Consider the following 121,896-nt stretch of genomic DNA (forward strand, 5'->3'; position numbering starts at 1 on the left):
AAAATGGAGAACTAAAATGACTCAGTCTGAAAATCTGAAAATTTTGTTTCCACCAACTGATGCCAACCATGCATACACAACTGACCCCACAAAAACAACTTGGGTAGGTTTAGGAAAAGGTCATGGTTTGCATAAAAATACATCCTTAAATAAGTTACAAAGCAAACAGAGGCCCTAGTGGCTAAAAACTGGTCCTTTCAATCACTTTGCTATCTCTAAAGTAAGGTAGAGATTCCAGTGACATTTTTACAGAGGTTGCTTGTTTGTGCATACACACTAAGGGTACATAAGTACATCACCCACACACTGTTCCATCTAGACTTGGCACTGCAGTTTTGCTATCCTGTAATCAGTAGTATCTAATTGTTCAGTGTGCTTATGTGAAAAAAGAATTGTTCCCAGTTTCTCTTCAAGATAAAGTTTAAAGCCACCTGCAGCACAAAGCCTCAGTGTCAGTAAGACCATGGCAGTCCTCCATGTCGTCATCTCAAAGGATGATCCGCAGAACTGCACACAAAGCTCCCTAATCTGCTCTGTGTAAGCAGTGATGAATATGAATGAGGATATGAATATAGATGAGAAAAAAATAAATTAATATTGATGAAGGCAGTTTCTCCTCCCTCTGACTGATGATGTGGGGACACAGAGTGGAACCAATCAATCATCATAGCACAACAGCATGATTGGCAGGCAGGTCCATTGCTGTTTGAAGGATATACACTACCACCTCGGGGTATGGTTGTAAAGACACGTCTGTGTATGCTGTGAAAGTCATAGAAATGTCTACATTTAAAACAGAGCTATGACACTGAAGTGTCTGCTGCCTCGGAGGTTGTTAGGCACCAGCAGTACTGGTTCATTTAAAATGAAATATAATGAATGCTTCTGACACACTAACAACATTACTGCTGAATATTTGTTGGGATGATAAATTACATGCAAAACAACCACATGCATTTTCCTTAATGGCTCTTTATGTCATTAAACTGATTACATTCAGAGCTAAATGAGGCATGTCAGTCAAATGGCAAATGCATTGATGGAAGCTATGTGGTGGGGTCAGAGTTCAAAATTTCTTATTGACTGAATGATTGGACTGCCTTAAAGCACTTTGATCATGGCACTGATTTTATCCTTTCAGTGTCAGTCAGTTCCCGCAGGTTTAACTGTAGTCTAACATAATGAAAAAAAAGCCTCACACAGGTTGAAGCCACTCAGTGCTTCATTACAAGGCTAATGCAGCGTCTTCTGTACCTACTGCTGTGGGATCATTTACCACCTCTTTACCTTGTGCTTCTCCCCATTTACCCCAGGCCACCTATCCCAAGTAATGAGTTCAGAGTCTCCAATGGCTGCATGGATCAGACTGTTCCCCAGCCATCTGTGGAATATCGACTTTGTAGCCCTTGATCCTGGCAATAGAGAAATGACTCTTGTGGTCTTGTGGTTGAAGCTGAACTGTCTGCACCTAGACAGTACTATATTAAAGAGTCACAGCCAGTTCAAGGGCTCCTCATTACAGGGCTAAGGTACTTATCTGCTGCTATAGGAAGATTTTTATAGATGCCGACCTGACCATTCACCTGTAGCATGCCACTTATGGCATATCTTGCATGTCATTAAAACTATTCATGTTCATTCACATAACTATTCCATGACATGCTAAGGGTCAGGGCTATGGACAGGCACAACACTAAAAGCATGGTATCAACATGTAAGACAGCATAGCATGCTATCATTTTGTACCTTTTTGCCAAAACAAGCATAGTGGTTCTGCCCTCTTTAAGTTAGGTTGATGAGCAGACTCATATTGAATATTATTCAATATAATAATATATATTATCCAATATATTGGATAGACATTGACAATGGCAATTAACCTTTATCTGACCATTAGTCTGAAATGTCTGTGGAAGCTAGTCTAATAACTGGAATTAAGACACTGTCATTACTGATTTGTTCTATGTGTACTACGCACAGTGACTTTAGTAAATGATGAAACATTACTTATAAATAAGGGTTAGGGTAACTTACATAACTTTATCTTTGACCCAACACAGACACCTTTTAGTCACACACACTGATAAACCTAAATAAAGTTCTGTCCACACATTATCACATGCTCCTGCTATCAAACCTTCACCTCCTACACTCTCAGTTGCTGTCACTTCCAGGGTCCGCTGTGACAGGGACCATATCAACAGTGGCAAGAATCCCTGTGACAGGTGTGATGGTGAAAATTGTGACATGTATCCATGGAGGCACTGCACTGTGACAGGCCTGACAGGACTGTCTACTCTGAGAAAGTATGTCAGTGGTGTGTGTGACATTACCCCCAGGGGCACAGTGTGGTGAAAGGGACAGTGAAATCACTGTTGTTAGAACCTATCAGGTGTCAGGGTACTGAGAAAGAGTTAGTAAATTATGAATGAACAGTTAATTAAAGAAGCCATTGTGCAAATAATTGGTGGATAATTTGCGGCCACCCAAAATAAAACGGTACATGATCATCTCTGGGGAGAACATAATCGGCTTAAATGGACGAAGCTCTTTTGTACAAACCTCCTCTAAAGGCTTTTAGCTTGCCAGAGGTGGGATCGCCCTGGGGGTGGCACTCAGCAAGCTGTAAATGCCTACAAAGCATTTGAGCAATAGATGTTTCTATCATGGGCATAAATTACCTGGGAACTGCACACAGAATGTCCTAAATAAGACCACGGATTACAGTTTTTAATTGGTAAATGGGCTCTAAATTCAGACCGTGAGTGTAAGCTGATAGAGGATGGTAGATATTTTAAAAGAGAGAAACTGTACTCTCAGACCCCATAAATCAGAGTTTTGTCCTCTGTCTGCTCTGTACAGCCAATTAGTCAGATGGATGTGTGGCGTTATCTTCACTCTGGCTCATCTTCACCACACAGGCACAGAGCCCCTGTAAACTACTGTGGCCGAATAGTCCGAGATAGGATCTGTAATAAAGAACCGGCATGCTGATATTTCTGCCATTATAGCAGCTAAAGGAGGAAATGCAAAGGGTTACTATGGTGTGGTGACATATTTACTCTCATCTAATCATATCACTTAGTACCATCCAAACTGGAACATTATTAAATAGACAAGAAAATCCTTCTCTAGCCTCCACACACACACACTCTGCAGTCGATACACTGCAATGTCTTGTTGTTAAAATGCTACCTTGCCCAGGTTAAAAAAGTGTGATACTTTCAGGTTGTTTCATAGTTTCAACCTCCATATGAACCAGGTAGAAAAGGATAAAAAAATATATCTTGACCTAAATGGGATCTCTAGTAATTTACACTTTGATAAAACTGGGAGAAACAGGTCATATGTTGTGGTGCACACGGAGTGCACCCACATGCACCCACATGCACCCACAAGTCAGTAAAACTCAGAGTGGCACAAACTGAAGACAAAAAATGAAGACTCAGAATCTAAGACTCGAAGAAGAGGAGTAATTAGATAAAAAATACTGGGGAAAAACTGGAATTCATATAAAGTTTCATACCTGCAAACAAGGAGTACTAAAGGCCTCAAATGAGAACTTTAAAAATGCAGGCAGCACAGCAGCTCTGGGTAAACAGACACAGGCATTAAAAGCTTCATGCTGTGGTTTCGGAATAAATCTGTTTGTTACAAATTTACGTCAACAGTTCACTGTTTTCACAGCAGGAGCACATCATGCATGTGTGGGCAGAGTTTGGCAGAGTTTGGGGTTTAACTTCCACATTCATCTTTTTATTGTTGTATATTGTTAAGGATTATAGAAATCTGAAAAGGCATTTATAGCTTAGATCATCTTTTTTACATGAGATTTTCTGAAAAGATAAATATCTCATTTAGAGAAGGATTAGTCAGTACTTCATTAGAGTGAAGTTAAATCCAGTGTTTTCAGGTGTAGCAGCTTTAAACTGTTTTGCTCTTTCATTACACAGCATGTATTGTTTGCTGATTCTGAATTTTTATTTACTCAGCAGCCTCTGTCATTTCCTTAAACTAGCACAGTCACCAAGGAGGAAGCAAACTCAGACTAACACTGTACGGTCATTAATTTACAGCTACTGTGTTTACATCAGCTGACTTGTAATCCCACCAAGTGTTTCCATGCTTAAAATAAAAACATCCTCCAGGGAGGTCAGAGTTCACTGCCACACTCTTGAACACTGATGACATAGCCTGACATCATTAGTCTGATTCCTCGGTTGTGTCACTGCACTCTAAACCCCACCCACCGCTCTGTGTGTGCAGGACTCCGTGTGGTTAAGGGACAGATGTTCACTTCCAGAGATGACGCCCTCAGCAGGGCCTGGGAACTCATGTGGAAGCTCACCTCAGTTCACACATACCCAATGCCTTCAGTCAGACTGTTGTTTCGGGGGTTGGTGTGCCTGGTGCTGTGCTTCTCCCCTCCGCCCTCATCCATATCCTATTGATGTCCTAAAGAGTCCAGGTTAGAGGTCAGCCCTTTAGAGGTGGCGGGGTCAAACTTCATCTCATGAATATGGAAGGGCACGGGGCTTGGGGGACCATCTGGTCCGCTCTATTGGAAAATAAACAAATGCGCCTGCTGAGAGGGTGCTATATTAGTGTAATTACTGTGGACTTCCCAGGCCTGAAAAACAGTGTCAGACCTTGTTTGGCCCCCTCTTTGCACCAAGTATCTGCAGGTGGATTAGTCTAAACCAAAAAAACATGATTCAAATCTGCTAGTTTAGCATTACAGTTTTAAATATAATCTTCTTAAAAACCCCTGCTGTGTCGATAATAAAAATAATTTGGCATTAAATATTAACTTCACTAGTAGAAATAATTTTAATTTATTCTAATTCTAAATATTCTCTGTGTGGAGCCTTGTTGTCTGTGTTACTTTTGGTTTTATCATAAGTTTTTGCAGAGCCATATGCCTGTTGTGGACTCTTTTTGCATTTAATCTCCATCAGTATAATGATGTCCAACACAACAGAAAACTACATATTTATGGTCTGACACTTGCGGCTGACACAACAGTTTCGCTCTTCACACAAGAAGCAATGACCTTTCTATAGGTTATGAAAGTCTAAGATATGGAGTCAGTACCTCTGTCTGGTGACCTTGATAAAAATGTCATACTGTTCGTCACACTGGGAGTGGGTCTTTGTGAGGCCTCTCACCAGAGGGGAGTCACAGGTCATTCTATACTCCTCTTTGCCTCTTTTCCTAATTTATCCCTCCCAAGAGTAGGAAAAAGACACACACACACAAACAATGCCACTTTGTGTGTCATTGGCTGGTTGTGTATATGTTCGTCTCACAGTATTTTTTTTTATGTTTGAGTGCAGTAAACACTGCTTCTATTCTTTTGTTTTGCTTGCTGACACAAGTGACCCAGAGTCAATGAAAGCAGAAGCACGAGCCTGGAGATTTCAAAGGGAGATTGTTTGATACCTTTCAGGTCTGACAGCAGCACAGCCTGAAACAGATGATGGAGGAAATACAAGCTGCTATAGTCAAGGTGGCATCAGAGCATTATTTTGTTCTTTAGAGAAAGAAAATCAGATCTTTGGTTTATTTGTTTCCCCGTCTAATTATTTATGTATCTATATCTAAATCTATATCTATGTGTGTGTGTGTGTGTGTGTGTGTGTGTGTGTGTGTGTGTGCAATGTGGGCGTATACCAAACAGCAGCAGTTTGGAGCAGAAATTCTAAACTTTAAATATAACTATATTTATACGCACAAACACAGAAGTATATTGTGTATATTGTATGTTTTAAATACAGATGTATCGGGGGGCAGGAAGCGTTTATGTTCAGACTGGGTGAGCCTACAGCTTCCCTGTCAGGCTGAGTGGCACTAAGGACTCAGAGCATGAATAAATCACCACAGTTTGACCCATTTAAATACCAAATGGAACCACATTCTCCACTGGGGGACTACACGCGTGCTCCAACACACTGCCTCATTTCCATGATGGAGCCGAGATGCCTCTGGTAGACAGTGGAACTGTGGGAGGCATGCAATGGTCTTAAAAGTACTTCTGCCATGACTGCATTGCCTTTGGCTCTAAGACAAATAAACAAATATGTCTCTGAATGTTGCTTGAGGTGGATGGTAGCACAGTAATCTAATCATACTGCAACCCTGATGTGAACTCAGGTTTTCTCAGCAGCGGCAGCTAAATGAAGAATTGTCAGTCATGTTTTTTCTTCTTAGTCAGCTTCCCTCTGTCCCACAGTGTAACCTCTGCCCTCATAGATATAGTCAGCTGCAATTTCATCATGGTTGGCCAAAGAAAACTTCAGTTATCTTTAAGGGCCAATGCCTAACAATTTCCTTAATGGAAGCTAAATAGAGCACATTAAATATAAAAAAACAGCATCAATATTTCATTTCATTTTCCACACTGATATGATTTTCTACCCCCACTAGACACACCAAGACTTTAAAAGCTGACCTTTGAGCTGAGCAGGCGTCTTCATTCACAGATCTCCCACGGTTTGACCATGGTGGTACACATGTAGTTTTTACTGAGCTGGTCTATCAGCCTGCAGTCATCACAACCGCTGTCTGTGTGACTGTCCCAGAGTGGGTGTCGCAACTTGTCTGTGGATCTTGTTAATATTTAAATTTCATGTTTGTCTGGATGTGATGAATGACAAGAGGGGAGGGAAAGACACTGTGAACAGGACTGTGGTAAAAGGAGAGTTACCTCTGTCCGGAGGAGCACTGTCACTGTAACAAGACACGCGGATACTTCCTGAACATGTGCAGTGAGTTATGGTGAAGAAATATTTCATTTTGCAGATGATATTCTGACAAGTACATCGTGCCTTTCAGCACTGACATAACATCAGTGTCAGTAGGGCAGATGTGGGCAGCAGGATGCTACAAAAAGACCGCACATTTTTACAGCTGATAGGAAGTGGTATTTACAGGGTGACCTGTAAAAATATAATTTTGTTGTGGCTTAAGTTGTCCCCTTTTCTCTGGTCTTCACCTCATTTCACATCTTTATTTCTGTCCTGTCTTTAGCATTTTCTTGCTAAAAAAGCAGCCCAGATTTACAGACTTGTTTTGCCTCTGCTGTGATAATGGTTTTGACAAAAATAACAACTTTGCTGCTGTTGCCTTTGAGAACTATGGCCAAATAATAAACATTAATGCTGCATGCTTTAATAGAAAGAAAAAGCAAAACACTGCAACAAACGGAGAGTGGCTAAAAAGCTGGAAAACATGGTTAATATGATATTTTCTTGGGGAAAGAATGATGAGGGAGACATACAGTATCTATTACATCTTCATGGGAGCTACTTTAAAAGCATCTAATCTGCAGAAAACAGGTGAACTCCCTTCTCTCTTACTGTTTACAGGGAAGAAGTGGTGTGAGACTTTGTCAGCAAAACTGTATGTGGAGGTAAAGGAGGCTGGGCCACAATGTTTGTTTACTCAAAATGATATTCACTAATTATTCAAATGTAATGAGACAACACAACTTCACCGTGTCCCTTTGAAGAGGAATCTTTATTGATTTAACCTAATGAAGCTCTTTTTAAAAATCCCAAATGTATTCCAATTACTGCACTAGATCCTGCAGCTGCAATTAGTCCCAAAGCTGATAGCGTGCTGTGGGTTGTGCTGGCATCTCCTGCCGTGGTCGATTTCTTCTTACTGTGTCAACATTACCTACAGAGGACATTTAAATGTGTACTTTTTAATCCTGTGTAGTTCTTCTTTAAATTGAAGTAGAATCTTTGGCATTATCTGTCTCTGAGTCATCTACTCTTGGCAGCTAAGGTCTGCCTGATATTGATCCAACAATTATTAGCTTGTCTTGTGTCTCAAGCAGTATTTCCATAATAGATCATGCTGTGTAGGCAGAAGTTGGTCAGAAGAGTGTTTGAATTCTCAGGAGTTTTCATGTCCTTGACACCCTACACCCACCTACTACCTTCTCTCTGGCACCAGCTTTGTCTTTCTAGATTTATGATTTATAGTGGTTGATAGCCACCTACTCTTCATGCTATTTAACTCGTCATCTATTGATATCACTCAGCCAGGAAATGAATTGTCCCATTCACAGAGTCACAGGATCTACCCTCAAACATGGTGCAGTTTATCCCAGTTACATTTACTTTACTGCGTTCATTCTCATTATGTTATCAAAATGTCATTTTCCCCTGCAAACTAATATGGGGAAATGTAAATAATCACCTATATGAAGCATGCCAATGAGTACTCCCAAGAATAAAGAATGCAGACAAAGAAATAATTCACAGTGGAGCAGCCATCCACCCCCTTCTCACCACCAAATGATTCCCTCAGAGAACAGATTGGTAAACCACTTCAGCCCGCAGCACACCAGTCCTGCTATGGACAGAACTGGGTGGGGCATGAGAGAGAGAAAATTCCAACACTCCCCTCGCTTCTCCCTCACATGCAAATCCTCTTCCCCTGTGGTCATAATCACTTTTATTCACCTTACTTCTTCCCAAGTGGGGCAACCCAGCCTGTCATTTAACCCAAATCCACACTGCTCACTGGGCACTTTTTACATAAAAAAGCACAGGCATGCTGCAGGGATGAAGTGCTTTGTGGTGTATCTTTGACAACATCTCATCCTTCTGACAGGAAAAGTGCAGTAGGGCTTTGAAAATCTGAGATATTTTCAAGCTCAAGCATTCAGAGCAGCAGTACAAAAAGGTGAAGTGTTTTGAACAAGAGAAGGTGCTGGTTAAAGCACTTTTATAGAGAAAGCTGCTTCAGCTCTCCACTCTGTCTCTATTCAGACGACTGAAAATCAGCTGAAAAAGGTGCCTATGCTCCAAGCAGAGACCTAGTGGGGGGGGGGGGGGGTCTCCCTTCCATATCTGCTGCCCATACACACACATACATTATCAGACAGCTATCTGTGTCACCAGCATCAGTTAAAAGACACAGTCTGACTCCAAGTCTCAGACAGAGCATGTAGCTAACAAAGAGCAGTTGTCTTTGTTCAGCTGGTGCAGGAGAGGGAGGGGTGAACAAGCAGGGATAAGGATGGAGGATGGGGAGAGGCAGATTTTCCTTCTCTCAGTAGAACATAAAAGAGCTGAAAAGCAAAATTTCCTCCTCTAATCACACACATGCACACATATAATCTTTCCATCCTGCAGGTCTCTGGAGACTAAGCATATGCACAATATCAGGCTCCATGATCTCAACATACTGCTGATAATTACTTAATGATGAGGCACAGATGGTATCTGACATCTTTACCTTTGTCGTACTGTCATTACTTGGGAAATGATTGCAGAAAACAAGTTTAATTAATTTGAGAATAATTTAACATGATGCCACATCCCCAGCTGTGTCTGAAATGTTTCTAAACAAAACAAACTCCATTAGTTGACTTGAGGCAACCCAAGCATTTTCTTCTCCTCCTTTGCAAAACATCAGTGATGTAAAAAGCTGCTGATGCCACGTGTCCATTAAATATTAATAGTCTGCATTTTTTGTAGCAATGAACCAAAAGGAGTGATAACTTGGCTGCATAATGTTTGTTTGAGAGAACATAAGGATGGATAAACTAAATTAATTAGACTATTGCTTTGCTAATCTTGTCTCTCAGATGGCAGCACACCAAAGAACAATTATGCTTATCAATATTTTTGTACAAGGCAAAAGAGTAAAACCACTGCTCTACAAATGCATCATATGAACACTTACATAGCTTCAGGAACTATTTTAATTTTCGATCAGACCAGAACAAATCAAGTGAGGCCTGTGTTTGACAAATCCAAATGAAAGTCAATCCCCAAGAGCCTCTGCTAAATTGCTTTGCTCGGGAGCAATTAGAAAGGGATCTGTTGATTTTGTTGTTAAGTGGCTCTGATTGGTTGCAGAGCAGCAAACTCTAATGGGGACATTAATGCAAAGTGACATGTGTAACAGGAGTCAGGCCCCCATCACCTCTCTGCCTATTAAGACCCATTCTGAGGAGACATTTCACACTCACAGTCACCTTGGGTCTTGGCAACTGGACATAAACAATCAATGCCATCAACAGTGCCATAGCCCTGCCCTATTTTATTTACAGCATGGGTAATGATTGACACAGTTTGCACACAGAATGGAAAAATATACACTATTCCAGGAAAAGCATTCATGTGAACAGAAGGCTTGTATGGCATCCAGACTTTCTCATCTCACTTCCCTCTGAAACAGGCTAAAACTGGCCCATAGCTGATGGTGTGGCACACACACACACAAAAGTGTGAATGCAAGTGGACCAGCCGCTGCAGTCCATCAGCAGTGTTTGCTATAGCTTAGCAGAAGGTGGTACCAAGAATGGTGTGATCGTGACATAATGTCACAACAAGGTTGCAAATGTGCTAAATGTTCAGAGGCAAGCATCTGTTCCAGTTACATCTGATGACAGCGTCAAGCTGTTCATATTAATACCAATTAAGATTAGTTATGATCAGGAAAAATTAAATTATCTCTGCAAATAAAACTCTCTGTCCTCTTATGTGTGGATAGAAATGATTACATGTTCCAAATAAAGTGTGGATGAAACCAGACTAATGCTGCTAGTGAAGTTGGAGGATTGTCAGTTTACTTGCAGAGCACATATTGGAGTCTGTGTATGTCTTCATCTATTCAGCATGCACTTTATTTCCTCCTCAACATTCATCTATGATCGAAAACTAGGTCTGACATGAAAAATGACGCCCTGTCTCCTTCTGAGCAGTGTAATGCGGCAGAATGATGTGTAGACTTGCAAAAGGTAAAACTGAGGGCATATGTTTCTCTGTGACTGGTTTTCCCAGATGGCCATGTGGAGGGAGCTGTGTGATCAGAGATCTAATAAACTGGTGGATATGCTGCATCGCCTTTCCTGGGAGGGAGTTGTTGCCATGGCAACCACACCACAAGTACTGCAGGTTAATGGTGGGAAATGATGATTTGCTGGTTGCAACTTACACACACGCACACAAACACTGACACACACGCACAGACTGCTGCTGAATCAACGTCGAAGTCCCAGTGGTGGTAGAATTATGACAAACAATTCCCACCGTGCAGTTTTTACACATAGATCCCCCCCCCCCCCCCCCCCCCCACAGCATAATGATATAAATGGAATTATTCCACTTAACTTAATACTTAACTAAATCAGGTCTGTTTTGACAGGGTCTAACAATGACTAAAGCTTGAAACACTCACTGCATTATAAAATGTGTCAGGCACATTTTGCAAAAAGATGAAAGAAAGAAGAAGAAGAAAACTGTAACTTTTGGACACAGCAGACACTGCTGACCACCATCTACCTCAAAAAAAAGATTAAATATTACATTTGATTATTTTCTTAAGTGACACACCATTTCTTGTTCTTGTAGCGTGGACTCAAAAATACAACACAACATATGGCTAGTCAAGCAGTATCGCTTCTTTGACTGTAGAAAAGCTAAAAACACAATATTTCAAAATACAGTAGAAAACAGTATGAAAGTCAACTGAGCAGGATATGACACAGACTTTGTACTTAGCAGCTGAAGAGATAACATCTGTTGTACCTTTGCTTTCTTACATTCAGCTTTGTCAGGCAATATCCAGAAACTTTTAGGTTTACAGTGCACATCTGAAAGGCTGCGGATGAAGATACATTCATCCATAGGGCTGTCCTTTCTTAATATTTTTATAGTATAGATGTGACACCAAGGTAATATTCTAAACCGTGTTGATCCTGCTTGTGTTGAAAACATAAACCGGTCTGTAACTATCTGCTAACTTCCAGCATAAACAGAGAAATCCTGCACTTCTGTCTGGCACAGTTTCTTGTTGCCACACGGAGACAATTACATTTCTTCTTTGTAGCTGGATGAAGAACAGCCTGGCAACTCCCAAAGTAGCAGCTCAAACAGACAGTGATGAAACGTTGTCATTTCCCCATAGAGAGGTAGAGAGGGGGAGGAGGAGGAGGAAGTGATCCAAAGAATGACAGGTCTAAGAGAAAAGAAGTATCTTCTTTTCAACATGGACTCCTGTGTGTAACTGTTTAGAGGGACCTGGATCTGTTTACACTGTCACACTGTGGGGACTAACTTCCATGTGTGCAAGTGAAAAAGAGAATGTGTGCTTGCATGAGAGAAAGAGAGACTCATAAGATCCACTTTAAAGTCAATTGCATTTGATAATTATCATTAATTATTAATTAGAAAGTCATTAAATTTCTATCAAATCTGGCCCATGTGGCACTCATTAGTCTTTTGATATCCCGCTCTAAACTTTCAAGTTTCTATTAGATGGTCACACTTCAGTAAGTGTGACCTGGTGACAGGCTCAAAGATCAACACATTCACGCGCTGACATCTCATAGGTGCACTCTGATGTCATTGGTCCTTGCTGCGCCTCTATCACAGCGTAATTCGCACTCGCAGCTCGTGGTCGGTATGGGTGGGACTTTGGTTCCCATGGTGGTGGCGATGACAAAACAGATGGTGAGGTTGTCTGTTTGGGCAGCACGGTCCGTGTCAGACGCGTTTCAATCCAGCTGACCTGCGCAGGGCAGCTGCTCGTCTCTGCGTGCTGCTGCTGAAGTATCCCCGTGTTTCCATCAGCGGACGGAACAGGACGGATAGTGCAGCCGACGGGCTGTTTTTTATTCCCTCTTCACAGATATATTTATTCCCGCTAATAAACCTGTTTATTTATATTCCAAACATAATCTGCGAAGCTCGCGCATCATCCACAGAGCTGCGGATACTGCATGGGTTACATACAGTAGCCTGCAGCATTCTTGCGTACAGAGGATACGGTGCTTCATATAGGTGAGTACACTATATTTATTTTATGCTGATCTATAAAATCTCACATTAAAAGCTTCATTTATGAATGGATGAGTGTTTGATGAGTGATAAAGATGAAATAATACATTTAATATTTTTAAAAGCTGCGCTTATCAGCAAAAATCTGATGAAACAATGTGCTGTGGCTCCTCTTGTTACAACCACGGGAATGGAAGACTATTTTTGATTATTTGAATAAACAAAAAACATGAAATAGAACCAAAACAATCTATTTTGCTTGACGTTCACACAGTATTTATCTTTAATGTGCGCAGCTTTAATTGCTGGAGTCAAATACATTTTTGGCACTGATTTGCAAGGACACTGTGCTCTGCAGCACAGGGTAAATGATTTCTTTGAACCTTTCTCAAGTCTAGACAGTTGTTCAATATGAACTGATAGGAGGAAGGAAAACAAAGAACACACACACCAGCTGCACTACAAACCTCTGTTATTTGCCTGTGTACAAAATTATATTTTTGCCCTAAAAGGTCAAATGTAATCTGAACATGTCTCTAAAAAAACTGCAGTCTGACACTTTACTGTAGCTATTGGCTTCAACCATTAATAACATTTACACAAACTGCAGGATCACAAGCCAGTGCAGAGAACAGCTGAGTAGTAGCAATCTGCTTCATCAACCCCATTTGCATGCCTAAGGGTCAGGAAATTGGCAGATGTCTGAAAGTAAGACAAAGAGGAGGGAGACAGACAATCCAGTGTTTCCACTATGAAGTTTGGGAGAGCAGTGGGAGTCTGCATTGTTAGAGGGTCACCTTTGTCAAGTAGGCTCTGTTGTTTCAGCTGCTGCATTACAGAGCACCTGTTACTGAGACCACTACAGCAACACAAAGAGTAGGAGGTTCTGTTCTATATACATAGGTGTCTGGTTATTTTTGTTGCGATTATCACTATCATCATTAACCTGTTTTAGTGCTCAAGTTTGTATGAATTAAAGCAAACAATTGATCCAGATGTCACCTAATCAGCCAATGATATGAAACTTTGGGAGGGAGGCTGTGGCACCTTCCCCCAGCCTTGACTTCACAATGTGACGTATCTCCTCAGCTGGTAATGAGGAGTGTGAGAAAATTCCGAAACAAAGGCATGTCTTGGTGTGTCTGTGTGTTTGGTATAGGAGCCATTGTGCACCAACAGGGCTAACCCTGCAGCATGTGCTGGTGCTGGGGTTCCCACAGCAGTGGAGGGGAGACAGGGGTGCACCAGCTTGACCTTCTTCCTTTGAGAGTGTGATCTGAAGGGGAACATGGAAACACGATGGGCCATTCAAAGGTTTTGTCAAGACGTTGTGACTGAATCAGCCGTTTTTGTTTTTATCAACAATGAGCAGAAGGGGCATGTTTTATTCTAGATTAACATTTGAAAGCTAAATAAACAGTTTTAAGATAAGCAAAACTGTCAGAATGGAATTATAGAAATACTATAAAATACTAGAAATCAATTAAAAGTATTGTTGGCATAATCTCTTTGACTTATAAATCGATTTTTAATGGTATAAGTTAGTTTTCCCTGACCTCTGCATTGTTTAAAAAATTCCCTTGACATTAGAGATTTTTGGCATGTCAGTATGATTCATCAATGCTCCGATGACAAGATATTGGATTTTCACAGAGATTGCAACCGTAAGGCAAGCTGAAGTGGAGAGGGAGGATGTACGGGGGGAACAGCAGAGAGTGGAAAAAAATTAAAGCCAAGGAAGAAAAATTGTGTCAAGATCCATCTCTGCTCCACAGGGAAATAACGCTACCATATGGATTTGCAGTAAACAGAAATGTAGAGACGATTTATTTCACTGCGACTTTTAAACTTCACTGGAGTCTGAAAACACATTGTTAGTGTGTGGATCACACTCTTCTTTGATTCCATTCATTGCATTGTGTTTTTATGCTTTTTACAGAGCTCTCCATCTTCTCCCTCTTTACTTTATGACTTGGTGGACATGCATCCTTCTCCTCCTCAGCTACACCTCTGCTATCAGCAGCTACACCAAAGCCCTCTGTGATGTGAAGTGAGACACTTGCATACTAATGGAGCAGGAACAGGATATCTCTCAGGCAGGACAGTGCAGTGAAGACAGAGAGAAAACATCAGGCAGCACTACTTAGGTTCTCAGCACGACATTTCACAGACCTGAACTAGGGTAGAAATCTTGGAGAATATACATATGGTGCATGCTAACAAAAAAGGGGTTAAACATATGATCATATGACAAAGTTGTGTTTACAAGTCATAGTGTGAACACACCATTGTCATCATGCACATATAATCTGTTGTTCTAGCACATGGATTGATGCTGCACTCACCTTTTTGTAACAGTGACAGTTCTAATTGGCATATTCCTTAGCTGCCTAGTTGCACTAATAACTGTCTTCTCATGTCTTCTCATGTGGTTATGAAACCGAAACGCTGGTGGCATAGCCGTTACCATGGTGACGGCATGTCTGTAAGCCTGTTGTGTGGCTGCTGATTCACAAATACTGCATATATTTTGCACCCAGGGAAAAGAGCCCGAGAAACAGACAGGTAAAAACTATTACCTCCTATGAAAAATGATGCTATGTGCTATCAGGTGAGGTCCCTCCTGGCTGTGCCAGTGGCTTATGGTAATACATGGTATTAGCAGCATTGCATATAAACTCTGCTTATTGACGCTTTCAAGACCCCTTTTCAACTTCTTTTAAAACATGGCTACCTACTGCAGTAAGTGCTGCACAAATGTAAGAAGAAAGCATCCAGCATCTGACTGCGGATGTGTGTTCTTTTCCTTGTCTGAGCCTGTCTTTTAAATGCAGCTATGAGGCCTTAGAATGAAGCAGACAAACCTCATTATATCCCACAATTAGATCTTGCTGTCTTGCTTTGAACCCCGGGGCCAATGATATTTCAAAGGTTTAAATGAACCACATGCAAATATTAGCTATTTAGATGCATAGCTCATAGATGCAGTAGCTGTCGAGAGATGAGTGTGTTTTATATGTATAATGTGTACTTTAGATTAAAAAACTCATGAGGATTGGATGAGCAGAAAGAGTAAATCCCCCGCTGCAGGCTCCAGTTCAGACAGTCAGCTGGATAATACCAGGCTGTTGAAGGATATTTCTGCCTCCTTCCAGTAGTTTGTGTTTTCATGTCAAAATCAGTGAGTCAAAGACAGGGGGGTAGTGGGGAGAGGAGAGAAGGCGGGGGTGGTTGATGGGATGGGACCAAAAGTGTCTGTTGTAAAGAGTGCGGAGATGCTCACAGTGTGTATCCTCATGTAAGCATACATTTTTAATTATTCGAAGTACAGTGTCTCTGTGACTCTCTGCTGCCACAACCCAAGAGACTTTCAGGATACAGGTGCTGTTACACAACTGGCCCAGCCCTGCTTTGGTAGTCAGAGAATTAATCTCAGACTTAATCTCTGTCCCATCCCTGAGAACAAGAGTTCATGAGGTTGTCGTCACACCAAACCTCACTTGCTTTTGGGAGATTTTAGTATGTGTCCTTCAACATTTGCAGAGGAGTAAAATAACACATATACTGGCACATCCTATGCAGAGCAATTAATAAACATTTGTTGGAGAATGCATCATCAGTGGTCATAATACATGCATACAATGAATATAACAAAGTAATGTGCTTTAGATGAGGACTAAAATAAATCTGAGCCTTTAGACGCAGTAACAAAATATTAGAGGGCAAGAGGTCAGAGCAGCAGGCTGTATTGTTGTGCACTGGGCCAGAAAAGCTTGATGTTATGAACAGGTGGGAAGCCACTCCAGTGGAGCTGGTCTGCAGCCAACAATAGGTACTATCTGTGGGTAGAGGGAGGCTTGTAAGAAAGAATTTGAGTAGTGCAGTGATTATGAAGGAGGCCATCAGAGAAACTGAACATATGTGCTCAGCAAAGCTTCCAAGGGTTACTAAGGTCAACACGTACACACAGTGAACGATAGGTGAGAATGGATGAAGACCCCTGTAGTGCTGCCAGGCAGCCAGAAACCTGGTGCCAGGTGTCTGAGTTTTATAGCCTCAGCATGAAAGCAGTGATTACTCCACCTGTCTCCTCCGATTTAATATCCAAGCAGCACAACACATGCAGAGAGAAAGCACAGATAAAAGTCTCATATCTCTATATAAGTAATTAAACTGAATGTCATATAAATGAAAGTGTTATGGATGTTTAAAGGCAGAAAGAGGAGTCCCATGCTACAATACACATCCAGGAGAAGGTGCAGGTCCCTGCCAGTAACCCTTATGTCACACTGAGGGGCACATCAGTTTGTGCATGGCATTGCCGAGACCTGATAACAAACACAATTCTAAGTCAGAGAGAATATTGTGTGGGTGAGCTTTGATGCTTTATCCATTCTATTACGTTTCTACTCCCAACTTCAAAGTGTTGTTTTTCTGGTGTTCCATGTTGAGCTGCTTTCGTATTATCACTCATGCAAATTTGGTAGAGAAACTGAGAAAAGGTGTCAACACATTGCTGTGTGTGAACAGGCGGCACATGAAAGGAAAACAATCTGTATCTATTTTATGTTCATATCAAAATAACATGTCAGTTTTGATGTGACAAAATTTACTCAACTTCTTCACAAATACACACAAACACAATGTTCAACCTCAGACTGGATACATTTGAATTTCTAAGTGTTAGTCACACAAGAAACTCACTTCCTTTCTGTATAAGGGTGTTCAGAAACACTAAATCTTCATTTCCAATGTTTATCTGTGCCTGTTATACTCAAATACATTTGTTGGAGTTGGTGACATCAAACTGACAAGTGAAAGCAGAAACATAAACTATAACAAATCCTCTGGGAGACCATCAGTCCACTCCACACCCACTTTGCTTGTCTTGACTAAACCTCGATGAGTACAGTGACACAGAAATCCCTACATGTATGTGACTGACTGCCTATGATGGGCCCGTATCATAAGTAAAGAGTGATTAACAGTGAACACCGTGCGCTTGCTGTATATTAAGCCTGTTGTGTAATGGGCTCACTGCCAGAGCTGCTTGCACACACACACACACAACCAAGAGGATAACTGATACTAAGCTGGTATACAGATAATCTAACCAACCCAGAGAGAAAAACATGTGGATAATCTCCAAGGAGACAGAGACATCAGGGAAGCCAAAGTAAAATCTTAGATACAGACAAATCCTGCCTCCTTCTTTCCAGCTCATCCAAGTGCTCAGGTAAATAGACAATTAGTGGTCCATATGTGAAGACGAATCGGCTGCTAGGCCTCTCAAGACATTCCTGTCCTTTATTTAAAATTGCAGAAGTGACTTTTTTTCAATCTTATGCTCATTATCAAGCTGCGTGAGAGCTCATTAAAGGGTAGGACTGAACGTCTAAACAATAGAAGGGCAACCAGATGAATTTAACAGATTCATCCTGCCCTGTTAGACACATCAACTTAGCATCCTAAATATCTGTGGGGTGGCACTGTGGAAATCTTGGGTCTTTTTTATTCTCTGCAAAGTTTAACTTCCTCACTGCACTCATTTTACAGTCTGTGTTTCAGAAAACTGATGGTTTTCTATGCTTTCTTCTTTTTTTAGGTTTTAACCTGATGGTGTGGAAGTGAAAGTTTGGATCAGATGTTTCCATTTCCTCTGGGTTAGAACCACAGATCTGGACTTACAGAACATAGGTAGCAGTAAGAAAGGTTAATGCTCATGAACCATTCCTTCACACCCTTCTCCCAAACACTGCCTCTCATCTAAGCCTTCCGCAACCAGGGAGAGACAACATGGCACCCAGCTCTCAGCCCTGTTCTCCTCTAAAGTTGCTCTGCGTGGGATTGCTCCTTTCCATTCTGTCACCTGCACTTGGCAAAGAATGTCCCCGTTTGTGTGTCTGCGAGATCCGACCTTGGTTCACCCCTCAATCAACCTACAAAGAAGCAACTACAGTGGATTGCAATGACCTGAGGCTAACACACATCCCTACCAACCTGTCAGTAGATACCCAGGTGTTACTGCTCCAAAGCAATGCCATCTCCCGCACTAGTGGAGGGCTGGAGGCACTATTTAACTTGACAGAGCTTGACCTGTCCCAGAACAACTTCAGCACTGTGGAAGCTGTTGGTCTCAGAGGCATGAACCACCTGACCACCCTGCATCTAGAGGAGAACCAGATCAGCCAGCTGCCAGACCACTGTCTGGGAAACCTCTCAAACCTCCAGGAGCTCTACATTAACCACAACCAGATAAACTCTATCTCCCCTCGAGCCTTTGCAGGCCTGCGCAGCCTGCTGCGGCTACACCTTAACTCCAATAAGCTTCATGTCATAGACAGCCAATGGTTTGAAGAAACACCTAACCTTGAGATCCTCATGATTGGGGAGAACCCAGTAATTGGCCTCCTTGACATGAACTTTAAGCCTCTAGGAAGCCTGAGGAGTTTGGTTCTGGCTGGCATGGATCTCACCGATGTCCCAGCAAATGCTTTTGTAGGTTTGGATAATCTGGAGAGCATTTCTTTCTATGACAACAAACTGGTCCAAATCCCTCAGTTAGCACTTCAGAAAGTTCCCAATCTGAAATTTCTGGATTTGAACAAAAATCCAGTTCACAAACTTCAGGAAGGAGACTTCAGAAACATGCTGCGTCTAAAGGAGTTGGGCATCAACAATATGATGGAGCTGGTTTCTATTGATCGCTATGCTCTGGACAACCTACCAGAACTGACAAAACTGGAGGCCACCAACAACCCTAAACTGTCTTATGTCCACAGGCTGGCATTTAGGGATATGCCTTCCCTGGAAAGTCTGATGCTCAACAATAATGCTCTCACTGGCCTATACCAGCACACTGTGGAGGCGTTGCCTAATCTGCGGGAGATCAGCCTCCACAGCAACCCACTGCGCTGTGATTGTGTCATTCAGTGGATGAGTTCCAATAGGACCACAGTGCGATTCATGGAGCCCTTGGCTATGCTGTGCAACTCCCCACCAGAACTCAGAGGCCAGCGTGTCAGAGAGATGAGGCTGCTGGAGTCCCCAGAGCAGTGTCTTCCCCTTATTTCCCATGACACCTTCCCCAGCCACTTGAACCTTGAGCTGGGCATGAGTGTTAGCCTGGACTGCAGGGCAATAGCTGAACCAGAGCCTGAAATTTACTGGGTGACTCCTCTTGGGACCAAAATCACGACAGACATGAAATCAGAGCGATACCACTTGAGCAGTGAGGGGACTCTAAGGCTGTCTCACATGCAGGTGGAAGATTCTGGTCGCTACACCTGTGTGGCCCAAAACACAGAAGGAGCTGACACGTGGGTTGCCACTGTCCGAGTAAATGGGACCCTGCTAGACAACGCTCAGGTGATGAAGATCTCTGTCAAACAGACCGAGTCCCACTCCATCCTGGTTTCCTGGAAAGTCAACTCTAATGTCATGTCCTCCAACCTAAAGTGGGCCTCTGCTACCATGAAGATTGACAACCCGCACATCACCTACACAGCTCGTGTCCCTGTAGATGTACATGAGTACAACCTCACACACCTTCAACCTGCTACTGAATATGAGGTATGCCTCACAGTCTCCAACATCCACCTGCAGACACACAAGTCTTGTGTTAATGTGACAACACGAGGTGCTACCTTTGCCCTGGACCTGTCAGACCAGCACCCAAGCGCGGCTGTGCTGGCTGTCATGTCGACCATGCTGGCCTTCCTCAGTCTGGCCACTGCTGGCATCTACATGGCCCGCAGATGGAAGAGAAACAACTACCACCACTCCTTGAAGAAATACATGCTGAAGACCTCCTCCATCCCACTTAACGAGCTCTACCCTCCGCTCATTAACTTGTGGGAGGCTGATGGTGACAAGGACAAGGATGGCAGCACAGAGGGAAAACCCTCTCCTGTTGACACCACACGTAGTTATTACATGTGGTGAAGATTTACTAAGGAGGCCTGACTGCCTCTACAGCAGCACAAAAAGACACACTTTTGCCATTTTGGTGCAAAAGTTGGATAAAGTTGCAAATGTTTTTTGTATTCTCAGCTTTGCTAATAAGAGGCAGAGTGATCAAGTGCAGGATTTTTATTAGTATAGCGTATCGCCTTTGATTCTTTCTATCTTTTAATTGTTCTGGACTCTTAAGATGGCAGCTGTATTTAGCCTGCAGGTTGTCTTAGTTGCTCTGCTGTTTCTGTGGTGCATTTTGACTCATTTTCTTTTGGGTTAATTATACAGCAGCAGGGTTGGATGATCTTCTTGCTGCATTAGTAGAAATCAATGTTTTTTTCTCTTTTTTGTCAAACAGTTAATCTGTTGTGCACTGATAGATTAAGGAGTTTGTATGAACTTCAATTAAAAGCTGACAGTGGGGTTTAGACTTGTTAAACTGTCTACTGAATGTTAGCAATTGTGCAGTAATGTTGTATCAACTCTACCTTTGAACTTTCTGATTTATACTGCAGCAGAATAGGATTTTAGTTTGCTGATAAATATGATGTTAAATGCTAGAAATACAAATGTTAAACATTTTTTATTAAGCACTAGAATTTGATTTCGTCACCATTTGCTTTATGATTTGGCTAGACTTTTATGCTAATTGTTTAGTTTCTTATTTTAACATGCAACATGTATATCAGAGAAGTCGGAAATAAATGAATTTTGGTTCTTTTGCAGACATTTGTTTTTCTTTTTTTTGCTCTTTGAATTATTATACAATATTCTGTCAGAATAGACAAACACACTGTGCGACATGTGCTGCTTGCTTTAAATGTATGCAGGTCATAGAGGAATTTAAGCTTGTCAAAACTCTCGGAATCAGATTTGGACAAAGCTCATTCCCCTCATTTCATAGATAGCTGGACAGATATGATAGTGTACTGACCCCTGGTGGATGCAGCACATTACAGCTATATTTTTAAGCTGATAAACATGGCAGCAAGTTATCAAACCTGACATCTTCCATAAATACAGCAAGCAGAGGTCATTTTATCTGATATGTTTTCTTTATTATGGCAATTTAGAAAACGGAGTGCTTTAAAAGCAGGACGCAAACACACACAAAGAGAGACAATAATTAAATCTTCTAGGATGAAATTTGTCAGACAAAAATATTCTAAAAAAATTACTGTACAGCAACTTTACAGTGACATCATGTTTTGAAATGTTACATTCTTTTCAGTTCTACTCTCTGACAGCCCTTAGTTAACAAAAACAATGAACAAAAAACTAATTTCAGTGAATATTAACAGTAATGCAGGATATTCCCTGTCTTTTTTTTTTTTTTAAATGAAACGTATCTTCAGAGGCAAGGTAGTCATGTGGCCATAAAAAGGCTTCAAATATTAAGTACTCCTTACTCCTTAAGCGAGTCTGTGTTCACGACGTGCCGGTCAGGTCATCGGTTCATCTGAGACACACAGCGAAAACCCAGATTAGAGGCTGAACTATCTGGAGTGTTCTGGCTTCGTGCGGCACATCGGTATCTGTAGCAGTAGGACTAAAGGTGGGGTAAAAGAAAAAATGGAAACGTACAGTCAATAAAACAAATTTACAGTCAGATTCATAAATGTTGTAATGACATGTTTTTGGGCATCTGGCCTCTGTACATAACAATAATGAATTTGAAATTAAACACTCAAGATGCCAATGAAGTCAAAACTTTATGCTTTAATTTAACTTTACTTTTTACTATACTTTTGACAAAGGTGTGGCATTAACCATTCCTGAATTATAGACATTTTCATACACACAGGTTTGCTGGCTCATACATAGTGGAACAAATAAATACAGTCACAAACATAAGGACTGCGTTTAATACTTGGATGAAAATCCAAATGAGTTTCCTCCATTGAGTTGCTCTGCAGGTCTTTACTGAAGCTGCCTTCAGCTGCTGCTTGTTTGTGGCTCTTTTTTCCTTCAGTCTTGTTTTCAGTAAATGAAATCTATTAGGTTGAGACCAGGTGGCTGACTTGGCCAGAGAAGAATATCCCAGTTCTTTGCCTTGTTAAGCTCTTGGGTAGCTGCCACTGTTAGTTTTAGATTGTTATCTGACATGTGAAGTGGCATCCTGTAGGTTTTGGAGCATTTGGCAGAATCTCTACACACAGTTTAGATCTATACACTCAAGAGTTCAATCTGCTGCTTCTATCAGCAGTGCCAATGCAAAGAACTGGGATATTCTTCACTGACCAAGTCAAAAAAGCCCGAAAGACTGTGCTTTACACTTATTGAAGACAAGACTGAAGGCAGAAGGAGCCACAAACAAACACTAGCTAAGGGATATTTGGTTAATTATTTGGCAGTCATTGCCTGCAAAGGGTTTTCTACTTTCTATTTTCTTCTCTAGTATTAAAAGCAATCCATATTGCTTTAAAGCCAAACTTCTGTTTCTATATCAATTCTGCCAAACAGTGACTCTTTTTCTCTTTCTCTTCTCCTACATGATTAGTTCATATGAGAAACAGACCTCTGTGATAAACACTTATTTTGGATACAATTAGTAGATTCCCATGGCAACTGATGCTGATGGCGTGCCCACTGGAATGAAGAGCAGTGGGTGGCTCTCTTTCTATATATATATATAGATAAGCAGAGCCAGTGAATAAGTAATTGCCAGCCATGAGCACGGAAAGCCTCAGAGGGAAAAGAATAATAACAAAAAAGTATAGCAGACTGTATTTCCTTCTGTTATTAAACACATGGAAAGTAATGTTCTCCCTTCAGAAACCCTAATGCCAGAGCCGTTAATAGTGTTCTTGTTTGCTCTAGTTAAATTATATAAAAATGTTAATATATAAGAATAATCAGAAGCAGCTGCCTTTATTACCTTGTGGCACATGTATGATCCTCCTTTCTTCACTTTGTCTGTGCCTGAAGGAGGACCCACCTAAAAAAGGAGGTATTAAGGAGATGGACCAGACAGTCTTGACAATGAATGAGAAAATGTTACATATAAGGAGTTTTTACAGGATTGTGTTGCTGCTCTGTGGTGTGATGTACAGTCCACCAGTCTGAGGTCCATTCCCATGCATTCCCCACCATGTCATACAGACCAAACTGGTTGGCAGGAAAAGACATCACCTGCAGAGTACAAGGAAAATATTTCCTTGTAAGCATGGAGGTATGAGAATGAACATGTGACTCAGAGAGCTTTCCAGGAACTGACCGCCATCATAGAGTGTAATCTGGATTTACAGGTAGGACTTGTCTCTGTCGTTGTCCTCTGATGTTTCAATGCCACAAAACCACTAAACCTCTTCTCTAGCTGCTTCAATCAAATAATCATATTGCATATTCCACTGAGTTTTTAAATTGTCAGTAGAGTAATTGATTAAAATAATGTTTGAGTTATTGGTAAACATGTATGATATATTTCAGTTTTGATTGATTTAGCCTAAATCAGGAACAGAAAATGAAAATGAAAACAGAAACCTGTGACCAGTTTGGATATTTAGAGTTTTCTTTCTTGTCAGGGGCTCAGTGGGATTAACTGCATAGAAGGAAATGTTTTGCTTATGTGAATGTTAATACAACAAGATTTGAACTTCACACTTCGTTTTGTGAGTTCATTGCAGAATACTGAAAAGAGTCATAACTTTTAAACCTAATAACCAACTAAAGAACTTTGTGATCCAATTTGTATTTGCTCCAATAATAAAAGATCAGTGAGGTATAGTTATACAGACATTTTCAGGGAGCAAGATCAGACAGAATATCATTTTCCTTCCTTCAGGACTCCCCACCGTTAAAGACTTTAAGCACACTGGTAATAAGATTGTGACTGCAGGAATCCCCTTACAGAGACAGAGAGTGGATTGATACTGTCAATCCAAGAGTTATTCATGTAATCTTCAGAAGCATTGAGCCTCTGGTGTGACTTCCACCTCATTAAATGAACTCTTATCTTCTACACCTTTAATTTCCTGAAGTTTCTAAAGGCTTTCTCCATAATTCTCCATAAATCAGTCAGCCGTTTCATTTTCATACCTGAAATATGACTTTCCAAAACACACCCACCACTCACTCTGTTCTTCTTTTTGCTGTCTGACTTACCGGTGACGTTTTGATGAATCCATCCTCTGCAGAGTTGTGTGTGGGGAAATCTCCCTGCCAGAGGTTGGCATAGTGCTGTCCTTTTGGGTTCAGTTTATTTCCCCACGGGTAAAGCCTGCACGCAAAGGTAGTGTATCAGGACATACTTACATACTTACTTTATACAAGCATACTGGAATACTTCTTATACTTATCTTACCTGTCTTTTAGGCCTCCCCTGCAGGCATACTCCCACTCTGCCTCTGTAGGGAGTCTCTTGTTGGCCCAGGAGCAGTAAGCAACAGCATCTGTCCAGGAGAGATGCACAACAGGATGATCCAGCCTACAAAGAAACAGGTTTAAAATCAATGATGGATGCCCTACTTTTGCTTTTCTCAAAAGATATGGCAAAAATAGCACAGAATGAATGAACGATGCATTTGATTTGGGATAAACGACTGCATTCATCAAAACATAACAAGGTATTTCTGTGTTTCTCTACCTTTCTGTGATGTTGGAGTCTGGACCCTCAGGGTGCTTCCAGGTGGCCCCTTTGACTGGAAGCCACCAGGGGGCAGCAGCCACCTAATAACAAGTAGTTATTGAGGTCTCTCTCATTTACTCACAACAGAACAGTGGTACTAATGGTTTCCAGTTCCCCATTTCATGTCCATCTACAGTAAAATCCTAAATGCTCTGAGGTGAAGCTAAGCTGAAGGCCAGGTGCACATACAGAACAACATGTTTGGAGGCACAGATAAAGTCTTTGGATGTACTTTGATTGCATGTTTTCCACAGAAACCACAAACTGGGCGTGCATCTGTGTGAGAGAAATGGTTGTGTGTGATTCTGTAAGCTATGTTTGTGACTGCGCTCTCAGCTGTTGTGAAGTATATCTCTCTACAGGGACTTTACAGTGTTGTCTACTGATACACCATGAGAAAAAGCTGTAATATATAAAAAAAAATACACTTACTGCTTGATCGATTTGGTTTTTGACAGCTTCGCTTAAAATTCCCTCAAATACAAACGAGTCTCCAAACTTCTCTGCCTAAAAACATAAGAAGAAAATGTTAGTAAGAGGATGACAGAGTGAATGCCTTAATTTTAAAACATTGTTTTTTTAACCAAGACCTCAGTAACATATCCTGTGGCGCTGATGAAGCTTTGGAACTGCTGGTTTGTGACTTCCTGAATGTCCATGTAGAAGGAGTCTACAGTCACCAGCCGCTGTGGTCCCTCACCATCTGGAGGGATGCCTGGGTTGTCTGTTCCCATCAGGAACTCTCCTCCAGAAATCAGCACCATCTGGTTACAGCAAATAAATATGACAAAGTTTTAATCTCTACTTTATCTCTACTCTTCTTAAGAATGTGTTAATTTAGGAAAGCAGGAGGTTGAAGAATTAAATATTAAATACAGTAAATAAGTACATACATAGCAATAAAAATGTAACAATAAATAGCATAACAAAGTACAAAGAATAACAAAAGGTAGCATATAAGTTATACACAAATGCCCGAAGTGTAGAGTAGGCCTATATAATTAATTATAGTAGAACATTGTGGGAGGTTTGTTAAAGGAAACAGGAAACTACCCGCATGACTCTGGAAGTGACTGCTTTACTATTTTAAGATTGGCAAACATTTAACTGCCTCTTTTGGCAGAGTCACACATAATCAACTAATTGGCAGACCTCGGTGAGGAGCACACTCGAGTGTCAGGCCCATTCTCTCAGCAGAGAGTAAATAGCAGACTGTGAAACACTACTTGGATAAAAGTTTGCATCACTTACAATTCAGCTGTTTGACAGTGCTTATTCATCAGCCAGTTTTTTCACACAAATCCAGGCAGTATATAAAAAAACCCCAATAAAATAAATGAAATATTTCACTTTATTCCATTTATTTATACAAGAAATAACAACAACTAAAGGTTGTTTCTGTTTCAATCTGAGATCTTGGGGACTTTCCTCCCTCGTAAAGCTGGAATAAAGTCAAAATTATAACTTGACCATTTCAGAACATTAACTCTGTTCTTCTTTAACCATTCTTTCATAAAAGGACATGTCTGGTTCTTGATTTGATGCATGACCCATTTGTCTTTTTCTTACAGACAGATAGATGTCTGACATTTCCTTGTGGAATTCACAGATATAACTCGCTGGAGCTGGGTTCCTTTGTTACCTTGGTCCTTCAAATAAACTGCTAATCCTTGATGTTCACAAACTTTTGCCACATATGTAATATTTGCTCATTTGGCTGAATAAATAAATGACAAAAAGAAAATATTTCAGTTTCATTTATTTGATTGTGTTATTTTTTTCCATTGTCCACGTGCGTGAAAATTGGCTGATATTTCTGGTCATATTTATGCAGAAATATAGAAATTCTAAAGGTTTTACAACTATTCAAGCAGCACTAATAGTTCTTTAAGCTTCTTTTAAAATGCTTTGGACTAAATAGAGGGCGCGTTAAAATTCACACATCACACCTGACTTTGTGTCCTTTCCTCTCCTGGTGTCTTGGAAGTCCTCTCATTTGCTTCTGTGGAGTATTTAACAGCTGGATCTATGGACAGTGTCCCGTCCTCCTCCACAGCAGCGGCTCTTTTCAGCCTGTCACAGCCGCAGCCCGCTGCTCCCTCCGGGGTGGCAGGCTCCTGCTCCTTGGTCCCACATGGACTCTGAACAACCAACACTTTACTCACACATCCAAGGAAGAAGAGCAGGAAGGTAAAGTAGCGCACCATTCTTACAAGAAGTGCTTCAGGATCTGCTCATGTTGCCTACAGTCTTACTTCCGCGAAGTCACGTGGTAAGTCAGCTGGTTCCAAAACGTAACTCTTTCCTGTCCGGACATATTTCTTACATTTTTTTTTTAATCCAAATTAAATAATTTGAAATTCTAATAAAATGTTGTAAATATAACATCTGATAGTTGTTTAAATGAAGCACTTAAAAATTATATAATGTAATTAATAGTAAATAAAATTCACTCACGCAACGTCTTTCACAGTAAGCGTTAAATATTATTTTAAAAACTTTATAAAAGTAGATAGCGCAAAGGTGGACAAAACAGTTCACATTTCTTGTGATTATGATGATGATGATGACATGATGGGACCACATGGACATCATTTCCCAGCTATCAACACTACGGTCGCTTGAGAAGAAGTGGCAGAGAGCCAGGCAGCTCAGCCAGCCGGAGCCCTCCTCAGTGAACGCAGCCTCGGCGCACCAACGGGCGCGGAAAGGTGAAGGAGCTGTCAAAGAAAAACAGGATTATTACAGTCGCTGACGGCTGGATCTCACCCTCGGCCACCGGTGGAGAGGAGCACCGCAGTCATGCTGCCTTATCCGGCCCGAAAACAGCTGAACAACATCTGAGCGTTTACCAGAGCCGAGGTAAAGTTAGGCGCACAGCAGTTTGCCATCCTCTCTCTCTTCCTATCTGTATCTCCTCTCTGTGGAGAGAAAAGATTTAGCTCTCCTTAAATGGTTAACACAATGCTCCGCGCAGTTGTGCGTGAGATTTTCTTCCTTACTCAGTAGTGAATACAAAGTGGGAAATGTCGCTGTGAAGAAATGTGATTTGGATCGTGGAGTAAAATGACAGCGTGCTAACACTGGATGTTTGCTCAAGTTTGGTTGTTAGATAAACAATCCCTGAGAGGATGGTGTGCGCTTTCAGCTCGACAGTCGCTGACCAGCTCTGTGTGCACTGAAGTGTGTGTTTTTCTTGTTGGCCTCATTGTAGTGCTTCAGAAACAGGCGGTGGACCAGCAGTGCCCACAGACTCAGAGACCTGTTGCAGGTGCACAGCCCGCCCTACAACAGGTTACAGTAACACCAAACAGGCTTTTCATTTCCTGCCGTTTCTATGCAAATCCACGCAGCCACACTGTACTGTCAGTGTAGTGTGGACCTCTCAGGAAACCCTCACTTCCACAAAGTACACTGCTACTCATGTCTACAAACAGAGCATCTACATTACATGTTGTGTAATGATGACTACTGACACAAAATTGGCCAGGAACAAAACAGGAAATCTGGATATTTTGTTTACTTTTTAAGTCTTTTGATCCTTTTAACGTACACAGAACATTAAAAGTACCTCTTAATTATCTGAATGTATTCATGTTTTCCTCTTCTCCTCCACAGGTGCTCCCTAGCTTGTGTCAAACATGTCAGACAAGATGTCCAGCTTCTTACACATTGGGGACATCTGCTCCCTGTATGCAGAGGGATCTACCAATGGTTTCATCAGCACCCTGGGGTATGTTCATGTTTTTATACTTTACTCTGCGCCATTACTTTGCCTCTTTGTGAGTGGTGTCTTATTGTTAAGAAGGAAGCCACACTGGTCTGACTGGTCCAGACACACATTTATCCTTTCATGCGTGTGTGTCTGTGCACCGGGTGAATATTTGCATGTAACACAGACATCAGTTCACACAGCCACATAAATGGGATTAAGTCAGTATAAGGAGATAAGTGATTGTAATGTTGCAGTTTATAACTCAACAGAAAGGAAATCTGTGGAAGCAGTGGGAGGCCTTTGTGGTACTGTAGGCATGACTGACCTAAGTACTGATAGTGCTTAGGAAATTAGGAAATGTAGGGGCAGTAAATGCACAGTCAGTGATAAAATGTTGAGTTGGTGCTATGTGTGGTGCTCCACCCTCCACTCATTCACCCACACAGCAACATTGTTCTCCTCCATTAACAACATCTCACATAGAAAAAAGTGCATGTCCTGCATGAAGCCTATTTCTCCATGCATTGGCATTAAGATAGGGCAAATATATCACAAATGCAATATTGATTCTTTTTAACCTGGAAGCAATGAAGTAGTCATAAGAAGGTGAATTATTTGAGTCCTGAATGAGTAATGGTATCGGTGTCCTGGACCTCATCCCCCACCGGCTCATGAAAAATGGAATGACCCACAGCAAAGTCTGAGTCACTATAGAGACATTGTGACCTTTCTCGAGTTCAAGCGCTACCCACGTCAACAAGCACACATAATTGTCATGACAGATTTTGGCCAGGAGTCATCCACGCACTAACACCAACTCACCAGCATTCTCCAGATCATCTGCTCCAAGAAGGATAGTGAGAAAAGTCTTTGAGCATCAGAACTTTACATGAGTGGCTCTCTGTTCCTGTTTGGTAAATGGAGAGAGACAGAGAGAGGTTAAAAGGGCAGGACCTTTTGTTCAGTTTGTTCACTGTTAAATTCCATTTATGTTAAATCTTAGATAACTTACTTTATATTCCAGCCTGCAGCCTTGTTCCTCGAGGTGTACACGCTGCAGTAGGCCGGTCTGTTTGGACAACTGTAGATATTCTGCTGGAAAAGGCCTGAAATGGATGTGGGATTTGGCCTGTGCCCTGACAAGAGATATTTTAAACTACTAAAAAAGACTATAATTGTCACCAGAAATTTCAGTTTGCCCACAGACCTTCTAATCCAGAATATCTCCTTGTTTCTTTGTGCAGAGGGAGCGTGAACATGCTGCAGCTGTATGTCCTCTCAGTGAAAATATGAACCAGCAGAGTTTTGTAGAAGCTTTTGTTGGGAATGTTTTGTTTTGTCCGCTGCTTTAGTTACCACACACCCAGACCAGTTTACACACAGGCCCACAGGGATTAGAGAGAAACAGTGGCTCTCAGTGCATCCCATAGATGCTGTCCAGCTGGTATATGTCAGGCTTTTGATTATTTTGATCATCATAATTAAATATTTAAATGACATCTGTTTTCCTAATTAAATAAAAATTAAGCAATCTAACAGCAACCTCGTATATTTTTATATTTGTTGATTTTCACCACAATTATTAATCCATAATCAAATATGACTGTAACAAAAATAAGAAAAATAAAATGGTTTTCTTTTAAACAACCATAACGTTGATTTAAGTATCCCAATTGTTCGCTTCAGATGCATCAGCTGGTGTCCAGGTGTGTGTTAACAGTGTTATTATGTGTCCATATTCCCAGCTTGGTGGATGACCGCTGCGTCGTCCAGCCTGACGCAGGGGACCTGAACAACCCTCCGAAGAAGTTCAGAGGTAGGAGACACCCCTTCATCCTGACATCATAACACTGACTGCTCTCTGTTTATATAGCAGACTGAGTGTGAGAGAGAGACGCCGCTGAATGTGCTATTTTGTGTTCCTTTGGTGACAGCCACAATATCTCTGCCCACTGAACTTCAAACAGACCTGCCTTTGTCAGTGTTAATGGTGTTATTGTGCATGTTTATGCATCCATGCATGTGTTTATTAGGTGCGCTTGCAATCAACTGAGGCAGATGGAGAGAATCATCTATGATGTTGATTTGCTGAACAATGACACACTTGAAAAGCTGCTTTCTAAATTAAAAGCCTTGAGCTGTTTCTTTGAGTGAAGTGACTATTATTAGCTCTCATACAGGAAGTAGTCCTTATGACCCACAGTTCTCAGGCTGGAGGGCTGTATCCCTGGGGAGAGGCCTGATATTGCAGAGAATGTACTGAAGCTTGCTGTAGTAGTAGCTGATCGAAATAAAATGCAACACATTTGTACTATTAATAGGACAATTGTATTTGATTGTTTGTGCATTTTTTTTAAAAAGGTCATATTGTTAAAAGTACAGTTTATACATTTGGACCAGTGTTGTTCCTCTCCCATTCCTGGCCAATGCTAATTGTTGTTTGTTTATTGCTCTTTGCGCTCTGACTCATGCTTGCTTCTGACGGACTTCAGGCCTTCAGTCATTGGCGTTACCTGAAGCTGGTGGCTGGGGCTAGGAAACATTGTCAGTGGTGTTTTAACAAGCAGAAGCTTCACTAAAACCTGTCCACTTTACATACTATCCACTTAGCAGCCCTGTTAATCCTGATATCCAGCGGTCACCTACCAACAGCATAGTCATTGTATCAACTGTTTTTAACATCATTTTTTTCCACATAAAATGTTTGTTAATTTTAGCCATTGTTATGCAATACACATTTTGTCAAATCCAGTGGTTATATGCTGCTTTGATTAAATACAACACGGCTTGCACCGATCTATAACACTATTACAGCCAACCTAACCAGCAACAGTCTGCTGGGGGAATCGGGATAGTTGCTAGTGTGCATTGGCAATGTGTGCAGTTGTGGAGAATTTGTTTGTCTTCCATTTTTACACTATTGTACATTTACAAAGTGTTTGAACTGAAATGATTCAGTTTAGTATATATTTTTTCATTTATAATCATTATTAAAATAAGGACTCTGCCATCCAAAGAAGCCAGGAACTGTCAGTTACAAAAGCTTTTATATTATTAGTTCTAGTCCCTATTTTGTGTTGATTCTTTGGGTTCATTCTTTTTTTTGTGCTGATTTGATGCCATTCTGTAAACTTTGGGTTTTGGACAGGCTGATGTCATTTGCAGGCTTTTGAAAATTGTGACACATTTACACTGTTGTTTTGCAGTTCTTATATACCCCTCTCACATAAGTTAGCCTTTGCCATATTAATCAGCTTGATTGCAGTATTTCCGTTGGGCTTTGAAGTGTTTTGGATAGCCTGAGCATTCCGTGTGTGCACACGCTCACATCTTGCATTTGGGATGATATCTGCAGTCTCAAGAGTGCAAAGAAGATTGCAGTGCTTTTACAGAGTTGAGAGCTTTAAATCTTAGCAGTGACCTACACAGATATGCTCTTCACTGGTCTCCAGTGTCTCTGGACATGTTATCTTCCCTAGAGACAATCACTGTCAGCACAGTAAAAACAGACTGTACACTTATACAATAACAACACATGAGTCTTTCTCTCTTATAAGTTTGTCTGTGTTAACAAGTATAAAACAAGTTAGCTCAATCATTCAGTTTTGTTTGTATAGCATATTTTAGAGAGAAAGAGAGAGAGGTTTAAGGCAAACCATTTGTCGAATGTAAGTATAAGCTGTCTTGACTTTTTCAGATGTGATTGTTGAATCACTTATGCAGGTGGCTTTCCCTAACTAACCACTCTATTTAATCTTTCACCCTCCCACACCTTTGTTGTTAATATGAACCAGGACACTCTCCAAACGTATACTCGTTTTTTGATTGACAGTTTTCAGCATCACTTATATAAGAACACACATATGCTTTGAGGACTTCTATTGGGGTTGCCAACTCCTTCACATAGCCAGCTGGTCTTGACCAGGAGAGGCCTTCATGTCACTGTGAAAGGCCTCTGGATATCTCCCAGATGGCAGAAAGAATGTTGAGTGGATACTATGCGGAATAATATGGAGGAAGATGGTCACAGCAGAGCCATACATTCAAAGTCTATAATGTGCTGTGTTGGAGAGTAACAGATTACATGACCCAATGTTAGGTAATTAGAATACAAAATATGAGTAACTGTATTGTTACAGTTATAGTCTAAACAGATGGTAATTACAATACAGTTACTTTGTTGAAATCAGTGCATTACATGCACATTACACGTGTTTATTCACTCTGCTGGATAAAACAAGTCATAAAAATCATTGTCTGACTCTCTCCTGATCAGTTGTCACATTGTGTGGTCATGTGTATGACAGTGAATAGTCATAGGAGTGAGAGCTCTTATGTCAATACAAACTCTGTGATCAAAGATAAAGTTTTGGGGCGATGTCAGCAAACTGGACAGAAAGCTGCACGCTGCTTGCGACAGAGTGGACCGTGCAGCCGGACTGATGGGGTTCAGAGTCTGAGGATGAGGATGAAGAGTGAAGGTGTTGCGTTGCGCGCTTATAATGCTCCTTCATCATGAAAGTGCTCATCTGCCAAAAACCGTAATATAACTGTAATATTTCATTTTATCAACAGAAATGCTGTTAAAGGGCCAGTAAAATGCCTGTAAAATGTGCTCCTGAGGTTAGCTCTGTCTCAGGTAATCTGTGTTCTGTAACTGAATACTTTTTAACAGTATCCTTCCCAATGCTGGTAATGTGATATTGCCAGATTTTAGCGTTTGTTGGCCATTTAACTGACTGTATTATCAGATATTCTTGGAATGAATGTCACAATTATTAATAAGGTATTATTTGCTTAGTTGAATGCATCCCAGTACACATGCAGATGACCACACAAATCTCTTTGTTTAGCTGAAAGTCTTATGACTTGTCAAATGCAGGTGCAATCACTTACATCAAGGGTGGCTCCATTCCATTTAGCTGTGTGGGTTGCAGGGTCCTGCCTCACTTTCACTTAAATGAAACAGAAACACTGCAAATGTGAGTTTGTCATCTGTGATGTGTCAAATGTGTCCTAGTTCCATACTAATTGTATAGAACACATAAGCTTAAAAGCAACAGCTCTTTTTCACATATCATAGGAGGAAATGTACTATGACAACATTAACAGTAACAGCTCTGTGCTCTGGTGAGCTATGGCTGTGTGACCAGCTCCATGAATATTAGTGGACTTTTTTGGTCAACTTCAGTACAACAGCCATTGTTTCTTATCCTCAATTCCAATCTCCATCCTAGGTTGTGATGTTGGTGAATATTATTTAGGAAAACAACACACGTTATTGCTTCACAGAACATGACAATGATGCCATGTATACATACATGAATGAAACTTTATACAGAGAAGAGTTTGTAAAGACGCTTCTGTCTCGTGAAATTTCATAATTTAGTTAAATTACCAGTTGTGATCTATACCTCTACTTCTTTCTGTTGATCAGTTTTACAATATGCAGTCAGACTTTTCAAGGGCTTAAACACTTACTAACAGAAGGCCCCATTCTTAAGTGTTTTGGACCGATGAATATAACAAAAACTATTTAATTGGATGGTTAAAAATCTGATTCTGCTGAATGTTTACATTCTATCGTGGCCTCATAGGACCAAAAGCAGATATTGAAATGTGATGTGGCCATGTTTGGCTGCTGTGCTCTGAGCTACTTTTACTGCCACCTCAGGAAGTTGAGTATTTGTGTTTCAGAGCTTATCGTACATATCCTTTGAGATGTGTGACAGATAATTATGTCCACAATTGCATTCTCCTCAAATGTACTCCGGCCTCCCAGGCCTCTGCAGAGCAGAAACCTTCCAGTTTTAGAGGCTACTCAGCTGTTTGAGAGACACACTTGTGAAGAGATAATCCTGCTAATTGGATGCTATAAAGGCACAAGCCCAGATGAACCATGTCCACTGGACCATACTGTCATTGCAAAGGTATGCTCAACATTTCCTTCCAATGTAAACACAAGCACCATCCATGATCTAACACTCTTTATCATGTAGGCTGTATCCAAACACCTTCTTCATATGTCACTGGACAGTACTTTGGAACAGTAAAGTAGGGCGAGCAGCAGCGAACACAGCCCTGTAACAGTACTGTGTGTTTTCAGTAATATTTGATCATTGTTTCATGTTACACTTCATCATTCAGTTGTTTGAAAGTTCTTCTCTTAACTAAATCATTAATCACATCCTTAAGGGTCCACAAAAATAACTTGAATCAGGTTTGAGTTTCTGATGTGACTCATCATTCAAAGGCATGCAGCTGGTTCTGTGCTGTATGATTTGTTTAGCTTTTCTATTTTTAGCTACTGTTACTGGTCTGTTTCTTTGGTTGCCAATGTTGTATGTCAGTCCGCCCGGACAGTGAATCCTACTACACATTTGGCTTATCTTCTAGTTCTATCATGAGATATAGTTTTGGCTGAGAAGTACAGCTCATCAATAGCTTGTATTGTTTGTTGTACTATTATGTAAAATAATTGTTTGAAGGGGATGGAGTGTGTTGACAATGAAATGAACAATAAATCCCAAACTATTTGCCTCTGCATTTCTAAGCTGTCTCTTGACTCGAGTGCTATATCTTTTATTTGAAATGTTCTTAGCCATGCAGTAGCCCTCTCCTCTGTGTAACGTTGCATAAACTTTTACGAGTATCTGCACAGAATCATTATTCCGTTTGCCCGGCATGAAGTCACCAGATAACCACTAACATTTCACCGTGGTAACAAGATAATCAGGGATTATTGACTAACTTTCCTAAACCTAAAAGTGAAAGTCTGGACTTGCCTAAACAGTCCTATTGGTTGTTTTGGGAATCACTGGCAATTGATTTGTTGCTTCTGTGTGACATATTTCAAGGGTTAATTGTACATAAATACAAACAATTCTGTCTGCTCACTACCATTTGACTGAACCATGGAGAAATGGGCATCAAAGCATCACATTACAGAGAGATTGCTGCTTAATAGACTGGCGTTTTCATCCCTTATCTAGTAGCACATGAAACCTATTACGTTGGATAGTGTCTCCTTGTGTTTTCTTCAAATGTCAGTTCCTTAATTTAATCAAACATGCTTTGCATGTGCTCTGGAAAACATTTTAACTCTTGCTTCCCTGCACATGTTTTAAGACTATCAGCTCCTTACAAACCCTCCCTGTTGCTGAGATTCACTACAGACATGCTGGGTGGTTCTTCTGGGACAAACGCCAGAAACCACTCTGTCCCTTCCTCTGCTAATAAGCGCATAACCTGCTCTCCTGTCTGCTGGGAGAGCAGAGGTCCTGCAGCACACAGCCAACAGTGCACTGATTTATTCCCTTAGATGCTCTACAAGTGATTAGTTGCTTCCTATTTATTATCACCATCAGGAACAACTAATGCTATTGTTGGTTTAAGACAGAACAGAAGAAGTATTACTCAATACTGGTCTCGATCATTGACCAGATGGTTTAATTACAAAGATCTTTTACAGTGAGAGAAGCAGGGTTTTCTTGCACTGATGACTTTTTGTGAGCATGGCCTTTACTTTTTTCTGCACACAACAAACCTGTGTTGTCATACAGTACATCTAATTAAAAGCATTTAATGCTGTCGCCTTTCATATTGTAATGGTGGCAGTTTCAGCTCTCTCATAAAAATCTAAATCATCTCTGTCTACAGTCTTTATATACTTTTTATGGTTGCCAGGGATACACAAATCTCTTCCTAAAGCTTGGTGAAGTGTGTCATTAACTAATTTCTATGAGCTTTATGTACATAAAAGTACTAAAAACAACTATTTCACATTTTGACTTCTGCTCGATGCATCAGCAGATGCAAAAGTGCAAATAAGATGTGTTACTATGGGCTAATATAATTGAAATTGAAGTTTATGAAAGGAAAATAATAGAAGTATAATTAAGCAAAAATAAAATAATATATAAATAAATCTCGTCCATGATAACCTGTTAAAGGTAGGGTAGGAGATTTTGAAAACTCAGTGAGAGTCAGCCAGATTTTGAAAGTAAACACACGCCCCGTTCTCTCGGAGCTCGCCCCGAAGCCACACCTCCCAACCAGTCTGTGACTTCGGCCATCATGCACGTACCTCTCTGATGCGCGCAGAGCAGGAAGAGAGCAGCCAACCATGTTTTTAGCTTTTTATAACTTCCACAGATGATTAATATTCTTCATTTTAAAGCGAAACTGCCGAACTAATCGGTTGCTATCGGATAAAGAGAAGTTACACTAATTTAACAAAACGTGCATCAGAATTAATCTCCTACCCTACCTTTAATTGACACATTTAAACTCATTCCTCATTTTTTTAAAGCAGTGTTTTAGCATTTATTCCAAGCATGTAATAAATAATATATATGTACTCATACCTAATATGCACAAAAAAATCAAGCAACAAAATCCAACTACAGTTGAACAATCAAAGCATGCCTGAAAATAAGAGGGAAGCAGTTTTCTGTAGTTTTATGCAGTTACATCACATCAGATGATTCCACACTCAGGAATTTGTCACATAACATTCTTAATGTTAAAAACTGTGCGTACCCACAGCAGTCATTAAAAAAATGGCTGTTATTGATTACGTTTCTGACACCCTCCATGCATGTCACACATGCACTCAGCTATGTTTTCCACTTGTTCTCTGTTTATACATGTAGGCAGCGTCAGAATCTAACACCATCTTCTTCAGATCTGAATCAGCTATTAACTCCTTGTGTGAGTGTGAGAGAGAGAGAGCGGTGTTATTCATAGCTGGGTATCTTACTAACACACAGTGTTATGTATGTAGCCGAAATTCATACATTGTACATAGTGATTTATCAGCCTGCCCTTTTCCAGTAAATACTAACCAGTACTAGCTATTATGGCTAATATAGGTATATAACAATGGTGCTGGAGCAAATCTATGTGATTACATACTGGTACATTTAAAAATATCTATTAAAGTAAGTAATTAATTGAGAAATGTGAAAACATACAAAGGTTTAAGCAGCATGGTTTCATATAGGCATCTGGCAGTAAATTGATAACAGTCTAACTAAACTTACTTTAGTTTACTTTTCACTACTGTAAGCCCTAAGATACGACAATAATTACAGCTGTTTGACACTTGATGTACAGATGTAAATACAAAGACATTTAAATCTGAAGCCTCACTCTTCTTGTGAGGCTGATTTGTATTTGGAGTGCTCCTGTCATTTGTAGGTCCATGCATTGAAAAGACTTAAATAAAGTGCCCTAAGTGATATCACTTGACATCACCAGGTTTTGCCCGTGAACAGGAATGTGCTGTTTAACTGGAGCTTTGCTGGAAGGAATTTTAGATTTGTGTCAAATGACTTAAGTCATAACTTAGCCTGGTATCATAAGATGTACAAAGAGCTTCACAATCTTTTGTATATGCAGTCAGTATCAAAGACAGCTTTGTATATGACCTCAAATAGATTTGGTAGTGCTAAAAACAGAAGTACTGTTTATGTGTTGGAAGTTTGGTAGTAAAAGATTGTTTTAGGTTGCAGGAATGTTAATGAATCATTTTGTGCACACTGGACTTGTCCAACCATTTCTCCTGCCCAGTGACCCCAGAAAAACCTCTCACCCCAGAATTCAGTATTCTTTTACTGGCATGTTTTGTCTCATGGACGCCTGTACTAAAGGCAGATGTTCAGCAATTTTGGCTCATCTGCCACGCTCACATGCAGTGGCTGTGTGTTCAGATTACATGACTGAACATAGCAACATCTACAGCTCTGTACTCCGTGAATGTGAAACAGCTCTCCGTTTCACATTTTTTCAGTGTTATCCTGTCTTCCTCGTTTCTCTTTCACTTCTTTTTTTTGTTTTTCTAGCTGTATTTTGGGTTAAACTAAAGTAAACCATATCTGATGGAGGAGCTGAGGAGGATTAAGGAGATAGAGACCATTAACTCTGAGCAAACGGATAGTGTGTGTGTGAAATGGTGAGAGGAATTCAGAAAGGAGAAGTAGGGATGACAGAATATTGAGGGGGGGGGGGGGGGGGGGGGGGCAGGGAGTTCCCACCCTCTTCTCTCTTTTTCTGTCATCCCACTCCCCTTCTCATGGCTGGCCTTATTTGGTCATGTTGCTGCAGCTACAGCTGAGAGAGAGAGAGAGAGAGAGAGAGAGAGAATGGAGGAAGGATGGACAGATTGTTCTTTTTTCCCTCTTTTCACCCTCTCAGAAGAGAAAGCTGTTGTCTGAAGAGAGGTGAAGTCAGAGGAAAGCCAGGACCCGAAGGGAGGAGCCAGACTAAGCAGAACTTTTAACACTGCAGAGAAAGTCATTCGTCTACACTTGCTAACTAGCATACATCTGGTGTGAAGTTCCAGTTGCTGTAACTTGTTGCAGAAAAGGGGAACTCTCATGGGACAGAAGAGGAACTCTGTTAAAATTGCATCCACACATGCAAATAAAAGGCCTGGTTTCCCTCCTGACGCGTATCTATGAAAATGAACAGCACAACCAGAGACTGTTGATGACAGTAGCATCTCATCGTTACTGCGGTTACAAACTCTGAGCCAGCTCACAGCTGGGTCAGCTTACAGTGGAACACACAGACACAGGCAGCATGTTGTTGCTGTACTTATCATGGTCTCTAACCACAGGATGCAACCACATCTTACTATGCTTGTAAATTATCAACACACATCTAAAAACACAACAGTGCCTTGTCCCCATCACTCCTCCCTGAAGCTGGCAAAGCCCCTTGATCTCCATTCAGGGGAATTATTAATAATGTGTTTGAAGTGCGAGCACACACATGCATGGATCAGTTTGGAGGGAAGTGTAGTCTGTCTGGTCCTTTATTACATAACCTCATATATTAAAATGATGATGTTGTGTTAGCTTGCAGACATTTTTTTTGCTAAGCTGTTACTATGCTGTGACCTGTCTCCCACATCGCAGCAGTGACCTTTCCGACCTTCAATATATCATAGTTGTTTTCTTTTGCTTTCATTCATATAATTTATTTCAAAGTCTTTGTATGTGCACCAATCTTTCTGCCTTTCTGTTTATTGCTGCAGCTATAGTTTGATATTTGCCCACATGGATTTTTGTCTCCGTGCAGACTGTCTGTTCAGACTGTGTCCCATGAACCGTTACTCAGCCCAGAAGCAGTTCTGGAAAGCAGCGAAGCCTGGAGGGAACACAGACACAGTGCTGCTCAACAAGCTCCATGTAAGTAAAGTGACAATAGTCTCTCCTCATGGCAGTCACTGCAGACCTGTCACAGGTCTACAGGTCTTACAAGAGGCGAAGCTGCAGAACTTTTTCAAAAGTTTCATGTTCAGACGTAAATAATGTGGAAAAAACAGTGGTTATTAGTTAAAGGTAAAATACTATAAAGTCCTTTTATAGACATTGCTTTTTAGCACTACTATTCTGCCCTCCTTTTTTCTCTCTGCTTCAATGCAATACCATTTAAAGCAATCTGCTATCTAACCGCACAGTCGTAAAATGGAAGATCACAATCTCCCCTTCGTTTCCATAAAAATGTGAGCCTGAGCTTCAGTTAAAGCCCCACTACTGAAGCGTACATTTGTTTTGGCTAAGAGCTTTGCTACTACTGTATCCCTGTGCTCACCAGCTCACCAATCGAATTCCTTCATGCATCACGTACAACTGGTGACAGTGTTATGGGAGCTCATATCCATTGTTTTATTTGTTTCTCTTATCTCTCTTTTGCATCCCAGCATGCAGCTGACCTGGAGAAGAAGCAAAATGACTCTGAAAACAAGAAACTGCTCGGGACAGTAATACAGTATGGGAATGTTATTCAGGTTTGTTGCTCCAAAGCAGCTGTTTGTTGAGTCCACCACAGTGTATAGATTAGTGCATTGATTATTTAGATATCAATGGTCAAGATCATAGCATATCTCTAATGAGACAAATATGTAGATCTCAGAACACATACACACATCATCATATAACAAAGTTTGATGCACACTTCATTAGATGATTTTCAGGGTTTCTGTATAAAATATCAGTTTTACTCCTCTGCAGCCCATGTGTCTATATGAAACTCTATTTATGATGTTTCTGCTCAGCTTCTCCACCTGAAAAGCAACAAATACCTGACAGTGAACAAACGTCTGCCAGCACTATTAGAGAAGAATGCCATGCGGGTAATGCTGGACACTGCTGGAAATGAGGGCTCCTGGTTCTACATACAGCCCTTCTACAAGCTTCGCTCTATCGGGGACAGTGTGAGTCATCATGCATATAAGCCTGCAGCAACTTGTCTCTGATATTTTATAGACAAGTTAAAAAAGCAACTAGTTGCACCCCTGCTGCAGACCTGTAGTGCACAGATTTCTCCACTCATCTTCTCATCTACATCTCATCCCTCCCTGGATGGACTTGAGCCAGCACCCAGAGTTTACCTGAGCACAAAGCTCTTGTTGGCAGCGGCTCTTCTTCCCTGCAGCAGGAAGTTGTGGCCTGTTGCCCAGGAACTAAAATGAACCGCAGGAGAAAGCAGGCTTCACAGTTAATCTCCTCTAAAAGTGCACATAGCTTGAACAGCAGGTTTTGGATAAAAAAGAAAACCCGAGTTATTCCCAAGCTTAAGCATAGACAGTGAATGTGGCTTGATATTGATGTTAGTAGCAGACAATGGAATAACCCACTGGCAGAATTCTGTAAAATAAAAATAAAACAACAATAGAGCCCAGGATTAGCTACTAATGTGTGTTATAAAATGTTTGATGAACTCTTGTGTTCTTTTACTGATCACCTTTTTAAATGATAACATAATTGTTTGTTTGTGGGATTTCAGGTGGTGATCGGGGACAAAGTGGTTCTGAACCCGGTGAATGCTGGGCAGCCTCTTCATGCCAGCACACATCAGCTCGTGGATAATCCAGGATGCAATGAGGTCTGGCTCATCGAAGCTCCACTGCTTGTTTTATATCAACAGGGTTCTGTCCTCTAGATTCTGCACAGTCAAGCAGAGGGTTAAGGCTGATATTGCATTTGGAGTGTTGTCCTGTTTCTACGTCTCTCTGTTACTTAGCAACATCACTGGTGGTATTTTATCAAAGGGTAGCAGGGATGTCAAACTCGAACACAGAGGGATTAAGGGATAGGTCAGCTTTAGAGTGGATGTGATTTGATTTTTTTTGTCTCCACTTTGTAAAAATGAGAAGACATTTTTATTATAGTTAATATTAAGAATTAATTGAATTTGTGATTTTGAATTTTTGGGATCCTTATTTACAGTAGCATACACAGTATATGATGCAAAGTGTTAAATTACTGTTCTTGCCGCATTAGCTTTGATACAACTACACAGGATGGACATTTAATTTGAATGTGACTGTAGAGATGTCAACACTGTTGGGATCCAACTGTAAATAAGGATCCCAACAGTTATACAAGACATCTTTAGAAAACACACCATTATCCTTTTGTTGATGTTGCATCACTCCCACTGTGCAGGAACCCTGCCAGGAGATCACACCTACAGACACACCAACTTGTGTTTTTCAGCTTGATTGTTTGTTTTTCAGGTGAACTCAGTCAACTGTAACACTAGCTGGAAGATTGTCTTGTTTATGAAATGGAGCGACAATCAGGAGATCATCCTAAAGGGGGTTTGTCTGACACGTTTTCACAGCTTCATCCAACACCAGATGTATACAAACATACAGCTAACATTAAAAATGGCATGTACTTCACATAAGCAAACAGTAGGTGTTGCATAAGGTCCCTTAACAGAGTTGAGTGGGCTGCTTCCTTTGTTTTTTCCTCACTTCAGTATTGTCAGTAAACAGCGCATGCTGTGTCGTCTGTCAGTGGCTGTAAATTAGAGACTAGAGACAAAAAAATTGAACCGATAGTGATAAAAATATTCATTAATTATGTCAATGTTTGGTCACAATGGGCAATTTCTCAAGCGATCTTGTAGGTTGTGAAACATATATACACAGAGTTAGTTAATTTTAAAATCAAGTTTAATAGTTCCAAGTGTAAAAAAGGTTCTGCCTCTCTCCAGGGCGATGTGGTACGGTTATTTCATGCGGAGCAGGAGAAATTCCTCACGTGTGATGATCACAGAAAAAAACAATATGTTTTTCTTCGCACTACTGGACGGCAGTCAGCTACCTCGGCAACCAGCAGCAAAGCCTTATGGGAGATAGAGGTGAGCATGAATATTTTTGTCTTCTGAATTATTTTAGTGGGCAGATATATAAATATAAATATAGATATATTTATATATTATATACTTTGCCAGCATCACCTGTTTAACCTGTGTGTGCTCTGATGTCAGGTTGTACAGCACGATCCATGTCGGGGAGGTGCAGGCTACTGGAACAGCCTGTTTAGGTTCAAACACTTGGCCACTGGACACTACCTAGCTGCAGAGGTCAGTCCACTGTGTTGTTTGAATTAAAGCTGAGGCTCATGGTGTGTACACTAAAGGAAATATAAATAAAACAAAATAAATAAACCTTTTGTATTCTAAGTGATGATAGATTTAACAGTGTTGACTGGTTGTTAATATACTGAGGGGTGACTAACTTTTGTGTTTGTAGGTAAACCCAGAATATGAAGAGGAATGCCCTGAGTCACGCTCCTCAGTATGTCACATAACTCACTGGTGTAGTTAACGAGAGTCTCTTAACCTGTTAACACATTAACATGGTAGTATTTACCATCCACAACAGTAGAGGGCTGTATGTATTATTCTCCTATAGTTCCTCCAATGGGTGTTTTATGTCAGTGACCAGCAGATGGCAGCCTTCTACTGTCATTGCTTCTCTCTTCAGTGGTGTTCAGCAGTGTGCTGCCTGTCTGCATAAAGCTGGCCGCACCTGTTGACCAGGCAGTGACCAGTAGCAGCTCTGCCTCTGAGTTTACTGAGTTTAGTCTCACTTCTTCAGCTACAAACAAACATGGAAATGGAAGGAAATGATGGAAATGATGGAAATGAAAATGTATTTATTCATTGTTTATCCTTTAATATATTCCAATATAATTAACTCACACAAAAAGACGTCATTAAATCAGTTTGAGCTTTATATTGTTTTTAAGTGAATTCAGATTGTGACATGTACTATGAGAATTTAGCTTTCAACAGAAAGAGCTAGTTGTATTCCTTTGAGGCATGGGCTCATTAAACATTGTCGCATTTCTTTATCACTATTATGACTCACTTCCTAGTCATTTTTCCATAGCGACTGTTAACCCTTTCACTGACACCTCAGTTGCTAAAAGATAACATCTGTCTGTGGTTTAAAGATGTTTTTGCTGATCTGATTTTCCCCTTTAGATTGACTCGGAGCAAGAAGCCTTGCGAGCCCGTTTGAGAAATGCCCAAGACAAAGTTATGTACACGCTCGTTTCTGTCCCTGATGGCAATGACATCTCTTCCATATTTGAGCTGGACCCAACCACCTTAAGAGGGGGGGACTCACTAGTGCCCAGGTAGGAAAGCTGGCATTCCAGATCCACTCAGTTTTCGTGTCATCTTCTGACCCTGGTCTGTCACTGATTGCACTGAAAACTAAACACAGTACAAGTTGGGGACTTCCACACCATAGTAAATCATTCAATTGTGTTTGCACAAGACAGTCTGCGACTGTTACTCATGATGAACAGAGCAATGATGGTTATAGAGGCAGAGTTGTTGTTCATGGTGATGACGCAGGTAGGAATATCCCTACTTGCAGGAAACATGATAGTTCTTGCATCACTATCAGATGTGTTGTGTGATTTGTAATAAAGATTTCATTCACATCTGTGACTAAATCAATACTTACAGCACAGACTTACAGTGTCAATTATCTGAATTTTATGAGAAGTGCACATGGTCATGTTAGATGGCAGTTGGAGTATGCACTGTGTGTGTGTGTCTGTATGAGTGTACGCGTGTGCTTCTTGTGTCTTTTTTATGTATGTACCATATTCCACCGCTGCCTTGTGCTGTTATGTTTGTGGTTTTCTGGTTTTAATACAGGCTAGTGTTTTTTGATTCAAAATGCAAAGAGATATTCAAAAATATGAAAATGCTTTTTCAGAAACTCGTATGTGCGCCTCAGACATTTGTGCACCAACACATGGGTTCACAGCACCAACCAGCCAATTGACAAGGAGGAGGAAAAGCCTGTCATGCTGCGTGTGAGTGACAGTTCATTTGCACTAAATTGCACATGGCACTGAGCTCAAAGCTCTAAAGCTATAAATCTCTTGTTTGCTTTGATAAAAAAGTTGTAAATGTTCTTTCTGGCTCAAGATTGGCACCTCCACACTCAAAGAAGACAAAGAGGCTTTTGCCATTGTGCCCGTCTCCCCAGCTGAGGTCAGAGACCTTGACTTTGCCAACGATGCCAGCAAAGTGTTGGCCTCCATTGCCGGGAAGCTGGAAAAAGGCACCATTACACAGAATGAGAGGAGGTATAAAATACATAGCGGGGCAGGAATATAGCTCTACAGCAGGAAGCAAGAAGCAGGAAGCAAAGAAGTCATTGATTTGTGTGTGTGTGTGTTATTTTCTCATTCACAACCAGAGCTGTTACAAAACTTCTGGAGGATCTGGTGTTCTTTGTGGTTGACATTCCCAACAATGGACAAGATGTTCTGGAGATCATGGTCAACAAGCCCAACAGGGAACGGCAGAAACTTATGAGAGAACAGAATATTCTCAAACAGGTGATGTTCACTAAAATCCCCTAAACCTCCTCCGCTTTTTATTAAAGTGGCATATTTTCCAGGTCTGCTGTCTGTGTCAGCATGTTCCTTTGGCTATGAATATGGGTACACATATCACAACATTATCTTTATATTCAGATCTTCAAGCTGCTGCAGGCTCCATTCACAGACAGTGGGGATGGGCCCATGCTGCGGCTGGAGGAGCTGGCAGATCAGCGCCACGCCCCCTTCAGACACATCTGCCGCTTGTGTTACAGGGTTCTGCGTCACTCTCAGCAGGACTACCGCAAGAATCAGGTATATTTTGTCAGGCCTAAATGTGGCACTGTATGGCATTGGTATGCAGTTTCTATAAAGGGACAATCCAGGTTTTTAAGAAGGAATGAATGAATCTACAGCACTGATGTCATACTCAAAATAAAAATGAATTAAAAATATAACAAATGTCTTAATGTATACTGCAGCCTCACTGTATCAAACAGGACAGAATAAAAGGCTTATAAATGTCAGGTCAGTAATTTCATTGGCTTTAATAAAAAAAAAAAACTCTGTGCAAAGCAGGCACCTTGCAAAACTCTGTATCAGTCAGTAAAAGTAACGGATCTCCTCTGCAGAATATTATGTCTTCTAGAGTGAGCATAAAATCATAAATGAGTGAAACTATTAGTCACAGTTGACATCATCTGTTGTTGGCTCTGTTTTGATCAGTCTGTCTGTCTTGCAGGAGTATATCGCCAAACAGTTTCGCTTCATGCAGAAGCAGATTGGTTATGATGTCCTGGCAGAGGACACAATCACGGCTCTGCTCCACAACAACCGCAAGCTGCTGGAAAAGCACATTACTGCTGCAGAGATTGACACCTTTGTAAGCTTGGTCCGCAAAAACCGTGAGCCCAGGTTTGTTTGTGTGTGTGTGTGTGTGTGTGTGTGTTTATATTTAATGTAACTCATGGTGTCACATGTAATCCACTTACATATTTCGTTGTCAATCTATGTGTCCTTTTGGTTCAGCAAGCTCTTTGGAAGGAGTTTATTGTTTAGTGTGAATCGTTTTCTTTAATAAAGCATCATGTGTGATTGGATTTGCATCTGTGTGTGTGTTTGTTTTCAGGTTCCTGGACTACCTGTCAGACTTGTGTGTGTCAATGAACAAGTCCATCCCTGTGACACAGGAGCTCATTTGTAACGCAGTGCTGGATCCAGCTAACGCAGACATCCTCATAGAAACTAAGTGAGTCTTCTTCATCTTTTTCCCCTCAGCCTGCCATTAGCCACCATGTTGTCTTCATTCAGTTAATTTTTATCAAAAAGAGATAAAAGTACCCGTCCCATTCCAAACTGTATTTAAACAGCTTTTAAAGTAAGTTTAGGCAAGTATATTTTCTTGGGCTGCTTCCTGCAGACTGGTGCTATCTAGGTTTGAGATTGAGGGAGCATCACTTGGGGAGAACTCTGTGGAGTCTGAGGAAGATGAGGAGGAGGTGTGGTTGTTCTGGAAGGACAGCAACAAAGAGATCCGCAGCAAAAGCATCAGGGAGCTGGCCCAGGATGCTAAAGAGGGCCAGAAGGAGGATCAGGAGGTGATCAGTTACTACAGGTAACTGCTTCGAGCTGATGGCTGTAACAGTTTGTATATTTAGATCAACTGTGAAAGAAGATTTTGCTGACTTCACTTCATACCACAGGTATCAGCTCAACCTGTTTGCCAGGATGTGTTTGGACCGTCAGTATCTCGCTATTAACAAAATCTCTGGCCAGCTGGATGTAGACCTGATCCTGCGATGCATGTCGGATGAAGACCTGCCCTATGACCTGCGAGCCTCTTTCTGTCGAATGATGCTGCACATGCATGTGGACCGTGACCCTCAGGAGCAGGTTACACCGGTCAAATACGCAAGGCTGTGGTCTGAGATCCCTTCAGAGATTGCTATTGATGAGTGAGGAAGCAGGCAAATGAATTATTATGATTGGTTTATATGTTTAGTTGTTTGTGCATTTATTTGCCCTTTTTGTGCCCTCGTGTTGCAGCTATGACAATGATGGGACATCTAAAGATGAAATTAAGGAGCGTTTCTCACAGACTATGGAGTTTGTTGAGAACTACCTCAGAGATGTGGTGTGTCAGAGCTTTCCATTTGCAGACAAAGAGAAGAACAAGCTCACCTTTGAGGCCAGTGTGCCACCTTCTTCACTATTTTATCAGGCTTCTGAGCTTTAGTTGCAACTTGCATCTTTTTGTTTGTCTTTAGGTGGTGAATTTGGCCAGGAATTTGATTTATTTTGGCTTCTACAACTTCAGTGATCTGTTGAGACTAACCAAGATCCTGCTGGCTATTCTGGACTGTGTCCATGTAAGCACCATCTTTCCTTTCAACAAGATGGACAAAGGAGATGAGAGTAAAGGTACGACTTGGTTTGTATTGCAGAATGTTTATCTGACGGTTTTGATGTTGATTATGTGTGTTATGCTTTCAGGTAGTAATGTGATGAGGTCCATTCATGGTGTAGGAGAGCTGATGTCCCAGGTAGTGCTGAGAGGAGGGGGCTTCCTTCCTACCACCTCAAACAACAGCTCAAATGGAGACACAGTCAAGACTCAGACTGAACCTGAGAAACAGGACATATTGGTCATGGACACCAAGCTCAAGATCATTGAGATCCTGCAGGTGAAGGACATGCAGTGTTTTACTTTGATGCGTACACAACAATAGAGGAAACACAGCCTCTGTTCTGTCCCACAGTTTATCCTGAATGTCCGCCTGGACTACAGGATCTCCTGCCTGCTGTCTATCTTCAAGAGGGAGTTTGATGAAAGTAATTCCCAGAGTGAATTGTCTGTTACAGGAGCAGTGGAAGGACCAAATAATATGCCTGGTTAGAGATAAATAAATATTACATTACATAAACACATTGCACTGAATGGACTGTGGTTAAATTCCTGTCATTGCAGGAGCTTTGGATTTTGAGCACATAGAAGAGCAGGCGGAGGCGATATTTGGTGGAAGGTAATCATGCTTTAAATGCAGAAAGAGTCACAAACATGAAAAGTCTTATGCGAGAGTGTGTGTTCTGTTCTATCTAGTGAAGAAAACACACCACTTGACTTGGACGATCATGGTGGCCGAACCTTCCTGAGAGTCCTTCTTCACTTAACCATGCATGACTATCCTCCTCTGGTGTCCAGAGCACTGCACCTGCTTTTCAGGCACTTCAGCCAAAGGCAGGAGGTTCTCCAGGCATTTAAACAGGTGTCCTAACATTTCCCCCTAAAACTAAATATATACCTGCATATATACCACACACACACATATATATATGTGTATACACGTATTTAGCATATATGAATAACATTTTGTTGTCCCGTTTGTCTCCCCTTCACCTCATGTTGCAACAACTTTTTTATTTAATAGGTTCAATTGCTGGTCACCAGCCAAGATGTTGAAAATTACAAGCAAATAAAGTCAGACCTGGACCAGCTGCGCTCCATTGTAGAAAAGTCTGAGCTCTGGGTGTACAAGAGGCAGGGGCCAGATGAGGGTTTAGATGCAGGCGAGGGGCTCTCCGCTGAGCCAGAACATAAAAAGGTACATCATGTTATTCCATAACAAAGGACAAAAAGCCTGTTTTTGTTATCTTGAACATAGTAAATTACTTTGTATGATGTTTTTTGCAGGGGGACTCGGGCAGCACAGACAAACCAAAGAAAGCAGAAAGCACAAGCAGCTACAACTACAGGGTGGTAAAGGAGGTAATAACCTTCATGAATGTTCCAAAGTATGCAGACATTTATATGTAGCCCTGTCAATTTTCACAATTTTTCAACTGTCTTTTCTCACTGTCCCCTCACAGATCCTACTGCGTCTCAGCAAGTTGTGCATCCAAGAAGGTCTGTCAGGTAGAAAGAGCAGGAAACAGCAGCAGAGGCTGCTGAGGAACATGGGGGCTCATGCTGTGGTTCTGGAGCTCCTACAGATCCCCTATGAAAAGGTATCAATGGCTCTGAATAATTAATAATAATTTTTTTTTGGACAGAGCTTTCAAATGAGCCATTTTCTCTGCAGGGAGAAGATTTGCGCATGCAGGATATCATGAAGCTCGCCCATCAGTTTCTGCAAAATTTCTGTGCAGGAAACCAGCAGAACCAAGCTCTGCTCCACAAGCACATCAATCTGTTCCTTAACCCAGGGGTGAGCCACTCTGAACCGCTCAATACCCACTGTACTGTTCCAGAATATTGATGATTTTGACTTGAAACAGCAACACTGCTCCATTTCCTCTGTTCAGATCTTAGAAGCCATCACCATGCAACATATCTTCATGAACAACTTCCAGCTGTGCAGTGAGATCAATGAGCGTGTGGTTCAGCACTTTGTCCACTGCATTGAAACACATGGCCGCAATGTGCAGTACCTCAAGTTCCTACAGACTATTGTCAAAGCAGAGAACAAGTTCATCAAAAAGTGTCAGGACATCGTCATGGCGGAGGTCATCTATCCCACGCTTCACACACCTTTCATATTCTGTCTCTTTCTATGGGAGTGTATGTGATTGTGTATGTTTGTTTTTGCTTTTCTCGCAGCTGGTAAATGCTGGTGAAGATGTTTTGGTCTTTTATAATGACCGCGCCTCCTTCCAAACTCTGGTCCAGATGATGCGATCAGAGCGTGATCGCATGGATGAGAACAGTCCTCTGATGTACCACATACACCTGGTGGAGCTGCTGGCTGTCTGCACTGAAGGCAAGAATGTCTACACAGAGATAAAGTGTAACTCTCTGTTACCACTGGATGACATCGTGCGGGTGGTGACTCATGAAGACTGCATCCCAGAGGTGGGGAGCCTTAAACACACATTCAGGGAATAAAGCTTCACAGTTTGTTGGTGCAGAAGCTGCAGTTTGATGTTAATCAATGGTTTTAAAAGCTCTCACAGTATTTCATTTATTTGCTATTTAGTTATTGTTGATTAATTTCACAATTTGAAGGAATACTCCAGTTTCAGCCACTCCCAACAGGGAACTGAAGGTACTCTATTGATCTGTGCCCTGTTTATAACCACCAGACACTATTGATAAAAGCCATACTTAAACCTCACAGATGAGAGCTATGCTGGTCTACTGCTGCCTCAGTGGGTGATTATGTTTGTGTTATTGAGTAACTTTGGTGTTTTAACACTTAGGTTTGGATATGTATCAATGTGTTAAAACACTTAAGTTACACTCCTGCAGATTAACAACTCAATATTTTGGCTTTGTCTGTGTTCCGCATCTTCTATAACAAATTTCTAAAAAATGGGATAAAATCCCATTTTATCAGCTACTGATAGATTTGGTGAGAAACATGGTGTTTTTAAACCTACAGATTTTACTACTAATATTGTTGTGTCAAACTATGACATCCAGGTGAAGATCGCTTATATCAACTTCCTGAACCACTGCTATGTGGACACAGAGGTTGAAATGAAGGAGATCTACACCTCCAACCACATGTGGAAACTCTTTGAGAACTTCCTGGTTGACATTTGCAGAGTAAGGAATATCATTTGTACTAACGGCACATAAAAATAAATAAATAAAGTCACACTATTCTTGTCGTTTCTTCTAGGTATGCAACAACACAAGCGATCGTAAACACGCAGACTCCATTTTGGAGCGCTACGTTACAGAGACAGTCATGAGTATTGTAACCACATTCTTCAGCTCTCCTTTCTCAGACCAGAGCACAAGCCTGCAGGTAAGCATGTTAACACAGATGTGCAATAACTTTTAAATGTGACAAATGTGTGTTGATGAACAAATCCAAATCCAATGACATGTTTAAACAATACAATTTTTTTCAGCAGTTCTAGATGGGTTTCCATATAGATTTCCACAGCAGCTATGATAATGAATATTTGTATGTATGTATGCCTGTACTTGCCCCTCTACATAATGGCTAACTTCCAGCCTGTTAATGTACAGTTTGTGTCACACTTCAGGTGGCCTTCAAATTGAATGTAAGTACAGATAGAACAATAGTGACTTCCCCTGTGCATCTTAGCCGAACCAGCAGTGCAGAGCCTTTCAGCTTAAGTGCTTCCCTAAGTGGTAAAATTAGTGTTTCCTCTGAGTTTCTGAGAATCATTTCTGTCTGATTACCGTCACTGAGTCACAAGTAGAAAAGAAACAGTCTACTTTTTGTCCCTTTAGTGTGTGTTCATCAAAAATGTGTCAGTCCCGTAGAGATGAGTGGACCTTACAAAGTTATGTTAGTTGGGCCTGTGATTGTTGGTGCCCCTGCTGTCACTTATTAGTTTTCACTTATTTTACCTTATAATTAAACTTCACTTTCAGTTAAAATGTTTTGTGCTTTAAAATCTGTTGTAGGAGAACAATACTTTACATCTTGAACATCTCATACTTCACATTTACCCTTTCGCACACACAAGCACACACCAGTGGTGCAACCAATCGGAGCAACTTGGGGTTAAGTGTCTTGCCCAAGGACACATTGGCCTGCAGCCAGGGCAGGGGATTGAATCACCAATCATGTCATGACATGTTAAAAGAAATGTCTCTGAAATGTAAAGTATTTTTGAACTATATGTATTTTGAGTATATGTCTTGTTTCCCTGTTGCTTGTACCCCTTTGCTACAGGCTTTTGTGCTTGGGAAAATATTTCAGGTATTTTGCTCCTATGTAATTCAGTAGAGAAAATGTACAGTAATTAACACATTTGGTAGGATGTCAAAGAAATAGAATTCTGTCTCAGGAGGGCAGAGTAACAGATTTTCACTGGGTAAGATGTGGGTCTGCTCAGGGAGTGATGGGTAACAAACCACCGAGTCAGCATGCTGGTCTCAGCACAGGTTCTGTCAGCTGCACAGTATAAAGAGGTGTGTGTGATGTTAAAACACTAGGGTCCAGATTGTTGGTGCTATTGGTGGCATTGGGGGTCTTTTTTTCACAAAGGACATTGTCTTTTCTAACAAGATGAGTATTTAAAGTCTGCAGCTCGTGTCCCTTCTGTTTCTCCCCCTCAGACCAGGCAGCCTGTCTTTGTGCAGCTGCTGCAGGCGGTGTTCAGGGTCTACCATTGCAGCTGGATGATTCCAGTCCAGAAGGGCTCTGTTGAGAGCTGTATCAAAGTGCTCTCTGATGTTGGTAAGGTCAAGACCTTTCTCAACACTCACATCCACCTCTAGTATTTTACTTTAAAAAAGGTTTAAAAATCAATCCATCAGAAGGTTTAAAAGTATGTAATTACATTTTGTGTGTGTCTACTAGCCAAAGGCAGAGCAATAGCCATCCCTGTCGACCTGGACAACCAGGTGAACAACCTGTTTGTGAAGTCCAATAACATCGTACAGAAGACAGCCATGAGCTGGAGACTTTCTGCTCGCAACGCTGCACGCAGAGACTCTGTAGTGACTGCGTCACGGGACTACAGGAACATCATCGAAAGGCTGCAGGTACACTTCATGTGCTTGTGCTTATTTGTGTCAGTACATACATACAACACACCAAGTTTACGTCCCGACCCATTTTGTAGGACATTGTGTCAGCCCTTGAGGACCGTCTGCGTCCACTAGTTCAGGCTGAACTGTCAGTTCTGGTGGATGTGCTGCACCGGCCCGAGCTGCTCTTCCCTGAAAACACAGACTCACGGAAGAAGTGTGAAAGTGGGGGTTTTATTTGCAAGTAAGCATTGCAAACATCTACAGTGCAGAATTTACAATGAAAAAATAGACTTACTTAATGATGTGTATGTGCAGGCTCATCAAGCATACCAAGCAGCTTCTGGAGGAAAATGAGGAGAGGCTGTGCATTAAAGTCCTGCAGACACTGCGAGAGATGATGACCAAGGACAGAGGTTATGGAGAGAAGGTAAGAGATGCTGGCAAGAGCAGATGAAATGCATTTACAGGTGTGGCTTAGTGTAAATGGCAGTATGGTTAGTACGGTTTTTAAATGTGCTTTGTTAATGAAAGGTTTTTGTTTTCAGGAACTACAAGTGAAAGAAACTTTGTTTAGCCTTTTTGTTTACCTCCCTTGTACATATGGTTTAATAACTGACAAGAATTAGATATCATTAAAATATATGTAGATACAGTGATGTAGTTTAACAGGATTTTATGTTATTGTACACACACATCGTTGCTGGGACATTCACCTCTGCAGCCTAATAGACAAAACAGGACCAGTACTTTAAATGATTCATTCTGTGAAATTGCACTCACTTTGTTCACTTGGGGTAATATCCATCACAGATACTATTTTTCTTTTCTGCTGAACTTAAGCTTTCAGCACTCCTAACTCACTTAACTAACATGTGATGCTGTATCAGTGACTCTGGCTCTAACTTCCTCCTTCCTGTGTTGTTATCTAACCCACTCAAAACTTCTGTTCTCTTTCAGCTCAGGGCCTTTGATGATGAGATGGATATGCCTAAGGTTGTTTATCTTTTTCTTCTATTGATGCCCTCATTGTTTCCTCAAGCTCCCGTCGAGTATTAGAGTATTAGTTGATATGTAATGTAGCAGCTGCTGTGGCTGTATCGTAGTTAGTGTGGGGATGCCTAGACACAGCTGGTAGAAAACTGGTGGAAGATTAACTCTGTCTTTAACTCCTGTTGCAATGTCTGCCATAAAACAGTGTGTGGATCAACTGAAAACTGTGAGAACGAGATGAGCTGGAAGATGTGTGCTGTGGTTGACTTCACGTTGCTTAATAGAGAGTGTGTTGAGTTTAGTCACTTGCAGGCTGGGCCAGCTGCCAGTGCTGCTGTTTTTTGGACATATTTACATACTTTGCCTGAAGTAAAATTAAACATTCTGTAAAGTGCATGAAAGGAGAGGTCAAAGAAACATGTTTACTATATAGAAGGCATGAATACACAAAAAAGAACACATGTTAAATATTAAGTAAAAGAAACACTAAATTAACAGTGCAATAAAGCAGGTATGAACTCATGAACTTGTAGTTTAGTAAATTTAGTCAGTCCACAATATAAGATGTTTTACAAAAAGCAAAGTGATGCCATAAGTTCCCTATCCCTCCCTCCCCTCCTTTTTATCTCCTCATGCAGGGGTTTTTTGTTTTCTCTTCTGTTTAACTGTTTGAAGGGTGTTTCCCTTGTTGCTCCCATATGCACCAATAGGGGGCACTGTGACTGTGTGAATGCTGTCTACGTGTGACCATTAATGAATTTGAGGGGCTGTGGCAGTCATTGAGGCTGTGCTCTAGTTTTCCTTGCCTGCGAGCTGCACGATTCCTGGACCCCTGCCAACTCTGGGCTGAGGTTACATAAGAAGCAGGCTTTTTTTCCTGGAACTCAGCCCCGCCGCTGATGTGTGACCTTCAGCAGTAATTGCCAATAAAAGTGCGGAGGAGCTATTTACCCACTCTGCTTTTGTATGTGTGTGTGTGCAGGCGTAATATGTGTTTGTGTACACCTGTGTGTGAGTGTGTATGAATATGAGTTTTGAATCAGATGGTGGGTGAAGAAGGGTTGCTTGTATGAGTCTCTCATCGGGTGTTGTATCTCAGTCTGTCTGCACAGGAAAAGCAGCTCTTGTGTCTGAGTGGCAGTCGAGTGTAAACCTGTACTTCTCCTCGCATGTGCCATTCATCATATTCCTCCTCACCTCTTCCACCCTTTTGGCCCCATTAAATCGACACAAGTCCTTAACTTCTCCAAATACTCTCCACTTCCATTCACCCAGGTTCTCACATAGATGCAAACACACACCCACTCTGTGTAAACTTAATGAAGTTGGCTGTGAATGTTTGCGTAGGTGTGATATGAAAGTGCGTAGCTGGCTCTTGTCTCCCCAGTTAATCTCTAAGTAAACCTCAGAAGAGGAAAAGAGTGAATATGTGAATATATCTGCTTGTGTAGCAGGAAACATGACTTAAATGGGTCATAAGGTAACATTCAGCACAGTATTATCAAGGCATTTTTTTCCTGAAAATAGGAATAGAGATTGCATGAGGTGCATTTTTGACCTCCCTGGTGTCTGCATACCGCCCATTGCTAAATGTCAGGGATGTGATTATCAGCCAAATTCATTGCTCTTTGCTGGTCAGAGTTATGTAAGAGTCAGAGGAGTTCAGGATACACAGTATTGGGCTTTTCACCGCCCTCTTCACCTGGCCTTATGTGTGTATGTGTATGTTGTCAAAGTTGTTATGCAAGCCCTTCATGTTTCATTTCTCTCAGCTCCCCAATTTCTCCCTTTCTAAGCCTTTTTTTGACAAGAGAAACAGCATTTCGTGCTAGGTTTTATCTTCTGCTACCGTCACTGCAGAGCTTTGCCATTTCTGGTCAGGACAAAAATTAATTTTACATTTCTGGTATAGAAGTAGGTCAGCTTAAATAAAAGTCTTTTTAATTTAGCCTGCTCTTCTGTCAGCAGTTGAGTGGTAAACTCCAGTTTCATGTCATTCACCACTAGTTCAAACATGAACTAGTGGTTCATGTCTGTCTGAGACAAGTTTATTTACGCACACAAAAAACATAAAGTAGGATGCACTTTGTTTGTGTGTGTGTGTGTGTGTGTGTGTGTGTGGAGTTCCTGTAGTGCTGAACTGAAAGGTGTGAGAGTGAATGAGGGGTTTGCCCCGGGGAGATTCCAGTTTGGTGGAATGCACAGTAGTCAGGGAGGATGTGGCAGCAGTGTAGGGTGACTTTGTGGTGTCTGTGGTGACGCAGGGGGCTGATTAGCTGTACATTATCTTTGATCAGCATATTGCTTTATGGTTTGATGTGGTGACTCTGAGGCCACCTTGTGAAACACGCTGATACTCCAGCGTTAAAGACCCCAACCTGCAGGTGAACTCTACCCAAATATCTAATCACTTGTCAGAAGTGTTAACGTCAGAAATCCGGTTTCAAATCATAGCTAAGAGCTGTTCTGCATGAACAATGCTTGCAAAAATTAGAATAAGATTCATGATCGACTTCAATGTGTGGTTCTTAAATGCTTAATATGTGGAAATGTCATCATTTGCATTTGAAGTATTCCTAAGAATTTGTGTGTAGAATGTGTTTTCCCTTTCTTCTTTCATACTGTCTCTGTTTGTCTCGTTCTGCTTTCACACCTCCACCCACACACACTAACAAACTAAATACATCTCTCTGTTACCAGTAACCTGTTTTAAATCGTAATTTGACACCAGCTATTGAAAGTCAGAAGTCCACTACCTCTTAACATTAATATAATTTATTGGGGTGAACATTGCCGTGCTTTGTAGCTTCATAAAGAAGTCATCATAATGTAGTGGCATATTTAAGAGTGTGCTCACCTTTTGTCAGGGCCAAAAGCAGCAAATGGAAAAGGTCACAAGTTGATTGGGCAGCTTTTATGACCAACTGGTCTCCAGTTCATGAAGTAACCTACTTCAGCAATCCCTGCTATTCCCTGCCAAATAATAGTAAGGCCTAATCTCATTTTTGTTCTTCATGTTTTAGCTGATGTGGAGCTCTTAATGCCTAATTCTGATCTGCAGCCTCATTGACTTATCAGTAGAAATTCATTTTTAAGCTTGCACTGAAGTCTTCAAGGTAAAGTTACAGGTGCTAAAAAAACTGTGGTAGCTTTTTCTGCATACCATACATGTGCACTGTATGCCCATGACATCACTGACAGAGAGGCTACCAACTGTCTCTGTAAATCTGTTCATAGAGTGCTTGTTCTCACTAGCTGTCTGTCTTTCACTCTGGTTGTTGCCCTCTGTGTGTTTTTTCGGCGACAGATGGCCCCTGTAAACAGCTCTGTGTCATTGGTTTAGTGGCCTGGTTCCTTTTGGAGTGATTATGTAACCCTAACCCTGTTGCCCCTTGCTTCTCCTTTTCCCTCTCTTGCCCCTCCTAGTGTGTTCTTTTACATAACATAATGTATGTGGAGCAGCTCCTGTCACCAGTTTTATTTCCATTCAGTGAACACAGACCACTGTACATGTGAGTTCCTAGTTTTGAAGTGAACCAGTGAGAAAAGTGAAAATAAACTGGATTATTGTTCTTTTCTTTCTCAGAACAAGGCTCAAACTGAGAAATTCTTGTCTTGTGTTTACTCATCCCTGGCTTAAACTGATAGTCGCAGTCTCATTTCAGTATTTGCATTTTTGTTTCAGAAATATTAAAAGAATGATTTGACATTTTGGGGGAGGAAGCACAAACTCATCAAAAACAAGCTGTGCATACAATCACAGTTTTTAGTTCTTTCTAAAAATGGTGGTGGTACCTGTATGAACACTCTCACCACAAGACTGTAAGGGTTCACAAATCATCAGACACTTAGCTGCTACATGTTCCCTGAAGTGTGTGTTGGTTCAAAAATATGTTTGTAAACCTGTCCAGATTTTTAAGTTGTTATCTCTCTCACACTATGTAACGTATCAGTGTAAACAGCTTTAAGGTGGAATTGGCACTTAATAGTCAACACTGCACACATCTCCTGTCTCAGCTCTAAAGCGTCTAGAAAACGGTTTCTGGGCATGGCTTCTCACACTGAGCAGACCTTTGCATGGCCACTCAAAACAGCTGAATATGCAGATGATGTGGTTATTGACCTGACAGTTGCCCTCTATGTACTGCATGAATACTAACCCTGTGTTTGTATCTGATGGACCGCTCTCTGCTCACGCTACTCACTGCACCCAGCAGCTGGATCAGAACCAGCCTGAGAAGCTGTTGGCAGACCAGAAGAGGGTAGGTACCTATAAGTAGAGTGCAGCAACTTAACTGAAAACACTGAAGAGATACATGGTGAGACATTTCAGATATACATGTTATATTCAGATATGCAATAAGGCACCATCATTGAAAATAGACTTTCTGCTATTTAGGTGTTAAACAACAGCAAGGTCAGCAACACATGCTTATTCTGGAATACTAGCATCCCCCTGCCATAGTATCTGACGGTCTGTCATGCGGCCAAAGTTTGAAAGTTTATATGACGTCCTCGAGTGTTTGGCTCATGCATGGACGTCAGAAAAAGGGATTCTCCAATAAAACCCAGAACAATACAACTTTCTTATGCACAATAGTCACAGTTGATTATCTTTATGCCAATAAAAGGTGGGAACAGTGTTCTTTACACCTCCCACATAAACTAATCCTGACCCCTAGAGCACAACTACGGCAGCAGAGCTTACATAATGCCTCTGTCGTCTATCGAGGGCCACCCACAGCTCAAAGTCATTTGCACATAATCGCACATAAACACACAAAAAAACTGCTCTTTCATTTTCTTCACTTCATCCCATGGGAGGTCTGTCAGGTAGCTATGGGCTGCGGTTGCCATAACAACGGCAAAGTCGTGCTGCTGACTGCTCAACAGTGGATGAGTCATAGTGTGGGAGGGTTGGCCCCAGGTCTCCAAGTGAAAACCAGGACCTCACATTGTCACTACACAGGATCACTGTGGCTACAATAACCATAACAGTAGTGTTTGGCCATGTGTGTGGTAACTGACATTGACCTCTTGCATAGAATGTTAGATTACATATTTAGTATGACAAGTTGATATGTCGATGTTGCAGAGCTATTGATTACAGAGCGTGGTCGTAATGGTTTGCAGGCTGTAATTTACTGAGGTTGGGTTATTTTCGTGTCTATATGAAGAACTGAAATGCACAAAATATCACTGATGATGCATCTTATCCCTGTTACACAACCCCTCTCTCGTTGTCTCTCTCTCTCACTCTCTCTCCATCACTGACATCACATCATTACATCCTTCCCTTTCTTTTCCTCTTTTAGGGCGAGGCACTGAGACAGATTCTGGTAAATCGTTACTATGGCAACTTTCACCGGAGTGGTGGGCGGAGGGACAGCCTGACGTCATTTAGCAATGGCCCCCTCAGTCCGGTAGGACTGGGCAAAAACCAATCAGGTGGGACACCGTGACTGTTGTTGCTCATCTCCAACACCTAACGCAGGAATTTGCTGTTAAATCTTTTCAACAGGAGAAAGCGGTGTGTAGTCGGCACACATTTCAGCCTCTCTAAAAGAGCTTATGTCTTCGTGACACATTTATCCACAGAGGGGTGATTCTGCAGCTGAGTACAGCTACTATCAGGGGCCAAAGTCTAGATAAACCGCTTCCTTTTTTGGTTACCCAAAATGTTTTCTGCCCCTAAAGTCATAGTAAAGCAAGGTTCTCTCAACAGTGTTATGTAAAGACTGTCTCTGTCTGGCCCTGAGCTGGTTATCAGCTGCAGAGTTGCACTGTGAGCTGCCCTTTGAGCACATAGAGCACAACATTCTTATCGCCACATGATAACTTTGTCATTGTGTTGCTATCTGCAGTCAAAATACTGAAGCAATGCAGTTTTTCTGTTCAGTTTTTCTTCTTCTGTTTGTGCTACTGGTTGATGTGTGATGTAGGTAATATTATCAGCATACAGACTAAGGCAAACTGCTGTTTTGGTACCAGTAGTGCTGTGATTCTGTTGATTATTTAAATTTAGTTCAGCCATGTTGACCAGAATATCTGGTGTCTGCTGCCAGACACAGCGTAACATGGGTGCAACACCATAGTATAATTTGCAGTACAGTTGTAATACAGATGTTTTGACAAATTGTATTTTAGCCGGATGCAAAAAACGGAGAAAGTCACCCTGACTCCCCAGTTCACCATCTATCCCATGTGCACCAAAGTGCTGGCAAGCATCCAGACCACAGGAAATATAACCCCTCCCCTCTGTGATCCACTTTTCACTGTTGCTAGGTGACAGGGTGCTACTTCCTGTGAAAACAGTCTGTGCACCTGTTGCAGAAACCCGAGCCAGGCTGAGAATTCCATATGTAGCCTAAAGCTGGTGCCTCTAGGTGGATTATGCTGACAAAGTCATGTACAGTGACACAGAACATTTGGACAGTACAGTTGATGTTGTGTGTGACCTATTTAGGTAGATCCTGCAGCAGTGTGCTGAAGCCAAATAATAAATGTGTCATGTAAGATGTTTAAAGAAATGCTGCAGTGTTCTTTAAGGATGTCTTTTTTTTCTTTTTGGCTTCTGGGTCCAGTTTCATAATTGTAAATTGTGAATATTATTTACATACTGAGAAGCTATTATATACATATTTTTTATAGTTTTGTTTCATAAAATAGTGTATATATGCCAGCTAAACTATAACTATTGCAATGATTTGAATAGAATTTGCTATATGGACACTGGGTCCATGCAGCCACTATGCTACCAAATACAACTACAGTGGTGTTTTTAACCATTTAAGTATCAACATATTGCTAAAAAAACATGTTTAGAATGGACATTAGAAACTATTAGCCTCACATGCCATATTTGATCTGTTGCATTGTTTTGGCCTTGCAGCATTAGGAGGGCCCGGCGGTCTGAGTCGGGGGGAAATGAGCCTGGCAGAGGTGCAGTGTCATCTTGACAAAGAGGGAGCCTCTGACCTGGTTATTGACCTCATCATGAACACCACGAGTGACCGAGTCTTCCAAGAAAGCATCCTCTTGGCTATTGCACTGCTGGAAGGTGGAAACACCACCATCCAGGTTAGTGAACCACGTTTCTCTCATGCTGATATATATTCAAAAAGAAATAGGAGATTCTTTTTGTCTCACCTAAATAACATGTCTTTTAGTTAAATCTTTCCTTGTAAAAATGATACACAAAGATGTTACATGCTACAGGAGGATTAGTGAAGAAAACACACTGTGTCATGGATGGACGTTTTCATTACTAGACAATATCGTATGTGGGTCAGTGTGCCACCATAGCTTAGTTGCACATTAGCAAGGCAGCTCTTCTCCCCCTTATCTCACACTATATCATTTGGCCTAAAGACCAGAGCAGCTGCTAATGATGTCAGTGGTTTGGAGTTCAGTGCATGGTAAAATATTATTTTCCCTCCTTGATGCTCGTACGATAAGCAAAGTAAAAGCAATGAAACTCGTTTGTTTCAGGATGAGTTTCCTGTCTCTCTCTCTCTCTACATCTCTTTTTTATGTTCCTCTGTCTTTTGCTGTCAGTTGATCTCTCCATCTTTCCATTTGTCTGTCTGTCTATGTGTTGTTGTGTAAGCGAGGGGCTTGCATAATCAGATTACAGCGAGGAAGCCACTGTGGCGGAGATAATGCTTTGGCTTCCCACGGCTGCTGCAGAGCTGCATCACGTGATCAGTCTGAGTTACATAAGGCTTGTGTGAATGAACAATGAGGAATGTCTCAGCCTTCAAAACATTCCAGCCTCTCTCCCTCGCTTTCTCTTTGCCGGCCCAAACTGGGTCATGCTGGGCCTCCGGAACTGGGGCAGTGGGGAGAAAGGGCGGAGGCACGAGGAAACACTGAGGGGATTGAAGAGAAACTGGAGCTCCTCTCACCCCTGCATTCTTAAGTTTGTTCTGGAAAGGGAGATTTCTTTGCACAAAAAAATGTTCTGCAGGGATAGAAATATACCACAAAGTGCAAATATTTGCAGTCTTTTAGTTTCTGGATAATATCCTAAAAGCTGTCAGCAGCCTGAGTGTAAGTACAGCTTCTGATAAAAGCCAGGATAAAAAGTGTAAAGCACAGACAGCCTGAAGCATAGATCTATAAAACAGACTTTTTCCACAAACATTTGAGCAAACTTGACGACTTTTATAAAAAGCACACCAGGGGAGCACAGGTCACTTTTTTTTTGTCGATGTCTTTATTCGACATGCTGAGCAGAGCACCTGTTGGGTCCTGGGTATCTTGTTCTCACATAACACAGTTAACTATTTACTCTTGGCCTACATAGTGCACAGAAATACACCACCACAAGTCACCACATGATCTTTCGCTCTTTTACACACTTTTTTCTGCAAAGCAAATTCATAGATTGAACTCAGATATTTTATGGAGCAGTCATACATTTTTGTGCAGACATATAGAGAGGAGCCAACAAGTGTAGAATCACTCTTTACCATATTTCTGTATTTTTGTCCTCATTTCTGCAACAGGTCTCAGACAGCTGTAATTTGGGTTGTGGCATGGCAGCGTGTGACATTTCACCCAGCAGCCATCTGCCATCTAATCAAATGTCGTGCTGCTTTGTTTCCCTTCAAAGCACTAGATTTGCAGGTGTGTTTTACTGGCATCGTAAAACATAGCTATTGTCTCGACCTTTCATTTTCAGGTTAACAACACTGAGACAGAGGTGGCTGATTTGAGGAAATAGGGGAAGAGGAAAAGGTCTTAGAGGAAAGGAGAGAGAGCAGCAGCTCCATTTGCTTTGCATGTGGTGCTGCCTGACACGAGAAGGAGGGAGAGAGGAAAAGGGAGCGCGAGTATAAATAGCTGTTACATAACATCCCTTTGTTGATGCCAAGTGGCGGAACGGAAGGAGAGAAGGGGAAGCGCTATGACCTTGTTTTTCAGCGTTGTCCGCCCCCACCCTGCCCTGCTCCTCTCCATCTCATTCCACTCGGGGTTCGTCTCCATAGATACAGACAGGCTCTGTGTTTACCCAACACTACGGGGGGCCCCTGAGATGCTCGTCCCTCTCCCTCCTCCCTCTCCCTCTCCTCCATCTTCTTCTGTTACTATCCCTCCATTCTCTCCTTGCCTTGACCACCATGTGTTACTTCATCTATAACGTCATCTCTCCAACATGCCACTCTTGTCCTTGCTTTTCAAGTGCTATCAAAACACAGATGGTGCCTGGATACAGCAGCACAGATTTTGTAAATAAGTGTGTAAGGACTAGCATCAACACTACAGAGACAGCAACGCGGTTAGGGATGAAAGTTTAGAGTTTCACTTCTGATTCATCGTCTTGTAGCGTACATTTCCAAAGAAGCTATAAAACAAAAGTTTTGCTCTGGTGCTTTTCTTTACAGTGGTGTCCCAGCTTAGTCTGCAGACAATGTCTTTGTTTCAGTGACTCATTCCATCCCCTAAACTCAGTTCAGTTCTTAGAAACCAGCCTTAAAAATGACTGTTTCAGTCTGCTCTGATGCAAGTGAAAACGGTCACTGCTGGGCAAATTAACACTATAACATCCACCTGCAGCACATCCACATCCACCTGCAGCTACTCTCAATCACACAATCTCACCTCAAGCACAGTGACATGTACAATACTTCATCGATAAGATAAATTACAGCTGCTGGTGTGGTGTTGGTCCTGCCACGTCTGCACACTCAGACCGAAAGCAGTGTCTCTGACCTGGGATATCCTAGAGATGAGCACTGCGGCAGTAACAAAAATGAACGTCATTACCTAAGCATAAAGTTGGCAGAGTTTGTGAGTGAATACTGTATTTCAGAGAATGTGTGATATGTGGGCGTGTCCTCTCCAAATTGGCATGTGCCTATGCTGGAGACAGCTGACCTAGTTTTAGTGAGTGTAAAAGTCAGTGGGCGTATTAGCGTATGCGCTCTCCAGTCTGTGTGTGCCTGTACTGTACAAGTGTGTATGTGTGTGGTGGTTATGTAATGCTAAAGGGTGAGGGAGCACTGAGTGCTCTTCTCTGTGTTTGCTCTGGTCTAATCAATGATGCCTCATACCTCCCCCTCTGCACCCTGCCTTTCTCACCCTCCTCTCCCTGTAGTCCCATGCCTTAGCCTGCTGATGGAGTCGTATGAAGGGTTATATGAGCAAATACTAACATTCGTGACCATTACTGTCTCTTGTACACGTTCCTCCTCAGGCATGCTGTAAGTTGTGACTGTGTTGCCAGTGGTGCAGCTAATCCCCTCTCTGCCCTCTCTACTCTGTCATCAAGTTGTTTATTGCAGGATGGCCTTGCTTGACAGTGCACCCCCGCCTCACTCCCCTCCCCGTGCTGCTATCTCCTTGTCCTTCTCTCTGAGAGTTGGCAGAGTGCGTACGTGCAGGAGGGCTGCTGCTCAGTGGTGGAGGGCTGGGGTGGGGCACAGAGCTTTGCAATCTGCTTTGGGGCACAAGCACACAGTTATGTCATTGTTTCTATGGAGGAAACTTGTCTTCAACACTGTGTTAGCTCTGATTTGTGCCATGTTAAAAGCCTACAAATACACACTTGTTTGGCTTGTCCTTATTTTGTCATAATTTTAAATGAAAAATAAATCATGTGTGTGTTAACATGATATTCTGATGCATAAAAACCCCATCGGCACAAACAGATTCAGGCAGTGTCCTTGGAGAAACAAAGTATATTTGGTCTGTTTTGCTTAACATTTTCCTTGTGACTATCAGTTATTTGTTTCCTCCAGTAGCCCAGTTTTGTATCTAACCTGGAAAGACAGATGGTTATGTAACAAACTTTGAGAGCTGACCTAGATACTGTCTGATAACGTTCTCTCCCTCCCTATCTCCTGCTCTCGTTTCCCATCTCTCAGTCATCTTTTTTTTTCTCCTTTTTACTCCCTTATTCCCTCCATGGTATCTTTTGCCTCTAGCTTTTTTTTTCTCCCCACCATCCCTGTTGCTCTATCTGTGTAAGTAGGCCAGGCTTCTCCCTCTCGTGTCATTTTTCACCCTGTTAGTAAGGCAACGCTGCTCTGGCTGGTCGAGGCCTTTCCATAGGCTGCTGCAATAACAGCTCTTACATAATCAAAACAACAGCCTGTGGGTTGGGACACAGTGTATACATCGCGCTTGCAGGCTCGAAAGTGTTCTAATTCTGCATGACCCCATTCCACAGAGATAAACTGCAGCGTTTAAACCCTTACAGCGCAGTCTATCTGGACTTGTTTCACTGCAGTTATATAATGCTATGTCTAGGTGTTTTCAAGACTGTATGTTATAGTTTTAGGAGTGTTGAAATATTAAATTCACTTTATGATTAGACTCTTCAATATTTTCGGCCATTAGTGTTAGAAAGTTTGTAGACAACCATGCTAACAATGGTTACACTAATGAAATAAAAATGACATTTTATTCAGCTTTGTTTAGTTTTTTACAAATGATGTTGGCTTATTTGCATCTAGTGCCCTAATAACCAAGCTTTAACACCACAACACAACTTACTTAAAAACATATTGCACCATTTCAGAGCTAGCAGACCAACTGTAACATACTCTCCCTGCACAGTGATGGTGAACGTGGGTGAACCGCTTGGTGATATTGCCCCCTTCTAGAGAATTTCCTGCAAATGGGCTTTTATGGTAAATCTAAAGAAACCCTCACATTGGTGGCCATTTTTTCCATCTGCAGGTGCATCATGCTCTTGTCAGTCATCTTGGATGCGTTTTTGGCCAGCAATAGCAGCCACACCTGCTGTGCTATTCCTTAGCTATATAGAGTTACTGTGTCCTGCCTGTTTATTTGTTTAAAGACTGACTAATCATTTCAGCTTTCATTTTTTATCTTATCTTAAATAAGTTTTTAAAAAAGGCTTTTACAAAATTGACGCCACAAGGTCGCCTACTATGTACAATAATGATTTTAACACATACCACACTCAATATTTTTTTTCCTTGTGCTGTGTGTCCAGCGTTCATTTTACTGCCGTCTGACAGAAGACAAGAAATCAGAGAAGTTCTTCCGAGTCTTTTATGACCGTATGAAGTCGGCCCAGCTGGAAATCAAGGCCACTGTGACAGTGAATACGAGTGACCTGGGAAACAGGAAAAGAGACGAGGACAGCCAGGACAAAGATGTCCCTGTTCGCAAAAAAGGTCAGATCAGATTTGTGCAGCTAAAAAACAAATTTCTGAATATGTTAATTGAACTGATGGTTATGTAAATTATAGCTATATTCTTAGTCCCTTTTTGATGCCTCTGTCTGTGTAGCAAGAGACACCTCCTTGGTTATGACAGAAGATGTGAAAGAACAGCTGTTGGAGGCCTCATCTGCCACCAAGAAGGCCTTTACTTCTTACCGGCGTGAAGCGGATCCCGAGGACCACTTCACCTCAGCAGATGGCCAGCCTAGTTCTGGGGACAAGAACCAGGATGAAGGAGAGATGAGCTTTGTGATTGTTATCATGCAGCCTATCCTTCGCTTCCTCCAGCTCCTCTGTGAGAATCACAACCGTGACCTACAGGTGGGACAGTGATGAAGTCTAGACACGGTCTTGTGGTTTTATTACCAGTTCCAAAGCCCTTAATCATCGCTGTTATTTGTAAGAGAAGTCTGGCTTGACCTTTTCAGAATATGGAAATATCATCTTTGCATTGCGTCTTCTTTGACATCTTTGAGATATGAAAGCTGCTGCTTCATTTTTTAGATGAATTTGTCTTTAGTAAACATCAAATGTTTTTTCTGGGCTTTCTTTTTCCACACAGCTTATAAAGAGCAGGTTTCTGTTCTCAGTCTTGAGCTCAGACAGAAAGCAGCTGGAAAATTTTATTGCATTTATAGCACTGTGGAACCTCTTAAAAGTGATGCATGCAGGTGTTCTGTTGTTATACAATTACTTATAATTCATTTGATATTATATTTTTCTATAATACAGTGTCCACTGAAAAACACATCAGCTGAACATTTCTTCTTGTAAATCAGTTGATCAGGAAATAGGGCTAAATTGATTTGTTGCTTACCCAATCATTCAGTGCATGCAATGCAGACATTTTGCAGTCACTGTGTTTGAACCATTGTCACTTAATCTCGTGCCTCTTATCTGCAAACCACAACCTTTTTTGTCTTTTCAGAACTTCCTTCGTTGTCAGAACAACAAGAACAACTACAACCTTGTGTGTGAGACACTGCAGTTCTTAGACTGTATCTGTGGCAGCACCACAGGGGGTCTTGGACTGCTTGGGTTGTACATCAATGAGAAGAATGTTGCCCTCATCAACCAAACTCTGGAGAGCCTAACAGAGTACTGCCAAGGCCCCTGTCATGAAAACCAGGTACAGAAGAGATTACTTTACACAAAGGGCCCATTTTTTGGACTCCATCCATGTTAGTCTTATACAGTTTTCTTCCATATTTCCTCCAGAACTGCATTGCCACTCATGAGTCCAATGGTATTGATATAATTATTGCCCTGATCCTTAATGACATCAACCCACTGGGGAAGAAGCGGATGGACCTGGTGTTAGAGCTCAAGGTGTGTTGGTTTTAGACGAGTGCATTGTATTCAAAGATTTTGAAAAAAATCAGCAGTTCACAGCAGGATGAGTATCACCAGTGAGCCTAAGAACAGAACATTCATCTGTCTGAGCTAGCTTTTGTGCATAGCTGCCAAGACAAATAGAGTGCATTTTCCTACAGCACCAGGGTTTCTGTCTGTTTTACTTGGATGAACAGGGCTTAAGTTCTTATCTTGAAACTTCCTTGCCTGCTTTTAACTCTTTCTCCACTCTCAGAACAATGCATCCAAGCTGCTGCTCGCCATCATGGAGAGCCGCCATGACAGCGAGAATGCTGAGAGGATCCTTTACAATATGAGGCCTAAAGAGCTGGTCAGTGTTATGAGTCCGGTCCTGCCACATATTACTCTGTAGAAGTATGAAGTTTTGGTGACATATATTTTTGTGTGTGTGCATGCAGGTGGAGGTCATAAAGAAGGCCTATATGCAGGGAGAAGTGGAGTTTGAGGGCACAAGGGAAGAAGAGGATAATGGAGAAGAGGAAGAGCATGATGCCGCTTCACCCCGAAATGTTGGGCACAACATTTACATTTTAGCTCATCAGGTCTGTTGTTTACCTCTGCAGCATGCTTACAGAATTACATTTCAGTTGGCCATGTGACGCAATTTTAACACATTATTTCTTCATTCATGCTGCAGAGTGAGAAATCAGCCATTTGTTGTTTTTAGTGACAAGCTTGTTGTTGGCTGTGTCCCTTCATACAGCTGGCGCGTCATAATAAAGAGCTGTCCATGATGTTGAAGCCGGGAGGGGCAAGTGGAGAAGGAGATGAGGCCTTGGAGTTCTATGCCAAACACACTGCTCAGATAGAGGTCATAATACACAAGTTATCACAGCACAATATTAAAAAGTCTTTTACCGTATATTTGCACAAAATCTTTAATTTTCGCAGGTGACTCTGTCTGTCTGTCTGTCCAGATTGTGCGTCAGGACCGCACCATGGAGGAGATAGTGTTCCCTGTACCCAACATATGTGAGTTCCTGACCTCAGAGTCAAAGCTGCGAATCTACTACACCACAGAGAGAGACGAGCAGGGCAGCAAGATCAATGACTTCTTCTTGCGAGCAGAGGACCTCTTCAATGAGATGAACTGGCAGAAGAAACTTAGAGGTAAATTTAAGACCTACCATGTTTAAATACAGTAATGCAGCAATGTTTAATTGATTGTGCCGAATAATACAGGACTCCTATAATGTTTAATGGAGTCAAACTAGGAGACTTCTGTTATTTGGTCATTGGAAGAGTCTGTCCACAAAGCTAAAACAATAACACAGCCTCAGAACTGCCACGACTGCTAGACAGCTGAGCATCTCTGAGACAGGTTAGGTGAAAAGAAAACTTAAAACTAAGTCATTGTGGTACAAGACATTGTGTGGCTGGTGGCATGTCCAAATGCATGCTAGGATAGATATCACTCCATGCGATCCTGAACAGGATGAGCATGTCTGTAAAATGGATGGAAGGATGTGCATCAGCACCTCTACAAGCAGGGCTAACGATGTCATCCTGCGTGTGCTCATGTTATGTATGTACATATTTCCACCGTCTAAAAGCAGACAGGGGCTTTCCACGGTCTCTGAGCCGTGAAGCATTTGTACAGTACCCTTATGAATCAGAAAGTCAGAGTCAGTGTGTGCTTTGCTCACGCACACAAATATACACAAGCAGACCCACAACCACACACAGTCACACTTATGATCTACATACAACACTGCATACCCACGCAAAGCTTTATTTTGTCTCTGTCTGGACACAGAAAAGTCCCTGCATCTGTTTCTTTTTTCCTATTAAACCCGTGCACACAACATAGTCAGCGTGGTGGTCAGAAGCAAAGGTCACACTGAGTTGTTGTTTGGACCTTTGTAAACTTTATTTAGTTTTTTGTTTGGCTGCCACTGTCTGATTCTGTTTATGATAACAGAATCATTGAACCTTATTTCAAAATTTAACCCTTCACCTTGTTGGTTATCTTATAATCAAACCAGCCTTTTCATTTGTGAAAAAATGAACTGAACTCATTTTTATTCACCTTATATTCTACAATATGTTTCTACAAATGTGAAGTTTTATTTGGATTCATTTTGGGTTCTTGGAACACAGTGATTTGACACTGTAAAGAATTAATAATGTAATAATTTATCATTGATTGCAAATCATGCTATACAAAGTGAAAGGTATCCATCTGTTTGTGTCCTCTCTCTTCCTCAGCCCAGCCAGTGCTGTACTGGTGCTCCAGAAACATGTCAGTATGGAGTACTGTTTCCTTCAACCTTGCAGTGCTCATGAACCTGCTCGTCTGCTTCTTCTACCCCCTCGAGGGGGTACATGGAGGTCAGTCACATGAGTCGATGCTTCAGTTTAAGAAGATTTTTAACTGGCCTCTCTGTGCTTACATCCTGTTCTTAATTTTAGGGTTGACTTTCTCTTGCATTTCCAGTTGGCCAGTGTGCTGTGAACTAGTAAATCATGTTCTGATAAAGCTGTATGTAATTCCCACACATTTTTTAGGATCAGGGATCAGGAGAAGTTTATACCCACTAGCAGTGTGAAACAATAAAGACAGTGCCTTCCTCAGTTTTTGCTGTCACATTTAATAATCTAATAATGACAAGATAACATGTTTCACAATAATGGTAGCAATAAAGCCCCAGTAAATAACTAAAAATTCAGGAGAAGAAAGTGGAAATTTCATTTAAAATAGCCCTAAAATAGGGCATGTGACACAATGCTGCCACCCACAGAGGTGGCTTTAAGTAGCTGCCTCTCGATCCTTCTACCAGGCCTCAGCATTGACCCACTGATCTCCTTTAACTCAAGTGTTCTGCTCTGCTGACTTCTAATCACCTGTTCAGGATCAAGATCAGAATTTGAGAAGCCCTCCCTATCTTTGTTTAGGACACACCCATGGACACACTATGGCCTTTAAACCTCAGCTCATATTTGCCTTCCATTACTATGGAAACCACAATAAACAAAGAGGCAGTGCCATTTCATTTGCTGTAAACAGAGCCTACATTGGATAGGCTACAACATGTCATACAGTGTAGTTACTGAATTTGGGTACCACATATATGAAGTTATATCAATATCAATCTCCAATTTTTTCCCCATCTCTGTACTTTACTCTCTCTAGTCTTTCATTGGCTGTTGTTATTGTTGTCAGTGCCACCGTGCTTGCATACATTTCCCTGTAAATAGCATGTAAATCATCTTCTGTTGCTTTCGTACTTACATTCCAGATAGAAAACTATCATATTCTGTTTAAGTGTAGTAAATAGCATGTTAGTAAGGCAGGGGTTCCAGTGTTTATTGGTAACCCAATGTAATTCAGTCAGTACTAAATTACATTGTACTACAAATACTGCAGCATACCTTGTCCTGCTCAGGGACTTTTCACAGTTGGATCTTATGCAGTGAGAACACTGTTAACAACAAATTTACATGATACTGCAATTTCTTATTGTGCATTTAATATCAGTAGTAACTGCATTATGACAAGAATCACAATTGAAAAGCCCTGTTATTTTCTTATGTGCACATTGAGTACACAACATGAATAAGATTGTTTGCAAGACATGGTCATGTGAGACTCCAGCATACCTTTGGCCTGTTTAAACAGGCACTTTTATGGCTTTTGGTCTCTGCCTTGTCTCGTACTTATACGGTTTAACACACACGCCACGCCACACACACACTCACACACGTATATATGTACACTGTGTGTTCTCCCCCACCCCTCCCCCCTTGCTTGGGGCTTTAGAATGGAGGTTATAAGAGCAGCAGATCTGGATCAGTGTGTTCTTCCCACATGCATGACTGAGTGGCTTTTGATGAATAGTTTCGCTCACCATCACACATGCTCACACTCAGACATTGCATACATGCAGCCTTCTCAGCTATTGGATTTGTAGATGTTTGCACACATTACACTGAAGTGTAAGGAAGGTAGTGCATTTAAGCTCCACTCTTTCATTCTGCGACATCACTGGGGCTGCGTGTCACTCCCTGCTCATTCCTCATGAATCTTTTAGCTGAGGTATTTTTAGAGATGGCGGTTATGTAAGTGGCACCTGTCATGTGATCTCCACAGGGAGGGGAGGGAGGGGGGACTAGAAAGAGGGAAGGAGAGACAGAGACACAAGGTGGGAGGAAAGGAAGTAGGGGAGGGAAGGAGGGCTCCCTACTCTGCATTACTCCCCCTTGTTTTAATCCTTGCAGTTCTGCCACATTCTCCTTCAAATTCCTTCTCACTTTATCACTTGTGACCTTCTGTGACCTATGATCTTTGACAGCGCACACGCAAAACACTCAGTGTTTCAAAAATGAGATCACATCTCAGAAGGGTCAGGTTGGGTGTGGCTTTACTTTTAGGCTGGTCAGACCTGGTTAAATATTTTAACCTGAGTGACATGCTGCGACATGAAACCCCTGACTAGGACACTAATCCTGGATTTACCTAAGGATCAAGGGGAGCATCGGGTTAGCTCTCTCTAAAGCTGAGTGCACACACACACTCACGAAAACTATGTCATAGACTTTTGGGTGTTATGTAACCAGCTCTCTTTGAGTTTAAAGTCTCAGTAGTGAGCAGAAGTTAGTGGAGGCCTGTTTAAAATCCAGTGTTTAAGAGTCTGCAATGACATCCTCTCAATGTGTGGCCTTCCTCATTGTTAAATTCAGTGTTGTAGTTTGGTTCATAACCCTGTGTATGTCTGAGTAATGCACATTCAGCTGCTTTATGTGCATTTCTGTTTATTTTCTGCAGGTACGCTGGATCCCCATCTGTCCGCACTGCTGTGGATGGGAGTCTTGGTGACACTGATCATTGTTATCATCATGCCACAACCACTGGGCATCCGTGCCCTGGTGATGGTAACAATCCTGCGTCTCATCTTCTCTGTGGGCCTGGAGCCCACACTCTTCCTCCTGGGTGCTTTCAATGTGAGTGGTCTCTTTTAAAGTGTGTGTTCACTAACTGATTAAGGTTTACATTGTCTAAGTAAAATATCAATTTCTGAAACTTTCTGTTGGCATTGCAATACAATTAGTAATAATTAGTATATATATATATATATATATATATATATATATATATATATATATATATATATATAGTAATAGTAGTAATTCCTGTCTGGACATTGTCAGATGACTCTGGGGAAGCAGGGCTTCCATTGTAAACAGATGATAATCAGATGCACCATGTCATTGTTTGGAGTCCAATTTTGCATTTTTATACATAAGAATGGAACTGAAGTTGAGGCACAACGTCTGTGACTGAATAGATTAAAAAAAAACCTTATACATTTAAAAATATATAAAAATAATAATAGTTGCTGTCAAAGTATTTTGTTAGTTGTGGTTAAAAATGTGTTGTAACTTTCTACAGAAAGTTCCTGTTCCTCTTAACAGTTATTCATTGGAAGTAGTGTGTGCACCTCAACGTGAACTCTTTATCTGCATTAAATTGGTTTGGAGGCAGAAATCTCAGAAACAAGCATCTTCGACACGACTTGCAGTGCGTGGCTAGATCTCAGAAGTGCAAGTAAAGGGGCTTTTGTTATTTAGATAGACCATTTTGTTCTCATATGTGTGTTTTTGTGGTTTGTCTTCTGTGATTTTTCCCAGAGAACTACATGGAAACGTGGCACTTCTATTTTACCATTCGCTACTGTATGTGCTTTCACATTCTGAGAAACCTCCACCACGACAATTCCACTTCTCCTTTTAACTCTCTCTCACACTCTACCCACTTGGCGTGCCAGCGGCCCGTCTGCCTGTGGTGCTACCCCCGGCCCCTGCAGTTCCACCCCGGCAGCGCCTGGCTGTACTGAGTGGTGTGAATTGCGTCACTGGACCCTAGAGAGAGTGACACCGCCCATTCACCCTAAATGTGCTCTTAAACACACACACACAAAATCATCATGTCCTTTTCTTCCTGTGTTTACATGACTTCATGAAAGCAGGTTATTGAGAGGAAATCAGGTTAAGGCGAGAAATCAGAGAACATGTTACCATGGACTGCAGTAACCTGGTTACTCCAAGATCTAGTTTATATGCAGCAGCTCACATGTCTGGCTGTTTTGTTTTCCCCACAGTTGTGTTGATTCTTCAGATAGGCCACATTTCAGCTGCAAAACTAACATAGCTCTGTTTCGGTTTCAGTCTTAGACTACAGATTATCATTATCTGAGATAAAAGGGCGCATTGTTGACGGCCTTACTTTCATCCGTCCCTACTGCTGTCACAGACTGTCTGAAGTCTTTAACAACCATATGTTGTTATACATATACACATATATGACCAAGAAGTCAGGTTTCCTAAGCCGATGTGTACCCTCGCTGTGCTGATTGGGTTTCTGCTAATCTCTCACCCTGATTCGGAAAACTAGTTTAGACGTCATTTTAGAAATTAAGTTATATATTACATGAGTGTGAGCACATGTAGTGTCCTCATTTAGCTTGCCCTATACTCCTGTCAACTATTGAGGGGTTTTTCAGTATTAAAAACGACCACTGACTCATTAACCTGCATTCTGATTATTAGTAATTAGTTTTTCCATATTTTTCAGGTTTGTAACAAAATCATCTTCCTGATAAGTTTCGTCGGGAACCGTGGAACCTTCACACGAGGCTACAAAGCCATGGTGATGGACTTTGAGTTCCTCTACCACCTCATTTACCTCATCATCTGCTGTCTGGGGGTGTTTGGCCACGTCTTTTTTTACAGTCTGTTGGTGAGAGAAACACACGTGGTATATACGCAAACACTATGAATTGACATTTGCAATCACACATACACACACACACCTCCTGAGTAAGAGTGAAGACATGGAAAGAAGGCAGCAGATTTTGACTAAAACCATGTGTAAAACATTTCCATGCTTTCCACCACAGTGATTTTGAAGGCACGTCCTTCTGGCAAGCCAGGAGTTACCTTATTTGGTGCTGTACTGATGTTGCTGTTGTTATTGTTTTGAGGTGTTAAGTTTGTGCCTCAGGTCACGCCTCTATAATGTGCCAGACTGAACATGCCAGTATTTGGAGATGTTTTCCATTCACGTGGACATAAGCAGCATTTAGAAAATCCACATTTATGAAAGAAAATCTGTGTTTTATTTTTTTTTTGTGAGTGTATCATCACATATTTGTCTTTCTGCTGTTCTTCACATCTGCACCTTTGCAATCTATTCTCTGCAGTTGTTTGACCTGGTATACAGAGAAGAGACTTTGCTGAATGTAATCAAGAGTGTGACTCGTAACGGACGCTCCATTGTGCTGACCGCTGTACTCGCTCTCATTCTGGTCTACTTGTTTTCCATTGTTGGCTACATATTCTTCAAAGATGACTTCATCCTGGAGGTCGATCGCATCCCCAACACAACCCTGAGTGAGGACACACTGCATTCACCAAACAGCCCTTAACATCAAAAAATGAACACAGTGACATATTCCCTGATCTCTCTCTTCCCATGTAGAGGGTGTAGCCAGTCTGGCAAGCGAGTTTCTGTCTGCAGGAATGTGTCGCGGAGATAATGATGTGAACTGCACCACAGAACCCCAGCAGGAAGGTAACTGTATACTGTAACAAAGTATTCACTGTCTGTGAACAGTTTTTAGTTGTTCCATCAGTGGATTATGGATTGATTTTAACTGTAAGGATACAAGAACTACTACAAAATGGACTGTAAAGACACCCGAAGCCTGACTTGAGTCTATGTGTGTATGTAATTTGAAATTGATATGTTATTTGGAGGCATTAATTCATGTTCCTGCTCTCATCATGGTGGTTTTCATACAGAAAATGGAAGTGACCAAAATGGAAATGTATCAAGAGGAAGATGGTGAATGACTGGTGGCCTTTTTAATTAGCCTGAAGAACACTGAAGATACAATAGAGTTGAAAATACAGAGAGCTAACCAGCAAGTGGCTCACTGAAGGATGTGATGTGGATAGAGACATTAAAGTCTCCTTTGGTCAGACATTTTTACAGATTGCTGTCTTTCAGTTTTCTGCAGTTTGACACTGATTTCACTTAATTCACGTGACCCCTGTTGAGTGTCACATGACTCCCTGTTGACCTAACTGACTCCCATGTGACCCCATCATGTGACTCTGTCAGTCTTCTGAAATCTCTCTACCAGTCAGGCTGTTCGGTGTCAATGATCCTGACTAAATTAGCAAATATTGCTGTTTGGTCCTTTAAATTATCATACAAAATATTGTCAGAATTATGACCCACATAAAGACTCATAAATACATATTCTATTTAAGTTCTTCATATAGAAATTTAAATCATTTTTTTATTTCATTTAAATCATCTCTTTACTAACTATTCTTCTTTGACCTATAAACTCTATCAAATTAGATTAACAACAGTATCTTCGGCCTAGCTTCTCACATTCTTTTGCTTTGATTATCAGCCTCCATGTACATCCAAAAAAATTGAAAAAACACAGCTTCAACAGATATGAAGTTCTGCAACCAGGTCAAGGATGTTTATAATTTTTTATAATAGGTTTTCATTTTATTTACCATGTCCATGTTTGTTGTTAGTTATCCTTAGTCATTCTTACAAGAAGGTATGCTCTACTGATATATATGTTAGTCATGTCTTGGAAGAAGACAGCAAAGATTATTTTTACATGTAAATTTATCTGCATACTATTTTAAAGCCTCTTATTAAATAATTATATGCGTACAGTTATTGTTATTATTATTATTATATAATAAATTAATTGAGCTCTGCTTCCTCAGCTTTAGGGAGCGACGAAGAGGAGGACAGTGACATGGAGCGGACTTGTGACTCCTTACTTATGTGTATTGTTACTGTACTGAGTCATGGCTTGAGGAGTGGAGGAGGTGTCGGGGATGTTCTTCGTAAGCCTTCCAAAGAGGTACATGCAAATAATGATAAGGCCCCTGGCTAGCTGTATGTGTGTGTGTGTGTGTGTGTGTGTTGAAAGGGTGTTGCTCCCACAGCTGCAGCACTAGTCATGTGAGCTGGCTATGAGCCCATCGAGCTCTGAACTTGTTTTTATTTCAAAAGCATAGAGGTTTCACAACATTTCCTTACAGCTGCGCTGCCTCCGCCTTGTGTGAGAAATAACCTCAAAATAGATTTCCACTGAATTGGGGCTTAACCAGCAGTGATGTCAAAAGAGGAAGTCTGCCTCACGTATTCACACCACAGTGAATCTTAGGTCAAAAAGTCCTGCTGTTTGCTCATGTAAATCATTAAGGAAAAATGTCTCTAAGACTAATTTATCCAAGACAGGCTGCATCACGGTGACCAGCTTTCTGTGGTCTCTGTTACTGAAGCATCTGGCAGGTTACACCTGTGGCCTTGTGTTTCCATTAACATCCATTAAGACTTAGGTTAACCTCATTTTAAACTCATAACATAATCCCCAGCACCTGTTTATGTAGAGGCCTGCCTTTTGGGTCATACATTAAAATGGGACAATCTGCATTATTATTCCCCTCCTGGATCTAGTCTTAATAGCTATGCTGTCGAAATAAGGTTAATAATTACTGTGTTATGTGTTATTTCTTAGGTTGACTCTAACATAAATATTTCCTGTGTCTTACACAGGAGCCGCTGTTTGCAGCCAGAGTGATTTACGACCTGCTCTTCTTCTTTATGGTCATCATTATTGTTCTCAACCTCATTTTTGGTGTGATCATCGACACCTTTGCTGACCTGAGGAGTGAGAAGCAGAAGAAAGAAGAAGTCCTGAAGACTACGTGCTTTATCTGCGGTGAGACTTCTCAGCTAATCTGTTAAACGAAGAAGTCCCATAAAGTTTTCTGTCAGTTTTCACATTACACATTGCAAAGTTGACTGGCAGGTTAAACTATTAAAGGTTGGAGGTTGGTGGCACTGTTTGCATTAGGGACATGCTAAACCATGTTTTAACATGTTTACAAACTAATCAGAGTGTTCAATCAAATAATAAGAAAAGACAATGCGATGCAAATACAGGAAATATTATAGAAAAATGTAAACCTGTTTGAATATTATTGTTGTTGAGCTTTATTTATGACAAAGTATGTGTCGCAAGCTTAGCTTAGCTAACATACAGTGCCATCACAGCTCCATTTGCTCCATTTGAATAGATGCATTTGAAAAGTATTCTTCTGAGCCGTGCTGTCCCCACCACTTTTCAGCAAAAAGCGCCTTTTCTTCAAGGAGACAGCCTCATTTTATCAGTTTTACTGTAAGTGACAACCAGCATCAGTGCTTGTTACCAGCACCTTTCTTTAAAAAGAGATATGGTAAAGAAACAGCAAGCAGAAACAACGCTCTTAACTTTAACTATTTTACCATCAGTGTTTCATTTTAAGTATCACATCAATCATCAATACTGACATAGTGTAATGTCAAAGAAATAAAGTCATGGGAAGCGAACCTCTAACTGTCCAATAACAGGATGACTCTGTTCACAATGGCATCCTGCCAGCCTGTATCAGAACTCATCTACTATCTCTTCATCAGTTCCCAAATTCCCCTCTCAGAATGTTTTGCTTTGTTGGTATATTTGTGGTCTGTGGTAAGTTCAACTGTAAAGGTGACTGCAGTTTGTTGCAATCCCCCTCAACTCTTCCTCCCCCCGTTTTCTCTCTGCTGCCATTCCAAAGAAGGCTGAGTCATGAGGGCTTCCTGCCACTGCACTGCTCGCCTCCATAATTCATGTCTGTCTCACACGAACAGACATTTTCTCCCACTCACTCACTTGCATACTTAATTTCCTCACCATATGTTTGCTGGTGCTTTTCTGGTTACCCAGACGTCGTCCCTTTGTGTTTATTTCATCTGCATGTCCTTATATGTACATTATTAGTAGATATAAGTGTGTGTCTGTGTGTGTTTGTGCATGTTGTAGGTGATCATGTGTGAGCGTGCGTATGTTGGGTCAGGCAGTCAAGGCAAGTGGTAAGCATATGGAATGAGAACAGTATTATGTCACCCAGCCAGCCAGCCATCAGCTGTGACTCACTCATGTTAAATAAGGCCAGGCCACAGGGGGAGCTGCTGTCTCTATGGTTTCCAGAAGGGCCACCAGAGAACAGGAGACGCAGAGATTAGGAGCCGATCTCCACAGAAATTAAGTGGCTCCATGTCCTCTGGCTTGGTTTTATACGGCATTGATCTTCGTCTGAGTCGTGTATTCATTCTTAGATCTCTGGGCTCTTTGGCTGCTGATTGATTCATGTCATCAGATACCTGCAGTTTCATCTGCAGCTGAATTTATTTTTGTGCAACAAAATCAGCCTCAGTCACACTGTAAAACAGTATGTTCCATCTTCTATTAAAAAAAATATTCACATAATTTTTCTCTCTCATGAATCATCACGAATGGTTTATGGATTATGGAACATCACTCTTGTGTAGACTTGTCAGTTTATTTTCCCTTGTATTGCCTGAACATCTGATTCTTCATTGTTTATCTCCATTTGTTGATCCATGTCAGTGAAGCTCCCTGCCCATTCATACACAGTCAAACACACACAAATAGAGAAAACCTCTTGATTAAATATTAAACATATTGTTTGTAATGGCCACTATATATTTACTCCATTAAGCCTGATGAGACACGTGAGTTTGACAATCTGCCTCCATTGAGACTTGCGCTCTGCTGCCTCTCCTTATTTCTTGGAAATGTCTCACTTCACTTTTTGGCCAAGCCCTTTTCATTTCTGATACATGTATTTGTCAGAGCAAATACATTCCTGATGTTCTCCTCCTCGGTAGTCTACAAAATACACAATGTACAGTGAAAAAAAGTGTTTAATCTCTTTAAAGGACTCCGCACTAACTTTGCTCATCTAACAGCTTCTCACTGGAGTATAATTTAATCTGTTACATAAATCTTGCTTTATACTTTGAAGCTTCTGTTGTCTGCAACTTGTTACCAGTACTGTCTTCATATGTTTTGCTTCACTGTATAGTTGATTTGTGTTCATCAGGTCCTTGTCATTTTTCATACCATAACCACTGTGTTTTATTTTAGGTCTGGAACGTGACAAGTTTGACAACAAGACAGTGACTTTTGAGGAGCACATCAAAGAAGAGCACAACATGTGGCACTATCTGTTCTTTATTGTGCTGGTGAAGGTTAAAGATTCCACTGAATACACAGGCCCAGAGAGCTACGTGGCTGAGATGATCAAGGTAACCGAAAAACCCTGACCCCCCATTGAAACACGCATGTATATCAGCAGGCAACACTATGGGACTACTTTTTCAGTCAATCAATGGATAAATCAATCAATATCTATCTATCTCCCTATCTCAGGATTATAGATTCTATAAAAAATAAAGATATGCAGTAATATTCCTCTTATGAGTTTGGTAAACACAAAAACTGTGGTTGAAGAGGTGGTACAAGTTTTTTCTGCAGAACGTATGTTGGGTAACCACAACAGTGACTTCACTGCTTCATTACTTATACCTCCTTATATGTTCAACGTTTCAGCGTGACACAGAGTTAAACACACACTTGTACTGGCTCGTCACACACACCTCAGAACATGAATCTGTTCCTCTTTTCTAATCTTAACTGACAGACATGCAGGTCATGCCCACCTAATGATATAAAAAAACCTCCAACTGCTGTCAAACAGGAAGTGAACAGAACAGGAACACACATGAGTCTAATCTTACAACAAGGACAAAGCATGATAAGGAATCATTGGTCATTCCCCTAATATTTATTTTTTAATGTCATCCTGTTTGGCACAATAGCAACATGATCATATACAACACATTACAATACAGCAGTTAAGAAGGCTTGATTGTATAGCAGCAACAAGATTCTCTTAAGGTCCCCAATACCTTGTAATTGGTTGATATGCTTTGTAATCCCCAGGAGCACAACCTGGACTGGTTCCCTCGGATGCGTGCCATGTCACTGGTGAGCAGTGATGGAGAGGGGGAGCAGAATGAAATCAGGAACCTGCAGGAGAAGCTAGAGTCAACCATGCGGCTGGTGGCCAACCTGTCTGGGCAGCTGACTGAGCTGAAGGAGCAGGTATGTCCTGTGACAATAAATTATTTACTCCTTATTGATTTATTTGTCTTTTTCCTTTTCTTTCCTTTTTTTTAATAGACAGCCGCAGGGAAGTCATTGACCGAGCAATAGCTGTAATTACTCAAGACCACCACATTATATATTTATTATTGAATATCGTATCGATCATTTGCTTACGCTGGTCAATAAATAACATCTGTCCACTTTTTGTTAGATCTAATGTCTTTGATGACATTTTAAACACTTAAAATAATCATATGTTTCTTTCCTGATGAGCATAAGAAAAAACATTTTACTAACATACGGTTTGGGGAATTTTTTGTTTTTTTTTTAGAGTTGTTTGGATGCTTTGAATGTGCGAACGTTCTCACTCAAAATACCATCTTCTTTTCTCTCAGACCAATGTAAAGAATACCATGCTGCGGAAGTTGATACATCCAAATTAGACACACTAAAATTTTCTTTGCCTGATCATTGTTACTGGATGATTTAAAGACAACACATGTATGATATGTACTTGCTGAAAGGCTTGCATACAGACCATAATCCAAAACTTTTTAAAATTATGCATTTTACATCATGCCTTTTTATATCTGTGGTGTTTTCTTGCCTCTGCTGGCCCATTATTGAGCACACACAGAGGTGCCCCTGCTCGTTCTCTAACACCTTTAAACTGCAGCACAGTCACAGGAGCCACAGCTCAATACAAAGGCTGAATCTAACTTCAGTTGTGTCTTTTTTGTGTCCCTATGCAGATGACAGAGCAGAGGAAGCAGAAACAAAGAATTGGACTTCTTGGTCATCCTCACATGAACGTCAATCCCCAGCAGCCTGCCTGAATACCCTGGAGTCCAGTTTTACTCGTACCTGAGATCTGACATCTAACAGTGTTCCACTGGTTAGACAGGACAATGCCAAAACGTGTCAATCCCTTGTATGTATTATTGTTGGAGGACTGTTCACAAAGTGCCTCAGGACCTGAGAAGCCTGTCCTGTACATTTAAGTATGAACCCACTGAGTCTACAGCTTTACTACCCAGAATGCCTTCTGCACTGGACCACTCTGACTGCATGCCAAAGTTCAGACACTGTCCCTGAGGTGGTATATCTCTCAAGTGGCCTTCTACTGAGGTTTTAATCCTCAGTGTTGCACCAGCAGACTCAGGTCCTGTGTGGATTTAAGCGTTTGTTTGAACCCTTCAACACATTATTTAACTGTTTTTCTTTCATCTGACAGCAATAGGAATGCTATACAATATGCAAAGAATTAACTATTTTGGGAAATTACATCTACTTTTATATTTAAAAGAATCTGTGTTATAAGAAAAAAATATCTTTAAACAATACTAAAGAGGTTCCATCTCTAAAGTTTCTTAATTATGTTAAATAAATACAGTGTTTTTTGTATCTCGAGGACAAGCATTTGTTATCACTAAGAATTCTTTATAATCTCAGATTGAGGAACCACTTGTTCTAGAACAGTTTAGGTAAAACAAAAGAAAAGTTGGAGGATACAATGAAGCTTTTTGTCAAGATAAATAATTCTGATTCTCCAAAAAAAAAATATTTTTTAAGATAAACCATATACTGCAGAGGAAGAGCAAGAAATGTGATGGCTTCACTTTTGAAACCAGCCATGTTGTTTAATAACAAATGGAGTTCAGTTAGGGACATTTACCGGTATCTGAAGTTATTATTGGGAGCGACCTTATATTGGCTTTAATACTCTCCTTTGATATGTCTGCACTGAAATATTTAATCCTTCCTTCATCTATTTAGTCCTAAGATTTGATATTTTCTGTAGCACACAAATGATTGTTACTGTTTATTTGGTCACTTTGTAAAACATCCACCTAAGAATGGCTGAGTGTTTGTATGAGAAACAACATAACCAACAGATTTTGGAGTGCTGCTTGACCAAATGTAACTTTTATACTAATTAATAGTTTGTGTCTGGATTGTACATTCCATTCTTGGAGTCTATTTAAATAAACAAGTGTGTAAAAAAAAAACAATGTGTGGTGAAAACCAGGCGTTTTCCTTTTAACAAAAATACAGCAGCTTATGTGATGACGTGGTGTTCTGCAGACAGAAAACTAAAGAGCCAAACAAAAAAAGGTCAAATTTAGGAATGGCCAGCAGATGAACTCTGAAATCTTATCTACAAATGAGGAAGTATGCTTATCTCATATTAATGTTGTAAGAGGAAATATATTATTGACATACATGAACATTTGACCTTTTGTATGGCTGCACAGACAGCGCGTTTTTCTAAATCTGCCTTGAATTTGGACAGACACAGATGATTTATACAGTTCTCATCCAATGCAGCCTGTGCATAAATGCCACAGACTTATCAATCTACTGTCGTATTATAAAAACAATCACCTATAAAGAAGAGTGTGTCGCCTATGTTTGTTGTCTACTGTTGCAATCCTACCTTTTGCTTGTGTGTTTGCTAAAAACAAGTGGTACTTACTTACAAATTGACAAGAATGTTACAAATTGTACAAGACAGCTGAAATAATGGTTCGATTGTTCTGTATTTTTTAAAATCTAATTCAGTGTTTAAATGAGTTACATGTGTCCAGACAGTCGTCAAGGGACTTTCCATCACTGTTGTGGTTATTTGATTACAGCTGAATCACTGGAACCTGTGTTATGGTCATATTGTTATTACCGAGACTCATTTAACCAGAACACTCCAGGAATTTCTTAGAAACATATATAAAATGTACATGTGTAGTAAATCACAAAAACCAAAGCTGCAGTGCTCCACAAAAAAATATTGTCAAAATAGAATCAAGCACCAATGGTCTTTAGTTGAAAAAAATGATTGGTAGGGACATGTTATCATCCTGTTTTATTAATTTATTTTGTCTAACTTTATTAGTGTTCACGTTGAAGATTGTAGCCGCAGTTTAAAGGGGTCCCCACTCAACCAAGTGAGCTTTTGGAGCCTCTGTGATATGAGTTCTCTCATATGAAGCATATTAACTGAATCATAATTGAAATGTAGATTTCAACAAGTTCCCTGGTAAGAATTGATGAAATGCATTTGAGCACAGGTAGACAATCTGCTATGACGTGTGTGATGTGTGTTTACAGCCTGCAGCGGGCAGGTGCAGCCGCCGTGTGCTGGCTAAGCTGGATGTGCTGGATGAGCCCTGTGCGCTCAGCAGGCTCCCGGTGCCATGAGGAGATCAACGTGACAGACGGGACCCGCCTCATGACAACAAACACGGGCTCCAAAGAGACATCCACGCACAGGTGCACGTGGTTCTCCCTCTATTACGACGCTGTTTACACAGAACCCTTTTTCTTTGCTCTAGATCAGACACTTACGTTTATATTTTACATTAGTATTATTACTAGTAGTAGTTACTGAAATTAACGCGTCTTTACACACAATGATGGGTTCAATTGAATAAGTTATTAGAAATGATTCGTCTAATGTTCGTGTGACCTGGATGACTGAGAATCTCCATCAACATGTTGTCTAACGTTGTGCACTGTGCAGAGCTTTTCATGCGTCTTAAGGTGACTTCATTGTTCTTAAAATGTATCTATATGTGATAACTCTGCAGGTTTTTATTTTGTAATCGTCTACTTTATTTTTGTTGTTGTACCCACTCGCCTCTCGTGCCCCAGCACCTGCTGAACTCCTGCACTGGTTCGCTGCCAGCACGTTCCCGGCGCTCAGCCTTATTTCGATACACTTCAGCATGGTGGTACACGGGATCAGACACGCGCCGCCCTCCTCTCTGACGTGGGCCGCTGGCCGCCCACTGAGGCTCCTTATCCGTGAAAAGTGGGCCGTCCCTCCGCCGAGGATACAGCGCCGTTTAACACGTGAGCCTCATGTGACAGAGGTAGGTCAGGCTGAGCGGAGAGTCAGAGGGTTTATTTAACTCGTCGCTCTGTCCTCCCCCACTTTCCCAACGCGCCACCAACAGGGTTTGACTTCCTTCTGCGGCGGGACCACGGCGTGTAAATCGTGGGGATTCATGAAATTATTTTCACACCTAAAATAACATTTTTATTTACATAGTGTGCAAAAAAATGACTAACTAGCTTTTCGTTTTTAAGCATTTTTGGTGCATTTTACAAACTGCTTTTCGGCTGTAGCGCGTAAATTTATTTGTGACTAAAAACTGGACAAGTACCTCGACTTGGAAAGCGTTACTGGAGTACAAAGAATGGAGCGAATTCCAAGCGCGCAGCCACCTCCTCTGTCCAAACAACAGGCTGACCTGTCAGACGTGCAGGGGTAAGTTAACACTTTTTAAAACGTGCCTTTTCCTAGACCGAGCCGCCTTTTCCTCAAATGCAGTTGTTGGATTGTTTTTTTCCTCATTCCTCACTTCTGTGCTTCCTTTTTTCCAGGATTGATTTCCCCATGTATGTTTATAAACCGAGGCGAGGGATGAAGAGAGGAGAGGAGAGCAAGGTTTGTTTGGGTTTTTTTTATTATCATTTTATGAAGTTATAAACACAAAGCTTAAACTACGCGGGAGGAATTAGACTGGCAGTGTTCTTGTAGTCCCATAAATGGTTGACCTAATTTCTGCTATGACATAACTGCTGTATTCCTCGCTGTCGGTGTAGCTGCCTGTGATCATGAGGAGCTGTGTGCGCTCTCGGGTCAGTCAAATTCACGCAGCATTTCTTTTCACTCTTACAGGAAACCTACAAGCTGCCTCACAGACTTATTGAGAAGAAAAGACGTGACCGGATAAATGAGTGCATCGCTCAGCTGAAAGATTTATTACCCGAACACCTGAAACTCACGGTAAGTTCATCTGGGAGGGATAATGGGATTCACTATGCTGAGCAGAACGCACCACCGAGTGGCTGTTCTAGGGTATTACATGTGAACAGAGTGCGTCAGCAGCTCAGACTGAATGACGGCTCACACTTCAGCCATGTTTCAATATTTAAAAATACGGTTCTAAAATATCATATAACACATATAGAAAATTAATACAATGTTGTCTTATTGGATTTGTGTGTCTTTTTGACTAAAGATATGTTGTACACGCTTGTAGTGCTGGGTTTCTGTGTGTTACGTAAGAAGTGAGGATGTGCTGACTGTGTGTGTCTCCCTCAGACTTTGGGCCATCTGGAGAAGGCTGTGGTTTTAGAGCTCACACTCAAGCATGTGAAAGCCCTCACCTCTCTTCTGGAGCAGCAGCAGCAGAAGATCCTCGCTCTGCAGAATGGCATGCAAATCGGTGAGCTGGGATTACACACACACACACACAAATACACAAAATGTTGAACAGAACGTTACGTAAAATAATACATAATGTCAGGGTTATGCAGAACTGCAGGCAAATAATTGACTCTTAAATTTCACGATTTCTGACTGTTGTTTGTTGTGTTTACAGAGCAGCCTCCTGTCAGTCAGGAGAAGTCAGAGGAGATGTTTCGCTCTGGCTTCCACATGTGTGCCAAGGAGATTCTTCAGTATCTGGCCAATCATGAGACCGATGGAGACTTCACACCATCCCATGTAATCAATCACCTTCACAAATTAGCTGCAGAGGTGCTGCAAATTCCCGTCCGTCCCCGCACCCCTCTAAGCCCCCGTGCCCCCGAGGAGATACCCGCCTACCACCAGCACCAACCGAACAAGGAGATGCCCGCGAGCTTACCCTCCAAACCCAGTGAGGGCTATGGGAGGAACTGTGTGCCTGTCATCCAGCGGGTGTATGCTCCACCAAGCAGCGAGCAGAGTGGCAGTGATACAGATACAGACAGTGGCTATGGGGGGGAGCTGGAGAAAAGTGAATCCAGGGTGACACAGGGACATCCAGATTATTACAGTCAGGAGAGCCAGCAGAAGCGGCCGCTGGGCGACAGGCAGGGCTCCAGCATCAAGCAGGAGGATGACGAGCCACGCCACAAACGGCCCCGGGTAGAGTCATCTGAGGATGAGCTGCTCTCAGGTGGAGAATCGTCAGCTTCATCCTCTTCCAGCGGTTACGGCAGTTACATGAGTGTATCCCCTAACCATCCACCTCCTCCTCCACACCCACTCTGCATGCCTTTCTACCTCATTCCACCTTCTGCTGCAGCATATCTGCCAATGCTGGAGAAATGTTGGTACCCAGGAGCTGTGCCCATGATCTACCCGGGTATGGGAGGCTCTTCACCCACCATGTCCAGCGAAAGAGCACCTCCACCTCAGCTGGTGTTGTCTCCAAGGGGAGGCTCCCCAGCACCAGCCATATCCCAGACCCCCATGGACTCCCCTGAGCTCCTTCAGGCACTAAAGCAGGTACCGCCCCTCAACCTGGAAACCAAAGAATGAAAGATGAAGACAAAGAGATGATCCTATCCTAGTATCCAGAGGCAGAGACAGTAGTATGACTGAACTGTTCCATAATTCATCATCAATCATCTCATTTCCTCAGGCTGGAGGTGAAACAGAGAGGACTTGCAGAAATGATGAAGGAGAGACAGCATTCTGAGTAATGCAGAGCTCTGGTTGAATGTTCTGTGCTTAGTGGTATTCCTCAGTACAAATGTATCATAATGACTTGGACCTGCCCTGCACGCACACAGACACACACAGACACTAGGTTGAATGTAAAGAAAGACATTTTAGATGCTGCTGTTAAAGTGTAAATGCCGATGACACTGATGCATCTCACTTGTAGCTGATGCGATAAAGACATGCCATCTTTTACTCTTGCACCAAATGTTAGCTGTAATACGTCACCTATGTCCTTGCTCGCCATTATTATGATTAATGCCCTTTGAACTAAACACCATGATGACTGGCTTCATTCAATGTGTACAGAAAAGAGTTAGGGTACACCCATGGTGGATGAGAGGCCACTACATGGCCACACTGAATGAGACGTCTTGTTTTTCATTTGACAAACAGACAGATGAGATGGATTTTCTTGTGATTATTGTTTATAGTTTTCTTGTACATTTCTATTTTTGATACCTGTTCTTGCACTCTGTACGCCCAGAGAGATAGAAGGAGGGCTGAGAGTGGACAATGTACGTTGTGTACTCAGAAACTGTGTACATACTGTAGCACTGTGCTGGACCTCGTCTGCATACTCAACATCTGTTTCTGCTCAAGTCAAACCCGGTGTTTGTTCTTGCTGTTGCCTTTTACTTGTGAAAAGCTGATAAATCTCAGATGTTTATTCTCTGTACTGCGTATGAATACTGGAGTCAAAGGAGTCAGGTGGTGAAGTGAATGTAAGTTTTACCAGAAGACTAGTTTTCTATAGAAAGAGGTACTTGAGATTTTATATTTTGGGACCTACATGAAAGATGTTTGCTGTACATATTTTGTCTATAAATGTTGATATACATTATATAAGTGTATTAATAAAGTATTTTTCCCGTGGAAATGTGTTCTGACTATGCCTGTGTGAAAACATTCATGTCACAGGGAACGCTTATGTAACGGCAGCTCTGTAGCCTGGCTCTCCTGCTGCTTAACCGTCTGTGCCCACTAACACCATAACAAGTAAACAGTTACGAGTGTAAACAGTTAATCTCCAAAAATGACAATCAGGAGCTGCCTGCTTCCTGTCAGCCTCCTGACCGGGAGACATTTTCAACATGTCTTCAGATTTGTGAGCAGTTTCCTTACATTTACTATACACCACAACCACAAATACCATTTGTCACCACCTCTAGTGTTGAGCAACCACATTTTTCAGCAATGCGATTATAATCATCAGGTTTTCATAGGTCTCAGGACAGCTTTACTCATTGTGTCTGTGTGCAACATCCTTCTCAAGAACATGTAATTGTTGTTTCCGCTATCATTTCTGAGCTGTAGGAGTGTTGATTCATTCCATATGTGGTTTGTTAGTGCAGTCTGCAGACCAAGTCTATGACCTGCTACCTAAATGTCATTGGTTCCTTTAAAACCGTTCCCCTCAAGGCTGATTTCCATTTATTTGTTTGAGGAGGTCTTATGAGGTGTAATTTACCCATTACTTCAGAATTTTATTTTATTATTAAATATAATAAATAGTTAAATGACATTTATTTCTGTAGATGGATTATGGAGGCTGAGTGGTTAAAAAAGGTACCACAGAACTGTCTGTGGTTTGACCTTTTGTTGCACACCATTGCTCCCTGTCTCGTTTCCTGTTACTATAAATGTCACCTAATTCAAAAAGCAAAATACAACCAAAATATTATCTCCCAGTTGGCCGGTGTATTTTTCAGCTGTGTGGTTTCCAGCCTTCTTTACAGTTATTAGTTATGATAAATTGCATTTATTAGATCAAAACAGTTTCAATGCTATAGAAAATGTGTGGTTATCAGCATCAGCCCTTTATGAACACTGACAAACAGAGTTCCAGCACTCTGAAGGCCATGGTGCACCAGTGGGGGTAAGTTGCAGTTTGAATTTTTTTCTCTGATTTCATTGACTTTAGTCAGACTGGCCCCAAAATATACAGTTTGATCAATTATTGAGCCTTTACTGCCACCTGCTGGGGAGGGAAAATACCTACGTCTAATAGATAGATAGATACATAGATAGATGGACCATTTAGTGTTTATGTTTTAGGCACGCTCCATCTGGCTGTGCTTTGCCTTTGACAGTGGAGAAAAAGCTGATGCCTGTAGCCACTGGGATGAGATGAAAAGGAAGCCTTTTGACAGACGGCGGTTCCAGCCACAATATTTGGCTGCAAGCGAAACACCTCCAGTCTAGGAAGGGGACCCTGTAAAGAAGAAAAGGCCCGCGTAGAAGTCCTGTGTTTGGATTCAAAGGTTGTCTGGGGAAGGAAGGGTCTGGAGATGTGTGATCCATGCCCTACATTAGAGTGACGTTTAGTCTCTACCATGCTGTGACTGTGATGAGGACTGAGAGAAAAAGAAAGACTCCTTGGCACCACGGTTGCCCCATTCGCACACAGACTCAACCCTAACCGTAGTGCTTTTGTCTGAGGTTCATTGTGCACTACAAAAGGCTGTTCACATGCCAGGTTTCGACAGGACCTGCGGGCACAGGATGTGTTCTGGAAATGTGCTCTCGTCTCCCTAGATATCAGCTGCCTCTTTTTCTCTTGGTTCTCTTTGCTTGAACAGCGAAAAGCAGCAACCGTGCGTGGCTTCTGACATAACATTTTTTGTTTCGTCTCAACATCCTCTGGGGGTGGCTGGTCTGAGGAGAAGTGTACAGTGAGAGGTGTGTTAGAAATAGCAGTCTGTCTTTGAAGCTGTCTGGGTTGTTTGATGGGGGCTCCTTCTACCAGCAGGTTCACTCCTACATACTGAGGAACTTCAACTGCAGCCTGGAGAGGAAATAAAATAACATATCAATTTTCCATAGCATATTATTTATTTAGTGGAACTAAACTAACCTGTTTGTAGATCAGCTGGAAGCCTCCTGTGTAAGCATTAGGATCTGTCCGGCGGTCTAACACAACCCTTAGTGTGTCCACCTGTACAGCAGGGCAGAGCCGTGCAGTCACAAAGGTGGAGCAGGCCATTGTTGGGCTGGCATTGATCTCTAGGAGCCAAGGTCTCAGATCTCTGCCCAACATGAAGTCGGCTCCGTAAAGCTCAAAGCTTGTCTTGCGGGGCTCTACCAGGTCCTGGGCTGTCTGTAGGGCGTGGACGACTGCTTGCTGCATGCCTGGAACCACCACTGACTCCCACTCCGCCTCACGCCCCTGCCGCCGCAGAAATGACTGAAACTGAGCGCAGGACCACATATTGTCCTCAGGCACTCCTGGATGGCGGTCACGAGACGGCTGGAAGTGCTTCTGGATGGAGTTGTTGCACAGATGGACTGAGCTGAGGAAGGTGAGTGTAAAATTACTTCTATGTAATTTGTTATAAATCTAGTTAAAAACATTTAAGAATTTCTTTCTATTGCTGCACTTATTTTTACTGCTCTGATAACTGTCTTCATCTTGTTTACCAACTTTAAAATGTTGTTATAATGTTCTTGACGTGTGCTGCTGACCACTTGGCCAGGTCACCCTTGTAAATGAGATCTGGATCTCAATGGGTTTTTTTTACCTGGTTAAATAAAGGTTAAATAAAAAATAAATAAAAAAGTAAGTGAATGAGTGATGCTATGCTTTTACACATCAGTCCAAGTGTTCCAGCAATAAGCTGTAAGCACCAGAGCTATTTAACAAAAAATACAGTGATCCCATTCTAAAGATAAGAACTACACATTTCAATCTTTCCTTTCACAAATGTAGCTCTTAGCGTAAGTTCAATCAGGAAGACTCTGTTTCCCATCATTCACCATTTATCCCAATCCGCTCCTCATCTCTCTCCTTCTATCCCTCACTCCACTGCTCCCCTTATCTTCCATCCACTTGGTCAGACACCTAATAGAAAGCACCTCCCTCACCAATCAGCTGTCGCTTTCTGTCCCTCTCCTGAACAATCAAAATTCAAAAGTCTCCATCTCCTCTGCAGCCCGGGAACCCTCCTCCACCCCAAGCACCACCAGATCCATGCCAGTTTAGGCCTCCTATCTCCTGCCCTCCAGCTCTCCACCAGCACAAGGTCTAGACCCCGGGGGGGTCTGCTGATCCAGCAGCCTCTCCTTATGCATTTTTCCTAGGACGCCAATGCACATTCAAAACGTTGTACATAATAAATCTTTCTCATTCAGTTCTCTGAGGATCTCATGATTGAACTATTTTAGTATATAATTACTGTTTCCTCTTACCTATCCAGAGTTTTTGTAGAGTACGGCTGAGTGGAAAATCGAAGGTAGCACTCATTGTAGAACCAGACAGTCAGAGGGTTCCAGTCAGTGACGAGGAACCACTGCCGCAGGTCAAACTTTGTGCCATGGACCAACAGGGGACGTTCCAGGTATTTCTGAACCACCCATTTACTCTCCTTCATCATGGCTTTGTCAGTGTCCACAAGTGCTAAAATCTCATCCAGATGATTCATACACATAATGCCTAAAGGGGAGGACCACACCAGAATGAACACAATTTAGACAGCAAAACAGCTGCAACAGCATGTGCTGTAAGGTGAGTGTGCTGAGAGAGAAGTGCTGTCCTGGTTTTGTGCACAACCTGTGGCCTTTCATGCTAGATTTCTGTCAGCTGAAATACTCAGAACAACAAAGGCTTGTTCCTGACAATATTTGTAACGTCTGTGTCATTGTGATGGAGAGAAGGTCAAAGACGAACCCATAACTCAAGTTGTAATATAGCAAGCAAAAACTAAAACTCACCTCTTCCTCTTGACTTGGCCCCTGGTTTGATGATCCAGATGTTATTTACACCGTCTGTGTCCAGCTGAGGGCAAACCTCCCGCAGCCTGGCTAACATAGCCTGACAGCGCTCCACAAACACACTGCTGCCGCTGATCAATGCACCTTTGCTACACACAAATATTTTATTATTACAAAATGCAGCTTACTGCTTATGGAATACAGTAAATATGGACCAGGGACACTATAACCTGGGGCTGCATTTGTAACAAACATAAATCTCTGACTTTATGACTTTCACTGCAGAAAAACTTAAGAATTTTTATTTTAACAAACATACTCACTGGACAACCATGTAGTAATCTTGCAGAAAGCCTGCCCATTGTTGTTCCCTCACTAAAGGCGGTGTCTTCACAGTTACATCGATGTCACCGTGCTTTAAAACACTGAGAAACTCTTGGCAAACATGTAAAGCCATGTCAATGATGTCTGGACTGACAAATTGATGCTCCGCATCATCCAGCTCTGCAGAGGCAAACAAGATGGATATTATAAGAGTTATATTCTCTTTGTCCTGCAGTGATGTAAAGCAACTAAACACTAGAAACACACCAGAACTGTTTGTCCTTAAATGTTACCTTCATTGTTTTTTTGTTCTTCCCTCTCTGCTTCATCTCTTCTGCATGTGCTTGTCTCAACCACATGCTGCAGCAGACTGGTGCATGCTGTCCTCCTGAAATCGTCTGAATCCATAGAAGGACAGGAGAGAAGTGTATGAGATTTACATACATTTACACTTGTTTCACTAACAAGGTTTCATTTACACCTATATTTTTTATTAATAGAAGGGATTTTTTGCGTTAATGCATCAGACCTATAAAGGCATGCTTTTCATCCTCTGCTCCAAGCCTGTAGCATCTTGGGAAAAAGGTGTCAGGATCTGCAGTATCAAACCACTGGAGGTTACGCAGGTTCACACAGAGCCCCACCTGAAAGAAACACAAGTTTAGCTACTTTCATTGTTTGCCAGTCAAGTAATAAAAACTTTTCAGAAACCTTTGTTGTAAATGTTCCAGCATTTGCATAGTGATTGGTCATTTGGTCACTGCGTAAGGACCGACAGTCGATGTAATCCCGCCGTGTCGTCCAATAGAAATATGTTGTTTCATTTCGAACCAGGCGAGACTAGAAGGAGTTAAAAAGAATAAAAAGTAAACATGCATTTGCCTTCACTTTCAGGATGCATAAAGATTTTGGACTCAGATGCCTAACAAGAGATGAGTGCACAGAACAGGGTTTATTTTTTTCTTGAATTGAACACAAAATTAGCCCAACATAGGCAAAGACTCAAAACGAGCTAGACAAACAAAAACATAAGGTTAAATCTAGAATTTCACTATGTCTCAAAAATCACAACCACGATCTCTAGGCTCAAACACAGACAGGATCACAAGACACAGTGGCAGGGAAGGCAGGTAGACAAAGACATTAAATACGTAGGGAGGATGGGAAAACAATACACAGGTGGTACACATTAGGAGAAGCAGGTAGTCACCAGGAGGAGGAGGGAGCACACGAGGAAGGGGAAGACAAGACACCTGAAACAGAGGAAACGCATGTTAGCAAAGTAAAACAGGTAAGGGATAACTTTCAAAATAAAGCAACTAAACCCTGACATTCACACTGTGCACGATGTCAGCATTACAGTTGTTGGTTCACCCAAATGTTATCTTACCATGAGGTCATACATGTCATCAAGGTTCTCTTCTTTCTCGATTTCCTCCGCCCTCTCTGTAAACAGATAGGAGATGTGTGTGAGAGTGTGTGCATGCAAGCATGTATAACGGGTAAGAGCTGATGTCTGTAATATGGTATACAATGTATCATTTATCAAGTGAAGGTTTGTCTGCTCCAGTTACATGAGATTATCACTGATCTGTGACACAAATTTATAAAATAACATCACATCTATCCATGAAACAAGTTTAGGAAAATGCTAAGTTTTTTGACATGAGGAGTCTAATCAAACAGCTTTTGTTGCATACATGTGCAGTGCAAATATTTGAGTGATTATGCAGAAAGTTTGAAGTCAACAACTTTTGCATGTATCTTTTTGGGTCCTTGAAAAAAATTCAGCACTGTGAAAAGGTGGGTTGCTAAATTCACACATGACAGACAGAGCCTGGAAGATGACCCTATCTTAGATTAGTAGTCACTGTCATCACACAGGAGAACATGAGACAGGAGCTCAAAGGGCAACCTGTCAATTTTGAGGTGGAAATTTGTAACCATGGATGAGGCTGCACCACCAAGCAGAAAGAACAATACAAACCCAGAGTCTTCTTCCTCTGAGGAAGGTAAATAAGTACACAGGGTGACAGGCTTAATCTTGTGCTGGTCCAATGGTCACGATTGTCACTGCAAATCCAAGGTGCCAAAGAAGAAGAGTTGTGTATGTGCCATGACTGCTGGAAGTGTGTAGAAGCAAAATGTGCTTGCTTTTATAAACGTGACTTACAGTGGCATAGATGTTTCTGTCTTGGCCTCACCATTAACATCAGCACTGATATCTCCATCATCACCATCCTCCTCTTCACTGCCATGGCAATGAGGTGCTCTTTGGACTGGATGGGGCAAGCGGTGTTCCACCCACCCTCTGGACCATAAGGCAGCACGGATCACAGGATAGGGTCCCTGCACTGAAAACACTTTCCTCAACTGAAAATAAGAAATATGTTGAAGAAAGAGAGAGATTACAGGTACGCAGTGGGAGTGTGCTGTGAAATGTGTTCCATCCATCACCTTCACAGCCTTCTCCACCAGCGCTTTAGCTGTTTTCAGCCTGTCCAGCTTGATGGCTGGCAGGCTTGGCACACTGCGACGTGACCTCCCCTCCACCGGACCAACTGTGGATTGTAACACTGGACAAAGTCGAATGTAAAAGTGTATGTGCAAACCTGACACACAAGTCTGAGCAGGTGTGAGTTGACTTACTTGGCATTTTTTGCTGATTTATCTTTTATGCGGGTTTCTTGTCAGCTGATCCATTTCCAGTGCAGAGAAAGCAGACCAAGACAGGGCTTTACTATAAATAATTGTCTATAGCAGCTGTATAAGTATGAAAGGATGTAAACTGGGTCAAGCAGGTCTTTTAATCTGGACTGACCGAGGCTGTCATAGCTAACATACGCGCAATAAGGCGTATGGCTGCGCCCACTGCAGTCATTTAATAAATATCTGACCATGTATGAGCTTGCTATCTGTACGTATGGAGGCAAATAGAACGTTACAATACATCATGCATATTAAATAAAGACCTTTTGTACCAACCTAGTGTTGCCACTTCCCTGGTGACCCGGGCGCTCTGTCTATAGGCTCGCTCTGTCCGGCTTCCTTCATACTCCCGCAGACATGTTACCATAACAACCGTGCATGCTCCCACTGAATGTTTAGAGTTGCCATAACAACTGTACCCAGGAGAAACAGGACGCCACGCAGGTCGATGATAAACCTACTACCCTTAGCCATGCGTTGAAGAAAGTGGATCACTTATCTGACGCTATCAGTTGCAGGGTAGCTTACACGTGCAGGCGACATACACACGAACAACCACAGCACCGAGCAATCTGAACTCGGTGCTCAGTACAACGTAAGGAGCAAAGAGGGGAAGGGGGTCAACTTGCTGATGTGAATCAATGAAGCGTTCCACAGCTTGGCAGGTGTCACATGTGTTTTGATCAAGTTCATGTTGAGGTCAATGAGGATGAAAACTGCAGCTGAGCCTTATTTAATATTGCAAATGTCTTTTCCTAACAAAATGGAATCTGCAATAGTTTCAGGGAAGTTTTTTTTATATTTATTTATTTACGTATTTTTTTTATTGTTACACTGACATGATTCGTGACTTTTTTACGTAAAGGGAATGGACTATGCATACCATGACATACAGTATATGGATTACAGAAAACCTACTTTGCTGTAATATTTCAGCTTCCCACGAGGTGGCATCAGAGGCTTTCCTAGTAGCCTACACGCTGCTGGATCAATCAGCTGGATCCACATTTTGCTTTTAGCTTGAATGACTTCATGTTGTGACGTTACATGGGTTTTATGTTTTAAATTGCTATTTCAGTTATAATGTTCCATAGTATGTTTAATATATTTTATATAATGTTCAACGCTGCACTAAATAATTAAGGCCCAGTGTTACAGCATTTAAAGATAAATTATATAGCATCTAACAACACTCTTATTATTCTGAATTCATAAATGCACATACTTTTCTGGAATATGTCAATATTTTTGAAGGTTACACGCTATTATTACAATATTTTACAAATGTAAAGAAGCTATAAGGGCCTTCTACACCAGTGATGAAGGTAAATGGACCTAGATGTGACAAAAAAATAAAGTCTGTGTAATTGTAGAGCGCAGTATACCTGGGTGAAGAGTGTGATTGTGTAGAAAAAAAAGTTGTTCACTATGTCTGAAACGCAGACACTGTTTCAGTAAACATTGTACAGAGTGAAACAGCGCTCACAGTCTTTACTGTGTTGGTTAGCAGCAGTGCGTCGCAGCCCGTTGTGCGCCTCTGCGCTCTGATTGGCTGAGGTGACGGTGATGCTCGCTGCATCCTGCTCCCACAGCCAGGACAGGAGGGAGGGGTGCTGGAAGCGCGGCTGGGAAACCATCAGACACAGGGGGGGTAAAACAATCATTTTCAGCGTTTCCGTTATCTGAGAGGGATGTCAACACTCAACATGTCTGCAGAAACAGAGGGAGCTGCTGCTGCCAGCTCGCGTTCGCTTATCTAGAAACATCCTAAGGCAGCGCCGAGAGGCTGACTAGGCTCAGTTAGAAGTCTCACCTTTACGCACCCTGAACGCCGAGCAGGTTAACCCAGTGGCCATGAGCGCGCCCACCAACGACCCCGAAAGTATCCTGAGCTACCAGGTAAAGTGCCCTTTAACTGTTTAATGCATGGCGCGTTGCTTTGACACAGTTGGGTGACACAGACCAGGCTGTTTTCAGGCTTCAACAACTGGTGTCCCTGGTTCGAAATTCTGCGCACAAGTATAAACTCAGAGGTGGACTTTGTCATATTCTAGGGACTGTTTGATGACAGAAGCGGTCCTGGTTTGATGAAAAGGCCTGAAATGACTAGTTTTCCTTATTGTTTGCAGCGGTAATGTCTCAAAGAGTCAGTAAATGTTTTTATTTTTTTTCCTTGGATCTTCCGGTTCCTCCCCCGCAGCGCGATGCTGTATGTTGATATTGTTATTCTGTGATGCTGACACGTGCCAGGCAGCGTGTCACTTCGTAATGACACATTGTTAGTTACTGTCATTGTGGCACAAGCGTCAGTGAACATTGTGATCTGGAGAGTCCATATCCATAATATAACGAGACTGTGGCAGAGTATGGCTCAAAAATCGATACATTTTCACACAGCCCTGCAAAACACCGCGCTCATTAAAATGTCATGCTCGTCCTGAGGTGTATGTGTGTCTGTGACATGACAAGTAACAGCACAGTGTGGTGGATTTTCAGCTGCCTTTTGATTAGACGGCGTGTTTTTTTTGTCGGTTACCCCAAATGACCTTGACGCCATTCTTACACGGTGCTCCACATAGAGCTGAGTGTGTTCTTGCACACATGCTCGTCTTGAGGCTGAAGGAGGACAGCAGCCTGCGATGAACTGTGTGCCTCTTAAAGAGGGAAATTGCTGGAGCCACTGTCCTGCTAATGTGTGATCCATTAGCGGCCAGTGTGTGATACCAACAAACAAAGCAGTGACTTAATTCAAGCATGCAGTAACGTTTATATGGCTTGATTATAACCACGGTGGAATGCAGGAACACTGCCTAATGGACTTAATGCAGCCTACATGTCATCGTTGTGACTTATAATAACATCCTGTCTGGAGAAGGAGCAGAGGTGAGCTGGGAAGTCTCAGATATGATTAGACAGGAGAGGAAATTACCGGGCAGCCTCCTTCCTCAAACATTATACCTGCTTAGTTTCATCCTGTGTGAGGTTGTCTCTCCACCATGTGATGCTGGTGGAGTGAGCTCTTTGCTCTTTGTCATTACCTCCACCCTCTCCTTGTTGGATGCCTGTGTGTCAAAGTGTGAAAGAGGTCAGGAAGTTAAAGCAGCATTATGAACACACAATGCTTAGCTTGAGTGAGCAAGACCACATTTTTTACTCATTTAAACTGAGTTTGGAAAAATTATTTATTTCAACCATTAGTCTGAAGATTAACTATGAAATATGCGCATTAAGTTGGCTGCTTATTTTGCCTCACAACCTTTAAAGCAAATAGAAAACACACATACAAAAAGTAAATTCACAGTTTTGCTAGAAGGAAAATCCCTTTTTGTAGACTCCTTCAACCAGATTCAATCAATGTACAAATGTGACCATTTGTGGGGTGTTATTATCATTATTATTATGCTTGGTTATGGTAAGATACATTAAAATGTATTGTAGTGGTGCAAGACAATCTACGGTAGTAGAAATTATACTTATATGTAATATAAGTGGACAATCTTTTTCAGTGGACATTGAACAGCAGTTATGCACTGAAGTAATGTATTGATAGAAGAGTTCTTGGGTTGCACCACTGTCTCTTCTAATATTTACAGCAGGGAGCTGTACATCAATATGCCAGACAACAAAATGGGCATACACACACACTAAGGTGCAAGGACCTCCTGTAGCTGAGATGCTCTTTCTGTTACACAAACATAAAGGTCATATATGTTTGCCAAAATGTGATCAGTAAGTCCTCGTTATAATCAAAATACTCCAGCTTCTGATGAAATCAATGCCAGGTTTGATATGACACTGTGGTTTGAGTTGCAGGTTTATAATAATTTACTGCGCTCTCAGCTTTAAATCCCTTAAAACACTTCCTCACTGTCAGTCCTGTTACAGTATAGCTACTTGGCTTTTCTCCCAGTAAGCTTTCGTTGTAATGAGTTTGGTGGCACAAAGTCATTTTAGTGTGAGTGATCCATAGTTCCCTCTCTGATGAATGAATGTGTACATGAGAGAGTAACACTGTAGTGTATGGAAATATCCATCTGATTCTATCAGTGAGTTCACATTCACACAAGTGCCTGTAGAAGTGATGTTGCTTTGCCGTTGGTCTAGTTACCTGTCATTTAGTATTTTTGTAACATGTTTATTACATGCAAAGTGAAACTCTAAAATTCTGCAGTTTATTTTTTTTCCAAAGAGCCACCCGAGGCTGCAGTAATCTTTCTAGAAAGAAAACAATTAGAGAGTGAGCACTGCACTGAGGCTGAATTGTATGTGTGGCACTGAATAAGGTGTGTGTGACTCATGCTACCCGTGGGCTGAAGCAGTCAAAACAGCCGCCCCTCTCATCCTATCTCCTCCAGCGAGCTCTTTTCCTGTCTTGCTTTTTAACCGTTACTGCTTCCTTTTCATCCATTCATGTTGTCCCCCTGTCTGAGGGCAGCATCATGTGTATCTACAGTAGATTAGCAAAGGTGCCATGCTATGAAGGGGTGCAGCAGCAGCAGCCCGAGGCTGTGGCACCCCAGTGCCAATCCTGGCCCTCAAACACATCACCCAGTCTGGAAGTGACAGGCCCAGTTGTTTGAGTCAGGATCTGTGTCTCTGCTGTCAGTTCAGAGTGCTTCTCTGAGTGGAGGAGAGAGGGGTCATCTTGGGAAAAGAAGGTGGTGCTGCTGTTGGTGTAGGCAGAAGAGAGGAGTGGTGGTATTCATCCACCATTCAGTCGATGCACAGTGAGCTTATTGGACACCACTATCTTAAATTACACCACTGAGATGTGCATTGTATTAAATCAGGCATCCCAAATACAAAATATTTACTAAACGAAAGATCCTAATAATAAAGTCAAACTACAAATACACTACCAAAACTGTACTGTGTACTGTGTAAACTCTTTGTTCCACACTTGGCTCATTAAATTAGAACAATTATTTTTTGTATCTAAGATGTCATGATTATACCCTTTTCTAATTTAGGGTTTAACTGTGTGTGTTACCGTCAATATAGAACATGTTTTTTTATTTCATACAAAGTACAGCTCATGTATCATAAGTTTAGCCACGACCAGCCGGGGACTATCAGATGTTTCATTGGCTACTATATTACTACGGTATCTTACTTCATAGCAGACAGTGGGGCTGATGTCTCAGAACTTGGCTCCACCCTCAGCTCCCTCACAGCCCTGATGGTATGAGAGGGCATTACGGTGCAACACATCGATTGCCCCGCTCAGTGAGAGTGGGATGCTAATCATTACTGCTCTATTTGTTCAGTATGACGACCAGCTCAATGACTCATGTCATGTACTTTAGAAAATACTTTGCCTAATAATGATGTAAAATGATGATGCAGCACAAACATAACACTGGCATCAGAAACATGATGAGCACATAAACTCCTCAGAAGAACAAACTAAAGCTTTTTAATGCCTGGTGAAACCTAGGCTTTAAGGGCAAATGCTCATCTTTGTTAACTATTGACTGCAGATTTATGTTTACTTATGAAACCTTAGCAATAAATAGTGCTGTGATGATGTGTCTTTCTGCATCAAAGGGATGCTTATCAGCATCCTAAGTAGGACACTGTGTGTGACTCTACTGATCATTTCTGTTCTGGGACAAACTGTCCTGCCAGAAAATACATTGTGTATTTATTTAGGTATCAAACGTAGGCGAGTGGTAACATTTCTCTGTTTTTGGATTTTACATACTGAGACACTAGACTGGAGTACAGGAAGTTATCAACATGTCACTCTGCCAAAGCATACAATTTAGCATTTATTTAGAGACAGTCTGATGGAGAAAGACTTTCCTAATTCTTCCTGGATTATAATATTCTGCGTGAATGTTACTGGGTTAGGACAAACATGGAGCTGATATGTCCAAATGTGGTCAGATTAATTAAAAGGTGTGCATGTCTGAATGGGGAATGGCTCTTTGAGTTCAGTGAATTTTAAAGACCCTTCCATCCGAAAGTATTGAAGAATTGATGAAGCAAAAATGAACAAAGCTTGTGTGTTTAATAGAATCTTTTTCTTTTTTTAATTCATGTGACCTTGTTCCATTTACCGCTATCACATGCTTCTCTTGTTTTCTGCATCTGTGGATGCTCTCATTCATCCAGGTCATAGTAATTTCCAAGAGTTTAAATCGAGGCAATTGGACTCAAGGATTGTTTTTTGAAGACGTTTCGCCACTCCCCCAAGTGGCTTCTTTAGTTCTGCTACTGTTCTGGTTGGGAATCTGAGTTTTATGTGTTCAGGATCTCTGTGGGTGGAACATGTTTCCTTGTAAAGGACAGAACTTCAAGGACAGGCAGCCATTTTGCATCTAGCATTGAGCCATTTCTGTGGTCTAGTGGTGCTAATCTGAGTGGAATATACCATAAACCCATAGTCATAAACCCACCGAGCATTATGACTGATGCTGGAGCTGGAGGACAAGCAAAGAAAGAAGAGGGGACCATTGCCAGGAGATAGAAACAGGCCGCAGCTCATGGAAAATCACATGCATGCTTTGAGGATCACAGATGTGTTCACACACAGGGAGGGCAAATAATACTTGAGCTTTTAATTAGCTGAAGCACCTAGTGCGACACATGGGATGTGAGTTATGAATGACAGGCAACCATTATCCTCTTAAAGCAACACATACCTGCATGAATTCACCATCAAGAAGTCGCTGTTAGTGAACCGTGATGATGGGCTGTGAGTCATGTGCCTGGGAGAGAGACATCATAATAATACAGTGGAAGTGTAATCTGATCTCTCTCAGGCTGGTCTGAAAGATGATTTCTTTCATGTTGTGTCCACTGCTCTCACACTCTCTGTGGATCTACCTATTGAATAAGTAGAATGGTTTTCCTTCTTTTCTCTCTCTGTGTGTGTGTATGTGTGTGTGTGTTTGGTTGCACCAAATGGATCCATACTAATTGATCTGATCTGATCGTTTCTGGGACAAAGCTTTTAGAGAGTCACTCTCACTCATCCATTCCCTCTTGTTGTGTGTCTATATGTTTGGTAAAGCTCCAATTCTAATGGAGCTGAGTGCCTCCAGCCTCAGCCTAAACCCACACACTGCATAGAAGCCCTAATTCAGCAGCAGCAGCTGCAGTGACTGATAACACATTGTGTGTATAGGAAAGAGAGAAGAGAATCTGGGTTACATGTGAGCGCACAGATTCGACTAGTGGATGTAGTTAAAAATGTGACTAAGGACTAGAGGCTGTATGTGGTCCTTGTACAAACTGCGCCTTAGATGCTGTATACTGTTGCCTTTCAGATGGCCATTAATGGTACAGATGATATTGTCCTCTTCCTGATGCAGTAAAGGTGTTAGTGTAAACATGAAGATATAATTTTCTTAAAAACATCATGAATATATTCTTTCATTTAGAGAAAAGATGATAAATAATTGCCTTACTTTAGGCTGATATGTTGAATAAAACACATGGCCACAAGCTTCTTTTTATACCATCACTCCTTTTGATCTTCTGTGTAAAGGCAATTACAAAACTGTGAGTCACATTGGGTGTTTGTCCCAAGCATGACTTCCTAATTAAGTAGCTTTAAGTGGACAGAATTGTCTTGGGATAAAAAAAATGCTCAGTCATGGAAAGAGAGATCCCAAAGCACTGATATGCTGAAAGGAATCAAGAAGGCAGCAGCAGGCCACCAACACCTGAGAATTAAGTGGCTGTCAGGGGAGTTCAAAGCTGCTTTCAACAACTATACCTATAAGCTACGTATTAGAGGGATTGCCATAAAACAGCAGTCAAAAGTCCATTGTGGTGTTTGAAGGGAGGTTTTTGCTCCATAAATGTTCATTTGTTTTTATCACAAATTTATGCTGATTTTCTTAGTCGGTTAGTTTCAGCAGCACACAGAGGCTAAAGGCATTAGACAGGAGATAAAGTACTGCCTCAGGGTTGCAATGTGCATATAAATACAGGAAACAGAACACACACAGAGGCCTATCACATGTTAGAACTGCAGGCAGAAACCAGCAAGATCAAAAAGTAGTGTTTTTGTCAATAAAGTGCACATGGTGTTTTATCAGTCAAGCCCTAGGAAGACTAAGAAGAATCGCTGCCCGTTCTCGCTCGATACTCACATCACACAGTAATACACACAGGCAGGCACTCAGCGTGTTTTAGTGTGGTTTTGAGTCCTGAAAAGCTTTAACCAATGGACCTATCACCTCTCATTTCATCAGGAAGACATGGTTTTATTCCATCTTGTGTTCAACTACAGTCATAAAAAGTAAAACTGGTGGCTGTTTTTATTTTACAGACTTTTCTTTTGACAAATTGACATTTTTATTCTCTTTTTAAAAACAGATTTGTGGATTAAAAAAGGAGCTACACCCCTCCATTAAACTGGCGTTACATATAGGTTGTCAACATTCAGAGCCTCCTCGGTGTAAATGTTGCTTTTGTGGTAAATTTTAATCAGTGATTGAAGATAATGTGAAACTGACTGGTCTAAAAGTAGATATTTCACGAAGTAATGATGCTACGCACTCAAGTGTTAGATCTTGTTCTCTTAAGTCTTCTAAAATGCTGACAGCAACTTGCAGGCAGCTTGATTTTTTGATCTGATTAGCTGAATTTAGCACAAGACAGATGGTTGCAGCCCTTTTAAAAACTGTTTTCTAAGGCGACCTGAAGTGCCAGTTCAGGGCAATTATGCAATGATGGCATGCCAGACAGTGTAAATCTTTAGTTTTCACCTGGAGAAGAGACTTTTGTCATCTGTCATCTTTCCCACATCCATCATTTTATAAACAACCTGCACACAGACTCTGCATTTCACAATATTGGAAGACGCCGGTGATTTAAGGTCTGCCACACCATCAGAGTGTGTATCATGCTAAATCAAAGTTACTGACTATGACCACCCACATTATACCAGCTACATGACAGCACCACAGCTCTGTGTGTCTTTGTGTCTGTGTTGATAAATCTTTTTTCACGACATCTGTATTAGTACTCATGTTTAAACCAAATGTTGAATAGTCTTCAGTTCCTGGCAATTTTGCTTCCACCCCCTCACAGACAGCATTCAGCATCCAGTATGTAACGATCATGTGTACATGCAGAGTGGGCAGAAGTATCTGTTATGTAGAAAGCTGCATTATATGTGTGTGTGTGTGTGTGTGTGTGTGTGTGTGTGTGTGTGTGAGATTTAGAGGTTACTCAGAGATCACTGTGTATTGCTGCTGGTAGCTTCTTATGAAATTACATCTGCTTCAGTATTTATATGTATTTATAAGTTTTAGCTATTGGTTTGTTCTGATCAGCTTTAACCCGTTTTAACTATTCATCATATAGCCTACCAATTATCTTAAAAAAATGAGCTGGTTTATATTTTGGTGCAGTGATATGCATCAAAGGGGTTTGCTGGTAGCATGTACTCCTGCAGAGACAATACACCACTACAGTGGGTCCTGTCCTCATTATCATAGGACAGATGCTTGAACACAGCCACCGCTGCCTGCAAGCAAACAGCTCTGCTTCTGAGAAAGCCTTATCACTGGCATAGTAACATCCTGCAGCAGTCTGCCAACAGCAGCACCCCTGATAGATGTGGCACTTTTCTAATTTGATTTGATTTCCCCTGGATAGTAGAGTCTAGCACATTCTCAAGCTGACTCGAGCTCTGTGTACCTCTGGCATGTGCATGTGTGTGTGTGTGTGGATGTGTGTGTGTGTGTGTGCCTGCCTGTCCTTCTTTGTGTGTGTCCATATCAGACAGTCTTAGAATAGACTGTCTGGTATTTGATGCTTATCATTGAAAGGCTTTTGCCAGTGTAGCCAATTAGCAGCTCAGTTACATTGTCTGAAGCTTCTCCTTAAGAGGACCCCTCTGAACATAATAACCTTTCAGGTATTCTTTCATGAACTGATCTTAAATAGCTGAAGGTGACTTTTGTGAACAATATGGCTGCTGGAAATAGAACCCCATTGAAGAAACTACTATCTGTACCAAAAAGCACAGTCAACAACATCACACTGTAATCTGTGTGTGTCTGCATGTGTGTCCATCAGAGGCCAGATGAGGAGGCGGTGGTCGACCTGGGAGGAACCAGCTCAGTGCTGAACATCCACTATGAGAAGGAGGAACTAGAAGGTGAGTGTAAACCGCACTATAATATACTCATTTGCATATTAATTAGTATCTGTGACATTCAAGCTAATATGTTTGCATGTTCCTAATAAGGCTTCAGGTAAATCTCTATGTCATACAACAACAGACTAATCTGGTGTTGCTGCCAGTAGCATACTGGTAGTGATCCATTTTATGTTAATCAGCTGTCACTTCAAAAGCTGAAAAGATGCAGCCATGGTGACAGAGATGGAGTAGGCTAGAACAGCTCTGATGGGATTATGAAGGGATTACAGAAATGATCCAGAGTAAGAAGGTATACTGCTTTACACTAAAATCTGTAGAAAGCTCATGTTCACACAGTTCCAAAAAATGTGGAGAAATTCCCATATTTTGTGTAAGGCTACATATGCTGTTCCAAACATTTTACCAACCTGTCCGAGTCTGACCTCAGTAAATTTTCTTTTTTCCCCAGAAGGAAAATTATAAACTGTACAAGCAAGCTGGAGTCATTTGGTATTTTTGAGAAAATAAACAACTACTAATTAAATTGTTTGCATCTGTGTCACTATCACTAGTGGTGAGAGGAGCAATGTGCAGTATAGAGTTCATTATATGTTCCTTTTAAGCTATAACACAAGTGGCCGAATAATTTTTCTGACCAGCGACCTGGCAACAACACATGTTGCTAACGCTCTGTCCACCCACTGAGAAATTTGTGTCAACCCTCTGTCAGACTCTGCACGCCTGCAGTTTGCCTTTAAATGGAGAGAAGTGTGTTCTGTACAATAACACTGCTGGCCAGTTCAAACCATGAATCCTGATTAATGTGATCAACGGATAGTTTGCATGCAGCTTTAATTTGTAATCAGATTGTCCAGGGCAAAAAACGCCTACATGTGTCTCTTTGAAATCTAGCAACTCTTAAGCAGCAGTCCTTGGATTTCAGATTAAAAACTGCTATGATTTTTCAGTAAGTGTCACATGCATTCAGTCCTCAGTTATGGCAGCATCTTTTCAAAGCAGAGTGCACTGGTAATTAGACTAATATGGGAGAGGAAGTAATAGGAAGGGTGTTGCTCTCTGATTCTTCCTGTGGACTTGAGGCCAACACCTCGCTTCAGTTCAAAACTGACTTTCACTTTCAGACATTGGAACCCTGTGCCATGATGTCAACACTTTTCTTCTCTTCCATCCTGCTCCATCTTGTTTTCTCTTTCACTATTGTCAGTTTATAACATCTACAGTTTATAACATCCAAAAAACGGATACTTTTAGCATATTAAAGAAATTAAAGGTAGTGTATAAAGATTTTGAAAACTCAGTGAGAGTCAGCCAGATTTTATTTAATATTATATAATAACATTTAATATTCCTTCTTCTTGATTCCATTTCAGGCCACAGGACTCTGTTTGTAGGGGTTCGGATGCCCAGGCAGAGCCATCGTCACCACAAGGCTCATGGCTCCCGCCACCGCAAGAGAGACAGGAGGGCAAGTAGCATCGCAACACAGCAAAGTGAAGAAACCGATGTGACCACCTCCAGTCATGGTAACACACAACACACACAAACCCTTTTATTATTTTTTTTACAGCAGTATCTGTTTAAACGACAGATTGAGTCACTTTTCTGTCAGAGAGCTATTCAAAGACGTGCATGTATACTTCCCAAAAGGGCGGTAGCAGCTGTTAACCAAAGCCTATCGATACTGCACACACACATACACACAAGCACACACAGCACTCCAGGCTATAATTGACAAGCCCACTAATTAGCTAACAAAGAATAGGAACTAGTCAGCATGTAATGTGTGTGTGTGCATGTAGGTCTGTGATCACAAAGAATTTAGCAGTTTGTGAATTCTTTTGAGAACTCTCCTCATCCTGCTCCCTCACTCCCTCTTGTTGCATTAGACACTCCGTCCCAGAGGGTTCAGTTCATTCTGGGCACAGAGGAGGATGCTGAACATGTGGCCCACGAGTTGTTCACCGAGCTGGATGAGATCTGTGTGAAAGACGGCAAGGATGCTGAGTGGAAGGAAACAGCCAGGTCAGGATCTCCTCTGGGAGCTGTTGGCAATAAAGCTGCTGACAGCATGGCAGCTCTACAGCTGTACTGTTATGATGAGGGGATGTAAAGAAGTGGTAGTTACATTTAAAACTCAGTGGACCTGTTCTGACTCAAAATAAAATGTCCCAAATTCTGACTGTGATCTCACTCATTGCTTTTCAAATGGCAAATCTCAGTTTCACATACTAATGATGTGAGACCTTTGCTTCATGGGAGGAAACAGAGCACACCACAACATTAAAGATTCAAAGCTGTTGTTGGTGTGTGATTGGAAACCATCTCTCTTTTTATGGTTTACTGCTCCATAGTTGCTAACTTTACTGAGATAAATATTTATCAATATTCTAAGAATGACTATTAAAATATCCAACAAAACACTTCACAAAGTGAGCAGTGCATTTCTATTGTGTGACAGCTGTTGGTCAGAAGAATAAATCTCAGAGTTAGTGGTCTCCCTTTTGTCCATTTGTCTTCAGGCAAGAAGCCCAACTTTACTCCCAGTGGTCAGACCAGCATCTTGTGTGGTAGCACCAGTCATCAGTATGTGAAAGAAAGAGTTTTGTAAAGCATAATGGATAGAGATTATTCTGATGTTCCTTTGTAGCCCTTTTAATTGTCAAATTAATGAACAAGGTGTTCTCCTATTTTTTTTTTGTGTTTGTGTTTTGTCAGCTTGCATGTGTTTTCTCAGGGGAAGCAGCACTTTTTACTTGAATCTTGCATTAGAAAGGGACTTTCAAAGGCCCGTGTTAAGAAAGATCACAGCAAATCAAACCTATATGTTTATGCGGCCACCCGTTTAAGATGTGAAAAAGGCACAGAAGACACAAAAACAAACAAGGGGGACACTGATAAAAACAGTGTCACTGTGTTATATAGGTGTCTCTGCTGCACTGTAGTCATCTAATCTACATGAGAAATCCTCATTGTATTTATATAATTTATCTACAGTATGTAGAAGTGTGCCACCCATTGACGAAGTTTGCAGTTTGAGGCCCTGATCTCTTGTCTGTCTTTTCCTTGCAGGTGGTTGAAGTTTGAGGAAGACGTGGAGGATGGTGGAGAGAGGTGGAGTAAACCATATGTAGCTACGCTCTCCCTGCACAGTCTGTTCGAGCTCCGCAGTTGCATTATCAATGGCAGCGTGTTGCTCGACATGCATGCTGACAGCATTGAGGAGATTGCTGGTAAAGAAGTCTTTGATCTAACCTTGTAGAGTGATACTCCCTAAAAAAACAAGCTCTGGGGGTGTTGCAAGAAATCAGTTTTTACTTTTGGTGTGACTCACACATAATTTCACAGTTTATTGTTCTGCTTTCATCATCCGTGGTCCTTGAGTAAATATTACTTTTATTAATATAAAGCAGGCTCTATATCTAAGTCCGTTGGATGACAAATCAGTTTATCCTCTCGAGAGAGGAACCATGCAGGCAGCACAGGCTGAGGGGGCAGCACAGAGAGCCACACAACACTCACAAGCTGTCAGTCACAGCTCCGAGCTCGGTGGTTCTCTTTACCACAACATAGCAGATGAACTTGTGTTGACTGTGATTGTATGATATCTGCTGTGGCAGTGATGCTGCTACATTTCAGATTCATTTCCCTGCAGATGTGCTGCTCACCTTACACCTGTGATTTGGTAGCAAACGCATGATGAAGTGATTGTGACAGTGACAGATAGTTGCATTTTTATCAGGTTAAAAATACAGATAAATATTTGCATTGTGTTTCACAATTTGGTCCATCCATCCCAGACACACACATGGTCACATGTTTCAGTGCTCTCCATCACTCTGTCTTCCTCATGGTCTGTGACACATTTACAGCCTGAACAACCTTGTTGCCTGCATTTACTCCTCATCTCCAGCTCTCCACTCTGTCCTCTCTTTTGATCTCATTTTCCTCTCTTCTCCACGTGACTCCTGCCAGCAGCACCTGTACTCCATTGCCTTATTTAATTATATATTTACTTTTTGTATATTTTTTCAAAGCAAGAAAGCTTTCATTGAGTCAAAATCACTGGTATCAATTTAAAATCCATTTCTAGCTTGTGAAATGTGAGTAGAGGAAACATTAGGTTTGCAGTACCTTCTGTGAGTATTTGCTTAATTGCGGGCTCCTTTGTGCTATCCTCTTGTCACCGTCCTTATTAACATGGCTGATTATACTGGCACCGAGGTCAACACATTAGCACCGGCCTTGAAGTGTGCTCAGAATTAATACAGGCACTGCAGTGTGTGTGTGTGTGTGTGTGTGTGTGTGTGTGTGTGTGTGTGTGTGTGTGTGTGTGTGTGTGTGTGTGTGTGTGTGTGTATGTGTGTGTGTGTGTGTGTGTGTGTGTGTGTGTGTGACTGACTGTTGAAGTAAGTAAAGACCCAGTGCTGACGCAGCAAGTCTGCATGAAAAAGACTGGGAAGAGGACTGAGAGTGAAGAAGCAGTTCTCATTGCTCTGCAGTCTCACATGACAAGATATGCTGGACAGATATTGACCTGCCTCTTTCAGCACACACCTTCTGATCTGCACTGTGCCAGGTCCAGTACAAGTACCTTAAATTAAAGGCTAAAACATGTTAGCATTTGTCGTCCCCATCAATTGGAAGAGGTCTTTGTAGTACAGTAATCCTTTTTATTGTTGTACTTTGAATACGGTCCCAGCTCACTGTACTTACAGGCAATTGCTCACAGAAATCAACATGTTGATGTTTTAACAATATATATTGTATGAGCTGATCCTTTAGGGGAAAAGCTGGTCTGTCTTTCTGGCTCTCTGTACACCTGTACACATATTGCAATAATATTCTGACCATCACTCTTTGTGTTGCAGACATGGTGCTGGACCACCAGGAGGCGTCACACGAACTGGACGACAGCGTAAGGGTGAGAGTGCGCGAAGCTCTGCTGAAGAGACACCATCACCAAAACGAGAAGAAGAAGAACCTGATTCCCATTGTACGCTCCATCGCAGAGGGAACACGCAAACAGTCAGAGCCACACCTGACAGGTCGGCTTCACTCTGTGGATCACACAAAAAAGCGTGTTGCAGAATTAGTCCCTGAGAGTATAAAAGTAGTTTTGACCGATGATGTTTTGGTATGAATCAGATCAATGAGAATGCACAATGATTATATAGGTATTTGCTTTAAAAGTAAATATCTGGCCTAAAATTACTTTTTAATTTAATTTAATTTTACATGCAGCTCAGTTGACTCGACTTGATTAGTAATTACCGTCTCCAATAGGAGCATCAAAAATGACTCCAGAGGGAGAGGGACACTGATAGAAGCAGAAAGTTTAGCATTGGTCATGTGAGGAGGAGCCATATTGCTTTCCTTCAACACCACAAACTTCTATAACTAACCATCAGAATGTGTTAATTTTACTACCTCTGCAGTTAGGTGGAATATATCCGTATCAGCATTAACACATAACTTGTCAAAATGAGTTGGACAATAGTGGATCAGATCAGAAACAAATTGACATTGTGCTGCCCTGACAGTGACATCGAAAGCTTTCATGGTTAATTTGACTGTTACTGAGTAGATGGGCAGTATATTGGCAGCTCTATGGATTTTTTTTCTTTCACTTTGCTCTTGGCAGCACCATAAACATCATATGCACGGACTCTGAATCACTCTACATCTCTTCACATGAATACTTACACCCACATCTTATCATCTAGCAGGGCCGGCCACATCTCCTCAGCCGCCTCCACCTACTGAACAAGCCAAGAATGGTGCTGGACAGGACAGCAGTCAAGTGGACCTCAGCAAGGTAAAAAACACACAAAAACAGACTGAGAATAGACTGTTTCACATAAATATGTAAGGATGTAGTAAAGGCCACAACTGTATATTTGCATACAGGATTATGTTAAACACATCTGACCACAGCAATCAATGTTTGCTGTGCTTTAAACCCCAGCAAGTAGGTCACAGAATTTATGTCAAGCAGCAGCAGCCCAACAGAGCAACACTGTGAAGCACCCCAAGGACACAGAGCTCTCAGATCAGCTTCTGGCTTGTCTTACCAGGTGGACCTGCACTTCATGAAGAAGATCCCAGAGGGTGCAGAGGCTTCCAATGTGCTGGTGGGAGAGCTAGATTTCCTGGAGAGGCCCATTGTGGCTTTTGTCCGTCTCTCTCCTGCTGTTCTGCTTACCGGACTCACCGAGGTCCCCATACCCACCAGGTAGACCTGCAGCCACAGTTTTCTGCAGATACATTAGCAGTCCTTAGTCATAAAATGCAATGATGTGAATGTCATAATCCCGGAGCAATTTTTATGCTGTGATTCATCCTGCTGACAAATATCAGGTTCCTCTTCATTCTTCTGGGCCCAGATGGAAAGGCTCAGCAATACCATGAAATTGGACGCTCCATGGCAACCATCATGACAGATGAGGTAGGAGCTCTGTCTCCTAAAATCAGGCTTCACAGAAATCTCAGAGTCTGCCTTGGCAGGGAGTTAAGTTTCCTCTGCCCCTCACTTGTGATGAACAGATCTTTCATGATGTAGCGTACAAAGCAAAGGACAGAAGTGACCTGTTAGCGGGCATAGACGAGTTCCTGGACCAGGTCACTGTCCTGCCACCAGGAGAGTGGGACCCCTCCATCCGCATCGAACCCCCAAAGAATGTCCCCTCTCAGGTACACTTGAGATTTACAAAGTAGCAGGTTTGAATTTGAGTGAGAACTAGTGAAATGAAAACAGATTTTTGTCTGTTCCTGTATCTGCAGGAGAAGAGGAAGATGCCAGGAGTACCTAATGGCACAGCCTGCCAGGTGGAGGAGGAGCATGCTGAACACCACGGGCCAGAGCTGCAGAGAACCGGAAGGTACTGTGCTGTTTCACTGATGTGTGTTATAATATGTGAACTAAAAGATGTCAGAACACAGGAAGGGTTTTTTAAGAGTATACAATCACAAAAACAACATGTAGGGACAGATATGGTTCTGAAGGGATGTGTCGATGCCTCAGGCTGAGTTAAGCACCGTGTTCAGTTGCTGTGGCCACAAAAATCTAAATTTGGAGTTGTGAGGAGCTGAGGTGAGAAAAATAAGTGACAGTCACAATGGCCGAGTGTGACAGCCTGAAGGAAACCATGCACCGAAACATTCCTCACTTCCTTTCCAATGTCTTTCCTTAAAAATGGCACTGTGAGACACAACTGAAAGTTAGAATTAGATTTTGACTGTAGAATGGCCAAAAGAAGAACAGTAACATGAATCATCACTCAAAATTTGTCAAGAAATAATGCTAGCAGTCAATCTCATCTCTTAACTTCGCTCACTGTGTGTTAGCTGTTGGTGTATTTAACATTATGGTTATGCAACAACCCTGTGTGCCAACATGGCATTAATACTAATATTAAATAATATATATATAATAACTGTGCTCAGGTTGTTTGGTGGTCTGATTTTGGACATCAAGAGGAAAGCTCCGTTTTATCTGAGTGACTTTAAAGACGGGCTAAGCCTCCAGTGTGTGGCCTCCTTCCTTTTCCTCTACTGTGCCTGCATGTCTCCAGTCATTACCTTTGGAGGACTGCTGGGGGAGGCGACAGAAGGACGCATTGTAAGAAGGAGACATTCAGAATATTTATATGCAGATATGTGCTCAAAATCATTTGTATTTATACTGCCTGCTTTTCTAGAGTGCCATAGAGTCCTTACTTGGTGCGTCTATGACTGGAGTGGCCTACTCTCTGTTTGCTGGTCAGCCTCTTACTATTTTGGGCAGCACAGGTCCTGTGCTGGTTTTTGAGAAAATCCTCTTCAAATTCTGCAAGTATGTACAGTGTTTCTGTAATGAGTATTTTGTCATTACTGTCAAGTTTTGCTGAGGCCTCTCCTCTCCTCAGGGACTACGACCTGTCCTACCTGTCTTTGAGGACTTGCATAGGCCTGTGGACGGCCTTTCTTTGTTTTGTGTTAGTTGCCACAGATGCAAGTTCTCTGGTGTGTTACATCACTCGATTCACAGAGGAGGCCTTTGCTGCCCTCATCTGCATCATCTTCATCTACGAGGCCTTGGAGAAGCTGTTCCACCTGGGAGAACTCTATCCCTTCAATGCACACAGTGATCTGGATAAGCTCACATTGGCATAGTAAGTAATCAGTGCATGTTCATTCTGTAGAAGGTTTGTTCACTGCATGCTCCAACCAACCTGTTATGGCTTTTCTTGTCTCTGTAGCTGCAGGTGTGCAGAACCTGATAATCCCAGTAATAAAACCTTGGAGCTGTGGAGTGAGAGAAACATAACAGCCTCAGATGTACCCTGGGCCAACCTGACTGTCAAGGTAACATAACAATGAAAACACACACACACACACACACACACTCCATATTGTTTATTTTTGTTAACAATCCACTAACCCTGCTCACCTCCCCTTGAGTAGCTAACCTCTCTAAAGGACATATGCAAACACTGACAAGGACAGTCAATCAATTAACCTTTCACTGCTTTGTGTATAACTAAGCACACCAAAGGCCCCGCTTGTTTCTTCTGCATCATGTGCGTCTTTGTTTTGCAGTTTCATCCTTTCTACCAAAGAATTCTGATCAAGTCTTTCAGGCAGAACCAGTTTAGTGATAGAAAACTCTTTTAGCACTAAGTCATATTTGGCTCTGTTCAGGGTACCTTTCTGTCTTTGCATGTGCTTATGTGAATCTGAATTGTGAGGTTATTTTGTTGTAATATCACCTGTGTGAATCTCTGCAGGAGTGTATCAGCCTGCAGGGTCAATTTGTTGGGACAGCATGTGGCCACCATGGCCCCTACACTCCAGATGTTCTCTTCTGGTCCACCATATTGTTCTTCTCAACATTCTTCATGTCTGCCTTCCTCAAACAATTCAAAGCTAGTCGTTATTTCCCCACCAAGGTAAGTAACCAGATTAACTCCTACCTCCACTCACCTGTGCAATAACTATACTGTATACTGTTTTTTTGATTCTATTCTATTCTATATTTTATTGGTAGTCTATTTTATAATGTGCGGGGAAACCCCATTAGATTTCGAGTCCAACGCCTTAACCTCTCGGCCACCGTGACCATCTGTCTACCAACTAATCACTGATCATTCTTTGTCCAGGTGCGGTCTATGATCAGTGACTTTGCTGTGTTTCTTACCATTGTCATCATGGTGCTGCTTGACTTTGCTGTTGGGGTGCCCTCTCAGAAGCTGCAGGTGCCGAGCAAATTCCAGGTAAAGATCCTGGTCCTATAGTGACACCACACAGTTAGTTTTATCCCTTCATCTACCTGCTTAATCTCCTTTCAGCCTACAAGAGATGATCGGGGCTGGTTGATCAATCCAATTGGTCGTAACCCCTGGTGGACAGTCCTCGCTTCCTCTATCCCTGCTCTTCTCTGCACCATCCTTATCTTTATGGACCAACAGATAACTGCTGTCATCATTAACCGCAAAGAGCACAAGCTACTGGCAAGAGAAAAACTAAACATATCATGTTATGTTTTCTTTGTTTGTTCTGAACCTGTATCTGATCCTCTTTGTTTTACAGAAAGGATGCGGGTACCACCTGGACCTGCTGATGGTGGGGGTGATGCTGGCAGTGTGCTCTATTATGGGCTTGCCCTGGTTCGTAGCTGCCACTGTCCTATCAATCAGCCATGTAAACAGTCTGAAGCTGGAGTCAGAGAGCTCAGCTCCGGGAGAGCAGCCACGCTTCCTGGGCATCAGAGAGCAGAGGCTCACTGGCCTGTTCATCTTCCTGCTGATGGGCTGCTCTGTCTTCATGACCGGAGCTCTGCAGGTGAGTCAGACAAACCATAAAATGCTGCCCCCTTCTGGCTGAGCATTTAATCTGATACCTAAAAGCATGAAACTGTCATAGAGGGCAGTCACGACCGTGTCACTATTAATGTTTGTTAATTATTATTTATGCTAGTGAAAATCATCTCTGGCACTGATAAAAGGTGTTAATGGGTGTTGACTGTTGTTTTTTCCAGTTCATTCCTATGCCTGTGTTGTATGGTGTTTTCCTGTACATGGGGGCCTCTTCTTTGAAAGGCATTCAGGTAAATATGGCATGACTATAAATTAGACAAATAAACAATAAATAAACTGGTAAACGTGACCTGTAATAACCCCACACTGCTTATAGGTTTAACACTTCTGACTCTGGAAACCTTTTCAGCTTGATTCCAGTGGAACTTTTCCTAAGTTGGCCTCTTGCCGCTGATTTGTCTGTCCTACTTATGCCCACTCCAGATCTAATTAATGCTGCTAGCAAGTCAGTGAGGCCTGACAGTCATTAGTCCAAACTATCTAACTAAATTTGTCATTTGGAATCACTGCCATTCCTTTGCCATATTTATCATCTCTCTGTTCTAATTTACACTCTCCTCACCTTCTCCACCACCTGTGTCCATCCTCATTGCTTCCTCAGCTCTTCGACCGTCTGAAACTGTTTGGCATGCCAGCAAAGCACCAGCCAGACTTCATCTACTTGCGACATGTCCCTTTGAGGAAGGTGCACCTGTTCACTGTAACCCAGCTCACCTGTCTAGTGCTGCTCTGGATCATCAAGACCTCACGTGCTGCTATCATCTTCCCCATGATGGTGAGTTGACTGCCGCCCGCTCTGCCCCCCCCCCTCTTTGTCTATGCTTCATTTAACCTTTTACAAGCATGAGTTTTTTTGTCCTTCCTGTGCCTGCAGGTGTTGGCTCTGGTTTTCATACGCAAGCTGCTCGACTTCTGCTTCTCTAAGCGGGAGCTAAGTTACCTAGATGACCTAATGCCTGAATGGAAGAAGAAGAATCTGGATGATGCATCCAAAAAGATGGAAGAGGTAGAAAAAAAGCTACATTCATCATCCAGCATCCACATATTGACTTGTTTATGACATAGCTGTCTCTTGCAGGAATCACAGATTATGCTCAGTGTGAGGAAAGACGACACTGTTCAGATTCCCATGGAGAGCAGCAAGCCCATTCACACCTCTAAAGCACTCGATCCCAGGTGAGAGCATGAACACCTGTACAAATGAACAGGATGGACGTCACCCTAACCCTAACCCCCTGTGAATACTAACAAACTGAGACCTCCCCTGACAGCACCTCCACCTTATCCTCTGTCTGCTTTCCCCCTCCCTGCTCCTCAGGTCTGACCCCTCTGATATTAATATATCTGATGAAATGTCTAAAACCACCGTGTGGAAATCCCTCAACTCCAATCAAAAGGACACGCGTCCTGTGGCTGCTAAAAAGGCAAGGCCATCCCCTCTTTTTTCCCCCTCACCTCTGTCCTCTGGAAATGATCCTATTTCACATTGTGGTCACTTGCTTCGTCTGTGGTGGGGACAGCCAGCTTGTGCTTTGTTCTGTCATAACTCTGATTTTGTGTGTTTCACCCTGCAGGATTGAAGACATTGCATTCATTGATGAGTAAAGGACACTCCTGACAGACTCGGCTGTGTCACCTGGCTGCAATCCTGGACCACAAGACACCATGATACGTCAGTCAGTGCTTAGAGAAATAAATCTCCCATTTCTACTAGCTACTCATTTTTACATGTCAACATACACACAAAGATTAGGAGGCAATACACCCATTCACACATGTACTCTGTTTTTGTGAGGCTTGTAAATATAAATGTCCAATCCCAATAAACTAAACCTCTGAAATGAAAAGTAACACTAAACCTAATTTGACCAGTCCACCAGTACTGAAGAGCTCACCGTGATGTGTGGGGAACAGTGAGACATACTGATGCTGCACAAACTGCAACAACACTCTGACAGCTGCTGGCAGCCATGATGATTTCACTGGGATGTGAAGATGTGTTCTGCTCCACAGCTGAAAACTGCTCATTCAAACTGAGCATCTAAAATAGGCTTTAGTAGCAGCAATTTGTCTCTGGTTCACATATAAGGAGTAGATGATTCTTTTCAGTCATAGAAAAATAGTAATACTCAAGCAGTGAGACAGAGAGAACCAAAACTATAAAGTGTGAGATAAACTGGTGGCCTAAGGTAGAAGAAACCGCATTTAGAATTTCTTGTATATGTATTCCAGCAGTTGTAGAGCACAGGGATCCCTTTCCTGCTGTGGACCTCCACACCATCACTGTCAAAATAGCCACTACTGCTCTCCTTCTTTACCTTGATAGGAGGTAATCTGAGGGCTCCCAGATGAATGAGTTCAAATCTGCTATGTATACCTCATCTTCTTTTACTGTAGGCCACAGAGTTATCCATTGACACTTGTTAAAATCCCTGGAACAAACAGGATTATTAGGGCCCGAGCACCGAATGGTGCAAGAGACCTATTGAAACCCTTAGGATTATTAGGGCCCGAGCACCGAATGGTGCAAGAGCCCTATTGAAACCCTTAGGATTATTATTAGGGCCCGAGCACCGAATGGTGCAAGAGCCCTATTGAAACCCTTAGGATTATTATTAGGGCCCGAGCACCGAATGGTGCAAGAGCCCTATTGAAACCCTTAGGATTATTATTAGGGCCCGAGCACCGAATGGTGCAAGAGCCCTATTGAAACCCTTAGGATTATTATTTTTTTTTTTTTTTTTTTTTTTTTTTTTTTTTTTTTTTTCCCCCTCCGAGATCGCATTTTTGGAGGCCTTAACATGCCCAAAAACTCACCAAACTTGGTAGAAAAATTCATTCGCCTGGAAAATTTTGAAATTTGCTGACTTTTGAAATGCACATATAAAAATGGCTCTATAGCGCCCCCAACGCGTAGCCCCTCTGGCCGGTTTGACACAGGATTATGAAAATTGGCACACATATGTATCACCTCAAGACGCACAAAAAAGTCTCTTGGACCCCCCCTCCAAACCCAACAGGAAGTCTGCCATTTGAAGGTTTGTGGCCATTTTTGGCGATGTGTGACCCTGCTGCCAAACTTTTCACGCCTCGCATACTTCAACGGATTGAGCTGAAATTCGCCGTGTCCACTCAGGACACCATAGGGAATAGACGCATTCCAAAACTCTTACAAAAGTCTGACGGTGTGGCCGGGGCGTGGCCTCAAAGTTTGACCATTTCTGAGGACACAGAAAGTCTCTATAACTTCTTCGTTTTCTGTCCGATCTGTACGAAATGTCACATGTATGATCAGAGTCTGACCCTAAACACATCTGTACAACAATATTGAGGCTTTGACAGAGCGCCTCCTACTGGCTACACAAAATGTGGTGTTTTCATAGGTTTTTCTGCCTGCCCCCCTGGCCTGTTTTGAGTAGGGTCATGAAAATTGGCACACATGTGTATCACCCCAAGATGCACAAAAAAGTCTCTTGGACCCCCCCTCCAAACCCAACAGGAAGTCCGCCATTTTGAAATTTCTGTTAATTTTTGGCGATTTGTGACCCTGCTACAAAACTTTTCACGCCTCGCATACTTCATCCAAATGAGCTAAAACTCACTGTGTCCACTCAGGACACCATAGGGAATAGACGCATTCCAAAACTCTTACAAAAGTCTTACGGTGTGGTGGGGGCGTGGCCTCAAAGTTGACCATTCGCCATTACAAAAGAACTCCCTGTATTTTTTGCCCTAATGTGTAGCCCCGCTGGCCAGTTTGACACAGGTTCATGAAAATTAGCACACATGTGTATCACCCCAAGACGCACAAAAAAGTCTCTTGGACCCCGCCTCCAAACCCAACAGGAAGTCCGCCATTTTGACTTTTGTGGCAATTGTTTGCCTATTTTTGACCCTGCTTCAAAACATTTCACGCCTCACATACTTCATGCAATTGAGCTGAAATTCACTGTGTCTACTCAGGACACCATAGGGAATAGATGCATTCCAAAACTCTTTCAAAAGTATTACCGTGTGGCGGGGGAGTGGCCTCAAAGTTGACCGTTCGCCATTACAAAGGAACTCGCTGTGTTTTATGCAGTACTACCCATATACTTTATGCAATGTGGACAAAATCTTACAGTACTGCTATGGACCCGAGTCTGAACAGACATATATGCTAATAGGATGATACGGTCATAGCGCCACCTACTGGTAGCAGGAAAGTTTGGTTGTAAACATGTGTTCGTTGTATCTCTGTGGAAATAAGAGGAGAGCATAGGACAGGAGAGTATAGGAGACAAGAGCATAGGAGAGAAGACTGCGATGACCCCGCGGATCGCAAGGTGCGCGAGGGCCCGCAATGCTGCTTGCAGCTTTAATTATTTTTTTTTTTTTTTTTTTTTTTCCCCCTCCGAGATCGCATTTTTGGAGGCCTCAACATGCCCAAAAACTCACCAAACTTGGTAGAAAAATTCATTCGCCCGAAAAATTTTGAAATTTGCTGACTTTTGAAATGCACATATAAAAATGGCTCTATAGCGCCCCCAACGCGTAGCCCCTCTGGCCGGTTTGACACAGGATTATGAAAATTGGCACACATATGTATCACCTCAAGACGCACAAAAAAGTCTCTTGGACCCCCCCTCCAAACCCAACAGGAAGTCCGCCATGTGAAGGTTTGTGGCCATTTTTGGCGATGTGTGACCCTGCTGCCAAACTTTTCACGCCTCGCATACTTCAACGGATTGAGCTGAAATTCGCCGTGTCCACTCAGGACACCATAGGGAATAGACGCATTCCAAAACTCTTACAAAAGTCTGACGGTGTGGCCGGGGCGTGGCCTCAAAGTTTGACCATTTCTGAGGACACAGAAAGTCTCTATAACTTCTTCGTTTTCTGTCCGATCTGTACGAAATGTCACATGTATGATCAGAGTCTGACCCTAAACACATCTATACAACAATATTGAGGCTTTGACAGAGCGCCACCTACTGGCTACACAAAATGTTGTGTTTTCATAGGTTTTTCTGCCTGCCCCCCTGGCCTGTTTTGAGTAGGGGCATGAAAATTGGTACACATGTGTATCACCCCAAGATGCACAAAAAAGTCTCTTGGACCCCCCCTCCAAACCCAACAGGAAGTCCGCAATTTTGAAATTTCTGTTAATTTTTGGCGATTTGTGACCCTCCTACAAAACTTTTCATGCCTCGCATACTTCATCCAAATGAGCTAAAACTCACTGTGTCCACTCAGGACACCATAGGGAATAGACGCATTCAAAAACTCTTACAAAAGTCTGACGGTGTGGCGGGGGCGTGGCCTCAAAGTTGACCATTCGCCATTACAAAGAAACTCACTGTATTTATTGCCCTAATGCGTAGCCCCGCTGGCCAGTTTGACACAGGATCATGAGAATTAGCACACATGTGTATCACCCCAAGACGCACAAAAAAGTCTCTTGGACCCCCCCTCCAAACCCAACAGGATGTCCACCATTTTGACTTTTTTTTTGTAATTTTTACCGTTTTCTGACCCTGCTATAAAACTTTTCATGCCTCGCATACTTCATGCAATTCAGCTGAAATTCACTGTGTCCACTCAGGACACCATAGGGAATAGACGCATTCCAAAACTCTTTCAAAAGTATTACCGTGTGGTGGGGGAGTGGCCTCAAAGTTGACCATTCGCCATTACAAAGGAACTCGCTGTGTTTTATGCAGTACTACCCATATACTTTATGCAGTGTGGACAAAGTCTTACAGTACTGCCATGGAGCCGAGTCTAAACAGATATATATGCTAATAGGATGATACGGTCATAGCGCCACCTACTGGTAGCAGGAAAGTTTGGTTGTAAACATGTGTTTGTTGTATATCTGTGGAAATGAGAGGAGGAGAGAATAGCATAGGAGAGTATAGGAGACGAGAGCATAGGAGAGAAGACTGCGATGACCCCGCGGATCGCAAGGTGCGCGAGGGCCCGCAATGCTGCTTGCAGCTTTAATTTATTGTTGGTGCTTCACTACAAGTGACACATATTGAATAGAGCAGTCGTTAGGTCCTCACAAAGAGAGAATGCAAAACACATATGGCATCAATAACAACCTCTTCTAATGTTTTTAAACACTTAGCACAAACCAGGTTCCTTTTATTAATCAATGTAGGTTTCACCATCCTTACGTCCCCTTTTTATTCTTTGTGTTCTTTTTATAAATATTAAAATATGGTTGATTTTATGGGATATTTAAAATTCACACTGCAGCCTCAGTAATACACAGACATACTGTTTTGGGGTATAAACTGTTTGTGTAAGTTCTGTGTGATGCTGTGACCAGAAAACCGTTAATGTCAGAAGACCCACCTGAGTGGCACATGATCTGTCTTAATGACTGTGTATGAAGAATGTTTGTCACATGTTTGTACAGTGTCTTATTTAGTTAAATTAGATAAGATCATGAATGCTACTGCGAGGCACTTGGATGGCGTTAGGTCAGGGAACACCAGACAAGCAGAAAAAAGTGTGTGTGTGTCTGTGTGTGTGTGTGTGTGTGTGTGTGTGTGTGTGTGTGTTGGGGGGGGGGGGGGGGGGCATCAGGCATTCTTTTAAGCAATAATTTACCAACAATCCACCCAAACTTGACACAGCTTTTTATTTATCAAGGTACTAGTGCAGCCTTGTTTATCCATCTTTCATTTGAATAATTTTAAGGCCAAGAAGACACTTTTGTTAAATGTGCCAAAAGATTGCATCAGTTGCAAGTTAAAGGTGATTTATCCTGCTGACACTAGCTTCGTTGAGGATAAACAAGGCTCTGCTGTGACGAGCCCCCCCTTAGTCACATGTGGAGGTCGTCTTTAATTATTTTGCACACAAGTTCCTCCTCAA

At 41.7% G+C, this 121,896-nt stretch overlaps 6 protein-coding genes across 16 annotated transcripts; 4 read left to right on the forward strand and 2 right to left on the reverse strand.

Annotated features, from left to right (window-relative positions):
- Positions 1 to 18,599: 18,599 nt before the first annotated feature.
- LOC114436049 (leucine-rich repeat neuronal protein 1-like) lies at positions 18,600 to 20,883 on the forward strand. Its single transcript, XM_028406116.1, has one exon. The coding sequence runs from the start codon at positions 18,600 to 18,602 to the stop codon at positions 20,745 to 20,747; it is 2,148 nt and encodes a 715-aa protein (XP_028261917.1). The 3' UTR covers positions 20,748 to 20,883.
- Positions 20,884 to 22,046: 1,163 nt separating this feature from the next.
- On the reverse strand, positions 22,047 to 27,915 carry sumf1 (sulfatase modifying factor 1). Its single transcript, XM_028406118.1, has 9 exons — positions 27,336 to 27,915; positions 25,977 to 26,150; positions 25,819 to 25,893; positions 25,345 to 25,427; positions 25,063 to 25,185; positions 24,864 to 24,978; positions 23,778 to 23,891; positions 23,638 to 23,697; positions 22,047 to 22,308 (listed from the first exon to the last, which is right to left on the reverse strand). The coding sequence occupies exons 1-9, from the start codon at positions 27,591 to 27,593 to the stop codon at positions 22,207 to 22,209; spliced, it is 1,104 nt and encodes a 367-aa protein (XP_028261919.1). The 5' UTR covers positions 27,594 to 27,915; the 3' UTR covers positions 22,047 to 22,206.
- Positions 27,916 to 28,023: 108 nt separating this feature from the next.
- LOC114436047 (inositol 1,4,5-trisphosphate receptor type 1) lies at positions 28,024 to 82,809 on the forward strand. 11 transcript variants are annotated; one of them, XM_028406110.1, is made up of 60 exons: positions 28,031 to 28,248; positions 29,005 to 29,119; positions 30,847 to 30,917; positions 40,187 to 40,296; positions 40,812 to 40,898; positions 41,166 to 41,324; positions 41,897 to 41,995; positions 42,630 to 42,713; positions 43,115 to 43,261; positions 43,391 to 43,486; positions 43,656 to 43,700; positions 44,393 to 44,547; positions 45,141 to 45,240; positions 45,356 to 45,516; positions 45,630 to 45,771; positions 45,910 to 46,068; positions 46,496 to 46,668; positions 46,883 to 47,002; positions 47,174 to 47,368; positions 47,457 to 47,708; positions 47,800 to 47,941; positions 48,021 to 48,174; positions 48,247 to 48,437; positions 48,513 to 48,645; positions 48,722 to 48,776; positions 48,854 to 49,019; positions 49,182 to 49,355; positions 49,445 to 49,519; positions 49,621 to 49,758; positions 49,833 to 49,958; positions 50,056 to 50,256; positions 50,351 to 50,602; positions 51,173 to 51,298; positions 51,375 to 51,503; positions 52,793 to 52,913; positions 53,037 to 53,221; positions 53,302 to 53,450; positions 53,525 to 53,636; positions 54,167 to 54,202; positions 58,414 to 58,461; positions 59,515 to 59,647; positions 61,092 to 61,279; positions 66,168 to 66,351; positions 66,467 to 66,720; positions 67,328 to 67,528; positions 67,618 to 67,728; positions 67,988 to 68,083; positions 68,172 to 68,315; positions 68,477 to 68,584; positions 68,691 to 68,883; positions 69,982 to 70,104; positions 72,539 to 72,714; positions 74,345 to 74,509; positions 74,973 to 75,162; positions 75,251 to 75,343; positions 76,531 to 76,670; positions 77,369 to 77,534; positions 79,788 to 79,948; positions 80,646 to 80,807; positions 81,563 to 82,809. In XM_028406110.1, exons 2-60 carry the CDS (start codon positions 29,028 to 29,030, stop codon positions 81,644 to 81,646), a joined length of 8,232 nt encoding a protein of 2,743 aa, XP_028261911.1. In that variant the 5' UTR covers positions 28,031 to 28,248; positions 29,005 to 29,027; the 3' UTR covers positions 81,647 to 82,809. The 11 variants fall into 11 exon arrangements, with proteins under 11 accessions (XP_028261916.1, XP_028261906.1, XP_028261907.1 ...); XM_028406105.1 differs by having other exon boundaries at positions 28,030 to 28,248; positions 48,021 to 48,437; XM_028406106.1 differs by having other exon boundaries at positions 28,030 to 28,248; positions 48,021 to 48,437; positions 58,417 to 58,461.
- A 1,838-nt stretch (positions 82,810 to 84,647) lies between these two features.
- LOC114436644 (class E basic helix-loop-helix protein 40-like) lies at positions 84,648 to 88,188 on the forward strand. The gene is made up of 5 exons (XM_028407044.1): positions 84,648 to 85,077; positions 85,194 to 85,257; positions 85,492 to 85,599; positions 85,918 to 86,041; positions 86,198 to 88,188. Exons 1-5 carry the CDS (start codon positions 85,007 to 85,009, stop codon positions 87,121 to 87,123), a joined length of 1,293 nt encoding a protein of 430 aa, XP_028262845.1. The 5' UTR covers positions 84,648 to 85,006; the 3' UTR covers positions 87,124 to 88,188.
- Positions 88,189 to 89,353: 1,165 nt separating this feature from the next.
- ttll3 (tubulin tyrosine ligase-like family, member 3) lies at positions 89,354 to 95,345 on the reverse strand. Its single transcript, XM_028405185.1, is given in 13 exon segments — positions 89,354 to 90,094; positions 90,164 to 90,599; positions 91,495 to 91,738; positions 92,017 to 92,165; positions 92,340 to 92,518; positions 92,614 to 92,738; positions 92,870 to 92,984; positions 93,052 to 93,180; positions 93,731 to 93,786; positions 94,545 to 94,713; positions 94,798 to 94,916; positions 94,990 to 95,034; positions 95,326 to 95,345. Coding segments are annotated over 12 exon segments (2,469 nt in total). The 5' UTR covers positions 94,997 to 95,034; positions 95,326 to 95,345.
- A 1,396-nt stretch (positions 95,346 to 96,741) lies between these two features.
- Positions 96,742 to 117,458, forward strand: slc4a8 (solute carrier family 4 member 8). Its single transcript, XM_028404913.1, has 25 exons — positions 96,742 to 96,948; positions 105,091 to 105,172; positions 106,546 to 106,698; positions 107,062 to 107,197; positions 108,245 to 108,405; positions 110,044 to 110,220; positions 110,902 to 110,990; positions 111,250 to 111,407; positions 111,533 to 111,620; positions 111,719 to 111,865; positions 111,956 to 112,053; positions 112,619 to 112,793; positions 112,873 to 113,006; positions 113,080 to 113,325; positions 113,413 to 113,518; positions 113,941 to 114,102; positions 114,313 to 114,426; positions 114,502 to 114,663; positions 114,743 to 114,994; positions 115,191 to 115,259; positions 115,631 to 115,804; positions 115,904 to 116,035; positions 116,108 to 116,205; positions 116,348 to 116,453; positions 116,604 to 117,458. Exons 1-25 carry the CDS (start codon positions 96,904 to 96,906, stop codon positions 116,607 to 116,609), a joined length of 3,270 nt encoding a protein of 1,089 aa, XP_028260714.1. The 5' UTR covers positions 96,742 to 96,903; the 3' UTR covers positions 116,610 to 117,458.
- Positions 117,459 to 121,896: the final 4,438 nt, after the last annotated feature.

This window comes from Parambassis ranga, chromosome 5 (genome assembly GCF_900634625.1).
Source record: "Parambassis ranga chromosome 5, fParRan2.1, whole genome shotgun sequence".
NCBI lineage: Eukaryota > Metazoa > Chordata > Actinopteri > Ambassidae > Parambassis > Parambassis ranga.

Bases quoted from the DNA above. Each gene is read 5' to 3' on its own strand.
- LOC114436049 (XM_028406116.1), top strand. From the start codon at position 18,600: ATGGCACCCAGCTCTCAGCCCTGTTCTCCTCTAAAGTTGCTCTGCGTG.
- sumf1 (XM_028406118.1), bottom strand. From the start codon at position 27,593: ATGGTGCGCTACTTTACCTTCCTGCTCTTCTTCCTTGGATGTGTGAGT. The intron at 26,151-27,335 runs GTGTGATGTGTG...TGCTGTAACCAG, and splicing joins AGGAAAGGACACAAAGTCAG to ATGGTGCTGATTTCTGGAGG. The intron at 25,894-25,976 runs GTCTTGGTTAAA...TTATGTTTTTAG, and splicing joins CCACAGGATATGTTACTGAG to GCAGAGAAGTTTGGAGACTC.
- LOC114436047 (XM_028406105.1), top strand. From the start codon at position 29,028: ATGTCAGACAAGATGTCCAGCTTCTTACACATTGGGGACATCTGCTCC. The intron at 48,777-48,853 runs GTAATCATGCTT...TGTTCTATCTAG, and splicing joins GAGGCGATATTTGGTGGAAG to TGAAGAAAACACACCACTTG. The intron at 49,020-49,181 runs GTGTCCTAACAT...TTTATTTAATAG, and splicing joins TTCTCCAGGCATTTAAACAG to GTTCAATTGCTGGTCACCAG.
- LOC114436644 (XM_028407044.1), top strand. From the start codon at position 85,007: ATGGAGCGAATTCCAAGCGCGCAGCCACCTCCTCTGTCCAAACAACAG. The intron at 85,600-85,917 runs GTAAGTTCATCT...TGTCTCCCTCAG, and splicing joins CCGAACACCTGAAACTCACG to ACTTTGGGCCATCTGGAGAA. The intron at 86,042-86,197 runs GTGAGCTGGGAT...TTGTGTTTACAG, and splicing joins GCAGAATGGCATGCAAATCG to AGCAGCCTCCTGTCAGTCAG.
- slc4a8 (XM_028404913.1), top strand. From the start codon at position 96,904: ATGAGCGCGCCCACCAACGACCCCGAAAGTATCCTGAGCTACCAG. The intron at 114,995-115,190 runs GTGAGTCAGACA...TGTTTTTTCCAG, and splicing joins TCATGACCGGAGCTCTGCAG to TTCATTCCTATGCCTGTGTT. The intron at 115,260-115,630 runs GTAAATATGGCA...TTGCTTCCTCAG, and splicing joins CTTCTTTGAAAGGCATTCAG to CTCTTCGACCGTCTGAAACT.